The 144179-nt window shown below is 35.8% G+C and overlaps 6 protein-coding genes and 1 long non-coding RNA gene across 7 annotated transcripts; 2 read left to right on the plus strand and 5 right to left on the minus strand.

Moving 5' to 3' along the window:
- Positions 1 to 3501: 3501 nt before the first annotated feature.
- On the minus strand, positions 3502 to 6476 carry LOC121429818. Its single transcript, XM_041627058.1, has 5 exons — positions 6452 to 6476; positions 5398 to 5874; positions 4744 to 4982; positions 4212 to 4322; positions 3502 to 3715 (listed from the first exon to the last, which is right to left on the minus strand). The coding sequence occupies exons 1-5, from the start codon at positions 6474 to 6476 to the stop codon at positions 3560 to 3562; spliced, it is 1008 nt and encodes a 335-aa protein (XP_041482992.1). The 3' UTR covers positions 3502 to 3559.
- A 998-nt stretch (positions 6477 to 7474) lies between these two features.
- LOC121430166 lies at positions 7475 to 29984 on the minus strand. Its single transcript, XM_041627444.1, has 18 exons — positions 25314 to 29984; positions 24606 to 24739; positions 24096 to 24234; positions 23403 to 23615; positions 22759 to 22913; positions 20888 to 20919; positions 19951 to 20289; positions 18879 to 19123; positions 18017 to 18130; positions 17233 to 17389; positions 16845 to 16908; positions 12322 to 12626; positions 11837 to 11934; positions 9727 to 9830; positions 9453 to 9499; positions 8980 to 9052; positions 8465 to 8508; positions 7475 to 7503 (listed from the first exon to the last, which is right to left on the minus strand). The coding sequence occupies exons 1-18, from the start codon at positions 29982 to 29984 to the stop codon at positions 7475 to 7477; spliced, it is 6963 nt and encodes a 2320-aa protein (XP_041483378.1).
- A 15006-nt stretch (positions 29985 to 44990) lies between these two features.
- LOC121430317 lies at positions 44991 to 47181 on the minus strand. The gene is made up of 3 exons (XR_005972014.1): positions 47144 to 47181; positions 45559 to 45683; positions 44991 to 45070 (listed from the first exon to the last, which is right to left on the minus strand). It is a non-coding gene; the product is annotated as an uncharacterized LOC121430317 (long non-coding RNA).
- Positions 47182 to 56271: 9090 nt separating this feature from the next.
- On the minus strand, positions 56272 to 57063 carry LOC121430167. Its single transcript, XM_041627445.1, has one exon. It carries the CDS (start codon positions 57061 to 57063, stop codon positions 56272 to 56274), a length of 792 nt encoding a protein of 263 aa, XP_041483379.1.
- Positions 57064 to 70110: 13047 nt separating this feature from the next.
- On the minus strand, positions 70111 to 91244 carry LOC121429978 (protein phosphatase 1L-like). Its single transcript, XM_041627247.1, has 3 exons — positions 90699 to 91244; positions 83719 to 83887; positions 70111 to 71894 (listed from the first exon to the last, which is right to left on the minus strand). The coding sequence occupies exons 1-3, from the start codon at positions 91143 to 91145 to the stop codon at positions 71380 to 71382; spliced, it is 1131 nt and encodes a 376-aa protein (XP_041483181.1). The 5' UTR covers positions 91146 to 91244; the 3' UTR covers positions 70111 to 71379.
- Positions 91245 to 93241: 1997 nt separating this feature from the next.
- Positions 93242 to 108985, plus strand: LOC121429854 (regulator of nonsense transcripts 3B-like). Its single transcript, XM_041627102.1, has 11 exons — positions 93242 to 93456; positions 96176 to 96282; positions 98305 to 98411; positions 100565 to 100663; positions 101547 to 101651; positions 102142 to 102197; positions 103532 to 103744; positions 104443 to 104723; positions 105895 to 106110; positions 106746 to 107169; positions 107939 to 108985. Exons 1-11 carry the CDS (start codon positions 93406 to 93408, stop codon positions 108458 to 108460), a joined length of 2181 nt encoding a protein of 726 aa, XP_041483036.1. The 5' UTR covers positions 93242 to 93405; the 3' UTR covers positions 108461 to 108985.
- Positions 108986 to 112276: 3291 nt separating this feature from the next.
- LOC121430168 (proline-, glutamic acid- and leucine-rich protein 1-like) lies at positions 112277 to 131261 on the plus strand. Its single transcript, XM_041627446.1, has 15 exons — positions 112277 to 112470; positions 114775 to 114839; positions 115397 to 115502; positions 116063 to 116218; positions 118358 to 118489; positions 118926 to 119076; positions 120916 to 121048; positions 121654 to 121741; positions 122263 to 122357; positions 125941 to 126033; positions 126590 to 126731; positions 127724 to 127871; positions 128549 to 128604; positions 129468 to 129677; positions 130749 to 131261. The coding sequence occupies exons 1-15, from the start codon at positions 112333 to 112335 to the stop codon at positions 131259 to 131261; spliced, it is 2226 nt and encodes a 741-aa protein (XP_041483380.1). The 5' UTR covers positions 112277 to 112332.
- Positions 131262 to 144179: the final 12918 nt, after the last annotated feature.

Below are 144179 nucleotides of genomic sequence, written 5' to 3' on the forward strand. Positions count from 1 at the left end.
ACAACTTTCCCATAGGCCACGTACTTTATTATCAGGGATTTGTGGTTTGGTGGTTAAGTACCCATTCCCCTGGGGCAGTAATCTAAATATAACCCATGTAGTATACAGTGTTGTAGTGCCTTGATGCTCGGCCTTGGCCTTAAGGCGCCTTAAGGCCTATTTTTTCAAAGCCTTGGCCTTGAACATTCAAGCCTTGGCCTTGAGAGGGCCTTGGCCTTGGCCTTGAGGATTTTGAGCCTTGAAATTTCAAGGCATTTTCAAGGCATTTTCAAGGCTTTTTCAAGGCATTTTGTATTTTGTACTTTCATTTGTTTTATATAAGTAATTATAAATGTTTTAATTGTTCTGTATATTTAATGACACTCTAATGGTCAAAACTACCAGTCATCAGTCACAGTAACAACAGCAGTAAGTGTACTAGCTGTGTCATCGATTGTAATTGTTAAATCATCATTATTAAGAATTATCATCACATTGTAACAAAGAAAACAGCAGTGATGAAAAATAACTATTAATTGGTAATGTGTTGTAATCATGACTAATGATGATAATGACAATATTAATAATAATGATAATAATGACAGTAATGATTATGATCAAGATTATAGTGCTTTGATGAAAGGAATAATTCTGACAGATCTGACTGCAATTTTGACAACAACTTTCATACTTTAAAGTTTAAACATAGCTAACTCTAAGGAATGATTTATAACAAGGTTGATTTCTATTCCATTAGGATTTTCCTTGTATTATTTTCTTTAGCCAACAAGAATGATTTAAGTCTTAATTATATTCTGAAAAGATTTGGAAAACTTGAACACAGACTTTAATTTTGTTATATCCAAATTGGCTATGTCAATGGCATGATGAGCCAAAAATTTAGAGGGGCCAAGCATGGCATATAGAACAAAATTTCTGCCAAAAAAGTTGAAAGCGATTGAAGCGAGCGAGCGAACAAAATTTGTCACCCTCTTGCTATAAAAAAAGCTTTTTTTGAAAGATTGTGACAGTATGTTTAGAAAATAATAACAAATTTACTCCACATTTTCCTTTCCTTTATCCCCCTATTTTAAGTTTATTCTTGGTGGTGGAACTTCTTCCTCTCTGTCTCTCTCTCATTTTTTTTGGGGGGGTCTGATATATTTTTAAATAGACGAGAAAGAGGAATGGGAAGAGAGAGAGAGAGGATAAGGGAGAGAAATATGTAAGGGGGTAAGAAAGATGGGCGTGGCTGGTTAGGCAGAAAATACTGCAAAATTAGTTAATGATAGGCAGTATATCTTTTCTAAATTGTAAGGAGAAACATGTAAGGGCATAAGAAAGATGGGGGTGGCTGGTTAGGCAGATCATACTGCAGAATTAGTTAATAATGATAGGCAGTACATCTTTTCTAAATTGTATACATTTTGTTTTGGGTCTAGTGTCTCAGATTGACAAAACAAAGGGAAAAAAATTCAATGAAATAACGTATTTGTTTTTGTGTCAATGTGGGTTCAAGAAATAATGATTAATTAAAATAATGATATATAATTAATAATATTATTAATGATTATTAATAATCAAATGCTTCAGGAAATAATCAAGATTTACCCCCCCCCCCCCACTAAGGGTATGGGGTGCACCCCATTTATTTTGTATCCTTTTGAATATAACTTTATTTTGTAAGTATTCTTTATTCTTTTTTTAAGTAAAATAGGTGTAGAAGATACCAAAAATGAGAATTTAAATTTTAAAGTGTTTGTAAGCAGAAAAAAACATGAAAACTGGCAAGAATCCTAAAAATGACACATTTTCAAGTCAGCATTTGAAAATTTCAGCTTGCGCTCTGTGCTCTCTTGTCCCCCCCCCAAAAAAAAAAAAAATCCTGTAGGAAAAAATGTCTCTTTTTCTAAAGTCAAAAATGCCTTCTTTTTTTCAGAATGATTTTGCCCTTTTTCAAAAAGAAATACCTTCTTTAATAGTAAAAATAATGCATTTTATTTTAGGTTTGAAAATCACAAATTTTGTACCATGCTTACATCAGTTATTGTTTAGTACAGTACTACATGTAATCCTGTTCATGATTACAAAAATGTATAGAATGGTGTTTTCTGGTTTGAATATCACAAATTTTTGGCTCGCTTTCTGCACTCGCATCAATAATTGTACTCATTCTATTCCTGTTTACACACAAAAAATGCTTAGAATGTCCAGTTTTCAGGTTGGAATATCACAATTTTTTTAGCTCGCACTTTGCGCTCGCATTACTTTGATTGGTGAGTTATGTATCCTATTAAAAATGCAGTCATTAAATGCTTCCTTTTCTGATCTGTACATTATCTAGCATTATTTCTTTAATTAGATACACATCTTTTTCATGATTAAAAAAACAGCTCAGAATATTAAATTTTCATGTCTTATTTCACATGTCCAGAAGTTTGAGATCGTGGTTCGTACCGGCAACATCACGCAACAGTGATTCAGTGATTTAACAGTCATTAACCCCATAATTGACCAAAAATCGAGTTTTGCAACTTCAGAATTGATTTTCTTTTCAAAATTGCTTGCTCGCTACACTTGCTCGCTACACTTTCTCGCTGAGAAGTAAAACCTAAATCAAAATATCTATCTTATCAATAAGAAATAAATTTAAAAAGGCTTTGCTCAACTTAATTTCTACAAAACAAACAACTACAGTTGATAAACTCATTTTGAAAATACATGTATCTGTTAGCACCAAAAATTCCCATTTTGGTATATAAGTGCCTTTTTGGCTCTGAACCACCCCCCCCCCCCCAAATAAATATTATATGTAATATATTATGTCTAAATCTATCATGAAATTATTATTGTTTTAAATGTACAAGGGTGAAATTCTTTATTCGCTCAGTCCGCTCGCTCACATACATTTTTGCCATGTGTGATGTCTAGCGGCCTAAGCATTGTTAGCTCATTGTTCTGTATATCGTAAGTTTGAAATGCCTTGGCCTTGGCCTTGAGGTTTTCAGGCCTTGGCCTTGGGTTTAGATGCCTTGGCCTCAGCCTTGGGTATTGAAGCCTTGGCCTTGGGTATTGAAGCCTTGGCCTTAGCCTTGGCCTTGGAGGTTTGAGCCTTGACTACAACACTGGTAGTATATTGTTTTATGTCCTCATGAAAGAAAAATATAATTTGAAATAAAACTTTTGGGGAAAATGACATTTTAGCCATAATATGTATTGGAGTACATGGAAGAGTAGTCCTTGTCTTACATCACTATGACATCCAATATGCGGCCAATTTGAAATCTCCATGGATATAGTGATTACCAATATTTACAACTTAAAAATTCATATCTCTCTTTTTGTTTGTCCAATGTTGTTCAAACTTTCACCTATCAACTTGTTTGATTTTTCTTTTCCTTATAAAGACAAGTTTTTATTTGGGTTGGATTCCCCTTTAAACATTTTACTGGTCCGTTTCCAATTGAAAAAAAAATATCGCTTGCAGATCATATACTGTATAAAAAAAGTCAACTCTGTACTGTCAAGCAGTAACTTAGTATGGACATTTTGTAGTAGATTAATTGTATGAAAAGGTACATTAACCTTGCAGGTACATGTTCACTAAGATCTTCTTTGTTGTACGTTGTTGCAAGATGAACCATAAGAAGATTTCATCCTCTTCTACGTTTCTCGTATCAACAATGAATGACACTTCGTTCTCAGGCAAATGAGTAATCTCACTTTCCGGTATGGTCTGTAGAAAATATAATAATTATTTATTTTTGAAGGATTTTAACCTATCGTGGCTTTTCAGGTAAGGATTATATACCATAAAGATAATACCTATATTGGAACTATTTAGTAAACATGAATGTTTTTAATGAAAATACAAATGCTAGCAAAATATTCGACAGCCGACAACGCAGCCTATGCACTCATCAGTCATCATGATTAAAAAATGTGTAAATCCACAAGCAAACCTTATTAGAAATACCAAACAAAACGTGTAATTCCCATATCAAAAAATCTTCTAAGAACTTTGCTATTTAACTCTTAGCTTTTTATGCGCCTTGAGCACTCTACAGAGTGGATTTGGCGCTTTACAAGTCTCATTATTATTATTTTTATATAAAATTTAATAACTTTGTTATTTCTTATCAGATTTGATGAAATCTTCGGCATTTTGTTCAGTGAATTCTACTCTATGTTTTAAGATAAATACTTTCAGCACTGACCATCCCTTTAATTACCTCGGGCCTTTCATCGTTGGTGCTTTCTGGGCAAGTTATATGTAATCCACCAGAACGCCATCTCACTAAGAAATACTTTCCTGTGGTAGCCGCCTTGTATCCCTCCTCAATCTAAGAGAAATTATAAATATCAAGAAAGTATTAATTCACGCCTCCATTTAAACTCCATAATCTGTGGTCCTAATTAAACTTATAACCCTTTTATTTACTATAATATTACCAATAAAATGAGCTGAGAGAATTAAAAAATACAAATGAGTTGTTAGTATTTCGCTATAGGTCTACCTACATTTGTCGCACAGATCTTATAGATCTAATAAATTATGCAAATACTATGGATATTACGTTGTTCAGAGTAAAGTTTTGTAGTGATGATAAATATTAACCCTATCCTCTTGATTAAAAAAGAACCACAACGGCCAATTGAATACTCGTTAAATTTAATTAAAAACACTTTGCTGGTTCGAAAAAACCCTCGAATAAATATACATTCTGAATACAAACAAGAAAAGAAAATGTAGGAAAGACAGACCTCTCTTTTTCTGAAGTTTTCGTTGCGTACATGGAGATACAAGTGATGCCTTGCATTTTTAGGGGTTAACGCAGGTATATAAGGAGTGCAAATAACTCGTTTTCCAATGAATGCCCATGTGAAGAGGGCAACAATCCAGGATTCCGAGAAGTGGTTTAGGTAGATATCTAGGTCTCGTTGCCTGACATTGCCTCGAAGGTTCCCATTAGTGGAAGGAATTGCCGTAAAACTTTCTGAAGCTTTTCGTCCAATAAATTATGATAGAATCAAAGTAAATGAATGAAAAACATCACGGAAAAATGTTTAAAGACTTCTGGGTTTTACGTGATTTCCAAAGTACATGTAAATTCGTTTCCCCCTTAATTACAAGATAGATATTTGAAACGAACGACATTATCAATTGGCATTAAATACATAGTTGCCAAATCCTAGCATTGATGAAATCTATGAATTCCCACACATTTCAGTCTCTTAATTACCACTTGCCTACTATGTAACTATATTTAAATACACTTGGTTACCCCTCCCCCAACAAACAAGAACTCAAATTGTTAAGTGAATAAAAACGGCCTTTATATCGACTATGTACAGTATGCCGCGTGTCCGAAATAACAATGTCTTATCGACTTTATTGAATTAAAGATAGAATCTTACCATTCTTGCGATAGTAGGTGACAATTTGAGCAGATTCAGGTTTTTGGAATACACCACAATGTGGCATAGTCACTTTAACTGGTCTCTCAAAGGATGCATCAGAAGGCGACATCTTCAAACCAACGGTAATGATAGCTCCAGTTTCCCTTAGTACTGTGAGCAACTCAGGTGGAACCTCATCGATAACATCCACGGTAATATCTTTTGCGCTGTAAGCTTCACCCGATGGAACATGAACTTCAATACCATATTTCTCAAGCCGAATAATGCCGATATCATCACTGACATTCACCTGACTATCAAAGCCTTGAACTGGGACTTCATCATGATGACCGCTCATTGACGAGATACGATGAACAGGTTCTGTTACCCCTTTCTGGTCATCTAAAGGCGTTGCGGCTGACCGGTCAGGTTCTGAATCCGCTGGTTTTACTTTCCCAGATTCCATCCATTTAACTATGTCTTGCTTGGAGTATCCTCGTGTTTGAAATGAACATTGATAAAGATTACTTGTCATTGTATGCTTGCTGTCCGATCAAGGATCTAATTTTAAAGGAGTGTTCTTGGGATTGCATGATTCCATACTTTCTTTTTTGATTCATTAACTTTTTGATTCATTAACTATTCTTAAATATTCCTGCTTGTAGGTATACGAATAAATTGCGTCACAGTTATGATTCAAAGTCAACCATTAGCCGTTCCTTTTTGGAGGAACTTGTCAGATGGAAAAATGAAAAAAAGACTCATTTTGCTAAGAAATAATGTATTTACTGAGATACAAAGCCCATAACATGAATGCTTGCTACAGTTTTTTGTACATTTTTACCCTTTCGTAGGAGACAGAGTGTCTTCTGTTTTAGTGCTGAGATCTAAAGAAGTTATGAAAAAGGAATATCTAGCGAATGCCATTTAATTCTCTACTTGCATGGGGTTTTATAATAATGCCTTGATTACACATAATGAGTACTAGAACCCCTGAAAAGGTACTTTACTTTACATTTTGATCTGAGCAAGGTTCGTCTATCTTGGAAATAGAATATCAAACGATATCTACCTTCTGTATCACGTTCATGTTGCATCCGAACACCTGGATGTCTGAAAAAAGGAAGAAAACAAAATACAAGGTAAAACTATAAATACATTGTGAGAAATTTCATCTTTTAACACTTTGAAATGTGCGACCATCATGCCATGTTGCACTGGCACACATGTATGCATGAACACGCGCAACGTCCGCACACTCTCGCTCTCTCTCTCACGCACACGCACATGCACCCCACACACACACCGGCAGAAGTATAAATGGGTGAAATTCTACACCATTCCGGATAGGACCTTCGTTCGTGCAAATGTGGCGGCTTCAGACCACAAAGCCCTGTAAAATGTGCTGTCATTGCTTCAGGTGCAGCATAATAAGAGACCAATTACAATCAAATAAAAGTGTTTAATTCACCAAATAAATTTATTTGCCGAAGCTACTTCCATTTTGAAAAAAAAAATTATCATGTGGATAGATGTATGTTTTTTATCGATTTGAATTTGAAACAACAGGTTCATTTTTTCTACTCAATACATTTTATATAACACGTTTCGATGTTTGCATTGCTTTTTATAATATTGACTGTATTTCCATCATACTTTTCTTTAAGTTATCTTTTTTAGTTATAAATGTTCAATGTGTCTATGTTCTTTTTTATGTTATGTTGATATTTTTGTTGTTCTTGGTGTTCTTTGTAAGGGATCACCTTTATCATCATTTTGTCAATGTGTAATACATAACTATCCATATTTATTCCAAGGAAGCTAACTATAACAGTCACTGTGGTATACAATGAGTGACATCAGAGAACATGTATATCACTTATAAAGGAAAGTCAACTAAATTTAACCAAAAAGATTACATCAGAACAATGAATACCTTCCGCCACGTAGAACTTTGGAACTTGAGTATGATGGCAATCTGTGTATACTAGAATAAGCATCAGCTGAAATAAACATATACAAAATTAGATGAACGACATTGGTTCGTGGCTCCAAAATAACTCTTCAACAAACGAATAGCACAGCTCGACTCATTCTAACTGACTTTTGGACAATAATTGTCACCTGGAAATTTGAAATAGTAAAGAGATATCCCATTAAAAAGGGATTTAAAATGCTTGTTAACCAATTTTATTTCATTCGCAGTAAAGTTTGAGAAATCTACACTCTATAAGCATTGCCCTTTCTACCATCATTATTATTGTTTTTTTAGCTGGTGGGGATGAACCTATCTTTATTTGCAGTAAACTTTGAGGAATTCACACCTACAAGCATCGCTTTGGGGGATATCATGAATTTATTTCGCCAATACTGTCATTATACAAATAGTCTGGACTACTTAATCTTCATTATTATCATTGTCATTATTTATATCTTTAAAATGTTAAATATTTCACAAGTGATAATGTGACATTAGTAATACACATAAAAAATACGAATTCCCGGAAAGCTATGCCCTGATTTAATGACGTCACAAAGACGAATCTAATATTAGACAGTGAGTTTAACCAGGTATTGTAATTTGATCTTTGGTACTCAAATGCCCTTTTCTGCTACAGGAGCCTACCGACACTTTCCGCCAACCAAAAAGGGCGAACGTTAAGCGAGCATTGAAAAAAAAACAGTCCATGTTTCTTAACATTCCAGTTAGATGACGTTCTACTTTTCGTTCTCTTAATCGAATCAATTTTTTATCACTTAAAAACTTTGCAATTACAATGATTTCGAAATGGCCATGATGATAAATCTATGGAAAGAATCTATGATTCCTATAATCAATCTGCACATTAAACTTATAACGTCCTTCCTTTACTTTTTAGGTACCAGGTATTTCCACTGGCATGTTACGAATATTCGCATTTTTAATGCAAACATCGTAAACATAAGGGATTTTCAGAAATTATTATTTAAACTATTGCCTATGAATAATGCATGCAATGAGTTCCAAAACTTGTAAGAACTCCTTTGTTTTTCACTATGATCTGAGGTTCGTCTCTCTTGAAATGGAATATAAAAAGATATCTACCTTCTCCTTCATCACGTTCATGGTATCTCCGAATGCTTGGATCTCTGAACGAGGAAAAAGAAAATAATACAAGGATTAAACTGTAATAAGAGATGGTTCAACTTTAGAAACGTGCAACTAAACTACCGCACTGGCACACATTCACAATTCTACTCTATTCTAGATATAGAGGACCTAATGCCGCATTCAGAATAGAAAGGTGATTACACCTAAAAAGGGGCCCTCCTGTGGCATTGTTAGAGGTGCTAGTTGAATTTTTTTTCCTTAGGGTATCGTGTTTTCATTTATAATCCTAAAGACCAAATCACATGTCTATAATATACCAAGTCAATTCACTTTCAATCTGTGAGTCACTCAAGCCTCATTTAGTCATTGTGTAATACGTTACTATTCATTGATTCCGAAGGGAAGCTAACTATTATAGTCATTGTAATTACGTATTATCGTGATTAGAGAGGATATACAAAGTTAGGCAAACTAAATAACCAAATATCTTGGTTCAGAACAATAAATACCTTGGCCATATGCCACGTAGACCTATGAGACTCGAGTATGATGCCATTCTGCGTATACTGGAATAAGCACCAGCTGAAATAAATGTGTAAAAAATAAGTAAACCATTATTGGTTTGTGGCAAGAAGACTGAGTCATGAAATTCTAATAATAAAAGAGATATCCTATTTAAATATGATTTACAATTGATCTTTAACAGGAATGTGTTAACCCCTTTTTCGTACGCACTAAAGTGTGAGGAATCCAAACTCTATAAGTATTGCTTTTTGAGAAATACTTTAATTTTATTTTTATTCTACTGTCATTATACAAAAGTCTGGCCTAATTCGTGATATTCAGTTTATGTTCGTATTCGTTGTGATTTATGTATCATTATCATTGTTTTTATTTTATTACTTTTTTCTGGGGTGGGGGATAAACTTTTGAATATTTAACAAGTGATAATATGACTATAGTATAAAACAAACAAACTTACGAGTTCTTAGAAATCCCATTTCCTGGTCCTCTTGCAACGTGCTGATACTACATGAGAAGGATTTCAAAAACACACACAACGGTAAAATATTTCTTGCTGTAAATCCTAAGAGATCTCCTTCCCCATGGAACTGTTTCTCATACGTTATTTTTGTTCTAAATTACTTCATTGTATTGAATTATTTACTCAGTGCTATCTGATTAAAATTATTCGCGCTTAACATGTGAAAAGGTAAAAATAAACATTAAGAAAATCTTGATTCCGCGCTTCTGACCTGCTTGATGAGTCACTTCGGATACTTGGAGTTCTACTTCGTTGAAATTGAAATCTCTCCTCCCAAGGACCTCTTGTTTCAAGGATGCTCGGGAGAGAAGGGATCTTGAGAAAGAAAGATGACATAAAATCTGTCACTATATTTCCCATATAAATGTTAAGTAATAATAACAATAAATCAGTACTTTTTAAATTGTTACAGGCATTTAAATATAAAATCAGTCTCAACAGTGCAAAAAATTGTACAGAACACTGTTAAAAAACCGTGATTTTACAGAAAAATGATTTTGCCGAAAGCAATATTTTTTTTCGAAATGTAACAGAACAGGTCTGTTTAAAAAGGGGAAAGGGTGTTTTATTTAAGGAAATTTGTAAGATTCCATACACCAAATACCACTTTCCTGTGAGATTACGCAATCTGGTAAGATTACAGGTGTTCTCGAGACTCTACTGCAAGAACTTCTTTCATTTTAAGGATAAATTTTCCAAAAGTGAACCTTAATTGAAGTAAACACAGACAGATATTCAGTAACATTGCTAGTGAACGTAATGAGAGAAAGAGAGAGAAAGTAGGTGAGTGTGCGAGTGGGTGTCATTCTATCTTCATAACTGTTGTTCGTGCGTTTGGGAGTGAGGTGTGTCCATAAACGACTGTAGGTTCGAGGCGATGTGCGTTTATAAATGAGAAGGTGCCTGTCGATAATCAGTGTAGCTGAGTGTAAAGGAGTAAATGAAGATGTAAACATGTGGGCGGTGTGTGTGTGTTCTTCTACGAGTGGTCGATCTAATGAAGATGTGAACTTGTGGGCGGTGTGCGTGCGTTCTTCTACGAGTGGTCGATCTAATGAAGATGTGAACTTGTGGGCGGTGTGTGTGTTCTTCTACGAGTGGTCGATCTAATGAAGATGTGAACTTGTGGGCGGTGTGTGTGTGTTCTTCTACGAGTGGTCGATCTAATGAAGATGTGAACTTGTGGGCGGTGTGTGTGTGTTCTTCTACGAGTGGTCGATCTAATGAAGATGTTAACATGTGGGCGGTGTGTGTGCGCTCTTTGACAATTGATCTAATCTAATGAAGATGTGAACGATCTGTCTAAGAACAAACATGTTGGCAGTGGGTGTCCTACGATCAAATATGTTTAGGATGTCTACGCGTGGGCGATGTGTGTACTTCTTCTTCTCCGCTTTCCTCCTTCTTCTTCTTCCCCTTCCTTTTCTTTTAAAAAATATTTTTCTTCAGAAATCCATGTCCGTATCTTGATAGTTCTGATTGTCTTTTCATTCTCTAAATACTATGATTTTACCTTTTATTATCATAATTCTATACCTGTCGAGAACCCCACTGGAAAAAATACTTTCAAGTTTTCGTGAATCATCTTATGCAAGCCTTTTGTTTTAAAATGCTCCTGTATATGTTGTGGTGACTTGCCAAGTAAAATCAGTCAATTAAATCACATTGTACAGAGTGTATGTGTTCTTCTACGAGTGGTGTGGTCTTGGATGTACACGTGTCGGTGGTGTGCTGTTTTTTTTTATCAGATAATATATAGAAGAAAACTGGCACCTTTGCTGACTGCACCCACTTTCCTATTGTTCATCCAACATGGTCTCATCAGAGTTCGTCTACGTCCATGCTCGTCTACTAGCTAAACGTTTTTATCATGGCTATACCTTTTCGGTTGATACCTTCTTGGTCGTACACGACTTTGTCTATATGAGTGTATAAACTGTCTTTGAACCAAATTTATAGTTTCACAAAGTGGAAAATAATTAGTAAACGAAGTGTAAATTATGCCATCTAGGCATTGGACTAAATAACGGAGTACCATTTCACCTGCATGGGTAAATGCGTCTCTCTAATCTCGGCGAAAATGGTAGCCAGGCTTTTAGCGGTGCTTGTTTTCTGCGGCTTGTCTAAGTCATATACTAGCAGACTGTTTAGGGCTAGTGTCAAAGTAGCTATTATCTCATATATACACTTATCCGGCCACTAACGGCTCGTCAATGAGTAAAATCCCTATTTTGCTTTCAATCATCTGTGGAGCATTATATACATCACAAGTATTTGACTTTGATGAATCTGTTTCTATCACCAACAAATATTTTACTCACCTTTGTCCCAATGTCATAGAAACTTTCTGTCCGAACAGGTCTTGCGCCGCATGACTTGTCTTCAAAGTTCTCTTTCGTAGTAGAACCAACTGTTTCGTCTATACAAAAAAAGATATTGTTATCATGTCTACAATTTATTTCAACATCTTTTTAAAGCCTAGCAACACGCGTAATAGGTTTCCAACATATAGGGCTTAAGGCAGTCTTTAAATGATTCATGTTTCGTAGTATAGCAGATAGAAAATGGGAGATGATTCCACAACGTTAGGTTCTTCATTCTTAGAATTTTAACCTATAACACTATATTCTCTCGTTTCATGTTTTTTTTTTTCCTTGTCGATTAAAATAATAGTCAAAGTGTCCCTTGACTACGCGGATCATTTATATTATCACATTATTTTTTGTATGGTACTTCAAACCCTTCAATGAGTAGATATTGCATTTTTAACTATAAAGCGATATGGCGTTCATATAAAATGGCAAACCTAAGCTGCTAGCTTGCTTAACAGGAACGTCGGGCTTTCTTGAATTGGTCACAGATGACCACACCTCTCTCAGATGATCATCTGCTTGGGAGTCAGGATGCTGTAAGTGTTTCCAGTAGCGGATCATGATAATAGCAGCTCGTTGGTTTGAAGTATAAACCCCAGCTTCTACTTTTTGTCCTCTGATACTTGCTTGGATGCTGTCAAGTGTTTCGTAGGACAGACCAAGTGCTATTCCTAGATGGTAGTACTTATCTGTGTTCATATCCTTCGTGATGACATCCTCAATCCCGGTGTCCTTTTCTCTGCGTTGAAAAAAGATACACATGGGGAATATCATTATATAGATTGTGTCATTTCCGAGTATTACAATGTTTACCATTTATCAATTTACATTGATATATACCTAACTTTACCTTGACATCTAATTCCTCTGATAGCTGATGGATGTGTCGTGTGGGGTGAGTGTGTTTTGTGTGTTATGGTGTGCGTGTGGATGTACATAATACCCTTGTAAGACTTTTCTGATATGTTTTTGTAAAAGGGGTGGGGTATAACAAATTGAAGATTCTAATATGCCTGTAACGCAATGTAAAATGTAGTACAGATGTGTTTGTGGTAACTTTTACCCACAAAGCCTTAAAGGCCTTTCTTTAAGTTCTCTTATTTCATTTCATATTTTCATATATTTGTATACTGGCATATTATGTGATAATTGTGTATGTTGTACTTTGTAAATGTCTTTTTATCGAAATGAAATAAATGGATTCAATCAATCGTTTCTCCATTCCATCCGCACAGAAACATTGTTGGAACTAACAGATACAATCGGTGATGTCGCATAATACCCAATATTGTATCAACTTTTTACATCACAATATGAGAGATGTGAAAGGCCTATTGGTGTTCTGTTAGCGCTAAGAACGACCAGTACTTGCCTGTAGACCTTTTCACCTACAATTGAAATGCTTCGAATAATCAAGATATCTGAAAAGACAATCCCAAGTTTATGCTTTTAACATTGAAGACAAATTATCTTTGCACTTGCAATTGTTATAACCTGATTCAGATTCAGTTAGTCTCCCACTTTGACTTGTTTTATCACAAAACTGGTCAACAACCCACAACCGGATCCAGCCTTCGCCAATGGGGGTGGAGAGGTTGAATTTGGTTTGTTTCCTTGAATTGGTAGTCCTAATTAGTCACCTCTAAGCTTATTCTTATAAATCAACATAAATATACATGTATAACTAGATATGCTCGGCGGGACGCGCGGCCGATCACAGTCATGTATCCCCCGAATCCACCGTATCATCCATCAGTGCGATATATAGAGCTCACAGAAATTGTCAGAAATTTGACAAATGAATACAATTATCATGGCAACAATGACCCTGCCCACATTTTGCCTGTGGGTACCAAATTGATGACAATAACATAACATAGCAGCGTGTGTTAAGGCCCTAAACCGCAAATTGCACCTAAACCGCAAATTGCCGTCTAAGCATGTAGAATATTAACAAGGACCGTGCGCGCGTAAGAGGCGTGAACACAGAGGGCGGCAAACATAAATCGCAGAAGGATAGAGGTTGAAGAGAATAGGCATTACGTGAATTACATGTTCCACACAACTAAAAAGAAAAGGAAAAACAAAGATAGAAGAACAATGAATTCATGTTAAAAGATTTAATCACGAATGCTTAAAGGACGAACGTGCAGCTTTTAAACTCTTCAAAACCCACTGTAATATAAATATCAAAACATCAATACTGACAAGTGATTTTCTCACCCTGAAATTATTAACAAGAGCCCCAGGGGCTTAACGCTCACCTGAGCTGACGGATATTCAGCTGATGCAAGCTCCCTTGGCGCAACTAGGAGCATGGCATCAATTAGAACTGTGAAATCCTACTGGACCTAAATTGAACTTGGGTCCACAGGGCCCAATGGCAAGACCCTCTGAAGTGCCATGAGCAATTTTTATTCCTCAGCTTACAAGCACATGTATATTTGCATTGCAAACATATAAGAATCATATCTACAAAGTTGGGATAAAACTGGAACATGCATTTCAAAGAACAAAACAAATTATATTTACCGTTGGAGCACCCCACCCCCCCCCCCCTTACCCCAGAGGGGGCCATCCCAGGTATTTTCAGGAATAATTTCCATTCTTCACTTATGAAGGTATTTGGACACAATAAACTTACTCCTATACTTCTGGATTAGAAGTTAGACATTTACAGAGTCTTGCCCCTTTGGGCTCTCCCACCCCCCCCCCCCCAGGGTCCCCGCGAGGGCCATATTTACAATGTGAATATTATCTGTGCATCCCCTATTCATGAGCACAATTCCAGTATCAATATGGGATAAAATTTGACCATCAAATTTGCAACAGAAAAAAATATTTTCCCCCTTGAAATGCCCCACCCCAACTCGAAACCCCCACAGGGCCCCAAGGGGGTCATCCTAGGAGCTGTCATGAAGAACTCTTAATTTTTCACCAATAAGATTCTATGCATGACACGACTTCCATTTCTGGAACTGGAGAAGGAGAAGTAGAAATTTACAGTTTTGCCTCTGGATGCCCCCCACAGGGTCCAGGGGTACCATTTAAACACCTGTGCGTCCCCTACCCCTAAGCATGATTTTAGCCAGGTTTGGATAATATTTGACCATCTTTTTTGAAAAAGAAGAAAAAAATAGGATTTTCCTTAAAGTGCCCCACCCCCAAATTTAAGCTCCCCCAGGGCCCCAAGGGGGCCACCCCTGGAACTGGCATGAACAACTTTTGTTCTTCACCTATTAAGGTGTCTACACACCAAACAACTTGACTGTTCTACTTCTGGATCTGAAGAAGATTTCTGAAATTTACAGGGTTTCCCCCTTGGGGCCCTCCCCCTGGGCCCCAGTGGGGCTACAGGTATCCCTTGAGCAAATTTGTGTCCCCTACACCTAAGCATAATTCCTACCAGGTTTGAATGATATCTGACCATCCATTTTGAAACAGAAGAAAAACATATGTTTTTTTCCCTGAAGTGCCCCACCCCGACTTTTAAGCCCCAACAGGGCCCCAAGGGGGGGCACCCCAGAAACTGGCATGAACAACTTTATTCTTCGCCTATTAAGGTATCTACACACAAAACAACTTGACTGTTCTACTTCTGGATCTGGAGAAGAAGATTTTTGAAATTTACAGTGTTTTCTCCCTTGGGGGCCCTCCCCCAGGGCCCCCATGGGGGCTACAGGTATCCTTTGAACAACTTTGCATCCCCTACGCATAGGGATGATTCCTACCAAGTTTGGTCAAGATTGGACCAGCCGTTCTGGAGAAGAAGATGAAAATGTAACAGTTTACGGACGACGGACAAAAACGGACGGCAATAGCTCACTTGAGCCTTCGGCTCAGGTGAGCTAAAAATGTAAAGAAAGATATGATAAATTGACAAACTTTTAAAGGGATAGTTCAGTAGTGGATCCGAACTCAAAATTTTCTCCAAACCTCATTTTAACAGTAAATTTTATTGAGAAACTGCTTATAAACACCATTTGAAACTATTTGGTAATTTAATTTTTCCTTCTAGAAGCGATGTATCCGCCAAAACTGAATAAATGTTTTTGTAATCGATCATCTGTGATCGATTCAATGACAATCTTTTACAAAGGACAAAAAAGGTATCTGCTGTTGAATGGCATGATTGATAATATGTATTGACACAAAAGTAGTACATGTATTGAAATAAATCAAGAATAACGAAGAGTGCATTGCCATTGAGTAAACAAGACTAAACTTTTTTTCTACAAGCTTAGGCGGCGATTTGCGGTTTAGGTGCAATTTGCGGTTTAGGGCCTTAACAAGTGTGACTCTGCATAACCTAAAGTATTGTCCAGTAGGACCTGTTGGGAATACAATTATAAAGTAACCTGAATATATTTTGTAAACTTAACCATAAGACCCCATCCCCAGCCAAAAATGATAGGCGTCTTCGCTTTATATTGATTATGTGTGCTATTAAACTGCAATGGCAAGCTTTCTATATGGGAACAGCATGGTATTGTGATACATTTACCTTGGAATGAAGTAAGCATGATACATTGGATTGTCAAAGTTATTGGTAACACTTTTTGGCTTTCCCTTTTTTCCCTCTTTTTCCCCCTACCAATGTTGAGGCGCCCCCTGGATCCGCCTATAAGTCCCCTCTCCCTAAAAAATATAAGTTTGAAGTAAAGATCAAATAAGTTCAGATGTTCACTGATATTGATTTTTCTGATCAGATACACATAAAATGTACCAATCGTCTACATTATTTCAATCTTTCCTGATCATAAATACAATGGGTTTTACGGTTGTATAAACAGTTGTTATTACTGAGTACGTTCCTGGATATCGATTTCAATTTGGATGCTAACTTTATTTTACTTCGCATAAAATATTTTCTCATTCATTTCTAGTCATGTTAGTACTTGTTCTAAAATAAAGTGCTAAAATGTCTACATCTATCAACTGTTTTTCATTTTGTTACCTGCTCTCAGTGTCTGAAGCGGTGATTATCTCATCAAGTGTTGATTGCATGTCAGTAGAGAAATCTAAAGAATATTACATAAAATCGGGTCAATTTTTTTATAACATAAGATAGGAGAAGGGAAATCTTTAAAAGAAATAGAATGGTTAACTTGGTTTTATCAAAATACCTTGGCAGTAGTAATCCTATACTACAGTTATTAATGTACTGCTTTGTCAAAAAATTGAAAGAGTAATGCAGGAACCGATATGAAAAATATGATATGATACTACATTCAATTTTGAAAGAGCCATATGAAAATTCTTTAAATTTTGTTTTAAGGTTTGGTAAATCTATAAGTCGTAAGCAATAAGTAAGTTGGCCGCAGGCGTGAAAAAGATGTATAAACCTGTTCGTATCGCCATAAACGCCATGCTCGTCGTTGGATCTTTATCTTTGGTTGACATTGAGATGTTAATCATTTGCGTTCTGGTATTGGGTTCAGTCGTAATGGGCATCGAAACAAGAGTCTCCCGTTGGTTGAATAGCTCTTTAGCAGAGATGCTCTGGAATTTTGAAATCAAGGGGTATATAAAAGATCCGTTTAAATAATCTGGTGAAATTGTAAATATTGACGATTATTAAATTCTAACTGGTTTATCATTTGATTTTTTCATATAATTTAGATCTAGAGCATATTTTAGTACTAAACGCACTCTACAAAACAACGTGATAAGTTTTTAAACAAGTGCTATTCATTCGAAATATATTGGAATAGACTCCAATAAAAAAAAAGATAATAGCAATCAATGAATTCAATTTGATTTCGTGTGAAGTTCATTTTGCTACATTATAGGTTTTATCGGGTATGAATGATATTAATGAAAAAATGAAAACAAAATAAACAAACAAATAAAATGATTTAGACATCAAAGAAAGCCGACAATTTCTTGTCTATTAATCATCCTTGAAATTTTCTTTTAAATAATTTTATTGTTAATATTTTTTAGAGTTGTAGGTCTCCAATCCAAAGAAATTGCCTAGTATATATTCTATTCATCTACCTGTGTACTGGGATATCAGGCTATTTGTAGATTATGAATGATATATTGCTTTAAGCGTTGCTAATTCAAATACATTATTTCATGGAATAGAAAGAGATAATGAATAATGAAGTCTTGAATGTACTTTACCACATTTCTCCCATTGCATTCTATCTGTAGGTCGCTTGATTCAGGTGCAAGTTCAAAACATCTTTTAGGATGTACCTGACGGTTTAACAGTTGTTCCTCTTCTTCCTTTATTTTCTATTTTAAATAATGATTACAACGGTAGCAGTAAACAAATAACAATAGCAATGAAAAAAAATAGAATGATACCATACAACAAAATAATCATAAGAATCATGATAAATTCATGCATGTATAATCTGTGATGATGATGACAATTATAATGAAAATAAAAGTAGTTATTATAATAATAAAAATGATAGCAATAATAATTTGATTAATGAAAACGATTACTCTTGAGGGTAAGTGCAAGTTGGATTACTAGAATCAATCGTGTCATCTGTTATGGCAAGGGTAAGGGGCTTGTAATTGGGGTGGATTCCAAAACCTAATAATGATTATTCATGTTATATGTTGGGGTTGATGCGTCGATCGAAAGCACCAATACAGGATGATACGTACAGCAATATCGACGCCATTCTTGTTTTATATTGCATTTACAAAAAGACTTGGGAGGGGTGTTTCATGAAATAGTGATTTTTACCGATCAATTTAGTCTGGTCAGTCCACAGGACGCGATTTCCAAAAATCATTTAGATCATGCGCCCTTTTGTGCTGGTAGCGCAACCAATAAAAAAGAATCAAGGACCGGGGACCGCCGGATGTGAGATTTTTTGTCACCCAAAAGAGACGCAGCCTTCTGGAACCTCATCTTCAAATATGCCAAACATCATCAATTTATTTCATCAATACGATCTGCATGAGATATGAATATGTCGCTTAAGTGATTTTTATAAATAGTTCACAGTCGAGATGTTCTGTTTACCTCAGCAATGTAAGGTATGTCCTCGTGAATGTACATCCGTAGTGTTACATCATTGCCCTGTACCATATCAACAGGAAGGAAAGGGGTGCAAGCCATCAGTTTCCCCGTGGCGTGACGGTGAATATCGAATGGTACCCATAGCTGTATCCTTCCATTGATCACTGAGTTGGCAGAGATGATGATATCCATTTCTCTTTCTTTGATGATACATCGTGTATTTTTGTTAGATGTCTTCACGTGATGGGCTGTATGAACATATTATTCAATAAAACATCTATGACAGCTGACTGATTATACCAAAATGACCACGCATACTATAGGGCAAATTGTATCCGTCATGATAACAATCTGAACAAGTGATGGACCTAAAGCCTGTCATGATTGTGACCAAAGATAGTCGCAACTAAAGTCACGAAATTGGAAAAAAAATATCATAAATCTCGACATCATGACGAGCTACCTGATGGGGAGGGGGAAGCAAAATGCTCCCTTTCAGACTCTGAAAACGGGGATAATAAAACAATAACAATAACCTCTGTTCTTTGGTGATTTTTATTTTATTTTCAAAATTCATTATCATTGTTTGATCGATTGATTTTGTTTTTCAGAGTTAGGGAAAATCCTTTCTTATATGGTGATGGCCAATGACAAATTACTGTTTTTGTTTTTGCCTGTCAGAAGTTCGAGGCTGCTGCTACATTGGAGCGTCCATCTGTTTATTTCTTTTTTTAACATATACTCCAAAATCATCAAGAAAAGTATCAACCAAAAAGTTCAATTTCAAGTACATATTTGCTATGCTAATAGTCTGTCACCTTGCTAGCTAATTGCATCATCCCTCAGATAATAAATATAAAATGAAAATACACCGCGACTTGGAATAAACAGCTAAATATATAGCATCCTGCAATAAGGTACACTTGAAACATTAATTTAAAGACATAAATGTATTTAACGTTTGTCAATTCTGCCAGGTGAAGCCACCCACCAACATTCAATGGTTTTAAAACCTTCTGGCAAGAACACTTCATTTTGAAATCCAAGCGTAGACATTGACTTAATGTCGACTTACATGATGTCGATTCAGTATGTTTCCAAATGATGTCAGCAAACTCTTTATTTGCCTTCATGGGTGATGCGGCATGGGGGAGAGTTATTGTTATTGGCTGATTTCCTGAGTAGAGCCATAGTCTCGGGATATTGATTTCTACGCCATGACCTGTAAGAAACTCATCCTCTTTGATTGTTGGTGGATCCTCAGTAATCAGAGCGAGAGATACATCGTGAAAGGAGCCAGCCTCCAATGATCCTGGCGGAATAGCCATTGTGACGTCACAACTATCCAAGTATAGGATTCCACCTTCGTTACCAATACTGCGGTGAGTCTCTGTTGATCTTGGAATCGGTGGATCTTGTTATTAAAAAGGGGGAAATAAATCACCAGTAGAACCAAGGGAAATACCGGTAATCATTTTGTCAGAGATTCCTTTTTGGGGCGCGCATCGTGGTTTTTTGGTTCTGGCTCTCGCCTTTCAAACAGAGGGTCGTGGGTTCAAATCCTAGCCATGGTGTGTTTAACTTAATTCAGCAAGAAATTTATCCACAGTGTGCTGCACTCTACCCAGGTGAGGTGAATGGGAACCCGGCAGGATTAATTCCTTGTATATACTAAAGCAGGGGTAAATGATAAAATAATAACAATGCGCCTTGGTATAGACTGTTTTTGGATAGATGGCGCTATACAAATGCATTTTATTATTCTTTATATATATATATATATATATATATATATATATATATATATATATATATATATATATATATATTACCAGTTGAATGATTAATCACTAAAATCATGCAATTGATCGAGGTAGTGTCATAGGCTCTGATTTCCATTTGGTATCATTCTCCGAAACTATCTTTATAGGAAACCTTTGGCGAGTTCTGCATTGATGACTATTAAGATTCAATGTTATATAAGACACTTGACTCTCAGGTGAACTACTTACCACGTGAGGCATCAGGATCTTCTCCAAATGACCTGGAAAAGGAAGAAGAGGAAAAAACTAGAATGAAACAAATTGTAGATATAATATATGGGACATTTTTCTCCTTTTATACATTTCTTTTAGAAGGGCTGAGACCGAATATTGATTAAAAAAATCTTATGTAGGTTATTCTTTATGTTAGATTGGCTGTTGTTTTTATAGAACGAAAAATGTCCGCAAGATGTACTTGTTTCATGCTATTATATATTTCAAAGGGTTTATTATTGTGAAACTTTGTCAATTTTAATGGCATATGCCATTCACTCACATTAGCACTTAGATAAAACTAACTTCACCTGTATTCGTTATTCAAGGTAATTCTGAATATAAACGAAGATGGGCTAGTGAGCGAACAAAAAGAAAAAAAAGACAAAGAATTTCCACAGGAGATGAGGAGATTCGGAGACGATTATTCTGATAAAGACGCTATTTTTTGTAATGCATAATTTTGGAAGTGCATTAACCGCGTAGCCAGGATTTCATTTTCGAGGGGGCGGTAAATGCACGCAAAGCGTGCCAAAACTTACACAGCGCGCGAAGCGCGCTCCCTAGGGGTGGGTGCAGGGGGGGGGATTTCCCCCCTACCGCGCGAAGTTTCGGTGTTTCATAAATTAAAATGAAAAGGAGCCATCTCTCTTATCTCTAGTACCTATATCAGCTCCAATTCAGTTGACTATATTGTGATTTTGAACCTTGTTCTCAAAAGTGATTGTGAATGCACATAAATATTGATAAAATGAAGGAAATTAAGATAATAATTACCACGCGCAAAGCGCGGAAGCTAAAGCGTTTTATCATTTTTTTCCAAAGAAAAGTGTTACGAGATAAGTTATATTGAAAGCTTCCCTTGGAAAGATGAGATATGATTACAAACTATTTAACGACAGTCCATATCTTTAACTAGCAGTACAGAGGAGAAGAAGAGTGTATGCCGGGAGGAAGAAATTCGTCCCCGCGCAGAGCAATGAAACTCTAAAATTTAAAAGAGCGGACGTTTCATCAAATGCAGATATGTCTAACACCCCATCGGCTGTAATTCAATTGATTTTCTATGATTATTGTACTTCATTACATGGAAAATAGCGCACAAAAATGTAACTTCTGTGATTTATGGAAATTATATAAACAAAGGATGATGTATAATTATTTCTTTGACTTATCCTGAAGCACTTCATTTTGGATGATAAAGAAACTTAAGTGCATTCACAATTTCAAACATAGGGCGCAAAACAGGAAAGGAAATGAATGTGCAGAAATGAAATGAAGAATAAAAGAATTTGATAGAAAAATATTATACTTTTAAAAAAATCTAATACACTAATTTTATACCTCCCTCTTTTTAAATTAGGAACCTGTTTGCCCCAAACTTATGGTTGTTTTAATGAGCGAGAGAAGTTTCCTATTTGGAGCTGACGGCAGAAATTCAAGATTTTACGAGAAGTTGCGCGATCAATTTAAAAAAATATATAGGCTATACTTCGGCCTAACCTTACTCTTACTTCATGCCCTAATGTATACATTTGGAATTTAATTGGCAAGAAACACATACAGCTTAGGTGGAAAAACAGGGTTAGAGCAAGGGTGGGGAAACAAAGAAGAACTGCAATACTGTCGTTTACGCAAAAGCAAAATTCATATATATAAATTTAGAGCAAGACATGCAAGAGGCAAGGAGTTTATATTTTTAGAAAAATAAAGAATAAAAAGAAAAACATTCAAAGCTACCTTTCTTCTTTTTCCTCCCTTCGCTTTTCCCTTTCTTCTGTTTTCCCCCCTTTTTTCTGTTTGGGGACCTTTTTTTAAGTGCATGGGTAATGTATTTCATCCCTCACCTATGGGAAGCCATTTGCTTAATACACTCAACCTTGGCGTACTGTACTGGAAAATACCCGTTGTTATCCTTGATGTCCTTCTTAGATCCCTTATTTATTAGGAATTGTATCAGGGCCTCTGATGGGGATAAGATGTCATCGCTTTCTTGCTGTATCTATTTTGACAAAAAAGGTGAATATTCATTTAAAAGAAATGTAGGATATGGCTTTTCTTTTATTCACTCGAAATTTCACTAGGGATTTTTGGTTCACTAATAATAACAAATTTTTACCATCCCAATATGCAATGATATGTATGTATATATATATATATATATATATATATATATATATATATATATAAATATATATATATATATATATGTATGTATGTATGTATGTATATAACGTGAATTTGTTTTGGCCACACATTTATGTAGTGCAGCATCTTAAGATAATTGATAATTATATGCGTGACAGACAGAAAGAAAGAGGACCCAGCAATTGGTTCAATTCCTTTATTTCCAAGCTTTCGACCAATTTTACTGGTCAATATACATGTATATACACTTATATGTACATCTATAAACTTCTTAAACGCACAAATCATAACCAACTTTTTCCAGTAGCATATTTCATAATTATGTGGAAAATGAATACGCTACCTGGTCCAAAGCTTCTGTCATTTCAACTCGTCTCTTCTTACAGTTACATAGTCTGATAGCAGTATGTAAAGGTGTCTGGCCATCGTTTGATGCCTGGTTTAAATCAGCACCTAAAGAAATCAACTCTTCGACGATTGATGTTAATCCACTTTCAATAGCAAGGTGAAGAGGTGTAAATCCTTCACTGTCGCTCTGGTGTATAACTGATTCATCCTGTTAAACAGCAGAAGAATAAAAAGTAAGTATGTTTCCAACTATGACACAATTATCAATGTACCAGTGTTTGGAAATGTAGAATTCTGGCGCGTCTTGTAGCCCTGACGAAATGGTGCAAGTAGATAATAAACAAAAACTCATCTTCCTCAAGTCATGTGCATTGAAAAACAAAATGTCAAACTAAAATAATCGAGGGTATACTAGTCATATAAGATACAGGACACCTAAAATCACATGTCTAAACAATGGTTGTGAGAAAGCTAAAGGACTCTTTGAAATGACATATCACCATGAACTAAATGTATTAGAAAACTTTATTCCTATTTTTGAATTAACATTTGACCTGGGCATGCGGTTTTCCAAAAGTTCACGTATATTTTTTACTGTCAATAAATCATCAAATTCCCCTCTGTGTACCAAAGTTAACATCCTGACGCACTTGTCAAACAGTATAACAAAAATCTGTATATGTATTACCTTATTAAGAAGAAACCGTGTAGCTCCAGCCTTTCCTGATCGCAATGCAACATCTAAAGGTGAATGCCCTCTTCTTGAACGTCTTGAACACACTAGGTCTTTCTGATCTAGTAGATCATTCACAACTGCTTCATTCCCACTTTTTTTAATAAAAAAAAAAATTAAAATCGGGAGAATTGTATATCCAAAATCTTTGACAAACTAAAACTGAGGGATCAGTTTTGTAATGGATCTGATTTGATCGATGCATTTTACATGTGAGTTGGCATCAATATACCAGTACTTGTTAATATGTCTTTACCTCGACGACTTAATTTGACTTTACAATAACTAACATAATCTATTCTCAAAATTTTGACGAAGAGTAAAAAAAAAGTTTAGAGTAATAGCGCGTCGGTAATATCCAGTCGAAATTGTAATTAATTAAAAAAAATCAATCCTACATCCATATTAGAAACAGATTAAACACCTTCACATCAGTTTTCCATCCTCTCTCTATATGTTGTTTACCTTGCATAATGGAGGACTGTCCATCCTTCATTATCTGTTGCCTCTATTTCTGCGTTGTTATCAAGCAACATACGAACACATTCTTCATGTCCTCCCCTCGCGGCAAGCATTAGTGGGGTTACTCCATTTAACGTCTATAGATATGAAATATATACTTAATGGGTAATCTATTGCTTTTATCTGTCTCTGCAAATCAGGTACGAAATGTTATCACACATTGTGAAGATGTAGTATTTATTATTCAGTAATGACCTCAACTCGGAGCTAATTTTTGATTAGGTCCTGCATATCATACCATATTTATTTTCTTCAGCTTTATATACAACAATCGCCTGGTTGGATATGTTGGGAGAGAAGCCTATGCTTGACCTTCTTTATTTCTATGAATGAGATCGATGCCAAATACCTGCTTTGTTACAGGATCACCACTTCCAAATGAGTAAATATTCCATAGTACAGTGTTTATCCCAAATAAGTGTCATATACATGTAAGATCATTGATGAAATATTTCCCCCGACTTTTGGGATTTCTTTTTAGCTGTACACTCTTTGAGATCAATCTCTGTCTGATAGCTTTTAGATTTTTTAATAGAAATTACCAGATGAAACAAGTATATTCTGCGTGATATAGGTTTTACGACTTTAATCTCATGTATGAAGTGGGTTGATCACCTTTGTATTTACGTGTGGCAACGTGCATACACATACCTGCATCCTAGTACCAAGGGCGTGGTGACTATCTTCACCTCTATCGGTAGTGCTGTCCCTCAAGAGATATTTCAAACACTCTAAGTGACCGCTCGCAGCAACAAAATGAGAAGTTGTCCAACCATTATTATCACGCGCCTCTATATCTGCCCCATGCGTAATCAAACATTGTATAATGCTTAGATAGCCTCTCTGGGAGGCGGTATGAAGAGCTGTTCTTCCATCCTTTGTGGCTTTATTCACAACAGCAGCAGCTACATTCACCAGACATTCAACGATATAAAAATTACCTTCTTGTGCAGCTACATATACAGGTGAGACCCCATTGTTATCTTCTGCGTTGACGTTTGCTCCCTCAGCAATGAGATATTTTACAATATCTATGTGATTATTTTCTGACGCCACATGAACAGGTGTCGATCCATCTTCATCTGAATTATTTACATCTGCTCCTGCATTCACCAGATATTCAACGATATCAAGATGACCGTTCTGACAAGCCAGATAGACGGATGTCGTCCGATCATTAAGTTCTGCGTTGATGTTTGCACCCTCAGCAATGATATATTTTACAATATTTATGTGGTTATTATGTGACGCCACATGAAGAGGGGTCCATCCATACTCTGCCGATTTATTGACATCTGCTCCTGCTTTGACTAGGCATTCAAGGATTTCTAAATGACCGTTCATAGAAGCCACGTACACGGGTGACATCGTATTTTCCCCTGCATTGACGTTTGCACCCTCAGCAATGATATATTTTACAATATTTATGTGGTTATAATGTGACGCCACATGAAGAGGGGTCCATCCATACTCTGCCGATTTATTGACATCTGCTCCTGCTTTGACCAGGCATTCAAGGATTTCTAAATGACCGTTCATAGAAGCCACGTACACGGGTGACATCGTATTTTCCCCTGCATTGACGTTTGCACCCTCAGCAATGATATATTTTACAATATTTATGTGGTTATAATGTGACGCCACATGAAGAGGGGTCCATCCATACTCTGCCGATTTATTGACATCTGCTCCTTCATTCACCAGACATTCAACGACATCAAGATGACCTTTCAGTGAAGCCAGATACAAAGGTGACTTCCCCTTATCATTTTCTGGGTTGATGTTTGCGCCCTCAGCAATGAGATATTTCACGATATCTATATGATTATTCTGTGACGTTACATGAAGTGGTGTCCGCCCATCCTCGTCCGGTTTATTGACATCTACTCCTGCATTCACCAGACATTCAACGATATCAAGATGACCGTTCTGACAAGCCAGATAGACGGATGTCGTCCGATCATTAAGTTCTGCGTTGATGTTTGCACCCTCAGCAATGATATAGTTTACAATATTTATGTGGTTATTATGTGACGCCACATGAAGAGGTGTCCACCCATCCCTATCCGATTTGTTGATATCTGCTCCTGCTTTCACTAAACATTCAACGACATCAAGATGACCTTTCAGTGAAGCCAGATACAAAGGTGACTTCCCCTTATCATTTTCTGGGTTGATGTTTGCGCCCTCAGCAATGAGATATTTCACGATATCTATATGATTATTCTGTGACGTTACATGAAGTGGTGTCCGCCCATCCTCGTCCGGTTTATTGACATCTACTCCTGCATTCACCAGACATTCAACGATATCAAGATGACCGTTCTGACAAGCCAGATAGACGGATGTCGTCCGATCATTAAGTTCTGCGTTGATGTTTGCACCCTCAGCAATGATATAGTTTACAATATTTATGTGGTTATTATGTGACGCCACATGAAGAGGTGTCCACCCATCCCTATCCGATTTGTTGATATCTGCTCCTGCTTTCACTAAACATTCAACGACATCAAGATGACCTTTCAGTGAAGCCAGATACAAAGGTGACTTCCCCTTATCATTTTCTGGGTTGATGTTTGCGCCCTCAGCAATGAGATATTTCACGATATCTATATGATTATTCTGTGACGTTACATGAAGTGGTGTCCGCCCATCCTCAGTCGATTTATTGACATCTGCTCCTTCATTCACCAGACATTCAACGACATCAAGATGACCTTTCAGTGAAGCCAGATACAAAGGTGACTTCCCCTTATCATTTTCTGGGTTGATGTTTGCGCCCTCAGCAATGAGATATTTCACGATATCTATATGATTATTCTGTGACGTTACATGAAGTGGTGTCCGCCCATCCTCGTCCGGTTTATTGACATCTGCTCCTGCATTCACCAGACATTCAACGACATCAAGATGACCGTTCATAGAAGCTATATGTACAGGTGACCTCCCCTTATCATTTTCTGCGTCGATGTTTGCACCCTCAGCAATGAGATATTTTACAATATCTACGTGATTATTCTGTGACGTTACATGAAGTGGTGTCCGTCCATTCTCAGTCGATTTATTGACATCTGCTCCTTCATTCACTAAGCATTTAACAACTTCAAGGTTACCATTTGATGAAGCTAGAAATAAGGGTGTGACGCCTCTCTTATCCATTACATTCAGAATTGCACCCTCAGCAATGAGATGTTTTACGATATCTGTGTTACCCCCCTGTGAGGCCGAATGTAGAGATGTACGGCCGAAACGATTAACGGAATTTGGATCTGCTCCATGGGAAATGAGATATTTGACAATATTTATGTGATTTTTTTCTGATGCCACATGAAGAGGTGTCCATCCATCCCTATCCGATTTGTTGATATCTGCTCCTGCATTCACCAGACATTGAACGATATCAAGATGACCGTTCCTAGAAGCCAGATATACAGTTAACCTTACATTATCATCTTCTGCGTCGATGTTTGCACCCTCAGCAATGAGATATTTGACAATATCTACGTGATTATTCTGTGACGTTACATGAAGTGGTGTCCATCCATCCTCAGTCGATTTATTGACATCTGCTCCTTCATTCACTAAGCATTTAACAACTTCAAGGTTACCATTTGATGAAGCTAGAAATAAGGGTGATACGCCTCTTTTATCCATTATATTCAGAATTGCACCCTCAGCAATGAGATGTTTCACGATATCTGTGTTACCCCCCTGTGAGGCCGAATGTAGAGATGTACGGCCGAAACGATTAACGGAATTTGGATCTGCTCCATGGGAAATGAGATATTTGACAATATTTATGTGATTTTTTTCTGATGCCGCATGAAGAGGTGTCCATCCATCCCTATCCGATTTGTTGATATCTGCTCCTGCATTCACCAGACATTGAACGATATCAAGATGACCGTTCGTAGAAGCCAGATATACAGGTGACCTTCCCTTATCATCTTCTGCGTCGATGTTTGCACCCTCAGCAATGAGATATTTTACAATATCTACGTGATTATTCTGTGACGTTACATGAAGTGGTGTCCATCCATCCTCAGTCGATTTATTGACATCTGCTCCTGCATTCACTAGATATTTAACGATATCAAGATGACCTTTATGCGACGCCATGTATGCAGATGACCTCCCCTTATCGTCTTCTGCGTCGATGTTTGCACCCTCAGCAATGAGATATTTAACAATATCTATGTGATTATTCTGTGATGCCACATGAAAAGGAGTCCATCCATTCTCAGTCGATTTATTGACATCTGCTCCTTCATTCACTAAGCATTTAACAACTTCAAGGTTACCATTTGATGAAGCTAGAAATAAGGGTGTGACGCCTCTCTTATCCACTACATTCAGGATTGCACCCTCAGCAATGAGATGTTTTACGATATCTGTGTTACCCCCCTGTGAGGCCGAATGTAGAGATGTACAGCCGAAACGATTACCGGAATTCGGATCTGCTTCATGGGAAATGAGATATTTGACAATATCTATGTGATTTTTCTCTGACGTCGTATGAAGAGGTGTCCATCCATCCTTATCCGGTTTATTGACATCTGCTCCTGCAGTCACTAGACATTTAACTACTTCAAAATGACCTTCATATGAAGCAAGATAAAAAGGTGTACGCCAAACCACATCTTCTGCATTTAGATTTGCTCCTGCATCGATAAGGCTTTGTACAAGATCAACATGATCATTTTTTGAAGCAAAATGAAGAGGTGTACGGCCATTACAATCGACAGAATTTAACTTAGCTTCCTGACAAATGAGATATTTCACAATGTCATAATGACCATTGTCTGATGCGTAATGTAAAGGTGTTGCCCCACTCTTCCCCATCTTATTTACATCTGCCCCAAAACTTACGAGACATTCAACCACATCGAGATGACTGTTAGTTGATGAAATACAAAGGGGTGTATCGCCATCTGATGTTGCTTTGTTTACATCTGCTCCATGTCTGACTAAACACTCAACCACATCTAAATGACCAAACCTTGAGGCAAGGTAGAGAGGTGTAAAACCATTATTATCACTCTCATTGATATCCAGATATTGAGCGAGATTCCGAAGACGACTCTGAGAATCATCTTGAGGACGATTACCATTATTCCCGCTCTGCTGAATAAACTTATCCCTTACGTCAATGATGTATTTTACCAACTCGATGTGCCCTTCTTCTGAAGCGATGTGGAGGATTGTCTTCCCATTTGTATCTTCTAACTCTTCCTTGATTATATCAATTGCCTCATCCTCAAGAATAGATCTTGTCTTCACAACATCCCCTTCCTTAACTGCTGCAATAAGCGCCTTATTCATGATGTGATCAATGTTGGTCAATATAAATATTGCTATAAAAGAAATAATTAGGTAAGTCCTTTCTTTACAGCTGTGATAAGCGTGTTGTTCATTGGGTTCCAAATTCTGGTCAACGATTGGAGATATATACATTACATACCTAGTAGCAAAGTGTAGTCTTTTCAAGCAAAACAACCAGTTTAAGCAATTTGGAGGAGTGTATTGTCAACTAAATCCACTTTCTCTTTCCTCCTGGTTAACACCTATGGCCTCATCTTCAAGAATGGATCGCGACATCTAGTTCCATCACTACTGGAATGCGCGCCTTGTTCATGATTTTGATCAATCCCGATCAATGTAGAGATGTAGGTTGAGAAGCATCAGTTGATATGATTATGAAGTTTACATATATATGTAGTTTTTTCATGGAAACTACAATCTAAAGAGATCTGGATGAGTGTCGCCCTATTAAAACGAGTTTGTCTCTCACTGCATGGTTAACACAGATTTCTTTATCCTCAAGGATACTGTCTTCCTATAACACCCCCTTCCTGTAGCTCTAATAAGCGCTTTATTCATCATGACTTTGTAAACGATCCGGATCGATCAGTCCGGATCAATGATTGTAGGTGTATGACCTGATAACCAAGAAGGATATATTGTAGGATGTTGATGAAGTTTCCAATGAGTAACAGCTCTCTCTTTTCCTGGCTGGCACCGATTGCCACAAAATAAAGAGTACATCCTGTCTTCAAAACATCTGCCGCCACAGCTGAAATAAGCGTCTCGTTCATGACATGAGGAATTCCTGTCAGCAGTTCTTTTTTTCAGAATTAGGTGTAAAACTTGACAAACAAAAGGTAATACTTATCCAGGATATTCAATAGATAGTTTCACGCAGACTTCAATTTTGAGGGATATGGTGAAAGAAATATTTCATGAACATGCTATCGCCCCAGCGTTGAATTATCTGGTGACCATGATGACTTTAATCTGAATACTATAGATTTGACTCCATGCCTATTACGGTTAAGTTTTTTTAGAAGGTCTGAGTTCACAAACGTCGGTGATCGTTGTTTTAAAGAGATGTTTGTCCCTTGTAAGATATGGTTCAGTGTCAGTAAATGCCTACTATCTTCTGAGTAAAATGTTCACATAACATTAGAAAAAAAACCTTCTCTGTTCCCAAAGTACTTGTAAAATGCATCATCCAGACTAAATAATTATATGGACGTAATTATGTAAAACATGGACGGTCACATTTTCTGACCCCAGATTCCATCGAATGCGTTCACAGTACTCTTCTCAACACGATAAAATTTATTCCGTGTACCGGTACCGTATTCCAAATGCAATGTCCGTCGAGAAAACTCAAAAGATTATGCTTCACGGGCATAGGGATATGAGCTAAAAATATGAATCTCCGATTTCTACGGAGAGTGCCTCATTGCCGAACAACTCTTCTACTTTTAACTCTCCCGTCTGCAATGATATCAGAGATCTACATATAATTTCCCTATATCTTGATGATTTTTCATTTTATATTATGTATCTAGTATTCTATCCGAGGTACAGGGTTCCAAAACCGAATATCCGATTTGAAGAAATTGTCTCCATGTGGTATCAGAATCTAGATCCTATAATAATCCCGTGCGCTCTGCTCTTCTCACTGACGCCCAAAAATGTACGAAGGCTAGCAAATCTTCCTGCGAGCAGTAATGTTTGATAAAGTCATAATTTTTTTCCCTAGTATTAAAAGGAAATATGTATTCATGTCCTCTCAACCGAGGAGTGCCGTCAGAGATATTCTACATACAGAGTGAGTCAGAAAAAATGTCCCATATCAGTTTAAACTGAAGTCTGAACATTTTAATCCTTTATTTTTTATATATATCTTGATATAGTTATTCGCCCTGCAAATGTTTTTGTACCAATCTCATGGAAGTCTTTGCATGCATGACTTACTGCGAGACAATATTAAGGTTGTAAAATCTCATTGAACTAAGTTGCTGAGTAAAATTGCCATGGTGCGGTTACAAGGTCACCCTTTTTATGGAAGCAGGAGACCGTCAAAAACACGGATATACGTCGTGTCGTAATTCAATTTACTACACGACGTAAATAATTACCTCGTGTAGCAATTAGAATTACTACACGACGTAAATAATTACGAAGTGTAGTAATTCGAATTACTACACGACGCAATTCCGAATTACTGCCCAACGATTTAATGTCATGACGTTAAATGAATTAGTGTCGCTACATCGAATAATTAAGGTCGTGTAGTAATTCGAATTACTACACTACGTAAATAATTACGTAGTGTAGTAATTCAGATTACTACACTACCTGAAGGATTACGTCGTGTAGTAAATAATTACTACACGACGTAATTCCGAATTACTGCTCAACGATTTAACTAACGTCATGACATTAAATGAATTAGTGTAGTGACGTTAAATCAACCAATGAGACCGTTCGTTATATGAGCGCAATGCAAAGAGCTGAGACTACAGAGTATTGTACAGGAACGTACCGGCAGGAAGTTAGTTGGATGTTCGATATTCAAACTGTGAAGTTGGTTTGATATTCAGGTTCGATATTCAAACGCCTGTGAAGCTGGACCAATATTCGAGTCCGTCATTGCCACGGACCCGATCCGCATAGTACTGCCCCCCCCCCCAAAAAAAAAAAATGTTCTACAACCGAGAACAATAGGAAATGATAAAAGGAAAGAAAGATGAAAAATACGTTATTTTATGCATACCATGTCAAAATCAATCTCAAAGTTAAAGGTGATTTTTTTTCTAGCTGGCTCGAGACTTATTACGAAGCAAATTTCTGCTGCGTGCGCCATTGTGTGCCCCCTCTTTTTGTTCTTATCACGCATTGAGCTTCGCCCTAATGCTCGGGGCACAATCATAAAACATCCTGTTCATACATTGATATGACCCCTCAATTCTCCCTTCTCTTTCTCTCCCGTTCCCCCTCCTTTTCTTTCCAATCTCCCCCTTTCGCTTCTCTCTCTCCTATTATGTATTCTCTCTTTCCTTGTTTTTTTACTCTATCCACTGGCGGCACCAAGAGATTAGTCAGGAACGTGGTTCCCCATGCTTGAAATATTCCGTTTTGTTAATTTTAGCCCCCCATTAATGTGAATGCGTCGGGTCAAACCAGTGTTTATATGGTTGCCCGAGTCGAGTTATACAAGTTAGGATACGTGTTACCCCGGCTAGGCCGTCGGGGTATCCCTGGGGGCCCCTCGAAAAAAATAGAAAAATAAAATTTCTTGCCCTTTTATTCACTGAGGTTTGTCCCTTAAATGTCCTCGTACTTGGGCACGCCAGTGATGTTATGGTTGCCCGAGACGTGCTGCACCTGTAAAACCCCTGAATAGATTTGAATATCGAATATTGGTCCAGCTTCACAGGCGTTTGAATATCGAACCTGAATATCAAACCAACTTCACAGTTTGAATATCGAACATCCAACTAACTTCCTGCCGGTACGTTCCTGTACAATACTCTGTAGTCTCAGCTCTTTGCATTGCGCTCATATAACGAACGGTCTCATTGGTTGATTTAACGTCACTACACTAATTCATTTAACGTCATGATGTTAAATCGTTGAGCAGTAATTCGGAATTACGTCGTGTAGTAATTATTTACTACACGACGTAATTATTTACGTCGTGTAGTAATTGGAATTACTACACGACCTTCATTATTCGATGTAGCGACACTAATTCATTTAACGTCATGACATTAAATCGTTGGGCATTAATTCGGAATTGCGTCGTGTAGTAATTCGAATTACTACACTACGTAATTATTTACGTTGTGTAGTAATTCTAATTGCTACACGACGTAATTATTTACGTCGTGTAGCAATTAGAATTACTACACGACGTATATCCGTGTTTTTGACGGTCTCCTGCTTCCATACCTTTTCCAACACAACCGCATCGGAGGGGGTGTGTGCAGTTGTCATGACGATTATCCGCCTTTTTCAGGACGGGCGCTCGTAAAAATAGTGCGGATTATTTTCGGAGTTTGTGAACGCAATTTCATTGAATTATCCGCATTACTCTTAGGCGGCTAATTGGAGGTTGGGTTTATGAAAAGATTTTACGGCCTTCTAGAGATCGTCTAGCGGTGATTCTTGCATGCAAAGATCCTTCATGAAAATGGTGCCAAAAGAGGGGCGAAAAGAGTTGGGATTGTAATAGAGTTTTTGGTTCAGAATTATGAAAAGAATACATTAGGGTGTATTTACCTTGAGAGGTTATAGGTTTTATGTTTGGCTTACAGTGCAGATTTTCCATCAGAGCAATTGTCGCCGGAGCAAATGTCATGGAACCAAACGGGTGCAGAGAGGAGACCCAGGATACATCAATAAATCAATGATTAAAGGACAGGTCTACTCAACAAAAATATGATTTGATTAAAATGAGGAAACTTAAACAAGTATAAACTATGAAATTTCCATCAAAATCGGATATGAAATAGTACAGTTATAAGTGTATGACATTTAAAAGTTTCACTTAATTTCACAAAAAATATATCACATGTTGGTTGGTATAAATATGAGGGGATTGATTGCATCAAACATTCAGCATTTCTTGTATTTTATTAGATGAAATATATAATATTTGATTTTATCATTGTCATGTGAAATAAGGTTTAATTCTTCCCCGGAATTACCATTGTTTTAATATTTTGTGGTTTAGTCAAGTTGGTCCTTATTGTCTAATCCCTAAAATTGAAATGATGTATAATTGAAATGATTTAAAAAAAGAAAAGTAATAGGGACACCATCTACTCTCTCATATGCTTTCTGCCGAGTTGTGCATGTAGGTGTTTTGTAAAAAAATATTAGAAAAAAAATTAAAATGTCAGCTTTCCCTTTTTACATCCGACTTTTATGAACATTTTTCAATGTAAAGCTGGTTTGAATTTTCTCTATTATTCAAACCAACATTTTTCTAGGGTGGACTTAACCTCTAAGTGTTCGTACTTTAGACAAGACAATTTCAAATTGATGGGACTTTTTCTGACTCACTCTGTAGTTTGAAATCGACAAAAGTCCAAAGACACGCAACATGTACCTTATGAAAGTACACATACAATGGCATGTCATTTCAGTATTAGCAGCAGATGAACTTTGAAAAATAAGTCTTTTTGTTGGAAAGCAAAATGCATGACGATTTGGGAAAACATGTATGAGGAATAATTCCAAACTGTGACACGCTATACAAGCATTGGCAGATCGAAAAGTGTTTATTCCACAATAAGTTTTAGGAAACTCCACAATATAGAGTTGTTTAGTTGGCAATATTTCACTCTATACCCTAATTTGTACGTCTGTATATTAATCCCCTCCTCCATGCTATGATAAAAGCTATGATCTGACTGACTTTAGACGTACATGATTAGATACCCTTGACAAAGATCGTATTAAATTAGAGGAAGAAAATGGCAATCAAAAGTTGATATAAATTTGAGTGATATTTATGAAGTTGCTTCAGGAAAACAAAAATTCAAAGCAATTTGTGTCTTCCCATCTGGGTCGACCCTTCTTCCTGCTTTATATACGAATTTCTTCATCGTCAACTCAAGAACTCCTTGCTTTCCCATGTTGACAGGGCTCTGCGATTATCGCGTTGTTAATTATGTTCCCAATCCTGGTCAACGATTTGAAGTCAATACCTGATAGCAAAGTGTAGTTGATTCATTCGAAACAACCAATTAAAAGCATTTTACGGAGTGTATTGTCAACTAGATCATTTCTCTCTTTCCTCCTGGTCGACATCCAGAGCGTCGATCCATGTTTCAGATTGGGGGGGGGAATCATTAACGTTCCAAAGGCGCTGGATCGTACAAGACACCAACTTATACACACCCACACACACCCTCACCCACACACACTTTTTTTGATAATGTTTTTATTCTGATTTCATGAACAAATAGTTACATGACATTTCAATTTAACATTTCAAATCATATATAATACTTTACACTTCATATTTTCACTTTTTTTCCACTAACTTAACAAAATCATGAGTCATAAATATCTTAAAAAAACAACAACAATGAAATCAGTTATTATAAAAATGCTTAAAGACAAACTTCCCCCTCCCCCCCCCCACCACAAACACACCCAAACACACACACACACACCCAACACACCACTGCCCAGAAGATCTGCTCACACTCATTATAAATAAATCATGTTTAAAAGTACAAAACAATTCGATGAACAATTTTGAATATAACAAGCTCACGGGAGAAGCATTACATATATTGAAAGTAAATAAAGACTTACAACAACTTAACCTTGTCACAATTTTACTGTTTCCCATTTTTGCAAGTGCCGCCCTAATTTCCCCATTTTAATAGCTATTTTCTTTTCTTGATCCTTATATTCTAAAATAAGTTTATGTTTATCGTCAATGGTTGGTAAAACCCCCTCCTTTCTAAATATAAATAATATATATTTACCATAAAGATAATAGTATTACAACTTTTTATTCTATTTGTATTGCCTTACACACACACATCCTTACACACACACACATACACACACACACACACACACACACACACATTAAATATATATATAATATATATATATGACTCATGCAGTGGCGTACCGTGGGTCACGGCTTTGGGGGCACCAGCCAAAATTTTGAATCACCTATGAGCGCGCGAAGCGCGCTCAGTTGCCAGGTATGCTGACCTAGTAGAGACATTTTAAGGACAGTGTCATTAAACAGATATGTATGCCACTGGTCACATAATGCGAGCGCGAAGCTGGAGCTGAATTTTTTTGATATTCAGACCTAAAAAAGGGACATTTTAAGCAAATGTTTGTAATCATGATATGTACCTGTCTCGGTAAACAAACAATGCGAGCGCAAAAGGCGAGCTGAAATTATTGTATAAATTGACTCCAAGAGGATATTTTAATGACTATATTTTAGGAATCTATTAAGATTATACATATCTCACCATAGTAATCTAATGCGAGTGCCAAGCGCTTGTTGATTTTGTTAGAATTTTATGCATCCAAACACATAAAGCACTTGTAGTCATTATAATCACGATTAGCATGCACATCTCACTAATCAAATATTGCGAGCGCGAAGCGCGAGCTGAGAATTTAGGAAATTCAGATCTGAAGAGGGACATTTTAAGGCTTGTTCGTAGGAATTCACGAAAACCATAGTATTTCACACACCAAATGAAGCGAGCGCGAAGCGCGAGCTGAAGTTTTTATATATATTGACCCCAAACATGTATATTTTAAGGTCTTTTTTTAAAGAATACATTAAGATACACATATCTCACCAGTCATCTAATGCAAGTGCCAAGTGCATGCTGATTATGTTAGAATTACACATGAAGACATACTTTTTGTAGTCATTTTAGTCATGATTATCATAAGCATCTCACTAGTCAAATATTGCGAGCGCAAAGCGCGAGCTGAAAAATTAGGAAATCACACCTGAAGAGGGACATTCTAAGGCTTGTTTTGTTTGAAGGAAATCACGTAGACCATGCGTATTTCACTAACCAAATCATGCGAGCGCAAGCTGAAATTTTTGATATACAGATCAGAAAAAGGGACATTTTAATGACTGATTTTAAGAATTCATGAAGAGCAGACATATCTCACTAATCCACTAATATGAACGTAAGCACGGACGGGAAATGCTTTTTATTAAGACCTTAAATTATATGTCACTACATAAAACAATAATAATTCGAAGTGCGAGGAAATATATTTGGTGTATATTGCAATAAGTGAAAAAGGGAGATTTTAGTAGAACAGGATTACATATCTCGTTAAACAGACAATGCGAGCATCAGGAACAATATAGACATTGGCCCTGAGCAAATTATGTATTCATAAAGTTATATTTTTTTTATTTCTATGTAATATTACATAACATAATTGTAATATAATATAACATAACATAATTAACAATAATTTCTTCCTTCCAATTACGGTTCTCTCATTTTCTCCCTCTTTTTCTCCTTTTTCCCCGTTTTTTTTGGCCAGCCGATTGGGGGGCACGTGCCCCCCATCCCCCCCGTAGTTACGCCAATGGACTCATGAGACACAGACACTTATATTTACCAACAAATTAATGCGAGCGCGAAGCGAGAGCTTATTTTATTGTTGTATACTATGCAGGAAAAGCGGCCTGTTTAGAACTGTTTGTAGTAACTCAAAAAGAGGATACATATCTCCTTAGACAGATAGTACGATGCCGAGAGTGAGCTAAAATTCTTTATAATCTGACCTGAAAGCTTGATATTCTAAGCATTTTGGTACCAATGATTAAGATTGGTATCTAAAAGACAAGAAATGACAGTTTAATGGCCTTTTTTTTTTACAAAAAACAAGATATTATATCAAAAAAAACAAGAATGAATGCAATTCGAAGCAGTTCTTTTGAGGCTATAAAGTGAAAATGGGACATTTTCATTCACCTATTTAATCATGAGAAGTATGGGTTTTTTGCTACAGAAAGATGCAATACGCTAAGCGCGAACTGAAAACTTTATATATTCCAATCAGAAAACCAGGCATTTGAGCCACGATTTTTAAATAAAGAACGAGTTGTGTATCTCATTCTTGCTTGCTGAAACATTAAAATCTTGTATTTTTGCCATATCCGGAATTATTGGGGGGGATGATATGTTTGCCCGCCCCCAATATTTTCATTGGTGGGGCGACCCCCCCCCCCCCCGATCGACGCCTCTGTTGACACCTAATGCCTCATCTTCAAGAAAGGGATCTCAACATTTCCTTCTTTTAGTGCTGCAATAAGCGCCTTGTTCATGATGTGATCAGTTCAGGTATAAAAGTAAAGAATGAGAAAGAAAATGTAGGCTGATACCCAAAAGGTTATACAATTGCCCGTCCTCAAGAAAGGATTTATTTTTTTAACAAAATCTCATCCCTACAACAGCATCAATTAGCGCCTTGTTCATTATGATTGTGACGAAGCCTGTCAACGAGTTCCCCAGGAAAGATAAATTATTGACATTTGTGTGCAATTTGAGCACTATCAATTTTAATTTTCCTCAGTGTCCTCAAATCCAAGAGAGACGCAAAGGAGCACAATCGGAATACATGAAGAAGAAGAAGAAGGCCAAAACTCATGTCTTCCTCAAATGACTATGATTTAGGATTATGAAAGCCAACAATGGCGAACAAGACTGCAGAACGTGAAAATGTGGATTTAACAACATACGATGTTCATCATGTAAGTTTCCAGGGGCCAGTTGCAGAAAGAGTTGCAATCAAACCCAACTCTAAAAATAACGCGCAACTTGATTTTCAACCAATCAACAGCGCGCATTTTTGACTTGTGTTTAAACGCAACTCTTTCTGCAACGGACCCCAGACCTTGCAGATCAGGGTTCAGGTAAAGTCTTTATTCCTATGAAGATATCTGGTGGTTAAGGAGCAGTGATCTATCACCTGAGAATGCCAGAATGGTTCAGAATTATGAAAAGAATAGAATTAGGGTGTATTTACCTTGAGAGGTTATAGGTTTTATGTTTGGCTTACAGTGCAGATTTTCCATCAGAGCAATTGTCGCCGGAGCAAATGTCATGGAACCAAACGGGTGCAGAGAGGAGACCCAGGATAAATCAATGATTAAAGGACAGGTCTACTCAACAAAAAGATGATTTGATTAAAATGAGGAAACTTAAACAAGCATAAATTATGAAATTTCCATCAAAATCGGATATGAAATAGTACAGTTATAATTAGATGACATTTAAAATTTTCACTTAATTTCACAAAACAATTATATCACATGTTGGTTGGTATAAATATGAGGGGACTGATGGCATCAAACATTCAGCATTTCTTGTATTTTATTAGATGAAATATATAATATTTGATTTTTTTTCACTGTCATGCACTAGCGTACCTACCTATGCAAAGGACGTATCCCTGCCCGCTCCCCCCCCCCCCCGACGAGCTTGAAAGACCTATTCTGCCCCCCCCCCCCCCCCCGAGCTTGAAGACATTTTTTTTTTGCTTGTCAAATGTTTGGGCTGACGGTTTTGCCACCCCCCCCCCCCCTCGAAAATCCTAGGAACGCCACTGTTGTCATTTGAAACAAGGTTTAATTCTTCCCCGGAATTACCATTGTTTTAACATTTTGTGGTTTAGTCAAGTTGGTCCTTATTGTCTAATCCATAAAATTGAAATTATGTATAACTTAAACAATTAAAAAAAAGGTAATAGAGACATCATCTACTCTCTCATATGCTTTCCGCCCAGTTGTGCATATAGGTGTTTTGTAAACAAATTAGAACAATTTTAAAATGTCATAGCTTTCCCTTTTTACATCCGACTTTTATGAACATTTTTCATTGTAAAGCTGGTTTGAATTTTCTCTATTATTCAAACCAACATTTTTCTAGGGTGGCTTTAACCTCTAAGTGTTCGTACTTCAGACAAGACAATTTCAAATTGATGGGACTTTTTCGGACTCACTCTGTAGTTTGAAATCGACAAAAAAAAGTATAAAGGCACGCAACCTGCAATTTATGAGAGTAAACATGCAATGGCATGTCATTTTATTGTTAGCAGCGGATTATCTTCGAAAAATCATAATAGTCTTTTTGCCAGAAGGTAAAATGCGAGACGCTTTGGGAATACATTTATGAGGAAATATTCCAAACTGTGACACGCTATACAGGTATTGGCAGATCAGAATAGTGGTTTATTCCTCAATAAGGTTTAGGTAAACTCCACAATATAGAGTTGTTTAGTTATATTTCACTCTATACCATAATTTGTATTTTAAAGGGAATGGGCTTATCGTCCATTTAAGTCTGTATATTACTCCCCTCATCTATGCTATGATAACAGCTATGATCTGACTGACTTTAGACGTACATGATTAGATACCTTTGACGAAGATCATATTAAATTAGAGGAAGAAAATGGCAATCAAAAGTTGATATAAATTTGAGTGATATTTATGAAGTTGCTTCAGGAAAACAAAAATTCAAAGCAATTTGTGTCTTCCCATCTGGGTCGACCCTTCTTCCTGCTTTATACGAATTTCTTCATCGTCAACTCAAGAACTCCTTGCTTTACCATGTTGACAGAGCTCTGCGATTATCGCGTTGTTAATTATGTTCCCTATCCTGGTCAACGATTTGAAGTCAATACCTGATAGCAAAGTGTAGTTGATTCAGGCGCGTAGCCAGGGGGGGCGGTGGGGGCGGTCGCCCCCAAAAAACGTCCCCAAAAAGAAAAAAAAGAAGGGAAAAAGAGAGGAGAAAAGGAAAAGGGAAGGGAGGAAAGGGAAGAAAGGTAGCTTTGTGTTTTGTCCTTTTTATTCTTTTTTTTTCTCAAAAGAGAAACTCCTTCATTCTTTCTCTATATTTTTATATGAATTTTGCTTCCGCGCTGCGCGCGGTTAAATGACAATTTTGAAGTTCTCCATTGTTTCCCCCACCCTTTGTCTTACCCTATTTTTCCACCTCAGCCATATGTGTTTCTTGCCAATTAAAGTTCAAATGTATATAGGGCATGGATTTAGAGTAAGGTAATTAGGCCGAAGTATATGAAGTTATCCTTTTTTTTATCGCGCAACTTCTGGTCGGCTCCGGGTGGGTAAAAATCTTTATATCAGTTTCTGCCGTCACCTCCATAAAGTCAAGTTCTCCCGCAGCTTTTCAGCTCATTAATAAACAACCATAAGTTTTGGGGAAAAGGGTTCCTAATTTAAAAAGAGGAAGGTATAAAATTCGTGTCGTATTGAATAAAAAAGTACAATATTTTTTTAAAAATCAAATTCTATTAAATTTCATGTCATTTCCCTGCACATTCATCTCCTGTCCTGTTTTGCGCCCTCAGTTTGTAATTTTTAATGACACGTGTCTTTGATTCAAAATGAAGCGCTTCAGGATAAGTCAAAGAAATGAGGTATCCTTGTTAATATAATTTCAATAAATCAGAGAAGTTTCAACATTTTGCGCACTAGTTTCCTTGTAATGAAGTTAAATAATCTTGGAAAATCAAATGAATTAGAGCCGATGTGGTACAAGATACCTGCATTTCATAAAACGTCCGCCCTTTGAAATTTCAGAGTTTTGTTTGCTCTGCGCGGGAAAGAATATCTTCCTCCCGACAAATATATTTCTTTTCCTCTGTTTTGCGAGTTAAAAATATGTACTGTCGCTAAAATCTTTGTAATCAATTCTGATCTTTCCAAGAGAAGTATTCAATATATCTTTGAGAATACCCTTTTCTCGGGACCCTTTCCATGAAAAAAAATTGATAAAAAGCTTTAGCTTTCGCGCTTCGCGCGGGGTTATTAGTATTTTAATTTCCTCCATTGTATTCCTTTTTTGTGCGTTCACAATCACTTTTGAAAACAAGGTTCATGAAAACAAGGCTCAAAATCGCCAACTGAATTGGAGCTGATATAGGTACTAGAGACAAGAGAGATGGCTCCTTTTCATTTTAATTAATGAAACACCGAAAGCTTTGCGCTTCGCGCGGGAGGGGGAAACTACCCCTCCCTGCACCCACCCCCTAGGGAGCGCGCTTCGCGCGCTCTGTCAGGGGGTGGAAACTCCGCTTCTGCATCCGGTCAGACATGGGGAAATTTTGGAAGGTCAAAAGTGCACACTGCTCCCATTTTTCGCGTACAAGGCTATGGACACCGCAACTTCATGGCACACCAGCGAAACAGAGGCGTGGTCATAAATTGGCCTGCGCGCACAGCGTAAAAATATGCAAATAAGCAAATTGTCACAAATTAGCATAATACGCGACGTGTTTGAATATGAAATGTTAGAGCTGCGTCTTTGGTAAATTCATCTCATTGATCATTCCCCCCTCAAGGTATTCAGTTGTTTATTCATCTTTTCTTGTTTACATATTTTTAATTCTTTCGCGATTATTACTACATCAATTAAGATATTTCCCTGGAAGACATTTTGGAAGCTTACAAGAGATCCATTAGTAGGATTGAACTTAGGGGTCTGCTTGCTCTATTCATCAGGTGTTCATCACTACCCATTATTTTCATTACACATCATGAATAGCCACAAATATTTGTTTATTTTTTGGGGTGGGGTACATACTTAAAATGATCTGAGCAAGAGAGCAATCAGGTCATTTTGTCTTTATTTTGATATTGAAATGAACAATCTGGTGCAAATCTTGTGAAGATTTTTTTTTTAAAGTCTGAGTTTGGAATGGGAGCCAAAGAGAGCCCAGTACCCCCCCCCCCCCCATGTATTTGCTCTCATCAACGCTATCTTAAAGGTCACTTCCAAATAAAATAAAAATTTTGTACCTGCCCACCCCCTATATTTCTCTATCAATTCCACCCCCCCCCCCTCTCTCTTCCACACACACACATTCCACATAATCATGCGAGCAAACAATTATTATCATTTCATTTTTATTTCTATCCCACTTTTAAATCAAACTCATTCATGTCTTTAATTCGGCTGCACCTGAATGTCACAGTATGCCATGTTGCAATGGCTTTTATGGGCTATCTTGCCACGCATGTTATTTTGATACTAAATACCTGTTGTACTAGTATTATACCCATGGATACCCGACATACAGAATCAATCAATCAGTAGCACCATCATATTCCAGTCATATAGAAGTAATCTTCAGTGCCATTTCATCACAACACAGTTTGGTAGCAATAACATCATCATCACATATCTTTCACGCAATATAAATTGGTGGATTAAGTAAATCACGAATATCAAGATTAGAAAGTAATATTTCAAATTAAAATGTTTATTAGTTAATAAATTTTTGAATACATGATAAAAATATTTTTTTCTCACCAAAGCATCAAATTACATCAGCAAAATGCCTATAATGAGTGCAACAGAAATTGCAAGGATATTACAAGAGAGGGGATGTATTTTTTTGGTAAAATCTAGAGAAAAAAATATGAAAAAAATAAGTATGTATATTCACTTACATAGTTATTGATAAGCCTTACATAGTCAATATAATAAAAAGATTATCAATATACCTCTCTCTCAAAGTCAGTTACTAAAATATCAAATTATTTTTTCAGCATTTGCTGACAAGAAATAGCATGCTAATCTAATCGGTGACACTTCATAAAAAAGGGAGCACATTTCTCTAAAGAGTGCCTTCCCAAATCTGCACATTGGTAAATCAGTAACAAAGTTGCTTATTGTCTATTGTTGTGAAGTGCTGCTAGAGCTGTGTTCTATTTCCAACAAATTCTTTTATTTGCAGAGCTAATCTAGTTCATTATACGGGACATCGACAATACAGTGTTACAAAAACAAAGAGATTAAAAAAAAAATAGTGCAACTTTTTCCTCCCCCCAGAAAATGAATTCAACACCTTAATGTCCAGCAATACATACAGGTTCTTGTTTCATAAGGACTTCAATTATGGTAAATTGGCCCCAAATGTAACTAGCAACTAGCATGGGAACCCCAATGTTGATCTGTTGCTTTAATGTTTCCATGGTAATTACCAGAATGGCAAAGCTAGAATAGTGGTTGATCTTAATGAATTGGGGTCCAGGACTGAGAGTGATTTCTTCGCCCTCTGTTCTGTCACCTTGTTTTTATTATGCACATTTTTTCAATGAAAATCCATTATTTCTTATCACCTTTTATATGTCTGTAGGCATGTATGTTACATAGCCCAGACCTCAGTAAAGGCCCATTCTGCATTGTTTAGATTACCAGAATACAACCTATCCCTTTCAAACTACTAATATTATTCAAAGTGCTTTCACTACTATAAGTACTACATGTAGATGATTAGAACATTAATAAAGGGGGGGGGGATAAGTGTGCCCTTTCGAAAAATATTTTAATCTTGTGTGAAACCTATGGACCTAAATATCTATACTCCAAATAATCTTTTTTTGTTCAACAGATGTGTAGTTTAAGCAACATTCAATATGTATCGACACATTTATTTAAATTCATTAAATTTTTAAATCTGTAATTGCAGTGAAGCAACTGCTTGTTATGAACCTGGCCTTCATATTTCTTCTTGATCTGCCCTGGTGATACTCAAACAGCCTGTGAAACCTGCATAGTAAACAAAAAGAAAAGGGAACAAAATGAGCTGCTGATATGAATTATTCTTACTCATCTAATCCAGTATATTTAGAAGTTTTAAACTTTTTATGAGCCCTTACTCTTCCATGCAATATTATTTTAAAAATGCACATGTAGTAACTTATGTTGCCAGATAAAAATCATAGATCACAATTATAGATCATTATTCATATAACTTTTTTTTATTAAGTGTGAAAACCCATTCAAATATATATCGAAAGATTAATCTCAATTTTTTGTCCTTTTTTATTTCTGTCTTCAGAGTAACTGAGTTTTAAAGTGATTTTATGTATGATTAATATAGCTAAGATACAAGGACAATAAGTATGCATTGATGATAATGGAAATACTGGTGAATCTGAATCCAAAGAATATTGTCTCATCATGGAGCTTTACTTTATGGGATATAACATGATTCAGAAAAATAGGTTTTTATATTTTTATGAAAACAAGCATACCTGGCAAGCTTTTAGATCAGATATCCTGTTACTCATCAGATTGTACCTCTTGGTGATGTGCAAATGGTATTTGACTTTGTACTTCTGAATAGGCTGGGACTGCTAAGAACTGGATCCCATTGGATCTGCAATTCAATATACATACAATACTTTACAGTTAAAAATTTCAAAAGTGATAAACAAAATTCCTCTCTAAAAACAATTTTTCAGAGTTTCCAGCTTTCACAATTCCCAACTAGAAAAAAGCAGGTCTTGACCAAAAACTAAATGGTTCAAGCATACGTGGCCTACTCTAGTGAAGTCTTTTGTCAATCTTCAATATATATACACACCAAGCCAGCTTTGACAGATGTAAGATAATTATCATTTGTGTGATAATATGGCTCTCGCTCATTCATCAGTGCGAGTCAATCATTAAATTTTTTGCACTCGTCAATAAACATGTCTGATTTGAATCTCTACGTTAAGTGAGTTCCTCTTTAAGTTTAAGTTTGATTTTTATTTTAAAAAAGGGTTAGCTCACTTGCTGGCAGGTTTAAATGACCCTTTGCCTTTCACCACAAATAACATCAAGTGAGGACAATAAAGATAAATCAATCGGATCAGCTCCTCTCTCTGCTTAGCCTTATACTTAAACAATTCAAAATAGGGCACTATAAATTTTCTCAACCCTTCCAAAAAAACAATTGAGCAGTTTGAACCCTGACATAGAAATGTTGCCCCCCCCCCCGAAAAAAAAAGAATCATTAAACTCCTTTGCTAGGCTAATCATATTTTAGTCCAACGGTCCAGCCAGGAACTAAAATGAAATTAAAGTTAACTTTAAAAATCTTTGTAGAAAAAAAAAGTCAAACCAGACAGATCTAGATTTTTTTTTAAATCTATATCTACGATAGACCTATCCTAGGGCCAGGGGATTACTTTTATTAAAAAAAAGAAAAATGTTAACATCTGTCTCAAAATTCCACGAGTGACCATGGGTAGCGCATGGCAAAATCTACCAATATCATTCCAAACAGATTCATCATTCAGTTCATTTAGATTTAATTTCATTTCATTTTAAATGCAGATAATTATATTGAAATAGCGGTGTCGAAAAATCAGTACTCGGCCCATGGCCTATAACTTCAAATTTCAACTCGAGCTTGTTTGACACTTAATTTCCAAAACCTAATGACCTGGCCTACATCGGCAATTTCGCAGCCGGCTGGCACCGGCGATATCAAAGTCCGCATCCCGCTCTGGCTATATATTTGGCTTAATTTTGATGCAGCTTTGCCGTTAAACAAGTCCACATCTAACCCTGATATTTGACAATAAGAACTGAAATACAGATTTAATAAGGGCGGACATGAAGCATCCCAATTAACCAACTTAGTTCTACGAAAAACTATATTATTTTCTGACAAAATATGTCAGTCAGATTTCAGACTTATTTAGGATCAGGACAGGAAAAAGAAATGGAAATATGGAAATTGTGGTTTGCGTTGTAAACTGCACATAAAGCCATGCATGCGACGCCGAACCCCAGCAAACACATTACAATTTCAACTAAGATCAAAGTAAGGAATTGAACTTAACTTACTTTTATTCCTATGGAATGTCATTAGATTGATATTAATGTTTCCTCCAAGATTTTCTGCTCCTTTGAAGTTCACTCAGAAATCATGATTTCGAACATCAATTCTAAAAACAGATAATTAGACTTGCTATTGTATTTCAAAAAGTTGAATTTCGCAGAATCAAAAAGAACGACCCTTCGCACAGATATCGTAGGGAATTGTGGGACGGAAAAAAATGTTTAATGCATGAGGACATGAATAAAACATTAGCATTTTATCCAATCATACAAGTGCATTGTGCGTATTTTGACGTCATTACTCATGAATTAAAGGGAAATCCAGCCTTGGCCATAAAATGTTGTGTTGGGAAGGAGAAAAATAGATTAAAGAGAATGGTGAAAGTTTGAAAGAAATTGGACAAGCAATAAGAAAGTTATAGCTGCTTTAAAATTGAGATCACTAATACTATGTAGATTTCAAATTGGCAACTGGGTAAGTAAATTATGACAAGGGGCAAGGACAACTTTCCCATAGGCCATGTACTTTATTATCAGGGATTTGTGGTTTTCTCCTAAGTACCAATTCCCCTGGGGAAGTAATCTAAATATAACCTAGGTAGTATGTTGTTTTATGTCCTCATGAAAGAAAAATTCAATTTGAAATAAAACTTTGGGACAAAATGACATTTTAGCCATAATATGTATTGGAGTACATGGAAGAGTAGTCCTTGCCTTACATCACTATGACATCACATGTGTGGCCAATTTGAAGTCTCCATGGGTATAGTGATTACCAATATTTACAACTTTTAAAAATTCATAACTTTCTTGTTGTTTGTCCGATATTGTTCAAACTTTCACCTATCAACTTGTCTGACATTTCTTTTCCTTATAAAAACAAGTTTATATTTGGGTTGGATTCCCCTTTAAACATTGACCTTCCAAAATCAACCTTCAAATTGGACAAATGGCAGCCATGTTTGTTATGTACAAAACCTATGGAAAACCAAAAACGCGCAAAAAGAGTTGCCTCTCTAGCTCCCTTCGGGAGCTTACGTATACGTAAGATCCATAGAGATGTATATTATTGACACTAGAGGGCGGACTTCATCAAATTGCTGTGATTCCATGTTCGGGGCTGCCGCCATCTTAAAGAGGGCAAGAGCGCGGATTTATAACACACGGCTCTATGGGAGAATATCACATATTTCACTTTTTTACATTATATTTTCAATTTAATGCTGTATGCAACGTTAAAATCACAAGGCAAAACATTTTTATGTTAAAATATATGATAACCATGCATATTTTATAAAAGGAGATGGACTGAACATCCAGAAAACGGGGGAAAAATAGGTTGCTGTACGTGCATTACCTATGATGTAGATCAGGGCTTGGTCTGAAGTTTCCCCTCCTTTCAGTTAATTTTGAGGAAATCAAAGTAGAAATCATATGGTGAATCACTGATAATCCACATTAAATAATAAAATATAATATTGGATACTATGCGACGTTATAGCTATATTTAACACCAAGGTGTTAAATCTAGCAGCCCAATCAATAAAGGACCTCACCATCTGGCATCCGGTGTTGGAGTTGCACTGCCACTGGTGTTAAGATTACCAACATTAAGGATGTTAAAATATATCAACACCAGTCTTGGTGTTCGATTTGAACACGAGTCGAAGAATGTTATGAAGTTGACAACATTTGGTGTTCATTTGACACCCTCGAACACCTGCAGAAACGAACATTAATTTTAAACGAAAGTTTAAATCACCCATTGGTGTAAAAAAATACCAACACCACTTACACCAGCTTTGGTGTTGTTTCACGGTTCGGATTCACACCATTTGGTGTCCGTTTTCAAGTTCTTCAACACCTGCAGCCTGACGGTGTAACTTAACACTAGGGTATTTTTTTTAAATACCCCAACAACAGACAGTGTTGAGTTACTCCAGTGAAGTGTAACTTCAACAATAATTTTTGTTAAAATATTTCTATCCAACACCTAGCTGTCACGGTGTTGTTTCAACACTTCTGAGTATTTGGTGTTTATTTTACACTCTAAGTGTTGTTTCAATACAGTATATTGCTTGAACACTGAGTGTCAAATGAGCACCAAATCAAGAGAACATATGAACACTCTAAAGTGTTAAGTTGACCTTATCTGACACCCTTGTCACGGTATATGGCTAATATATTAACTACTACTCAGTCGACCTCGTCGTTTTCCCCCGTTTTCTGGATGTTCAGTCCATCTCCTTTATAAAATATGCATGGTTATCATATATTTTAACATAAAAATGTTTTGCCTTGTGATTTTAACGTTGCATACAGCATTAAATTGAAAATATAATGTAAAAAAATGAAATATGTGATATTCTCCCATAGAGCCGTGTGTTATAAATCCGCGCTCTTGCCCTCTTTAAGATGGCGGCTGCGCAATACATGGAATCACAGCCGCATTACGCGCGCGTCAATGCGAGCGATTACTCTAGTGTCAATATACATCTCTATGGTAAGATCGTATCTCTGTGCGCTCTGTAAGTGTTGGCCATAGAGTTAAATACGTGTTTAGGTTTATATAACTCTATGGTGTTGGCACGCTTCGCGTGCATTTATCGCCCCCTCCAAAATGAAATCCTGGCTACGCGGTTGATGTTGATTCATTCGAAACAACCAATTAAAAGCATTTTACGGAGTGTATTGTCAACTAGATCATTTCTCTCTTTTCTCCTGGTTGACACCTATTGCCTCATCTTCAAGAATGGATCTCAACATCTCCTTCTTTTAGTGCTGCAATAAGCACCTTGTTCATGATGTCATCAGTTCCGGTAAAAGTAAAGATTGCGAAAGAAACATGTACATGTAGGCTGATACCCAAAAGGTGATATAATTGCCTCATCCTAAAAAAATGATTTTGTTTTGAAGAAAATCTCATTCCTACACAGCAGGAACTAGCGCATTGTTCAATATGTGACGAATGCCTGTCAACGAGATGAAAATGTATAATCTGTGATTATTATTGAAATTGTGTGCAATTTGAGCACTATCAAGTTTTAATTTTCCTAAGTGTCCTCAAATCCAAGAGAGACGTAAAGTAGCATAATCAGAAAACCTGACCAAGAAGCCAACACTTATGTCTCCCTCAAATGACTATGACTTAGGATTATGAAAGCCCACAATGGCGAACAAGACTCAAGAACTAAAGTGTGGATTTAACAACATACGATGTTCATCATGTAAGTTTTCAGGGGGCCGTTGCAGAAAGAGTTGCAATCAAACCCAACTCTAAAAATAACGAGCAACTTGATTTTCAACCAATCAACGCAACTCTTTCTGCAACGGACCCCAGACCTTGCAGATCAGGGTTCAGGTAAAGTCTTTATTCCTATGAAGACATCTGGTGGTTATAAGGAGCAGTGATGTATCACCTGAGAATGTCATTTCATATGGAAGTTTAAAAGTGCCACCAAGATATAATCATCACGTCAGTGTCTGCATATCTCTTAGGAAAAATAATGAGATGACGAGATCTCGAAATCCGTCACGTCTACATCTTTTTGAAGACATGATCAGATGGTAAGATCTCGGATCTCGTCATGTCTACATCTTGTGGGAGAGATGACAAGATCTCACCAGCTGTTCATCTCTCCTAATGGGTGTAGACATGACGAGATCGTGAATGTGGTCATCTGATCATCTCTTCCACTGGATGTTGTCATATCGAGATCCAGGATCTTGCAATCTCTTCATCTCTTCTTTAAGATGTAGACATGACGAGATGACATAGCTTTCCCTTTTTACATCCGACCTTTATGAACATTTTTTATTGTAAATCTGGTTTGATTTTTTCTATTATTCAAACCAATATTTTTCTAGGGTGGACTGAACCTCTAAGTGTTCGTACTTCAGACAAGACAATTTCAAATTGATGGGACATTTTTCTGACTCACTCTGTAGTTTGAAATCGACAAAAAGCCAAAGTCCAAAGACACGTAACATGTACCTTCTGAAAGTACACATACAATGGCATGTCATTTCATTATTAGCAGCAGATGAACTTTGAAAAATAATAGTCTTTTTGTTGGAAAGCAAAATGCATGACGATTTGGGAATACATTTATAAGGAATAATTCCAAACTGTGACACGCTATACAAGCATTGGCAGATCAGAATAGTGGTTTATTCCACAATAAGGTTTAGGGAAACTCCACAATATAGAGTTGTTTAGTTAACAATATTTCACTCTATACCCTAATTTGTACTTTAAAAGGAATGGGTTTATCGTACATTTATGTCTGTATATTACTCCCCTCCTCCGTCCTATGATAAAAGATATGATCTGACTGACTTTAGACGTACATGATTAGATACCCTTGACAAAGATCGTATTAAATTAGAGGAAGAAAATGACAATCAAAAGTTGATATACTTTTCAGTGATATTTATGAAGTTGCTTCAGAAAAAATAAAGCGATTTATGTCTTCCCATCTAGGTCGAACCTGTCACTTCCTGCTTTACACGAATTTCTTCATCCTCAACTCAAGAACTCCTGTGTTTACAGAGCTATGTTCCCAAGGCTGTTCAACGATTGGAAGTCAATACCTGATAGCAAAGTGTAGTTGATTCATTCGAAACACCAATCATTTTAAGGAGTGTATTGTCAACTAGATCATTACTCTCTTTCCTCCTGGTTGACACCTATTATTGCCTCATCTTTAAAAATGGATCTCACTATTTCCTTCCTTGTTCATGATGTGATCAGTTCCGGTAAAAGTAAAAATTGCGAAAGAAGTATGTAGGCTGATAACCGAAAGGTGATATATTTGCCTCATCCTCAAGAATGGATTTTGTTTTAAAGAAAATCTCATTCCTACACAGCAGCAATAAGCGCCTTGTTCATTATGTGACGAATGCCTGTCAACGATTTCCCCAGGAAAGATGAAATATATAATCTGTGATAATTATTGACATTTGAGTGCAATTTGAGCACTATCAAGTTTTAATTTTCCTTAGTGTCCTCAAATCAAAGAGAGACGCAAAGCAGCATTATCAGAAGACATGAACAAGAAGCCAACACTAATGTCTTCCTCAAATGACTATGATTTAGGATTATTAAAGCCCACAATGGCGAACAAGACTCAAGAACGAGAAAATGTGGATTTAACAACATACGATGTTCATCATGTTAGTTTCAAGGGGCCCGTTGCAGAAAGAGTTGCAATCAAACCCAACTCTAAAAATAACGCGCAACTTGATTTTCAACCAACAGCGCGCATTTTTGACTTGCGTTTATTTATTTATTTATTTTATTTATTGATATATTCATATTCCACAATCATCAAAGTACATTTCGTAATCATGTTTACAATGAAAAAAATGCATAAACATATGCAGGATTGAAACGTAGCAATGAAATGAAAAAAGTGGAGGGGCCTACTAAAAAGCAGAGCTTGTAAAATGTAGACCCCCTATCAAAACTTTATACAAGGGTAATATGATACAATAGAGTAAAATAATCAGCAAAATTCTATAAAATTATATAGATATAAACACTGTAACACAAATGTATTTACACTATATACAAAATTAAATATTGACTTAAAAAAAATAATCAATACTACCGTGGCTAAGTATGAAGTTCACAAATATTAGATTGAATCAATAAGAATTCAGGAGAAATTTTTTGATGAGTAATTTAAATCGTATAAGATTAGCTGCCTCTTTCATTTCTCTGTCCAGAGAATTCCAGAGTTTTGGTCCTGTGAAAAATACAGTTTTGCTAGAAAATACTGTTTTACTTTTTAGGTAAGTGATAGTCATTTGATTGTCTCGTATTATATGAATGTAAAGTATTGTTTCTCATAAATTTCTTTTGTAGGACATTAGGTACACTATTTCTATCTAGCTGATACATGAATTGGAATAGTTGCAAGCGGTACAGGTCATTGATTTTAAGGATACGTTTCTGACGAAACAATTCATCCGTATGAGCTCTAAAGGACATATTGCATATTATTCTCAGTACTTTTTTCTGAAGTAGCAAGACTTTATTTAGTCTCGTTTGAGAGGCATTACCCCATGCCAGAATTCCATAATTAAGATATGGTAGAATTAATGCACAATACAACATGGATAGCGCCTGTGCTGGTAGAACGTATTTAAGCTTATTGATGACTCCAATATTTCTTGACGCAGTTTTGCAAGTATTGTTGATATGAGCATTCCACGTAAGCTTGTTATCAATAGTAAGACCTAAAAATTTTGTTGTTTGCACTTCTTTGATTTCAGTATTATCTAAAAGTATTTGATGCGGTAGATGTTTCAATGAATGACTAAAAAGCATATAATTAGTTTTTTGCAGATTCAGTGACAATTTGTTGGCTTTAATCCAGTTTGTTACTTTTTTAAATTCTGTATTCATAGTGCTCACAAGTACATGTGGATCATGGTGTGTATAGAAAATATTGGAATCATCAGCAAAGAGAATAAATGAGAGAACGTGAGATGAATTTTTCATATCATTAACATAAAGTATAAATAACAAAGGGCCAAGAATACTACCTTGTGGAATTCCACAGGAAACTGGCCTTGTTGGAGATTCTGATTCATTTACTGTAACAAACTGAATTCTATCAGTAAGATAACTCCTAAACCATTGTAAAGCTGTCCCTCTGATACCGTAATTTGATAGCTTACATAACAGTATTTCATGATCTATTGTGTCAAACGCTTTTGAGAAGTCAAGGAATAATCCTACAGTATGATCAGAATTATCAAAAGAAGTAGATATTTTATTTATTAATGTCAATATAGCATGAGTTGTATTATGTTTTTCTCTAAAACCAAATTGATTATCACATATAATACTATATTTCTTAAGGAAAGCAACTGTCCTTTTATAAATGATCCTTTCAAGAATTTTTCAGAACGAAGTTAACAAAGATATTGGGCGATAATTACTAGTAATTAATTGGTCCCCCTTCTTGAAAATGGGTATAACTTTAGCTATTTTCATCTTCTTTGGGACCTGGCCAAGCTGCAATGATAAATTAAATATATGAAGCAGGGGATCAGCAAGAGAATGTATAATGTTTTTCACTACTTTATTTGTAATGCCATCATATCCGGGTGTCTTTCCTGCTTTCAAATTAAATACAATCTCAAGTAATTCTTCTCTATGAACTGGAGTAAGAAATATTGAATCATCATTTTGTTTGTCCAAAAAGTCCTTAAACGAATTTTCTACGGGGATAATATTTCCAGCTAACTTTGGTCCAATTTGAGAGAAATATGAATTAAATTCATTTGCTATAGAATGAGTATCTTCAACCATATTTCCATCTACACATAATTTATTAACAGCACTAGATTTGTTAATTTTGTTTAGAGCCCCATTTATTGTTGTCCATGTATTTTTAAGGTCGTTTTTATATGATTGTAATTTTTCTGAATAAAACCTCTTTTTTGCTATTCGGAGAGTAGTTGTTAAGGTATTTTTATAAGACGTGTATCTATTCTGTAAAACATCATTTGGATTTGATATATAAGAAACATACAGATTATTTTTCCGATTGATAGACCTTAATATCATTTTTGAAACCCATGGTAGCTTTGGAACACGTTTATAGTCGTAATTTCGATATTTCTTTAAAGGAACACAAGAATCTAAGCAATCATTGAAATATTTCAAAAATATGTCAAATGAGTCATCGACATTCTCTTTCGAGTTATAAACGTCAGACCAATCAACATAGCTTAAATCTTCTTGGAGGCGTTCAATATTTTTGTCACTAAAGTTGCGACAGATCCTATATTTCTTTTTCATTTTTGCGAGTGATTGCATTGTTCGGATATGGGTAAAAATAAGAAAATGATCGGATATGTCTGTCGTTACAATGCCAGCTTTCGGAAGAGGATGAGAGTTACAGAATATATTATCTATAAGCGTAGCAGAATGATCAGTAATACGGGTTGGTCTAGAAATAATCGGCAAAAAAGTAGAAGTTAACATCAATTCAAGGAAATCGTTTGTTGCAGAGTGATTACTGGTCAAGAGATTAATATTGAAATCACCAGTGATGATACAATTGTTATTTATCAATTCTCCGTTTTGCAAAAGTTCATTAGTAGCAAGTAAAAAATCTTCTATACAAGAAGTTTGAGGAGGTCTGTAGATGACACCTATTAGAGTTTTCTTATCTTTTTGAAGTTTTACTTCTACAAATAAGGATTCGATGATATCATTCATATATTCAAATTCATGTCTAATTGCATAATCAAATGAAGACGGAATATATAATGCTAGTCCACCTCCAATTTTATTTTTCCTATTGTTTATAACAATATCATAATTCGGGATGGTGCATAAGGAATTCGGTGTTTCCGTGAACCAAGTTTCAGTAAGAGCAATGATTGGGGGATTGGCAAACTGCGTATTTTCTAATAATAATCGTAATTTCTCGAAGTTTTGGTTAGCGCTTCTTATATTCAAATGCAAAATAAAAACATCATCTTCTCCAATCAATTTAGCATAGTCTTTGAATGAATTTTCTGTATAATATGGAGAAGAGGAAAGATTGTATGCTTTATCATGAATATCGAATTCAACTTGAAGTTCATTAAAATTATTTGTAAGAATATCAGTAGAAAATCTATCAAATGGAGTATGATGATTTGAGATAATATTGCTTTTATCCTGACTTGGATGATTTAGTAATAAGAAATCATCATTATTCAGATGATAAAATGGGAAATCATGCATATTATCCACCATTATGAAATAGAATATATTGCCATTTTAAATCAAAATCTTTGTAAGTTGAGCATATAAAGCATCTTTTAGATTTGATACCGTCATGACCCCAAATTCGAGTTTGAAAAATACTGCAGTTGTAATAGTTAACAAAATAAAGATTATTTGATACAATTATTAACGGTCGATGAAGAATATTTGCACACAAAAATAAGTAAAATGACCTCCATGAAATGTCTGGTATTGAAACATTATTGAAAGTGCAATGAAAGAATGCAAAAATATACCACGGAAAATAACACAAATATTGATCGATGCGAAAAATTTTGTGACGTGAATTTCATGAGAAATAAAAAGAATACTGGAAAATGGAATAACATGGATAGTCCTTCTACAGCTTAGAAAAGTCCTCTCTGGAATGAATGATGATGGGTTGACACTTCTCATCCTTCCTTACATAGATTCGGCCATTCTGGGTCCACAGGAACTTGTATCCGGCATCTCGGCGGGCCTTGTTAACATCTTTCATTAGCTCCTTAGTGGAAGCGATCAAGTTTTCATTGAGGTAGATCTTGCCATCGCTGTTGTATCCAAGATCCTTTGTGGAGAGAGTCTTCAGCTTCCTTCTCCCATCATACATGATGTTCCGAGCTCGTCTTGTGGTGAATCGCACGATGATTGGGCGGGCTTTGTTATCAGCTTGGCGTTTGGAACCCAGCCGATGAACCACATCGAAGTCGGATGCTGCAAGCTCAGGGCTGATGTGTTTCGCGATATTAAGTACGATCCTTTCAGGAACCTCGCCCTGTCGTTCTGGTACACCTGCCACCTCCAAGTTGACTCTCCTGTGGTACTGGTCAAGTTCGTTAAGCTGGAAGGTCAACTCACTGAATCTCTTCTGAAGACAGATGTTTTGTTCCTTCAGTTCTCTGTTTTCCTTTTCTATCTTCTCGGCCTTCAACTTCATTTCCTCAAATTTCTCGTTGAGGAACGACAGCGAGTTGACAATGCTACTTTGTCCCTCTCGTATACTGTCGATCGACTGCTCCAAGACGGTCAACTTAGCATTCAAGGAATTGGAAAGTTTCCCTAGCTCATTCTTGATCAGTGATAGAAGATAGTTTTCATTCGTCTCTTCATTATCACCAGAGTTGTTTTTCGACGACTTTCTCTTCCCAGACATCGTGACGTCACAATTACATGAAACAATCAGAATTAAGCGCACAAAGAATGGTTGCGTAAAGAGATACCAGTGATGCGTTCCATCCAAGCCAGTATGCGTTTAATGATGAGTTGCTAGGCAATGACGCGTAAATTAAGCTAGTTTTAGAAGTCTATTGACACTTTCCTCTCCAAAATGATCAAAATTTCAAGTTAAAAATATTTGATAGTATCCAAATAAGTAATCCAAATGAAAAAAAGAGTATATCCTTGATATTCACTATCCAGTTTCTGATGCAACCATATAAAACGTTTTCACAAAATGTCAGGAAACACGGTAAAATTGCACAAAATGTCAGAGCACTTTTAAAACACGTCCGACCTCTCCAACCTCTCTCCAACTCTTTCTGCAACGGACCAAGACCTTGCAGATCAGGGTTCAGGTAAAGTCTTTATTCCTATGAAGACATCTAGTGGTTCAGGAGCAGTGATGTATCACCTGAGAATGCCATTTCATATGGAAGCTTAAAAGTGCCACCAAGATATAATCATCTCGTCAGTGTCTGCATCTCTTAGGGAAAAGGATGAGATGACAAGATCTCGGAATCCGTCACGTCTACATCTTTTTGAAGACATGATCAGATGGTAAGATCTCGGATCTCGTCATGTCTACATCTTGCGGGAGAGATGACAAGATCTCATATCCAAGATCTCACCATCTGTTCATCTCTCCTAATGGATGTAGACATGACGAGATCCTGGATATGGTCATCTGATCATCTCTTCCACTGGATGTAGCCATGACGAGATCCAGGATCTTGCAATCTCTTCATCTCTTCTTTAAGATGTAGACATGACGAGATCCAAGATCTTGTCATCTGTTCATCTCTACTATAAGATGTAGACATGACGAGATGACATAGCTTTCCCTTTTTACATCCGACCTTTGTGAACCTTTTTCATTGTAAAGCTGGTTTGAATTTTTCAATTATTCAAACCAACATTTTTCTAGGGTGGACTTAACCTCTAAGTGTTCGTACTTTATACAAGACAATTTCAAATTGATGGGACTTTTTCTGTCTCACTCTGTAGTTTGAAATCGACAAAAAGCCAAAGTCCAAAGACACGTAACACGTATGAAAGTACACATACAATGGCATGTCATTTCAGTATTAGCAGCAGATGAACTTTGAAAAATAATAGTCTTTTTGTTGGAAAGCAAAATGCGTGACGATTTCCGAATACATGTATACGGCATAATAATTCCAAACTGTGACACGCTATACAAGCATTGGCAGATCAGAATAGTGGTTTATTCCACAATAAGGTTTAGGGAAACTCCACAATATAGAGTTGTTTAGTTAACAATATTTCACTCTATACCCTAAGTTGTACTTTAAAAGGAATGGGCTTTTCGTACATTTAAGTCTGTATATTACTCCCCTCCTCCGTGCTATGATGTACATGATTAGATACCCTTGACAAAGATCGTATTGAATTAGAGGAAGAAAATGGCAATCAAAAGTTGATATAAATTTCAGTGATATTTATGAAGTTACTTCAGGAAAACAAATATTTAAAGAAATTCGTGTCTTCCCATCTGGGTCGACCCTTCTTCCTGCTTTATACGAATTTCTTAATCGTCAACTCAAGAACTCCTTGCTTTACCATGTTGACAGAGCTCTGCGATTATCGCGTTGTTCATTATGTTCCTAATCCTGGTCAACGATTTGAAGTCAATACCTGATAGCAAAGTGTAGTTGATTCATTCGAAACACCAATTAAAACCATTTTAAGGAGTGTATTGTAAACTAAATCATTTCCCTCTTTTCTCCTGGTTGACACCTATTGCCTCATCTTTAAGAATGGATCTCAACACCTCCTTCTTTTAGTGCTGCAATAAGCGCCTTGTTCATGATGTCATCAGTTCCGGTAAAAGTAAAGAATGAGAAAGAAATATGTAGGCTGATACCCAAAAGGTGATACAATCGACTCATCCTAAAGAGAGTATTTTGTTTTAAACAAAATCTCATTCCTACACAGCAGCAATTAGCGTCTTGTTCAATATGTGACGAATGCCTGTCAACGATTTCCCCAGAAAAAATGAAAATAATATAATCTGTGATAATTATTGACATTTGTGTACAATCTAAGCACTGTCAAGTTTTAATTTTCCTAAGTGTCCTCAAAACCAAGAGAGACACAAAGCAGCATTATCAGAATACATTAACAAGAAGCCGACACTCGTGTCTTTCTCGAACATGTCGAATGACTATGATTTGGGCTTATGAAAGCACACAATGGCGTACAAGACTCAAGAACGTGAAAATGTGGATGTAACCATATACGTTAATCATCATGTAAGTTTCTAGATCTTGCAGATCAGGATTCAGGTAAAGCCTTTATTCCTATGAAGACATCTGGGCCCCGTCTTACAAAGAGATTGATCCAATCAATCGTAACTCTATGGAAATCCATCAGTGTCATAATTTTTTCTACAGGAAATTTGCAAAATGTTCTTTGTAACAAAGGAGAACACACCAAATTGTCAAGAAATCAATGAATTTTATATACGTTTGTATCTAAAAATCTTTTTTTAAGAAACATGCATTTTAGATGAATTTGCTGGCTTTCCATAGTTGCGATTGATTTGATCAATCGCAACTCTTTTGTAAGACGGTACCCTGGTTGTTCAGGAGCAGTGATGTATCACCTGAGAATGCAATTTCACATGGAAGCTTAAAAGTGCCACCAAGATATAATCATCACGTCAGTGTCTGCATATCTTAGGGAAAAGGATGAGATGACAAGATCTCGGAATCCGTCACGTCTACATCTTTTTGAAGACATGATCAGATGGTAAGATCTCATCATGTCTACATCATGTGGGAGATGACAAGATCTCAGATCCAAGATCTTACCATATGTTCATCTCTCCTACTGGATGTAGACATGATGACGAGATCCAGGATATGGTGATCATCTCTTCCACTGGATGTAGACATGATGAGATCCATTAGGATCTTGTCATCTAATCATCTCCTATAAGATGTAGTCATGACGAGATCCAAGATCTTTTCATCTACCTACACACCATTTTTATTTTTTAAATCTGTGGAATATTTAAGTTATCATGCGGAAACCAACTCGCATGTTTAATGACCTGTGAGCTTTGACCTGTGGGCTACGATGTCAAACTTAGACTGTATGTTTGTGTCATCTACCTAGACACCAAAAATATTTAAAATCTGGTGAATATTTCCAAACTTATAATGCAGTAACCAACTCGCATATATAATGAGCTGTAAACTTTGACCTGCGGACTCCGAATTCGAACTCATCCTATATTTTAGTGTCATCTACCTACACACCAAAAAGTTTTAAAATCCATTTAACATTTTTTCGAGTTATTGCGCTGAAACCAAATGGGGGACGGACGGACAGGGGCAACGCTTAATGCCCCTCCGGACTTCGTCTGCGGGACATAAAAAATACTACCTGAATGGAAATAGATAAATAAATAACTTAGGGTTTGTATGACGCACACATCCACTTGCTAGGTGCTCAAGGCGCAACTATATTACCCCGGCTAAGATAGTCTACGAATTGCGGTGCGCTCAGCCTTTTTGAGGAATTACTTCCTGCTAGTAGGGGCTGGTATCCATTCACCTCACCTGGGTTGAGTGCAGCACAATGTAGGTGAAGTTCTTGCTGAAGGAAAACACGCCATGGATTGGAATCGAACCCATGTCCTTTAGATTGAAAGACGAGAGTCTTAACCACTAGACCACAATGCCCCCATATGAAATGAATCAATGATATAATACATGTACTAGCACAAACACTGATGGAAACACAAGAGCTCTGGCAACTAAATATTATTAGATGAATTTATTGAAAGTTAAAAGAAAACTAAAATAATTATTGTAACCTCATATAAATTGGTGGTTAGTCTTAGAACGTGTAAAACATTTCAAAAATCTAAAATAAAAAGAAGTCTTTGCAGACTGAATGTTCTAAACTTATCGTGCAGATAAACATAAGCTCGTTAAATTTATTTCGGCAAGCCAAGTTCTGCCCAACATGACCAAAAACCATTCTCTTTTAGATATACTCTCAAAATAATTGGTCAAAATAACCATATGATGGTGAATATACCACCCTGAGTGGGGAATGGTCAACATAATGACCAAAAAATTTATTGTACATTGTAACCAATAGGTTGGCTGCTTTAGATAATTTTATTATTTCATTTTTTTTTTGGGGGGGGGCTCTTTTAGAGTAGACACATATTAACCAAAGCATCGAATATTGTGACAAATGATTGTATAGTCTAAGGGAGTAGTAATGAAAGGGAAGTTCAATATTTAAAAAAATAGAAAATCAGAAAAAGTATGCTAATGAAGGGTTGATGAATATCAATTCAACAGGTCATAAAAGAATTACCATTGCTTTTATCAAATACTGTTCACCAAATGGTTTTTGTCATGAGAGTTGTTTTACAATTTCAGTGTACTCTGGTAATTCTTTTATGATTACTGAAACTATTTTTTATTATGTATTATACTGCAGGTACACTATGTCTTTCCCTCTCCAACCCTATGACAGGGTTGGAGGATGGTAATTAAGGATTTTATCTATAAAATGAAATAATCTTAACAAATGAATAAATGATATTGTAATAATACTTTTTATGGTACAATGATCACCATGTGAAATATAATTTATAATTAATGATTGATATTTGATAATAAAGACAGCATATTACACTTTTAGCAAATCCAGCATAATACTGCTCCTTGACATGAATAGCCATGCAAAGTTTGAGGAAATACAGAAAGGAAAATACCAACAGTCCACAAACATTCACTATGATGATATAAAAGGTGACAATTCAAAGAAAAATCCTCATTGTAGAAATAAAATGATAAGGTACAAAAACAAATTGTATATAGTCATGAAATCAACTTTCTTGGTATATAAGCAAAGTCCCTTTCAAACCTACAATATCTTGTTATTATAAGGGCGTCATATAATTCAGGCAATGACACATTATCATCATCTCATATTCCAAATAGTAATGCGGATAGAAACATATATATTGAGTGTAAATACCCTTTCAGAATTTATGACAGGTGTGCGATTATCTTTTTTTTGTGCCAGGTCCATTAATAAACAAACAATACTTAAAGTTACTCGTATCATGACACAGCAGATTGTAATAAAAATAAAATAAAACATAATAAAATCTATAATAATATACTGTGATTCCCCTGGCTGTGATTATACCAAGAAACGTTCAAAAATAATATTTCAATATAAACACATGTAGATTTCTAGGTGAATTACTACAATAGATTGAAATACAATGAACAGCTTCGTAATAAGCTTATCAAGAATTTTCTTAAGAAATTTTACCCCATTAACTCCAAGAAAAAAAAGGTGCAAACTTATAAAACTGAAAGAGATATTATTTTTTGGTATGGTTTCAATCAGGCACAAAGATGGAAATGGATAGTTGTCTTTAATGGTACAAACAGTTACGGAATACATATCTTTAAAAGAAAGAAGAAATCCCTCTAATCAATATACAGAGGTCATTACACACGTAAGCCTGTATGTTGAACGGTAAATTGCCAATTTGTCTATTGCCAACTCGTCCACTCAGTACACTGTCTATCTTCATTTAATTTTCACACTATTTTCGTCCATCAACATTTTGTCTATCTACCATCAGGGGCTGTTTCATAAAGAGTTACAACTGTAACCATGGTAACCTTGATTTTGATTGGCTGCTGAGCTCTGTTGCCATGGTAGTTGCCATGGTAGCAAAATCCTTCATGAAACAGGCCCTTGGTCCAATACTCATTTTGTCCAATCATCACTTTTTCTAATTACCAGTTCATCTATGACCATTTCGTCACATAACTAGTTGGTCTAATATCCACATTATTTTAATTAATTTTGCCTTATTAACATTTAGTCCAATTAGACCAAATTGTATGGACTAAATGGAAATTGGACCAACTGGTTATAATTAGACAAAATAGTGTGTGGACGTAATAGCAGTTAGACCATGTGGATAATGGATGTAATGATGGTAGACATATGAGATAGTAATTGGACGAATTGGCATTGGACCAATTGGAAATAAACTGTTGAACTTCAAACTCTGTTCTAAATTTGTGTTTTTGTTATAGAAAACCAAGTGTGACACTAATACTTGGTCTAAATCATGGCATAATCTTCACTTTTCACATTATTAAAAGCTTGCAAAATTCAGGCAAGATAAATCTAATCCTTACCACATTGATTCATGCTTTCCTACCCATCAGAACATCTGACCATAGAGCTCTATGATCTTATTATAATCATAATATCAAGTAGTATACAAACTGGAAGAGACTAATAATTTGTTTTCACCTACAAGAAATCTGAAAGAAGCATCTTAAACAATAGTTTAGAAAAGATTCCATAAACTATCATCAGTACCAAGGTTTTTTTTAATCAAATTTTATTTTAAAAAATATGTAAAACCCAACTTGATACAATGATGTGATTTACAATAGAAAAAAATGAGAACAGAATGGTGAAAGCTTCAAAGAAATTGGACCAGGAATGAAAAAAGTAGAAAAAATATTTCAAAAAGATATGGCTCTATCAACAAAGAGATCATGAAGGCTTTGTAAATCTTTTATTGCTAACTTTGTGACTATATTGTGACATGTCTCAGAGAGGTCTATTTCACAAAAATGCACATTTTTATCAGCAACTGTTGTTTTTCATATATTTTTTAATCAAATTTCCACTGTTTACCTACGTGTAGCTTAATTTTTTTATTCAGCATATATGCACATATCCCCTTTAAGTCGACAGGCAAAACAAATGATATTGAGCATTTCAATTCGTAACAAAAATAGTGTATGGAAACATTTACTGAAAATTTAACAATTTTTTAAGAATACAAATACATTTTTACTATATTTTTCCTAAAACAAACACAGTTGGAATCACTGTCATTGTTTAATAACCTGTAAAGACATGAAGCATGGCCTTTGACAAGGGATTGCATCTATAAATAAATCTGTGATTTTTATTGAGTTGGTAGAATTAGGTGAGTGACAATGAATGGGTCCCAAAGATACACAAATTACATAAAAAAATAATGGTTGCACTAATTAATGGCTGCAAAAAAGATATACATGTATATTATCACCTAATGGGCGATTCCATATGTGTCGTACGGGACATTTCGTCAACAATATCTAGTCTCTTTAGCTGATTGCTTGAGCAATGAAAAATCATTTTTGGTCAATAATAATGTTATAGTGGGTAGTCATGTGAAAAACTGATTACCAAACATATTTCATTATGGCTGAATTAAGTGCGAAAACGTTGTGTGTCGTATGGACTCAGAAATATCCCGCACGACACGCAACATTTTCACCTCTAATACACCCATGGCCATGGACAGCATATTTTTGTTGGTTGTCATGTTTTCATAGTCTACCAAGCATTACACTATTATAACCACGAAACAAATTGAAGTTCTTTGTTTGGACAATAGGTTGGAAAATGTAGCGAACATAGCTCATTTTTCTAGCATGGAATTGCCCTAATGGTTTTTTTTTCTTTAATAACAGACTACTGTTTGCACAGTTGTACTACACAATAAACATAATTTACATACAAAGATTAAACATTCCACAAAGAGACTAACTAGTTTGTTCTCAGCATACCCTCGAATACAGACTTTAACCCAAGTAATACGTTGCCCTTTGCAACATTGTGCTATTTAGTAACATGTTGTTCCAGAAGCAGTGTAAAATCTTTTGCCCTCATGAACAACTTCCTCTGGGGCCCGTTGCAGAAAGAGTTGCGTTTAAACGCAAGCCAAAAAATCAATCGCAAGTCCCAAATGCGCGCTGGTGATTGGTTGAAAATCAAGTTGCGCAAGATATTTAGAGTTGCGACTGATTGCAACTCTTTCTGCAACGGGCCCCAGATTAAGCTTTAATCAGTGTCCCAAACAACTTGCTTGCAATTTTTATGATAACCCAGGATTTACACAAGTTCACTGAACCAGACATTCAACACAATATAACACCCACACAAATATAAAAAACATGCATTTGGGTGGGCAAAGAATGGAAATGAATATAATACTGTAGTAGTAATAATGATCATTCAATTTTTTGTATAGCTCATAAAGGTAATACATCAGAACAACAGCTACATGTAGAAGTGATAAGTTATATCTTTGCCTCGGTCATTAGGTCCTGGCTTGCCTGCACGCAATATACATCTAACCCCCAGAATACAATAAATGGTACACTGTAAAAACTGTGCTGTTAAATCTGACACCATTTGGTGTTAATAGAGGACCACACCCTGAGGTGTTAAAATAACACCCTAGAGATTGAACATAACACCGAAGAGTGTAAATGTAACAACCATAGGTGTTGTTAAAACACCTATAGGTGTAAAACTAACACCACCAATTTAACACCGGTGTAAAATAACTGGTGTGGTCCTCTATGTACACCGGTTAACACCACAGTTTTTGCTGTGTATATTTTGAATTTGTCTTATGCCAATTTCTTCATTCAATCTACCATCAGTTCGTCCACTATCCACATGGTCTGATTGACATTGCGTCCTCTCACCAGTTTGTCCAATATTCATTTAATACATATATCATGTGATCTCATTGGACTAAGTGTTAATTGTGCAAAATGAATGAAAATAATATGGATATTTGAAATGTTCATAGACAAAATGGTGATTAGACGAAGTGATGATTGGACCAAATAGATGAATGTTGGACAGAATGGCTTTAGACCAAATGAAAGTAGACCATGTGGTGAGTGGACAAGTTGGCAGCAGACGAATTGGCAATTCACCGATCAACAGTGCATATCTTTAAAATGTCTATATTTTCAGCAGATCTTGAAATTCCATAAAGACAAATAAATTCTTAAATAAAATGTTGATTAACTCTAATGGAAAGTACACATACATCTAAATCACCAGCTAAATCAATATCATACTATAATGATCAGGCAGTATGACATTGGGAAATTATCATAGTTTGATACATCACAAAGTCAAGACATTTTGAATATTAGTACTTGAAATAGAGAAGAAAAAAAATCACAGAGCATATGAACAGGAAAAATAACATGAAGAGCAGATAACAATTACAATAAAATTATTTATGATTAATATTCCTTGGAGAAATTATACTCTTCACAATCTAGTCCATGTACCATTGATATACATACGCATATACATGTACAATCGTGTTCAAAAAACTAGTGAACCCCACCAGAAAATGAACATATTTAAAGTGTTCTCTGCTAAGTTTTATATATCTACACAGTAAAAACACTGTTTAATACCCCTTTCATAAACCCAATTATGCGGCTAATAGCAGCATAATTTGGTCATAAAATCGGAGGAGGACCAGAGTTATCCGCATTATTTTAATGCTGCTATTATCTACGTAATAGCAGCATTGGGACCAGATTTTGACTTTATGAACGCATTTCCAAATAATGTGGATAATTGCCATGGTGCGGTCACAAGGTCACCCTTTTCCAACACCACTGCATCGGAGGGGCGTGTCCAGTTGTCATGACGATTATCCGCCTTTTTCAGGACGGGCGGTGTAAAAATAGTGCGGATTATTTTCGGAGTTTGGGAACGCAATTTTTATTGAATTATCCGCATTACTCTTAGGCGGCTAATTGGAGAATGGGATGGGTTTATGAAAAGGGTATAATACCCTTGTGACCGCACCATGGCAATTATCCGCATTATTTGGAAATCTTGTCCCGATGCTGCTATTGTGCGGATAATAGCAGCATCAAAATAATGCGGATAACTCTGGTCCTCCTCCAATTTTACGACCAAATTATGCTGCTATTAGCCGCATAATTGGGTTTATGAAAGGGGTATACGATTGTATACAACGCTGTTTACTACATGAACCTTACAGTAGTTGTTTAACAGTTTAAACAATCATGTTTAATTTATTGAAGATAGATTAGATATTGAAAATTAAACTTTGTTGTTTAAGATAACACTTGTTAAAACTGTTTCAACAATTACTGTAAGGTTCATATAGTAAACAGCGTTGTATAAAAATTTTAAACAGCATGTTTACTGTGTAATTGTGAAGTCAAGTGATAAAGTATTAAACATTAAATAAAGTTTGTTTCTCTGGGCATGCTGAACATTACATCAAAGAGTGCGCTTTGTGGTGGGGTTCATTAACTTTTGAACACAAATGTGTGTATATGTACACCAATAATCAAGAAACTCTTTGTGCGTGCACCATTTCCAATCTATCAGCTACTTTTATATGAATAGCGCCATCTCAAGTTTCCTGCAGATAATTCCTGACTGCTCTATGACATATCCTTTTTGCATTCTTTAAAAATGTATTGAAAAAGGTTGACTAATAAGTAGGATATAAATATTTTGTAAGGTTATCAGGCATTGGATATTAATATTAAAACAAATTATGTTTTATTTATGAATTTTAATAGAAACCATCATCTGTAAATCAATGAGACAGTTCATACAATTATAAAGGCCTAATTACATTCAGATTCCATTACATGTACTCTTTCAGAATTAATATTCAAAATAGTGGAAAATATATATTTTCAAACAAACACAAACATCTGATGCAAAACCAAATAAACCAGATATACAATACATGTATGTAGATGGATATTACCCAAGTACAAAAGAATGAATTATTACAAAAAATATTAACATCATTATATAACAAGTATACAAAATGATATTCCCCATTACAAAAATATCACAAAGACAATAAAAGATATCCTTTATATCAAATGAAAGTGGAATTCACAGATGAAATTTAATAACACAAAAGGAAAATACATGGAATGAATCATATTGTTTGAAGATAAACGAAAGAAATGTTCTTGTGCTGATGCAATCCACTTTGTGCCAGCTAACTTTGTGAGCTCATCACTCTATCTCAATATTGTAAGTTTTGTTATTGTTATTAATGTTATTATCAATATTGTTATTATTATTATCATCATCATTATTACCATTTAAATACTCTTCTTTGTTTGAAATGTGTGAAAAACATTTTCAGACCTATACAAATTTCAACAGTCTATATCAAGTAGTTAAAGTTATTGGAAAGGTCAGACTTCTATTAAATGATATTATGAAACATCCAAAAGAAATGTTAGTGTTTTTTAAAGAGCTAAGAAATTGAGCTATTGCAATGAAACTAACTCCAAACTGACCAATCGTATATTAGAAATATGTAATACAAAATGTGGTTGGTCTACACTTGATCTTACTTGTGTAATTGTACTAGCATCATAACTGTTCCGAAAGTAGCTTTAAATTGTATGGGTAATCATTCCCATTAAATATTTGTACATGTTTGTTGTTCATTAAACCATGGAAAAAAAGTATTCTTATTAAATTGAGAGAGGTCTCTTTGTCTTTGTACGGTGAAACACACATGCAGACCTCATTGTAAGCTCGTGTATAAATTAATGCCATATGGTCTACATACAGTAGGCCTATGCTTTATTGGTATACATGTATACTGTATAATAAATCTGTATGACAACTACAAGCCATGGTCACAGTCTTTCATTTCAACAATAACCATAACATACCATCATTTATCACTTTGCATCCTTGGCCCAGAAGTGGCATCATGTGGGGGGAGGGGATAGGAGGCGGTAACTGCACCCATCATTTTTCAAGTACGGTAATATATATGTACATGGGCATTTTCATGGTAATATATATATATGGGCATTTTCATGGTAACATATATGTACATGGGCATTTTCATGATAATATATATATATATATATATATATATATATATATATAATGAGGGGCGTGGATATATGTACCAATCGCTTTGATCATTGGAGTGACGGAAAGTCACTCCTTTCCAACTTTTATTGCTCATTAGTTCTGCTCAAATACACACATTTTTCTGAGTATGCCCTCTTCGCCTTTAATACGTTTTACTTTGTAAATAACACACACGCACGGTACACAACTACACCCTAGTTCAGGAGAATTTGCTATGACCCATGTCAGGTACTTTTCACTTTACTTTTTATTTCTGTTGAGTATGATCCTTAGTTTGTTATTCCGTGTATTACCATTTGATTTCTCTTATTCTTTTGTTTTGGTTTTGATTCAATTTGCTATTATTTACATTATGTTTGTTCTGTTGCTTATTCTATGATTTGCTTTATTTGTTTTGTTTAGCAAATAAAAACTGAAGAAGGCCAGGGCCGAAAGCTTTACAACATAGTGTATACTTTGCTTCATCCTTGATTCTACTCTACTCTTCACACATATAATATATATATATATATATATGTACATGGGCGTTTTCACGGCACGATTTTACACACTTTTCATTGTGTGCATGATTATCTCTAAAACAATAAAAAGTGTGTGAAATTGTGCCATATAACATCTGCTACCATGAAAATGCCCACATGCATATAAAAACAACACAAGGAAAAATGACAAGAAAGGGAGAAAAGGGAGTATTTGTAAGGAAAAGCTTTGTCATGTGACAATATCCCTATTTGTTTTTCACTCTGAAAATAAAAGAGACATCACCATGAGTTTAACTTGTGCTCACCCCCCCCCCCCCCCCCCCCCCCCCCCCCCGCCTTATCAATATATCCTGGCTTTGCCCACATAACTGATCATATGTTTTCTTCTGCGATGATGAGCTTACATTAAAACTGGAAGCTACTCGGGAGCAATATTACCATAAAAAATCACACATTTTGTACAGTTCGTTTTTACTATTGTAGATAATGTATACACTAGGGCATGTTAAAATGTAATCTTGTTTCATATATCAGGAGGATTGTTGTTTGCTTCAGATGTTGTATGAATTTTATTTTATTTTTTTTACCATATTCCAGTTTTGTTACATTACTGGTTACAATATGTTAATGTTTTATACAACTATAGGACCCCATTGGATATAAGCCTTTCGGCTTTCATGGGCTATCCTGTCAAGGTATTCTTCAATTTCATTGTAATCTCTTGTGATATTCTTGATGAATAAAATCAATCAATCAATCAATTTAATCAAAATGAAACCAGCATACATATTCAACAATGTAATAAAGGTAAGTTTGTACTTGTATCAGTTGGAGAAAGGTTCGAAATGATAGCAGGCCAAGTTATGTAAGGATAGAGCTGTGATATAAAAAAAAGCATATGAAAGAAAGAAAAGAAATATGGGACAATGGGATTGGGGACATGTTTCATATCCTTGTTTACATAAATCATAGCAATCGAATGCAATCCTATAGGCTTTGGTTTTCATAAACATGAAAATGGAAAATGACAGAGTCAGTTCCTACTTCAAACTCAATTATTTTTTGCCCTGCAATAAATTCCAAATAGAGTAGTGAATCGAAGGCCTGTTCACACATGGAATAACAAATCAGTGAAGCACAACAACACATGCACAAAATCGATGGGATATGACACAAAAAATAAGGCGGAAATCATATCATAACGGCTTTATACATGTAAATCAATATAAAAAAATCTGCTACTTGATATACATGTATAACTGCTACATGCAACAAAATAGGTTTGATAATTTCCTTATACAGTGTAGACCTACAGTATTTTTACTGATAAACTTAAATGTGATGTGAACGTTCCATGAATAAAGCCTGAACACAGTTATCCTTATCCTTATGATAAATCAACATGCATCAAGGAGCACGCTGTATTAACTCTTGAAATAATTTTCCATTGATATGTATAAACATAATTTTTGTTCAAGGACCCTTTTCATGATTACCTATAATGATTTGAAATATGGGAGCTTACATCCTACGCAAATGTAATACATGGTATTGGTATTATCATAGTTTTTTTTTATATTTATCAGTGTACAGTATTAGGCAGTATGTCATTGCTTCAAAATATTTACCATCCAGTATTTACCAACCCTGCATAACATATTCAAGGACAAAAGGGAAGGAAAAGACATCATTACAAATTTATAATCATCATGCATGTGCGCAATGTACCTTTGTAAGTACTGTTCTCACAATTTCAATCAAATGATAAATACAATTCAGTCTCTCAAATTCTCAATAAATAACAGTCACATGCCCTCTTCATGATTACTTATTAATGTTCAAAATTCATCCATGAACTCAACATAATCAAACAAAATAACAAAATAAATAAAACCACATTTCATCTTTAAAAAGAATGATTAAATTTAAGCAAGGAAGAAAAAATGATAAGAACCCATATTTAGCTATTGCACATGAGTTGAATTTGAGCGATGTCTGCTGAGATTAATAACCATAACTGTTATATTGTCCATAGAACCGCGGTAGAATGACTGAAGAACAATACTTTTGGCGCCAAAATGCGGCTCCCCTAATCGCTCTTTAATATACTGGACGGCTTCTTCATTACTAAATGTATCCCACAATCCATCGCTGGCAAGGATCAGGAATTGTGGGGTGTGTTCGTCAAGGTCAAAGGTCAAAATATCAGGGTCGGCGACGACAAACTTGTGATCCTTAAGCGGGTAGTCCCCGATGGCACGGGATGTGGCGAGGATTCCAGCGACGCGCCAGACGCCATTGAAAGCAATGAAACCTCCTGCCTTCTTGATGCGTTTACGCTCCTGAGGGTGGTGGGGTTTGTGGTCGTACGAAAGTGGGACGGCTTTTCCAGACCCGTCGCACATCACGCCACGTGAATCCCCAACGTTTGCGACAATCACATCTGATTCTGTTATTAGGGCTACCAGAGCAGTTGACCCTACAATACACACCAAAAAATACAAATGGGAAAAAAAATTCTGAATGAATTTAAGAACTATGAAACATACTATGTTCTCAACAAATTCCTTTTCTGACTTCTGTCACACCTTAATGTATGGTATACATAACATAATGACAAACTATTAAATATTCTTAAAGAAGTTCACCCTGACAAAAAGTTGATTGAATAAAAAGAGAAAAATCCAACAAGCAAAACACTGAAAATTCAATCAAAAGTTTTGCTTAATTTCACAAAACAGTTATATACACATCCTTGTTGGTATGCAAATGAGGAGACTGATGACATCACTCACTCACTTTTTCTTTTGTATTTTATTATATGAAATATCAAATTCAAATAATCCAATTTTCTCCATGATGTTTTGTGAAACAACAATTAATTCCTACATATGCGATTAGCATTGCTTAATACTGTATGATTCAATCAAGTTGAAATATTGTATTATTCAAACAATAAAAAACAAAAGAAATAGTCAGTGAGGGACATCATCGACTGTCTCATTTACATGTCACTGAGGTGTGCATATCACTGTTTTGTGTAAAAAAAGCGAAACTTTAAAATGTCGTAACTTTCTTACTTTACATCCAATTTTGAAGAAATTTTTAGTGTTCTGGGGTGGACTTGACAGTTCACCCAGACAAAACTTTTGTGCAAATAATAAAAAAAAATATTGGTCAAGATTTGAGGAAAATCTATTTAAGGGGAGGTTAGAAGTCAAGGTTATTAGCTTGTCTACATGTAGCTTCATTTAGCTTGGCTCCTAGCTGACCAGGCTCCCTTTGGGGATGACAACCCTCAGCTGCATCCGTAAGGGCTGTGAAGGGGGAATCCCTGTTTCAGTCCCAGGAGCATGTGGATTCGGCCTCTGGCTATATTCGGTTTGGGATGACAGCCCATTCCATCTATTACTATTGTCACTTCAATTATGGTTTATTACGTGGCAGTCATGGGCCGCTTCCCCATCATTTTATAATGGCAATATCAGGCCCAAAGAACAATCTAAATAAGTTATGAGAGTTTTAATTTTTGATGTCACATGCAAGCAGCTTCACCTGTATCATGTATTTGAGAAATCAATGAAATACCATTTTCTCAAAAAAATAATGAAAATGGTTTTATTTAACTTCAGTATATCAACAACCATATCATTTCACACCTGCTCCTGAAAGAATAATATTTCTTTAGTCATCATGAACCATTAAAAAATTGAAATTTATTCATTTGATTTTACATTACATAACATGTGTTGGCTCAGGGTAAGCGATGAATTCCAATTACCGGAGTTATAAATGAATATTCATTATGAATGACGTATTCTGTTGAATCCCGGGAATTGAAGAGTCATAGCGTGCGTAATTTGATAGCGTTGTAGAGACGTACAAACTATTATGTGGTGTCAAAGAGACGGTATTCTAGGGAGCTACCTCAGCTCAGGCTCTGATACCTAAGGCTTAGACTAGTTCTGGTTCAGTAGCCTACTAAGTAGGTCTAGCTAACCAGCTAAGTCTAGCTGCTATTTAGGCCTATCTCTCAAACTTGACCCTCAGCTCAAGGGTATACCCAGATTAAAATATTTTACCTACCTACCGAGATCGAGAAGACAAATTAAAATAAGTCTGGTAACCAACATAAGTTCTCTAGGCCTACACCGTTCGGCATTCTCCAAACGAGTTCTCTTTGGCACCAATAATAGCTCTACAACGCTATCAAATTACGCGCGCTATGACTCTTCAATTCCCGAAATTCAACACCCCCGGGATTCAACAGAATAAGTCATTCATAATGAATATTCATTTATAACTCCGGTAATTGGAATTCATCGCTTACCTTGGTTCAGTTGGTAGAGCGTCCATCTCACAACCGGGAGGTCGGGGGCTCAAAACCCAGCCGCGTCACACCAAAAGACGTTAAAAGATGGGAGTTGCTGCTACCATGTTTGGCATTTAACAATTAAAAGGGATAGAGCCTCGTCGATCTGGTGCTCCACGTTAGCTGCCAGGCCCACCAACTGGGCAAAGCAAATTTTCAGAGTATTTCATTTCATGTCTATTTCGAACAATAAAAATTTAATTATGGATTTTCTTTTTTTTTTCATGTGGGGTTGCTGCTCGTATGACATCACAAACAAAAAACTACAATTCCAATAACTTTCTAAATCTTTCAGTGATTTCCCTCAAACCGTGTCAGGGTGAACTTCCCCTTGAAGATTTGTGACTAGTACAGAATTTGGATGTTAGAGACCCCTCATTCATCATGTACTTGTATACACTGAACCAGTATCACTAAATGCAACAGAGATATGAAAGGGTCTATGAAATCTATTTTTTTATGAAGAGATCCTTTCAGTCATATTCAAATTAAAGTTGAAAAAAACACAGGGATATCTCACTCTGGTTAACCTCCGAGATGTATATAGATGCAGAAGGAATTGTTTTTTCTAAGCACCTTAAAACAAGTGAAGAGCAAGTTCCTTTTAAAATGTGCTTGTTTCATTGGTTGAAGATCAAGTCAAGTTCGATTGCAACCATTTCTGCAAAGGCCTCTTAACTTTTGAAAATAATCTCATGGAGATAAATGTGTTGAGGTTTATAATGCAAATGTCATCTTTTTCATCTGGCACAGAGATGACAGATTGACAGATTATTATTGTGAATACAATCACATACAAGTAAAGGTAAAGAACTCCAGAACATACTTTGCTGCACTGATCTACTGCAGATAAATACCAGATAGGTACATAGAGAGGTCATTGGTCTATATCTTATTATCACTTTCATCAACACACAATGCTTGGCACATTACGAGTGGAGGATTGATTAATTAAAAACGACCTTATAATATGTGGGGGATACCTAGGGTGGATAGTGTAAGCGAGTAAGGGGCAGGAAAAACCTTTCACACTGCAAAAAAATATTATATAAATCTATATTTTATTTGGAGATTTTTTGCCCGATTACTAGGAAAGCATGAATGCTTGTAAGCAAGCAACCAGAGGACCTACAGCTGAAGGTCCTCTCCGAAGGACCTGGTAATGAGGATTAATGCCTTACCAAAGGGCACTAGCGCACCAATTGGGAATTGAACCCAGGTCACCGGAATACGAATCCCCGCTCTACTGACAAATATAATTCATAGAACTGTTCAGTCAGTCTGGACTACATGTAGCTCATGAATTTATAATTATGATGTGGGCCAGACATGCTTCCATTTTTGGGACCCAAAGACCCCCCCCCCCCCTGTTGCATTTCAATGACTGTGATGTATATGGATAAGGTAATTTGGGAATGGAATAAGAAAGGAAAACTGTCATCACTGGAACATGGAATCAATGGCCATGGGCATACTCAACTGGAATACTGTGGTATGAGAATGGAAATCCTTGGTCAGAATAAAAAAAAATAATCTTATATTACAGGAGATTTCCAAATAGACCACAAAGTTAGGATGTAGGCCTTAAGTGCTTTAATATGACATATCCCCAACCCAGCTCCCCCCCCTTGTAAAGCATTTATTAGTGCAATGCATAATGCACTGCATACATGTACATCACTCAGTGCAATGAGCTAAAAGTTTTGAGGGGACCAGATATGGTGTATGGAGTCAAATTTCTGAAAAGCTGAAAGCGAGCAAAAATTTTGACATTTTTAATACAAAATTATGATTTTGTGATAGATTTTAACATCATATTTGCTAAATGATATCATAATTAAGTCATCTCTTTTTACCTGTAATTTTGTTTCTTTTTTCACTTTAGTTTCTTGATCATGAAAATTTTGGGGGATCGTGCATTGCCCTTCAATACCCCTTCGTATGCCATTGGTACATGACCATTCTATCAAGGAGCTTCTAACACAGAAGCTCCTTGATTCTATGTACACATAGAAAGAGATCCTGTAAAGGAAATTGATGGATTGGTTGTAGTACTCATGGTAGACTGCAACACAAACTAACAATACTGATGGCATGCCTATTGATGCACACAGTCAACACTAGTAGACTGAAAGATATCTCATATGTACGTCACAATGGTTTGGACTAACGTCATATGAAAGGATGTGTATAATCATTCATTATCTTCAGCTAATAGTCAAAATGATCATTCTGCTAATCATATGAAAATCAATAATGTCATCAATAAGTTGAAAAACTGGTCATGCAAACAAGCATCCCCCCAGTATAAAACATACAAAACTTTGCATCATAGAAGACACGAAGTGTTATCAAACCAACTTGATCAAAATGCTGGGCTTAACTTTAATTAAAGAAATTGTTGATGTCTCTAAGGAACAAATGATTCATTTTTCACATTCACATCTACCTATACAGGTATGTAAACTTGAATTTAATGAAATTTTCAGTGATAAGCTTGTTTGATCTTTCTCTTCCTTTATAGAATTTTTCGTTGCGGCAGACTTGCCCTTTAAAATGAAAAACCTGCTGATATTTCCAATAATAAATGACAAATTAATAATATTTAAATGTACACAGTCCACTCACCCCCCCCCCCCCCCCGGCTGTAGGGTCCATGGTTGAATTATCACTAATGTCACTACGTTAATTTGCACTACATTAATTTGTTGAACTCTAAATTCATAGAACCAAATGATCTCAGGATGTATACTTACACATCAGAACACATGGTATAAGGGTTTTCATTAATAGGATCTAATCCGGGACATGGACGAGGTAGGAACTTGCTAATTGATGTTGATCTGGTATTGGAACGCCATCATTAGACGCTTTTATACCCACCCAATCACCAAACTTCCTGTATATATATTACAAGAACTCGTCCAGGCGTCAGAATGGCTGATAATTGTATTTCAAGCATTCAAACCCACAAGAAGAAGATAAAGTTCCCTTAAAGTGATTTTAGACTGACTCAATCACCGAATTACCCGTAAATTAATGAGCACTTGTTCAGTTCTCAAAATTCCAAATATTATTTCCCATATCTACATGTAAGAAGTTCTGAAAGTTTATAAGCAGGGGCAGTATCGTCTAGGTAACAGACAAGGCACATATTTCAAGCAACCTACATATATGGTGCCTGTGTCTAGCATACTGAGATGCTGTCATGAAAAAAGTTTCCATAATATGCTTCAACAAAGCAAAGAAAACCCATGACCTTGAAAAATCACTGTGAAAGTTCTTGTAATGAATACAAGCCTATACAAATATGGTATAATTAGAAATGAGTTATGCTATAATGTCACAATTTCTGCCACAACTTCGTGGAAAGACCCAATTTTGAAAAGTAATAAACGGTATGTATTTCCTTTCGGGAATATAAGCAATTTGCATTCACACTAGCAACAATACCTGGTGATGGGTAGATCGGTGAAGATTCCCTCATCAGAGATTACCCCACCATTCTCAGTATTTGAATCGGACTTTAATCACCAACATTGAGCCAACAATATTTAAAGCGAACCTCTTCATTAAATTCCTACATGTATACACACTGTAAAAATCTCTGTGACTTTGGAGAAATCTCAGCGAAGGAGCTATTTAATTTTTTAAAAGTACACTATCAACTTATCGTGGGTATATTCTCTCTGCAATTTGCTTACACACCAGTTGGCAGAAAAATTGTATTTTTCATCATCAGGTTGGTATGAAACAGCTTATAGCTACAGTGTACATTAGATCATCATAATTATTTTAAATCATGGTAAGGAAAATTGCATTCACAGATTCACACATGTTGTATACATGTTTTATTCAAACCATTTCAGGAATGTCCCACGTATCAAATATTTTTATTTTAGGGGCTAGTTTTTCCACATTGGGAGTTTGCTGAAATCGATTTCTTTCATTTTATACTGGAAAGTATATGCTGTATGTAAAACATCATTATTTCTAACTTTTCTTGAATATATACTTTTATTTATTGATCTTGGAAAGTACACTGTACGGTCACCCCAAAACATTCTATTTTCAGAAATTTCAGGGCAATTTTGGCTCTCATGAAGATTAAAGGTAAATGCTACTTTTGGTAACGATATCAAAATGAGTTTGTACAGAATCCAATGAAATGACCACCAAAGTGTCTGTTTGTATAAATAAAACATATACATGCCAAAGGATTCTGGAAGAAATTGTGTAATTGCTGAGAAATCAGCAAATAAGCACAGGAATCAGGTAGAGCGTCGGGCCCGACATTGGAAGCAATAATTATACACTGTCACACGTGCGCTTATCTGTGTTGGGGATCTTCAGTCTGAACATTTTTCAGCATAGATTTCAAGATTTCACAAAGTTCAGTTTATGTGACTGTACCAGATCTAGATCCTTGATGATATACTGACAATTAAGCTTTGTTTTACAGATTTTCTCATGAAATCAGTGTTTACTGCAACTACTGGAATTTCTCTTTAAACTTTTGTCATAAAATAGTAATATTAATGAGAATATGGACATTTTTAATGTACCGATATCCATCACGAAAATATGCTCAATGTGCAGTACCTTAAAAAAGAAAAGGAAACCTGCATGTACATGTATTAAAAGAAGGGAAAAGCTTGCATGAATAACTAGGATTTTAATGAAGTTTTGAGGGAGGTAAGAATATCAAAAATCTTTTGGAAGTTTATAAGGGTCAGAAATATTAAACACCTGTGCTGCCAGGTGAACAGTATGGTAATTATTGAAAATATTTTATATAATCGATATATGATCAACAATTATAATCAATAATTATAAAATATTCTGCAGTTGTCATCAGATTCTTTAGTCAAAGTTTTAAAAAAATGACCCCAAAACAAACAAAAAGCACGAAACTTCTGGGGCCTCTGCCCCGTAAGCAAATCCCCATTTAAGAATATTTCTTGTTCTTGACTGGATATTCTTTCAAATTACATGTAGGTAATTGTTACATGTATGGTGATTTTTACTAGTCTCTTGTTTTTTGGCACATTAATTTGGTATTTTCAAAGACTTTACTTAAATGGAATTGCAGAGTCTCATAATCATAAGATTATATCACAAAATAAAATATTAAAAAATCTATAAATCAAAATCTAGAACAGAATTTGAGTCAATGTTGTTGCATTTTTCACAAGGATGAACAAGTGTTCACAAAATATCTGTAAAAATTTATGGATGATAATACAACCAATACAGGAATTTGATACAAGTGACTGATAAGGTAATGTGAAGAACATGAAGTATCGCTATCTGCCTCACAATCATGTCAATGAAACAGGTCCTCGTGATGAAGACTTCCTCTCTTGATGATAACAGAACTCTCCCTAATGTTTGCTCCATTCAACTCTCATGTATTGCAATTCAAACAACCACACAGTGACTCCACAAACATTTATCTTCGTTACCATGGTTTCAATCATTCTACCCCCCCCCCCCCAATTTAATTTCATGATGTGATGGAAGCTTGGTATGTTTTGCCACAGTACAGACTCATGATAACCACAAGTGATATCAGAAAAGATATGATAGTTTGAAATTGAATCAAGAAAACTAATTTAGGGTGTACCACAAGGGAAAAGGCTACAAATTGATACAGAGGGCAGAAGTTCAAATAGTGATGTGTGTGACATCATCAGTTTCTTCATTTGCATACTGACCACGATGTACACAAACTCTTTTTTTGTGAAATGAATTGCAAATATTACATCCAATTTTAATGATTTTTCAGCACCATGCTTGTTTGATTTTTCTACACCAGTAGTTATTAGAAGTTATATACTTGTTGGGGATGGTCTTGGCCCTTTAAAGGCTGTAACCTGTCATATATTGCTATCTGATTGATACACGTCTGTAAAAAGTCAATTATACTAAAGATCTTTACGAAAAGGATGTGTTTGCACAAGGGTTTCCATATATACATGTAGCCCAACAGGCCTGACATTATTTCGCCATCACTTCCATCAGCCCTTAATTCCAAATATCCAATTACCGTTGATGCGAAATGGCACCGCACCTGTACAAACGGAGCGGCCACATACTCAGGACCTCAAATTAAATTCAAACAAGCTGACAACATCTGGTTAATTTCATATGCATTTCCATGGCAACCATTCATTTCCAGATGCCCTGGCCTCATGAATATTTGGGGAAAGCTAAACATGGCTAAGGACCAGAGCCGGCTCCCCCGCATGAATAATTGGCCATTCTCCTTACGTTTCACATGCAGTGTGTACGTCTGCATTGCCGTCAAGCTTAACTGCATCCTGCTATGATGAAAGGAGCATGCTGGGATATCATTTCTGGATTCTGTGGTTACAGAACAGATGAGCCATTCCTGATCATATAAAGTTTGAGTGGTTCCATGGCTTAATATTATCACTTTCCAAAGACCTGGTCAATGCAACCAAGATATAGAAGATATTCTGGTGTCGTATAAAAACTGGGAAGTTAAATCTGACACCAGGTTGTGTCATTAGCGGACCTCATCCTAAGGGTGTTAAAATAACACCCTAGAGTTTGAACACAACACCAAAGAGTGTGAGAGTAACAATCGAAGGTGTTGTTAGTAATGCCCATGGGTGTTGAACAAACACTAAAACTAATACTATAACACCAGAAAAAAAACTGGTGTGATCCTCTCTAGCCCAAACTACAGTTTTTGTTGTGTGGTGTTGAAAAGACTGTTTTGCTGCATATAAAGACACATGAAATACATGAAGAATGGCATTATCGGGACTACACTGTTGGCCTACACATTAAAAAAATGTTTGAAGCAACTATTACAGACAGTACTTGGCACTTGAAAAGCCATGTTTTGCGGTGGACAATTTTTGATACATACATGTAGTACTGTACTGCCTTTATAGGGCCGTCTGCACCAGCCTGAGTTTTCAAATTAGCGCGCTATTTCTGATCCGGCAAATTATCCCAATCTGAACAATCTCTAGCTTATTTGTAATGGAGATGCAGTTATCGCGCTAGTTCACTGGATCAATCTCAAGATTGGAATTATTTGCAAAATATCGCACTATTTACGAATTATCCCGCTAATTCGCAAGTGCAGACACACTCAGGATTATTTATTCACGGCGTCAGACCATAATGCATCGATGCCTTGCTCGAGCAGGAATCGCTCTTCTTGCGAAGGTGGAGATGAGATTTCTTGAATCTCGAGATTAATCCCGAAGAGGGCCGATCGGGCTAAAATCTTGTGATTGAGCAAACTCGGGCTAGTGCAGCACTGCCTTATGATACTTGATTGCATTTCATTATGGGATACTCTGAACAACCCTAAAGCGACAATTGAAACATGTATAGTCCCACTGGAACAATGATCAAAAGTTCACTAACAAATATCTAAGGGCTTCAACAATCTCACAATGTAGGTGGTAAAATTCTACTCTATGATGAATTTTTGATGCAATAACCTGATATGAAGGCAACTTCATACTTTTCCAACAAAAAAAGGAACTCCTGTTTTCTCCTTTTCTTAAAAGGGGATACTCAAATGTACTCTGACTTGATAAAGCCGACTTGGTTTAAATTTAGTACACTGAATTTATGGAATTAAAGTTTTGTATTCTTTGAAAGTTGAAACAATACTTTAATACTGAATTTTAAAAGCCCTCTCACCCCACTTTTTTACATCATCTGGGATCACCATTTGTTTACTTCATTCTTTAAAATTCTTTTTTTTTCATAAATGTACAGTACAACACAAACAGGTCCTTTAGAAACTACTTAAAGCAATCACTTTCATGATGGTGAGAAATAAAAGAAAAATGGACATTTTATACCTCAAAATAATGTAATATGTATAAACATACATATAATACTGGTACATATTGTGCTTCACCTTTCATCCCAACAATGCAATTTGCAATTAATCATCATATTTTCATACTTCATTAGTTTCTGTAAATCATTATTAAACTGTATTAGAAGCATATATTCAAATTAATTTCAGGCAGAGTGCATGTAGGTCTACCCCTTAAAAAGAGAAAATAAATATGTAGCCTTTACCAAATGTTGTATAAAAGCAGGAAAACTACTGGTATATTCTCACAAGAGTAGACAATTCTATAGATGTATGCCAATATTTATTCATTTACCGCCTTATCGGTTAAACACAAAAGATTAGGAATATCCATGAATTTAGCTAATCATGGGCAATGGGTTGGAGCAAGGTACACATGTTACATGTTTTGTTCTTGTGGGATGGCCTGGACAGGAGAATCAAGCAAACAGACCTTGGTAAATCAACCGCTATGAGCCGATTCAGAATTTCATTAAAAAGAGAGCACAGAAAGTGAGCTGATTCTTTTCAATTTTCTAACAAACCAAATAAAGAAAGTTGTTCTCACAGCCCTCAAAATAGACCTAAGCACCCTTAGGAGGGCAAGGCAATTTTTTTAACAATATACATGTAGAATCACTGTCAGAAATGGGGGAGATTTCAAGGCATCAGGTTGGCACCCAGGGCAAACACCTTAATGCGAGCCATTGGTTCTCAATCCCAGAAAGGATGCAATCAGCTTTTTTTTTTAAAGTTGAGCAAAAAAATTTCACTGCCAAAAAGGATGTGATCGCCCTTTAAAAAAAACAGGTGACAAGTTGTGAAAGGATTTTCATTCAAAAAGTCTATATTTTCCTTAAAAACATGACAATCTCCCCCCCCCCAAAAAAAAAAAAAAAAATTACTCCCACTCCCAAATCTTCAGCATTAGAATTGAATTGAATTCTTTATCATCTCCAGGAAATTTGCACTGGTGCATTACAAATGTGTAGGGGAGACCGGGGTTAGTTGGAACATGGGGTAAGTTGAAACATTGTAACTTTCTTTAAAGCCTGTAAAATAAATTTATGCAATATTGCCCTCAATTTATTGCTATTAATAATACAACACTGTTGATTATTGCAATAAATTGAGGGCAGTATTGCATAAATCTATTTTACAGGCGTTATAAAGAAAATTACAATGTTTCAACTTACCCCATGTTCCAACTAACCCCGGTCTCCCCTACCCCCAAAAATTAAGTTAACAAATGAGATCACATATAAAATCAATTATATGTCAGCAAACTGCAGATATAATTCGATTTATTTATTCTGTTTCCAGGCAAAAGACAACAAGAATAAGTACAAGAAGAAGATATTACCACCGACTAGTGCCTGAGGATGACTAAAAGAAAAACTAGTTTCTGTTATGAAGCTCTCCTCACTAGTCGGGGTTTACAATATACAAAAATAAAATCGGTATAAAATTGTTTCAACTACATGTAGCAATACTTGTGCCTCAGATAAACCTCATTTGCTATGATATGCTTCTGCGCAAAGATGCAAAATTGATCCCCTACAGAAATTTAAGCGTGCCGCTTGCTAGTAACTAGCATGCGACTAGCAGGGCGCTCGCTTAATAAGCGAGTGCATGCTAGCGAACAGTCCCTGCTCGCTAAAGATCGCTTAACTATTACTCTGCACGCATATTACACGCTTATTAAGCTAGCCGCATGCTAGTTACTAGCATGCCGCAAGCTTGCGCAAGCTAGTCGCACGCTTCCCGCAAGCTTGGAAATTTCTGTAGGGGATGTTACATAACAGTAAATCATAACTACTGAAAGAATCTGGGCAAACAATCAATGATTCATTAATAAATCCTTACAGAGAAATGTTTGTGGATAAACTAAGATATAAATTTATATTCTGAGTATGCATTCAATGATGAATGGTGTTTCATTTTTTAAAGAATGTAGTTCAAAATCTGGGAATCATTTCAATAATGGATCTTGTTTCGTTCACCAAAGATATACACTTAGACTCTAGACATGAGTGGAACAATTAATTAATGACATCATCGTATCAATTACCATACCTGCCATATCCTCATTTGACTTTGCTACAGTAAGGAATTTCTCGTCCACAGCCAATATTTCTTCGATGAGTATCTGTGAATGATTGACATGTTGCTGTCTTCGTTTAGCGGTGGCAAGTCGCGCAAGGACTGATTGTGAGAGTAACTTCTCTGTGAATTCTGCTGCAAACTGAAAAAAAAGAGAAAGAAAAAAATGATACTTCTAAGACACGACAGGGTAGGAAATAATTGTTATTTTTTAGGGGTTATCTTTTTCTCGACATTGGGGCGTTTGCAGAAATTTGGGGGCTATTTTTTTTATTTTAAGGGCTACTTTTTAGGGGTAACAAGCAATTATACAGTATGTCATTCTGCCATAGTTACAATATTGATTCTTGAACATTTTTGTGGCAGATCTTGGGGTGACTCTCTAAAAAGAATGGTCGCCCCAAAGTGTTATTTTGGGGGAATTTTAGGGGGTTAGGGGCTTTCATGAGGGGAAAGTTGCCCATCAACCTCATGTATTTCCTACACTGCTACCATGATTATGGATACTAAAGACAGATGCATTATTAATTACCATGGAGCTATTAAGGTCCATGGTAATACACATTACACACAGCGTTATGATTTAAGCATGAAGGTTAAAGAGTAACCACCATGAATGAAGATATGATTATCAAAATCATATTGTCAAGTAATGCGTTTCTGTATGATTTCCTTGTAATAAAATGTTTTGTTGAATCATGATAGTGTAATCAAAATATTTACAAATAACAAAAAACAGACTATTGGTAAACAAAAAGAAACATGAAAAACAGAAAATGTTACACAAAATTATGAATGAATAAAAATATACTTTTTTAAAACTAAGGCAATCAATTTGTACTGTAATTTGTATCAAATATTTCAGATCAATTATAAATGTCAGGATTTTCTTTCTCTATAATAATAATAATAATAATAATAGTGAATATTGAGCGTGCACACCGTCCAGAAACGCTCATGGTGCTAGTGCAGCAACGGTTCCTTTAGATAAATATTTTTTTTATACACGTACATTACAAACAGCTACTTAGATTTGAATCGAAATCTTAAATCACTACAAGTACCATCCTGCATCACCATCTCTGAAATTCCCAGCTACATCCTACATAGATCTATCTTCTAAATTTTTATCATAGTTTTGTTGATAAATGTGTTCATCTCTCATCTAGATCACTTTTGAATATTCATTCTGAGTCGATAATTCTTGTTTTATTGCCCATTATTGATGTTGTTTTTACAAAATTGCTTTTCAAAGCAGTTTAATGACTCACTCTGTATTTGATTGAAATTTAATACTCAATAAGCACATGAATAATATAAAACAATACATGGAATTTTCATACTCTTCACCCATAAAAAACACTGCATAAAAATATATTTTATTGATCAATAAAGCCATGGTACACCGCAAGGTTGTTTAACTTGTTTTGCAGTCTATGAAAATATAAATTTCGTTATTTTCACTATCAATTATCGTTCTTTTCAATTCTTTAATATTAAACTTGAGCTGCCTCCCCTGTTTGAAATTTACTTGACAAAGAAAATTGCTTACAGTACACATAAACATATGTAACTCCAGAATAATACAATAATTGGTCATCATGCATAACTTTACCAAAAAGCAATCATTCATGTAATTGCTTCTAAATAATCTCCATATACATCATAATAGGGCATGCCTTCTAATTTTAGATTTAATGCTTGTGAAGAAATTACACACTCAGTGAGCCCCAGCCAAGAAAAAAATTAGATTTGACGGATACATCCTGTTTCTGCAAAAAGTACAAAAATCAATATCATGTGAATGCAAGAAAATTGTGAGATCCCCGGTGTATGAAAGCAGGATACAGGTATCCAGGCTTCCTGCAGACACTGACAAAGAACAAAACTTAGTCAAAGGTGAAATATAAAACACTGAAACTAATAAATGGGTAGGGTTTACCTAAAAATTAAATTTTAAATCAAATGTACTCATTTTGCGATTTCATTCAAACTAATGTAAAATGTAATAGTTTATCATATCACATATTTTTCAATACCATTTACATGTACATAATATTTTTATAACTTGTCATTAAGTTACAATACAGGACAATATACTGATTTTTCTTTTATACTGTGCCATGATTCCATTTCAACAGTTCTGTAACATATAAATTTCCCCCTTTTTAATTATTTGTCTCTTTGAAATTCTAAACATGATATCAAAATAACATTGAATACATTCCCCTACCAAATGACTCACAGTAATGAAAATACATGCATGACTTGGGACCATCTTGTGGCGGAAGTATGGGATAGACGAGACTCACAAGAGGACATTGGCCTGTCAAGGTCTGTCCCAAATATTACAACACAACAAACTTCAGGAATGAGTAAAACACATTGGCCCGTATTCTGAAGTCGGGTTTAACTTAAACTCAGGTTTAAAGCTGTGGTTTAAGTATGGACAGCCCATTGTTACATAAATCACTAATGTTCAGTAAAGATATCATATTTCATTGCACTTGGCTCTCAAACCATCCATAATTGTCTTGGAAGTATTAATAGATGATTGTCTTCACCATCGATGAAACAGGAAAGAGTAGGCCTACAGGAAACATAAGAAACATACAACTTAATAAAAATTTTGATACTTTTGGCTTTCCATACTTAAACCACAACTTTAAACCTGAGTTTAAGTTAAACCCGACTTAAGAATACGGGCCAATGAAACAATTAAAAAAAATAAGTAAAGAAGAAAAACAAAGCATGAGTCTAATACTACATACATGTATGACTATGAGTCAACAGTGATGGTGACATGAAAAGGTGAGAAAGATACTGATAAGTAGCTGTTAAATATTGAAAGTGTAAAAAGGGGTATTTTTGAGTTTCCCATGTTTTCTTGGACATCCTATTTTGGGATGTCCTATTTTGGTATTTTTAAGTTTCCCATGTTTTCTTGGACATCCTACATGTATTTTAGCATTTTATGTAAATGAGGGAGATCAATAACCATTTCTTCTCTCGAATATCTTTACAAGTAAATTTGGTTAAAGCGCAATTTTGATTTGTTGTGAGAAAAGCTCATCACTGCTTCATAAATAAAATCAAATGTATTAATGAGGATTTTATACTCTAGATTATGAATCAAACTTATGTTTGCATTTGTTTATTGGAGGAAAAATTGAAATCATTAAAATAGTGATGTGACATCATTGGCTTCCTTATTTGCATACGACCACTCATGATGTGCATGTCCGGTTTTGTGAAAATTAGGGAAAAGTAAAAATACAGGCATCACGAGGGGGGAGTAAATGGGCAAGTCCAAGAAAAGGTCACCCTAGAAGGCAAAAATTCATCTTTAATTTAAGAAGTTATCTTTGGTGGGGTAAGAAAGCCCAAATGTTAAATTTTAAAATTTAATTAAGAAAAATCTGATAATATGCATATTTATGCTAATTTGGGGCACCTAATTTGCATAATTGGTAAAATGGGCGTTACGTATGGGACAATTATAAAAACTCATAGAAAATAAAAACAAAACTTGTGAGATTTAGTCATAGGTGGGACATGGACCCCCTAACATCTTATTATTTTTGGGGGAAAAAATGTGATGTCATCTAATTAATTATGCAAATTAGGTCTTGTCCAAGGATGGAATGTCCCATACGTAACATTTTGAGGATGTTTTTTTAAGTTATTTCTCATAATACAATACTTGCATTGTTGCATCTCTGGGAAGTTCTGATTTATAAAGTATGAAAATGTTATACCCCAAAAAGTTTCAAAAATAGAGTTTACTTTTTAATTAAAAGTTAATTAAAAAATTGTTACGTATGGGACAACATGTTACGTATGGGACATTTACACACAATGTCAATGGGGAGATTTGTGTACAAAGTGAATGGAGAAAAAAAATTCAAGAGTGCTCTAAAAAAGTGATTATTTACCTTTTCTTTAGTTTTTAAAGACTGATTTGTTATGAATACTGATTAATGAAAACAATTGAAGTGAAAAAATTGTGAAAATGGAAAAATATGAATAAAATAAAAAACAATAGAAATACATAAGAAATTCATGAAACCATGAAAAACAAGGAAAAAAATGTTGAAATGGCTAATTTCCTTTTCAGTCATATCAAATATGTCTCAATAGAACATTTTAAAAGATAGAAACTCTTTTGTTATTTCCATATTTCAAATTATTTCAATTTGTTGAATTATGGGGGAAATTGTGTACATTCTCTATGGGGACAAAATGTCCCATACGTAACTGTCCCATACGTAACATGTCATTAATTTGTTTAATTAGAGTCTGTAATTAGAGGGATTTGGCTTATGACATGAAACTTGCCTTAGATATACTAGAGTATTGTGACTTCTATCACACTAAGTTACAAGTTGTCAAATGAAATACTTTCAGAGAATTCTCAACTTGAAAAAATTGTTTTAAAAATTGTCTTTTTTTCTGCGTCCCATACGTAACGGCCCATCTTTTCTCTCTAAAAGGTCAAGGTCGAGGTCATGTGCCACCATTTTTTCCATGATTATTCTTCTCCTAGATGTTTACCATCATGAGGGTATTCAATCTAATCAAAGTCAAATAACACTATTTTTCAGGTCATTGAAGCCTCTGAAATGTCCCATACGTAACGCGCGCGAATTCTTGGACTTGCCCAAATGTGAAATGCTGGGCAATAAATCCTTCTCAGATGGAACCTAATTAAGGCTTAGCCGAGCAAGGCATGCTTCCCTAATGGTTGAGGACTTTGTGGCCCTCGTATGTTTTATTCCTTTTATAGGATACCAGTCTACTGCACAGTACATATTAATGGATGCTGTTAACAGAACAGAATATGGGAGCTGAAGAATGGTGTGCCCTCGTTTTTTCTTTGACTCTGAACTTAAATTTAGTGCTCTCAATCATTCTTCAAAACATTTTAATAGCAAATAGCCTGTCTAAAGCTTTGATTAAAGGTCAGTATTAGGTGAATACTCTAATCAATTTAAGAGAGTGAAGATCTAAACAAGTACACAAATTAAAGTCAGACTTCGGCCTAACAAGGTCACTGGACTCTTTCAAAACAAAAATCATCCAAAAGTCAAATCTGTGATCTGCTTGCTTGGTGACCTCGACATTTCAACAAACATGCATAAAATATGCAAACGGAACCCAAGACAAGGCAGGACAAGCAAATTATGCTTACAGTTGGAATGTAAAGATTACAAAGCTATAACTACGATTTGTCTGTTCCTAAGACCTAACAAACTGTAAAGAGATCGAAATTGAAAAATATACCATATTTTCAAAGTTCAATTGATTCATTTATCATATCTTTTCAAAATCCAACAAAAAACATGTTATATTCACACATACCACACATTACAGGGATACTCCAAACTGAGTGAGGATACATGTACCATGGAGCTAGCTCTATGCATGTACGTTTGAACAGATTTATAAAGGAAAATAAGACAAACAAAACACTGAAAATTTGAACAAAATTAGACAAGGAATAACAAAGTTATGATATATTTTAAAGTTTTGCATTATTCTGGTGAAATAGTGATATGCTTATCTTCATGAATATTCAATGAGCAAATTGATGATGTCATATCCCCACTTGTTCTTTTGTATTTTATTATATAAAATTAGTTTTATTTAATTATTTCCTTCAAAAACTTAAAACATTGGATTGAAAACTGATTGTGCATAAGATATTCAATGATGTAACTTACTTAATTTAGGGGAGACATATCATTCGCAATTGTATGAAGTATAACGATTATGATTTCATGCAATAACATAATGTAAGAAAAGGGAAGGTGGGGATGTGACATCATGTGCACACCTAATGAATATTCATGATGACTTGCATACTATATAACTATTTTCAAAAAATATTGCTAAACTTTAAAATTCAAAAGTTAACTTCATTCTTTGTTAAACAATTTGGATGATTTTTTTTGCTTGGCGAATTGTACTCTATTTTATATTTAGATATAATTATAAATTATTTTCACTTTTCAGCCCAGAGTACCCCTTTAATATTGTGAGGCATACCAGGGCATATACTGTAAGAGACAGACAGATCATTTGCCTATTGAGAATTTGAGATCAGTCCCCCTATTATTAACAAATATTAGGCCTATATTAAAAAAAACATTGGTTTTGGTACCGTAAGGGCACTAGTATTCAACCCGTTTTGAGAGTTTCGTCAAATTACGGTACAACAATTTTCACAAATATATGATTTTAAAAAAAGAATAAAATCAAGACACAAGTAAATGGGGAAGGATGCAGAAAAGGGCAGAAGGAATATTGGGTACCTGTTCATATCAAGTTTACAGAATAGAATCATTCATTGGGGGGAAATTATGACACAGTGTAGTAATCTGTCACTTTTAGTTTGAGAATTTATAAAGAGAGAATGCAAGTGCAAATACATTAAAATAAACCACAACATCCTGACAAAAGAAAATGGAAATGTGAGATTTATTAGATCATAATGCTTTCAAAAGACAAAGGAAAGTAGATATCTTTTATTGCAGAATGATAATAGTCAGTTCTTGTATAGCACATTATATTAACGTCTCTATGTGCTTCCAAAGGACTTGGATATTATTACACTGGCTTTAGCCCCGCAGCCTTTTACAGCATAAATTCCTGCCAGGTACCCATTTACCTCACCTGGGTTGAGTGCAGCACATTGTGGATAAATTTCTTGCTGAAGGAAACTACGCTATGGCTGGGATTTGGATCCAAGCCCCTCTGTTTCAAAATCCACTGGGCCACAAGTTGCAACGCTCCACGTAATTTCCCATAAATCAAATTTGTAATCAATTAAAATGCAAAAAGTCTCAAAAAAACAGATCAACAATTTTCAAATGATCAATTGCACACATCACATCTTGACTTGAGGCTTCAATCATATTATCTAGAGAAAACTATGAAATTAATATTAATACCTCGCCTCCATGGCCGTCATAAATCCCACAGAATTTTTCAGACACTCCATCCTTCTCTCCCGTCGCGTAATCAAATCGGTCTTCCATCCCAGGGCGTCGTCCTTGAATAGAATACACAGCAACATTGTCTTTCAAAAGTTCCCAATGAGCTACATCACTTTGACTTTCGAATTGTTTATAACTAGATCTGTGGCTAGCATGACTGTACTTTAAATGCCCGTTACTCCTCCCTAGTCCCCCTTTGTTCAAACCGGGAATCCGCATGATCACTGGTGGGCCAGGCCCGGCGTCTGAGTGCATGAGTGTCCGTCTAAACACCGAGCGGAGGATGTGGTCTCGATGAAAGACATAACCATAGAGAAATAACAATGCGAAAACCACCGCAACTGTTTCATATTTCAACAAAGTTCCACGAACAAAGCGGCTGAACAATGCTATAAGCGTCATCTTGAAATTGTAACAAGTTAACGATCTATTCACTACATTTTGGCAAGAATAATGATGAATGAAAATCACATCTGTCCTTCCTACGTCTGCTGCTACATCGATAACAAAGAGGTAACGCCCTCTACGTAAAATCATCAATACAATAATCATAGTCATTATCACCCCCAAAAGCGTCAATATATCCCCTATCACCTTTTCATGAAGATTCGAACATTTCAATTTCAAATTGTGATATTACTGGGGCCTGAAGAGCCTGAAGTGTTTGAATTATTTCAATTTGCCCATCAGAGTAAAATGCTCGGTTTAATTTTGTTTATTTTGTTGTATTTTGCTGAGAAAATGTGTTAATTAGATAAGCCGATGACGCCCCCCCCCCTTTTTAATGTACGTACATTTTAATGTAAAATTATTAGCAAAATCGTTTCCTTTATTAAATATCTAACATATGTCTCTTTCAGTGGACGTCCCTGAATTCACATTAAAATATTAATGATTTTACCCGGAAATATTGCATAATTCATTCCAATAAAGAGGAATAAAACAAAAGTTTTGCATAATTTCTTGGAAGGATTAGAAAACCTAAAAAAGAAGCGAGTGTGTGATGTCTTTGGTTTCCCTTTATAACGATTGTGTAATTCATTCATGGTGCAATCTTTGATTTAAAGTTAGCACAATTTAAAATTGCAAAAGTTTCTAATTCATTTCCATCCGGATTTCGCAGATTTTTTTTCTATTTGTGCAAATAAACACTTTTTAAGATGTCGTATCCGATTTACCACACACTTTTTTTTCAATGTCTGCATGTTATGCTTGAGTACTAAAAGATGTTGCCTGTCGCAACATCAAAACTTGTAAGAGGGTTGCCATACACAATGGTTCCAGTTATTAGTGCACTTATAAAAAGGGTATCCTTTCTATTCTGGATTTAAAAAAAAACACAGATTTACTTTTTCAAATTATGTTTTTGTTTTCGAAACTGCTCTTTGCTACATGAAACTTTTGTCAGAAGATTTCCAGGCTATGTCACTTAGTTATTCTTCATTTAACATAGAATCAAATGAATTAATATCTTGCTGGACTAAATTTTCTGAGGGGGATGGGCCAAACACAGACAGACTTTTTACATTTTAGCTAGACTAATAAAACTTTGCGACAATGATCAAACAAGGATAAACTCTCAGGCAATTAACATTTTGAAAAGGGCATACTATCACGTATAATGCCCTACTTGGAGAGTGACATGTAGGTTTACTTTTGTTGGGACATTTTTTCGCTATCTGGGCTTGGCACATAATTGTATAGAAATTAGGTGGGCAAAAAAATAATCTGATATATTTTAAATTTCATTTCTACTTTTTAACAAGTATATACACACTCATTCCAAGAATATTAATAGCATTTCCAATATCTCATACAAATCATTTTTTAAAGAACACAGTTGATTAAATTCATTGCTCAAGGGCGTATATGAAAGTGATGTGGCCCTGGCAGATTGCATGAAAGGGTTGCCGTGTCGCCCATCTTTTATGATGCGCTGTATGCGGGATATTTCTAAAATATGTGATTAACAAATAAAATTCGTTAGCTAGCACTTAAATCAATTTGTATAAATTTTCATGATACATCACACCATTTTATAAACAAAGATTTTGTTTACTTTAACGCATGAATAAAATATGTTTGCAGGTAATTTATTTAAAATGCGTTTCACATGGCGCATCACCGTAAATGGGCGCACACGAAAGACGGTTCTTGCAAAGACCCTTTCGTGCAATAGGCCCCAGGGCTCGAACCAATGACTTTCATGACTAAGCCACTGCGTCAAATGTTTACATTCATAAACAAAATTAACACTAAAAAACCTAGACGGAAAATTACCAAAAATCAAACTTAAATTTAAGAAGATAGACATAAAGTTTACCTTCTTTTGCGATGATAAATTCTGCTTCTCTGTTACTCATGAATTAAGGTTTAAAGCCAGTTAAGTCAGTGATCTTATTTTGAAATTTGCAGAAATAAACAAAATATCTTCGTTGATGCGGATATGCAGAACCGACTTACAGTAAAAAGCAAAATATTTTCGTCCTTTTGAAGATACCATGCAACCTGTAGTTGAACGAAATACAGAAGAAGGTAACTCCAGCAAAACTGGAGTGAAGAGGAACAGTGTAAGTCATTTTTTCTGCTAGATCTGACGGTTAAAACCATATATAAAGTGTTGAAGCCCTTGATAAAGTGACATTGGACCTGGAGATACATTATGACAAAGCAAGAAAGGAGCAAGAAGTCGAAAGAAGCCCGGACAACCAAGGTATTTGAAACCGCACAGTTACATTTTCTTTAGGCGATAATCCAGATCCCCAGCCCGCCGGTGACCCGACCGTCCCTTCTGAGGCTCTGTAGTTTTCGGTGCTCCAGTGCCCATTTTTTGCGGCGGCCCGTAATCTCTCCTCGGGCTCATGCCTCGGCTCACTGACACACCCCAATCATTCCTCCTCCTGGCACAGGGCTCCAATAGCCCTCAAATTAAGCAGGATTTTTATTCAGGACTATGTGTGAGATTTTCTGTGAATCTGAGGGAGATCACAGACATTGTGTACAATGTATATGGATATTATGGGGATAGGCTGTGAAGTGTGATAGTTGCATGAGACAGAGATTTGAGGGGATGAACAAGAGCCCAAAATGCTTGAGTCTCACGTAGTCTTGAGGACGCAATGATGATGATTTTTTTAGATATGTCATCTATTTCTTCATCATTGACGTCTTGACACTCTCTCCATAGTGCCTTCAGCGAACGACCAAAACAAAGATGGATTCCCCCAAAAAATCCATCCTTTTAAACCGAAGTGAATAGCATTCATTTAATTTTATTAATTCTTACACCTTCCTACGCCTAATGCGTAGGAAGGTTTTAAATATTACTATTTAAAAATGTAAAAAAATGAAGATTTCTTACCTAACTGATGCCGCGTAGACCCCTCGTTCCACATGTAAACAACGGAAATACAATAGCGTCGACCCTTGAACCGCTTATGTATGACGTACTTCCGGAAAGCAATGCCGTCTCAACGAACAATTTAGAGATAAAAAATCTTATTTAACAAATATTAGAATTTATTTCGTGATCATAAATAATTAATATCAATATATATAAATTATTTATGATCACAAAATAAATTCTAATATTTGTTAAATAAGATTTTTTATCTCTAAATTGTTCGTTGAGACGGCATTGCTTTCCGGAAGTACGTCATACATAAGCGGTTCAAGGGTCGACGCTATTGTATTTCCGTTGTTTACATGTGGAACGAGGGGTCTACGCGGCATCAGTTAGGTAAGAAATCTTCATTTTTTTACATTTTTAAATAGTAATATTTAAAACCTTCCTACGCATTAGGCGTAGGAAGGTGTAAGAATTAATAAAATTAAATGAATGCTATTCACTTCGGTTTAAAAGGATGGATTTTTTGGGGGAATCCATCTTTGTTTTGGTCGTTCGCTGAAGGCACTATGGAGAGAGTGTCAAGACGTCAATGATGAAGAAATAGATGACATATCTAAAAAAATCATCATCATTGCGTCCTCACGCCTAAGTCTCACGCATAATGCGTGAGACTTGGCAGCTCTGTCTTAGACGTGCATGGGGATAAAACTTTTGTTAGGCCTGGCCCGGGGCTATCCTGCTAGACTCCAGTCATACATTTTTTTTTCTTTATTAGTACAATACCATAACTAGGTCGGAATTCGTCCGATGTGTGGGGGTTCTGGTTTTGTTTTTCTGTTCCGCTATTCCGATAAAACAATGTCATACATAAATTGTTGACATTTTCTTCTTCTGAATATCTTAACATAATTATCGAGTAGATCTATGTTTTATTCAGTCTTACCAATCATAACCCAGGTTTCTTTGTTACATTCAGGTGTCCACCAACAATATGATAAGAAGACGGGGGAAAACTTGCCGATAATAATGTGGCCATCTCTTTGTTATTAGCTAAGCTACAAGATGCATATAGAGGGCGGCAGACTATATATGCATCTCGTAGCTTAACTACTACAAAGAGAACAAGATGGCCATGTAAACATCGACAAGTCTTTCCCCTGTCCTCTCAATATTTTTCTTGTTTTTTTTAATGAATCTTTGTTTAAAAATGAAATCAATGTTGTATAATCTGTAACTTCCTTGTACTTCCCCATTTATGAATTCAATTATCGGGATAACGGATTCCGATCGGCGCAACACCGGCGGATTCTGGAACAAAAAAATTCTGACATGACTCAGGCCTAATAATAATAATATTCTAGTAACCATGGCAACTTTATTTTGATTTTTTTTCAAGCCAGCAATGATATTTAGGTCAATCTGTAAGAGCCGTGGTGTAGTGGTTCTGACTCTCGCCTTGTAAACAGAGGGTCGTGTGTTCGAATCCCACCACGTTCTAGCGTCCTTTGGCAAGGCGTGAATCCACACTTTGCCACTCTCGACCCAGGTGCTAAATGGGTACCCGGTAGGATGCGAAAGATATTGTATGTTTGATTTTGCCAGCGCCATAATGTGGCTGCGATGAATGCAAGGAATGCTCCCCAGGGAGTGGAAATTGTGCACGTTTCGTGCTTGATTGAAATGAATCCAATGACCGGGGTAATATGCTGTAACGCGCTTTGGGCCACTCTGGGGAAAGCGCTTTATAAAAATTGGCTATTATTATTATTATTAATCTCACATTCTCACTCCTGATTTCCACTCATCATTGATGACTGTTTTAAAAAATATTCTTCCATTCTACTATCCTTGAACATACCAAAAAAAAATTTCACTACTGAAACTTGAGACATTGGATAAGTGACAACGTTGCCGTTTTATATGCTCACTTGTGTATGGCCCAGAAAATTAATCCTATTTTGACAAAGAAATGTAACATATATTTGTTAAAGTGTACAGCCCTGTTGATGTAACAGTCAGGGAAATGATTTCCTTTCTTTACAGATTTTTTTGACAATAGATCTATTTTTTTTTGTTCTGTCAGGTTGTTATTCGTTGTCTACCACCTGCCCTAACAGAAGAAGAGTTTCGAGATATTATCAATCCCTTTCCTGACAATGAATATTTCTACTATGTCAAAGCTGATAGAAGGTAAGATGCAACATTTAATTTTGGAAATAAAGTGGACTCCCAGTTTCATATAACATTTATATAAAAACAAATACTTCTATGTATATCCCTTCGTCTCCGTCAAATGACGGTAATATTGTTGGCCAAGATCTTGCAATGTCACTGGTAATTGATGTTGTAAGAACATAGAACTGTCAATTTTGCAGTCAAAGTCCTGGTCCTGGGTTATTCTAACAAGCCCTGTCAGTAACTCAACGCACAGAAGTACATATGCATGCCCCAAAATTGGCATCTTTTATTTTATTTCTTCCTCGCTTAGTTTGACAATGAAATATATTGACATAGTATGAGTTGAAGAAAAAAATCCTGGAATAATGATGAGTGTAAACTTTTAAATTGTCAAATTGCTCATTTGCAATTTGGCAAAGATTAGCCAATTTTATGCATGAACAGCATAGCTTGCTGCACTGGAAGTTTTTCGATTATAATAATGATAATAATATGATTTATGTAGCCTCTTTTCCATTATGATTAAATGCTCAAGGCACATAGAAGAGAGCAAAACATGAAAGTACATGTAATTGTAAAGATAACTAAAGAGAGAAGTACAAGAAAGGGTAATTTACAAATGAGGAAAAATGTCTGTCCTAGTACCTGCTGGTGAACAAATGCAATTTTAGGTCATTGCAGAGTTTGAGTTCTTCAGCTCCTGTGGAAGTGAATTCTACAGGGCTGGTCCGGCATGAGCAAAGGCTCGATTGCCCCAGGATTTTCTTAGATAGTGGAATACGTAAAAGACTAAATTGGGATGATCGCAGTGTTCTTAATGTACAGGTTGATAGTGGTGTATAAGAGATTTGTTGTAATCGTAGAAGTAGAATTTTGAAAACTAGGCGATCCTTTATTGGAAACCAATAAACATCTTCAAGAACAGGAGTGGTTTGATCATATTTATTTGACAAAGAAACAAGTCTTTGTAATTTTTGTCTCACCTGCGATGGAAAGTGAGACTATAGGCGCCGCTTTTCCGACGGCGACGGCGGCGTCAACATCAAATCTTAACCTGAGGTTAAGTTTTTGAAATGACATCATAACTTAGAAAGTATATGGACCTAGTTCATGAAACTTGGACATAAGGTTAATCAAGTATCACTGAACATCCTGCAAGAGTTTCACGTCACATGACCAAGGTCAAAGGTCATTTAGGGTCAATGAACTTTGGCCGAATTGGGGATATCTGTTGAATTCCCATCATAACTTTGAAAGTTTATGGATCTGATTCAAGAAACTTGGACATAATAGTAATCAAGCATCACTGAATATTTTGTGCAAGTTTCAGGTCTCATGATTAAGGTCAAAGGTCATTTAGGGTCAATGAACTTTGGCCGAATCGGGGTATCTGTTGAATTACCATCATAACTTTGAAAGTTTATTGATCTAGCACATTACACTTGGACATTAGAGTAATCAAGTATCTCTGAACATCCTGTGCGCGTTTCAGGTCACATGACCAAGGTCAAAGGTCAATGAACTTTGGCCGAATTGGGTGTATCTGTTGAATTACCATCATAACTTTGAAAGTTTATGGATCTGATTCATGAAACTTGTACATAAGAGTAATCAAGTATCACTGAACACCCTGTGCGAGTTTCAGGTCACATGATCAAGGTCAAAGGTCATGTAAGGTCAATGAACTTTGGCCATGTTGGGGTTTTTTGTTGAATAACAATCATATATATATCTCTGTAAGTTTATTGGTCTCGTTCATAAAAAGTGGATATAAGAGTAACCATGTATCACTGAACATCTTGTGCGAGTTAGAGTAGTATTCAAAGTCAGCACTGCTGCTATATTGAACCGCGTGATGCAGGTAAGACGGCCAGAGGCATTCCACTTGTGTATCTTTGTTATTGTATTTGGTCATTCCATACTTGAATTCTAGCATTCGGCTTTATGATATAAGGAATGCAATAGTATCTCCTAGAGACTCTTTACCTTGGTTCCAAGTTTTAAATGATTGCTGTTGATTTTGTTGTGTTTCAGTCTTGGTGAGCATGCATACTCCCGGGCATACATCAACTTCAAGAAGGAAGAGGATATAATCCCATTCAGAGATTCATGGGATGGACATGAGTTTGTCAATGGACAAGGTTAGTTCATGGTGGTGTGACTTAACCCTATCTATCAACGAATCGCGCAATATTTTCGCCGCGCGAAATTTTTTGACCGCGTCGCTTGCTGACTTTTTACTTTCAGGTCTTGCGCAACTTTTGAGACCAACTTTGCGTCACCCGGGTTTTATTTGAATCAATTGTTTATTGGGGTGGACTTGTCCTTTAATATGAATTGGTTCAAAGTATCCCAAGGTATGGTAAAAATTCAAACCTAATGAGCACCATTGAAATTATTTTAAATTGGTCTGATTCCAAGCCATTTAACCAACAAACTCCATGCAGTTATGTACTGGTCAGGCTAGTTTACACTGATTTCAATTGGGCTAAGTATGTATGTGGTCCAATGGTCATATCTTTAATGGACCGATTCCCACCTAATTTTGGTTGTGGATATTTTTCATCATGCTCAGTCAAGATATGGTATAAAAAATGTTGAAATGCATTTGTGATGCTATTGCTTTGGTACTATATTAAAGGACAAGTCCACCCCAACAAAAACTTGATTTGAATAAAAAGAGAAAAATTCAACAAGCATAATGCTGAAACTTTCATCAAAATCGGATGTAAAATAAGAAAGTTATAGCATTTTAAAGTTTTGCTTCATTTCACAAAACAGATATATGCACATCTCGGTCAGTATGCAAATGAGGAATTGATGATATCACTCATTCACTATTTCTTTTGTATTTTATTATATGAAATATGAAATATTTTTATTTTCTCATCATTGTCATGTGAAATGAAGTTTCATTCCTCCCTGAACACGTGGAATTCCATTATTTTAACATTTTGTGCTTCCGGCAAGGAGGTCCCAATCGTCAAATTTGTAAAAATTGAAATATTGTGTACTGGTAATTCAAACAATAAAAAAACAAACGAAATAGTGAGTGAGTGACATCATCAACTCTCTCATTTGGATGTAACTGGCTCGTTCATATAACTATTTTGTTAAAAATAAGCGAAACTTTGAAATGTCATAACTTTCTTATTTTACATCCGATTTTGATGAAATCTTCAGCATTGTACTTGTCTGATTTTTCTCTATTGATTCAAATCAACATTTTTCTGAGGTGAACTTGACCTTTAAGGAAGGTGTTCACTGCTGATGTTTGAAATTGGAATTATTCTTTTTAACAAGTGGCAACACCAACTTGAAGCAGGCAAGTGTGTTGGGATTGAAATAAATTGGTGTTCATATTTTATGAACTTAAAGTTTGCATTCTTATCTCTAGTTGAACTAAAGCTGTGGTCTAAATCTGTGCTGAAATTATGGGAAACTAACCATGTCCAATTTTTTTGACAGTATAATATTTTATATTTTAACTGAATAACTGCATCTCTCTTTGTTCCTCAGTTGCCAAACAATTGAAGCTGATAAAGTGTATATTAATTTTATTTTATTACTTTTACTGGAAATTTTGTATTTTCGAGAAATTGGAAAGACTTGTTCCCATCTTTTCCCTCAATGTTTTAAATTGATTGCTTTCATATCTTTATAGTTTATCTTTTTCCTGCAATCAATTTATGTGACCAAGACTGCTAATCTCACTTCGGAGTAGAGCATTGAAATTGTGTACAATAATCATTGAAGCACTAAATGATGATTACAGTGGAGCGTCGTGGCCCAGTGGATTAGTCTCCGGACTTTGAAACAGAGGGTCGTGGGTTTAAATCCCAGCCATTGGGTAGTTTCCTTCAACAAGGAATTCAGCCACAGTGTGCTGCACTCGACCCAGTTGAGTTAAATGGGTAGGAAGTAATTGCTCAAAAAAAGCTGCGTGCACCTGAATAGGTAGCCTAGCTTAGCTCGGGGTAATAATAACAGCAGGACCCGCTGGGAGAACAGTTTTCAGAACTGAAGTGGCTACCCTGGGTGAATATACCATTTTTTTATTATTATATTAAATTGAAAGTGAACCGGGAAAAAAAAATACACGGGGGCTCGGGGCGATTTTGCCCCCGGAATGCCCTATAGAGCCCTGGAAAACTAAAATGGAGCCCCTGAAATTCATATAGGGTCCAATGTAAACTTTAACACAAATTAGGATACTTGGGCTAGTGAGCTCAAAAATAGCCCCGGAAAATAAATCATTAATTTTTCCCCTGAAGTGAACTCTGTTTATCTTTAGGTTTGGTGTACCCAGCAGTGGTTGAGTTTGCTCCATACCAGAAGATTCCTAAAGTGATCGGAAAGAAAGTGGATGCAAGAACCGGGACAATTGAAGAAGGTGAGAGAAGAGTGAGAAAGGGATAGAAAAGATGATGAGAGGTGATATACATGTTTACATTTGAATAAGCATAACCTCATATAATAAAATACAAAAGATTAACCTTTTTTTTTAACCCTGAATTATTAGGGGCGGCAGTGACCTATACCCTGAATTATCTGCACATATCAACCACATTCACAAACTCCCATGATTCGAGACCCAACAGCATCTTCCCCCACTAGTACCCGGACCGAGCCAGCTGAAGTTGTTAAGCTTGTCGTAGACCTAGTCTATAAACAGAAATATCAACTTTAGTGTCTGTTTTGGGCTCAAAATCACTGTTTTCACCAAAGTCAGATTTACCAATTGCCTCCCCATAGTAAGCATGTGACTCGTCGCGTATTACATCGTGTGTTAACACACATACAATGAGAGCAACCACAAAAAAGTGGCATATTTTGGCCATTTTTTATGCTAAATCCTTCAGACATTGTTGCCAACCTTGACTGAAATTATCGACTAAATATTTTGTACACATACTAGAGAGATGACGTCATTTTTAAAAGATCACCTGACATTTAGAATCCATGTTTCTGAAGTCACATGGCTGTTGGCCGGTATTCCGGCCTATCAGGTTCAAAGGGTTAAGTGGGGATATGACATCATCAGCTCTTTCATTTCATATTCATGAAGACATGCATTGAACTGTAATACATATTGAAAAAAATATAACTATGCTGTTCCTAGTCCAATTTTACTGAAATTTTCATTCTCCTAATTTTCAGCCTGGAGTGCCCTTTTATGTTATTTTCAAAAGCATGCCATTGTTCAGTTTGGAGTTGATTTAGTTTGTGTGTCTGTAGCATTGGCATTATCTTATATTGTTTTTTCTTCTGTGTAGACGCAGACTACAAGAAGTTCTTGGAGACACTGAATGCAGAGATTGAGCATCTTCCTAGCGCAGAAACCATGTTGGAGGAAATTGAGACAAAATCCAAAGAAACTGGTAATTTCAAGTTATTCGTTTTTATCTGGGAGTATTCTATGAAAGTTGTCAGCACTTAGTTAATTTTCAGTGAAATATGGTTTTCGATTGGTTTATAATATATGTGAATATTCATTAGGTAGTAGTACCTTGTAATAGTTAAAAAAGTATCATGATTATTAGAAATCTTTATGAGTTAAGACTAAAGCGCAGAAAAGATCAGAGTTGCTGCTACCCTGTTTGGCGTTCAACGATGAAAGGGATAGAGCCTCATCGATCTGGTGTTGCACAGCGGCTGCCAGGCACACAATCAATCAAGCAAAGCAAATTTTCAGAGTATTTCATTTCATGTCTACATATTTCGAACAATAAAATATGGATTTTTGTCTTTTTTTTTTGGGGGGGGGGGGAGTTTAATGCTATTCATTTGAATGTGTACATACAAAACTGCAGGCTTATATCTCATTCTTGTGTTTTTGTTTCCTCCCCTCTTCCCGTCTCTACTTTGCAGGGAAAGTAATGACACCGCTGATTGAATTTCTGAAGGTGAAGAGGTTGGAAAGAATTGTAAGTGCATTGCCCCTAAGCAAATAGTTTAAAATGGTACATTTGAATATAATTTCACTCTTACCTCTATCCACTTTTTTTAGTGCTTTTCCAGGACCTAACATAATTCACAAAGGTGGTTTTGAAAACCCACGGTTGAATCCATGGTTTATGCAGATTTCCTGTATAAACTTAATTTTTTGCGTATCAGGTGCGTGTATTCAAAATGTCCAATGCTGATGCACGCTTTTGTTACAGTGCGCCAAATTGATGCCTGTTACCATGGTTAGTTATGCTATTTTAATCATGAGTCCACTGTTTGAAGAGCGGACTCATTAAATCAAAACAGTGGACCCATGACTAGAATAGCGTACTTAACCATGGCAACAGGCATCAATTTGGTGCACTACGTCAATAGTGCGCATCAGCATGGGACATTATTTGATATACGTGGTAAAATAAGCATAAATTTATACAGGAAATCTGCATAAACCATGGACTCAACCGTGGGATTTCAAAACCACCTTTGTGAATTCGGGCCTTAGTGTACCATAAACCCCTTCTGCAATTATTCATACCGCCATGCAAACATTCAAACATCATCACATTTAAGTGTGTTGTGATAGAAGAGGATGATTAATGTCCATACCAAAGTTCCAATGATCATTCAAGCGTCTGTTAAGCCCTATACACTTTCCTGCAATACAACCTATTTCAAGCTCTATTGTAGGGAGTATGTAAAGACATAATCTTAATATAATCTTGTCAAAGAACAGAGTCTGGAATTCCACTACAGGCTGGTAGCTTTTCATTACCAACCCTCTCCTTACATCATATACAAATATGAAAAGATGGATAGGCCCATATTCTGAAGTCAGGTTTAACTTAGACCATGGTCTAACACTGTGCTAAAATTATGGGGGGCCAAAAATTAAAAAATTCTCTTTTTATTTATATTTCTTATGTTAACTATTTTGTTTCCTTTTGCATTCATAATGAATAAAAATACTCCAAAATACTCTAATAATCATTCCCGGATATTTATGAATAATTTGAGTATCAAATGAGTTAATAAATTGGATTGAACTGTTAAGGATTTGTGCCCCAATTGGCTGTCCATACTTAAACCATAACTTTAAACCAGGGTTTGATTTAAACCTGAGTTCGGAATATGGGGCATAGAGTCCTGCTAAAAGACACAGCATAGACTTTGAAAAGTTACCTTTAGATGTAAAACAGTAACTGAATGAGCAGTATTTTAGGCTCAATATGTTTTTAGGTTAACCTTTTAGTTTAATTACTTCACATCAATGGGTCATAAGTTTTTCTATTATGCTTTTCTTTATTGTCAACAGAAAGCCAGAGAAGAAGCGAGAGAGGAAAGACGTCGCAAAGAGAAGGAGAGACGTCTCAAGCTCGAGGAGGAGAAAAGACGAAAGAAAGAGGAGGAACGACGCAAGAAGGAAAGGGAGAAGGAAAGAGAAAAAAGGGATAAAGATAAAGAAAAAAGTGGAAAGGAGAAGGAAGAGAAAGACAAAGGAAAAGGGAAACCAGAAGCAAAGATTACAGTAAGTGTAGAAAGGATCATTATTCCCAATATATTTTCAGTCTGGTCACTTTTAAATATCATATTTTACAGCATTGCAGTCATATACACACTTTCAAAAACTGTACAACTACTGCAATGCAATGGCAAAAGACAAGTGGCAAATATGACATTAGATTTTCTGTCACAACGTTCCGTTACAGCCTTGCATGTGACTAATTTTGCTACCCGCAGGTCACCCACATTGACAGTGTCATGTACGCAAATCTGATTTGCCCGCAAAATAGTTTTTATCTTGCTCAAAACCTTGTTGTGGTTGGTTGCATGCAACTCAGCCGCAAGGTTTGCATGAAATGATACAACAGGACCTTAAGCATTACTGACTGAGGGATCCAAATGTTGTCTGTCGACCGTCACAAACCTTGACACATAACTCCACAACCGTAAATCCCTTTTCAACCAAACTTGGATGGTAGATGTACTTAGGGGACCTGCATGCTATTGCATTGGGAGGTCACATGGTTATGGTCAAAGTTCATTTTGAGGTCAGCATTGAAGTTTACGTACAAGACTATTATGACAAGTGTTATTCCATCCCAGTCATTTCACAATGAAGTTTTGATACAATTCTGTTGCGTGCCCTCGAAAATCACGATATTTCTGGTTATTTTCATTAGTGGGCAAGACACAAAATCGCTTTTGCCTTGTTTTTACTTGCAGCTGTTGAAGAAGCCACCTACTGAAAGCAAAGATGAACCCACCAACAAGGACTCACAGTCTGAGAAAGAGAGAGATAAGAAGAGAGATGCAGAGAAAGGAAGAGACAGAGATAGAGACAGGGAAAGAGAGAAGGAAAGAGAAAGAAACAAGGAGAGAGAGAAGAACAGAGAGAGGGAACGAGAGAAGGAAAGGACCAGGGAAAGGGAGAAGAATCGCGATGCTGGGAAGGACAAGAGAAGAGATACGCCGTCAGGTAGAAATCAAGATGGCCGTAGCTCAAGGTAAGTTCTTACTTTTGATATGTGGCCTTTGTTTCTTAATGTCTCTAGAGATGATAGTAGGAAAATCATGAAAAGTCATTGGCCCGTATTCTGAAGTCGGGTCTAACTTAAACTCAGGTTTAAAGTTGTAGTTTAAGTATGGATAGCCAATTGTTATATTAATCACTAACAATAGAAATATCATACTTCAGCTCATCTGGCTTTCAAATCATTCTTAATTGTCATAATTAATTGCCATAATTAAACCACAACTTTAAACCTGAGTTTAAGTTAAACCTGATTTCAGAAGTTCGGAATACGGGCCTTGGAGGTATTCTGGGATGTCACCATTTCAATCAACATACAGAAATGCATTGAGAGATAAAGAAAAAATTAAACAAACCGGGTAGGTGTTTCATAAAGCTGTTCGTAAGATATGAATGACTTTACGCATGACTGGTGATCCCTTCTGCTAAATGATATTCCTGTATAATTGATTTATGAACTCAGAACATGTTCCAGTCGTGCGTAAAGTTGTGCGTAACTTTACGAAAAGCTTTACGAAACGCCCACCTGGTAGGTGTTCCATAAAGCTGTTCGTAAGTTAAGAGCAACTTAAAGAACAATTTATGATCCTTCCTTGTGTTAAATGATACATTTATTGGTGATGGTTATGTGTGTAACAAAGGTTCACCAGTCATTCTTAAAGTCACTCTTAACTTACAAACGGCTTTATGAAACGGCCCCCAGGGCCCAATTCATGTGTCTAAGGGTTTTGTGAATGAAAATGAATCACTGAAATGACTGTAAGAGGCTGAGCCAGCTTAAACATATATGAGGGTTTAGATCAATCGTAGATGAATGTTCAAACGTAATTAGACATTCTGCAATCAGTGAAAATAGCGGTTTATAAAGACATGCTCTATCAATCTCGTTATGGTATAAATGGTAAAAAGGAAAAATGAAGCAATGAAATAGAAATTTTGATCTTGCCAATTTGAGGAACAACGGCTGCTCAAATATGCTGTTATACTTCAGTAAGTATAGTATGTCTTCACCTTCACATATATCTGGCTGATGATGTAGCTTTTTGGGTGCAACATATTCAAGAATAAAAACTACAGTAGTTCCACCTAATATAAGACTTTATTCATATAACAGCTTTGGACCTTTTTGTTTTTGCAATCTCCAGGTCAAATGACTCTTACAATGACCGAGTTAGGGATCAAGATGTCAAAGGAGGAAGAGACAGTGGACGGAGAGATGAACGTAGAGATGGTGGACGGAGGGATGAGCCAAGAGACGGAGGACGGAGAGATGATCCAAGGGATGGAGGACGGAGGGATAGAAACAGAGGTTCGCAAAGAGATGATTTGAAATCTCAAGATAGGACGAGAAGAGATGATGGGTGAGCTAAAGGACTAGATTTTATTATATTTGATAAATCATGAAAAGTGCAATGTAAATTATGGTTCTTAAATTTCAATATTTTAAGGGCAAGGCAACTTGTCTTTTGGGCACAATCTTGTATTAAATTAAACAGGGCACAAGAAATCTAATAATAGTGAAAAGGGTATTCATGCCAATCAATATGTCATCCTACATCCAATACAATGGATCAGACGACCATGGAGAGAACTATTATCAGTAAAGTTTCAATAATAAAGCTGAGTTTGAACCACTGCATTTTTCATCATCAGTTTAACTTGTGAAGGATATTGTTAATTTCACACGCTTTACTTTAAAAAGAAAATTTAAGTGTCTTTGTAGACTGACATCTTAACCATTGATTTTTCAGGAATCATACTGAACTCTAATTCTTAGCTCTTTTAAAATAATCTTCTAATATGTGATAATTGTACTACACAATATTATGGGAAAAGTTCATCCTCTCCATTTTGTAGCAAAGTTCATTCTATCACCATTTTGTAAAAAACAGATGATGGATATTTGATGTCAATCACACCACTTTACCTTACCGGTAATGAATTTTCATAGCAATATCATCCTTCGTCATCTTCTGATTTATCATTCATCATGCAGGTACAGGGATGATAAGAAGGGAGACGGTGGGAGACTACGACGAGACTCCGATCAGGGGAGAGACAGAACGCAAGACGGATGGAAAGGGAAGGACAGAACGGATGACAGGAGAAGAGAAGAGAGGGGAGGAGAGAGGAGGGATAGCGGTAGACCAGGGAGCAAGGAGCAGGAAAGAAGGACGGAGAGACATGATGATAGGGGCGGCGGAAAGAGGGATGGAAGGGGTGGGGTTGCTGGCGGCAGCGGTGGTAGGAAAGAACGGGGTCCAGCATTGGATTCAAAGAAGGAGGAGTCGACATCATCATCGGCATCAAGCCCCTCGTCATCGTTGGCGCATGACAAGGATGGAAAGAAAGAGGAGAAAGGAAAGAATGAAACGGGGGAGAAGAAGGAGGAAAGGAAACCACAGCGGATCAGAAATAAGGTACTTTGATTTTATCCTTAAGATTTTTTAATCTCTGCGCTATTTTTCATAGATTTTTTGTAGCAGGGATCTCAAATCAAGAGAATGTTGGCAATTTCACCTATGCTGAATAATTTGTGCTTGCATTTGCAATACAGAAAAAAGTGTACTCCATGGTGAAAACAGATGAATCCAAGCATTGTTTAATATTTACACAGCACTGAAAATTGCTTACAACTATGTTTGTTTCTTCCACCATTACCCTTCGAAGGGATGTGCAAATTAAATGTATTTTGTTTTCTTCAACTGTGGATTAGTTAGAAAATTTGAGCATTAACTGTTGCATTACCATCCTCAACTTGACATAAAGCCAATCTTGGTCTTTTTAGATACACCCTTAGATTAGGAAGCAGATGTCAGAAGCAGGTATTTGTGAAACTCTTTGGTAAGAACTGCTGCAAGAGTTCTGTACTTCAGATGTCAAGATTAGACAGCAGCAGCAATGACAATGTTGATGCTAGAACAATGAAATGGTTATACTTTTAAAGTTAATTGCTATGAAAATTCTTATTTTGTTTAAACTTCATCTTCTCAGAAGTACTTTCTTTTATTTGAAGTATGGTAAATGACCGTTTGGCAGAATTAGTTTCTTCCCAGCTATGCTAAAACCATGCTTATGATGTCCAACACCACTTATCGATTATTATCACCATACAAAACAGGTCTTTGTAATTATGAATGTTTTATGATGACTTTATACTGTATGTTCTGCTGTTTTATCTTGAAACAGGATCGACCTGCGATCGCACTCTACCAGCCAGGTCAAAGGTCACTGGTCCGAAAGAAGAGCGAGGATGACATGAGGGATTCCGACTCCTCAAGGGCCAGCGATACCAAGGAGAAATCCGAGGTCCCCCGGAGTGGGAGCAGCTCGTCTCTGAAGAGCGACAAGTCTGATGGTGGAAAGGACATTGGAGGAACAAAGGATGGAGCCATGGGGAGCAGAGGAGGAGGAGGAGGGGCTAGGGATAGGGATAGAGATAAAGATAGGGATCGAGATAGGGGTGGGGGAAGGCGGGACCAGGGCAAGGAGAGTAGCAGGGGTGCAGATAGAGACCGGTATGGTGGTAGGGATAGGGGTAAAGATGGAAGCTGGAAAGGGGCTGGAGGAGAAGGGAGGGGTGGTAGCAGTGGTAGTGGTGGAGGAAGAAAAGATGGTTCATCATCAGGAAAGAGTTATAGGGATGATAGACCCAGAGATAGAGGGAAATCAGATCCTCCAGCGAGTAAAAACCAAGATAAAAAGGAATAAGGAAACTGCCATGTAAAAAAAAATTGAATATAGAATGTTTAATTGTTCAGTGTGTATATTGTTGAGTTTTCTAAACTCGGAACTCTTCAAATCTTTTCTTTGACACTCCTTCCTGATACATGAATTGATCCACACAAAGAGAGGGAATAAAAACAAAAATGAAGAAGAAAAGGAGATCATGGTTTGTCATGCAGCTTTGTAAAACCACTCTTTGGTAATATTGCCCCCCCCCACCCCCCCAAAAAAAAAATCCTGTCATCCCCTGAACTTTAACCCATTTCTTTATCTTCTCCTTGCACTTTTTCAAAATAGGTTTTTCACCAATATATCTTTACCAATCAGTTATCTTCATGTCTCATTATGACACAAAAAAAATGTTTCAGTTCTCTCTTTTTTTATTTTCAACTGAAATCTCCCCCAATGTGGTGATATATTGGCAGGTACGGAGATACATTTACCTTGGAACATGAATGTTGGTAATGTGCAACTCAATGGATTCATACATTATATTTGTAATTATACTGTTATATCAACCTTGGAAACTTGTTCTTATTTTGTGTTGTTGTGTACGCATTAGAAGCTTAATGTATGCAAAGCCTCATTCAGACATGGCCCCATAAGCTCGGCAACTATACAAAGCCAGTGTTTGGTTGCTTAGGAGGTGATAGTGATATCGTTTTGAAATCTCGATATCATGAGTTTTTCCCCAATTGAGAACATTTTTTTTAGATTTGAAGCAGTAAATGTTTATGAGCACAAACGGTGTGATTTGTTTTACCACATCTGTGCACAATGAAAAATGTTGCTGAACTTTGATACATCATGTCTGAGTGAGGCTTATTCACATAATGAGGCCTTTTGCAGAAAGAGTTGCAATCAAACACAACTTGATTTTAAACCAATCAAAAGCATGCATTTGGACTTGTGTTGAAATGCAACTCTTTGTGTAACTTGTCCCTGATGATATTGGACAGATGATCTGATATTTGCTCCAGTTGAAATTGGTCCTGTCTCAATTTCTAGGAAGATATATGGATATGTGATATAGATTTTGATTCAGTCTGATTTCAGACAGTTGTATACATGCAGGGGCTGATCCAGGATTTCCCAGGGGGGGGGGCACATTTTCGAGAGGAAAATTTGACCATAAAGATAGGTCCTCGCTTTCAAAGGGGGAGGCATAATTGTGTTAGAACAGCATATTTACAAATTTTCATTGTGCCTCTCAAAAGAGGGGTGGGCCGGATATGCCCCCCCCCCCTTGGATCCGCCAGTGTATACATGTATAGAGAGAGAGAGAGAAGGGGGGGGGGGAGATGAAGAGACAGTCATAGGGGGTGTTGCAAGAAAATACTTGCAATTAATTGCAAAAACAAATATTGTTGCAATTTTACAACTGATCGATCAATGTCAGTTTTAGCAAATTAGATTACACTTCTTGTTTCAAGTAGCAGATTAGCAATCAATCATTAATTTGTGATAAATTGGAAGACCTAGATGATTTAGGAACTGAAAATTGACTTGAAATTGATCGCAAGTTTCTTGCAACACCCCAACAGAGGGGAAGAAAAACGTACAGGAGAAGAAATGGGAGGGGAATGGAATTAATTGACAAAAATGGAAAGAGATGCAAGAGTAGGAGGCTAAGAAAGACGGAGAGTACAAGATTGTGAGGATAGACCCAGAGGAAGAAAATGAATGAAAGAAGATAGAACTAATGAGAAAGAATGGAGGGGAGTAGACGAGAGAGGGAGAGGATAACAAGAGGGTAAGAATGGGATGGACAGAGAATCCAAAAGGGAGTGGGTTAGAAGTATAATAGATTTGATGCAAACTCTAAAATATCAACTTTTTTTTTCTAATCATTTTTGAAAGTATATGGAAAACAAAATCCACTCAAAGTGTGCTCCTCCCTTGAAAGTTTATTCCAAATGTCCCCCCTCCCCCAAAAAAATACCCTCCCCATAATCTCAGTTGATCTTTCTTGCCATCTATTGCATATTTTCATTCATTTATATCCTTTGTAATGAAAATCTAAATATCAAAATCTAATCATCAACAGAAAATTAGCAAGTAATCAACAAATAAAGCAATTGGATAAATATCTGATCAAATCCCCTTTTCATGAATAAAATCAGAACTTAAAAAGAGTCAAGACCAGCTCCTCCCCTCTATTTTCTCTTGTAAAATATGGAACTAGATTGTCGTGTAACCCCTTCTAAAATCTTAGAGCTGTCACTGGAATCTGGAGAGAAGAATATGGAATATGATGGAAACTAGATACAAGACAGGGATGGCGATCCTGAGGGGCCGGGGGCACAGTGCCCCTGCTTTTTCAAGCACTAAAACAGTGCACTTTTTATGCAAGAAAAATGCCCCCTCACGAATGCGTACTTTGCCCCTTTCATCGGAAGAGGATCCGTTTCAGGAGTGCCCTTTCTTGTGCCATTTTCTAAAAAATAATGCCCCCCCCCCCCCCACTGACGTGTTCTGTGCCGTTAATTTTCACCTGAGAAGGACCTGTTTTCTGTCCGAGAAAGTGCTCTCTTGCCTTAAGTGCTCTTTCTCAAATCACTGCCCCCTTTTTACCCAAGAAAACTGCCCCTCGCGAACCCTATGTTCTGTGCCCCTTTAACCTGAGGACATATGTTTCATGTAGGGCATGTAGGTGCATGTTCTTCGTATCAGATTAGTTATCAAGAAAAAACAAATTTTCCTGGGTATTTTTCAAGACTGATGAGTGCCCGGTTTCTTTCTCTGTACTGTATAGTGCCGTTCTCCTTCCTTCGTACGATCTGCAAGCAATCGGAAACTCACATTTTTGTACTGCAGAATTTTACCAACAGTCATACACAAAATCCATCAATTTTACTTAACAAAATGCAAAAGCGCCTTCATGAATTGCTCGGTCGCTACTCGCTTTCGAGTTTTTTAATTCCAAAAGTTTGTGTTGCCCGATCCCAAGCGAAAATTTCTGCATACGGCCATGTTTAAGAAAAAACGGGGTGCCCTTTTCCCTGTGCCCCCACTTTCAACTTTGCTCCTCCGCCCCTGATATAAGAAACACATTATTAAATAAAGGACAAGAGACAGAGTGAAGCTAGGAGAGAACAGAGCTATTAAAAAAAGCAAAATGTCCACGGATAAATGCAAGTTAGAACCTATGATGACTTCGCAAATCCAAAATTTAGGATTTGAATAACTTCCTTATCCTTTAATGGATTTTCCTCAAGCCTTGACCATTATTTCTTATTATTTCTTTTCTGTTATTTTTATCTGGTACTTTTACAATAAACTTCTCCTCAGTGTGATCCCGTATAACCTTAGGATCGAGGAAAAAGAATACTAGTACGTACGTAATACGAAACGTTTTATTTTCTTTATCTACCTTATCTGAACTTTTATTTAATATAAAAGACATATAAATACCAACATGATTTGATAAAATGGGGCTATCCAAACAACAACAACAACTAATATTGGAATATCTCAAGTGATAAATTTTGATTTTACAATGAATTACAAATCAAAATATCCAGCTACGACTACTCGCCGCGTGTTTAATACTTGAATATCCACCCCATCGCCTACATGGGGGAATTCCCCTTATCCTACTTTATTTTCAGTCTTAGTCATTTATCTGTGAAAATATAAGAGCTTATTGTACATAATTTTATTGCTTAAAATACACATTTTGCTTCTTTATACATTATTTTTCTGTGAAAAGTATATGCTTTTGCTATAAATAAGTATAAATTCAAAAATTCAAAATAGAACATCAAATACGACTGGATATTAAGCTACACGCACTGCAACACGTGTGTCGCATTTTGACATTAGTGGTGTATGGAGCTTTGCTCTCTCTCGTCGAAATGGAACACAAACTTCTTGAAAACGCAAGCAAACTTCTGCAGCAAAACGTTCATGGATCAAATTCAAAGCAAACATCTAAGTTAATAGCCAGGCATTCAGCGGACCATTCAGTGGATACATTGATTTTCTCGGGAAAGGTATGTAGTAAACCAAATTTCCATGGCAAAATAAACCCAGTCATGCCATAGGCATTAATGATAGATCATCATCGGTACTAACGCAGGGAGCTCCGGCCCGCGAAGCGTGCCTGAGCCCGGGAGTTGACCGTGCAAAACGAGGGAGACACTGGGGGAGATTGGGGTCTCAATAGTAATCTTTAATAAAGTGTGGAAACACAAATAATGCACTTACCACGATTATATGGATGAAGGTCTATCATGACACACAAATCCTGACATCGAGGCACCGACTAGAACCTAAACTCCGAAAAGTTCTATCGCTATACAGTATACCTCTCCTTTCAAATGAATGAAAATGGCCGATGGACACTGAGGCTATATTTTTTTTTGAGGTTTCAATCTGTGCCTCGATGTCAGGATTTGTGTGTGATGATATACTGATAGACCTTCATCCATAAAATCGTGGTAGGTGCATAATTTCTGTTTCCACATTTTATTAAGATTACTATTGAGACCCCAATATGACCCCAGTCCCGTATCTCCCTCGCTTTGCACAGTCGACGCCTTGGCTCTGGCTCGCTACGTGGGCCGGAGCTCCCTGGGTTACATCAGTACGATGATTAATGCAAGCGCAAATCACGATCCAAATATTTTGAGGAACTGTCATGTAAAAAGGGGACTTTTAAGCAGTTTGTTACTTTAAATATACAAAATTCACAATAAAAATGCAAATGCACGTGCACAGCGCAAACTTAAAATGTGGATATTCACGCTGTAAAACAGACATTTCACAGAGCATTTAAAATTAATTTGTAAACCAAACAAAATAATAAAAGCCTGATATCTGAACTGCAGATATTGACTTTAAAACTTGATATTTTAAGCTACATATCAGCCTATGAGCAAGATAAACTATCTTATCCAACAGGCAATGCGAGCGTGAAAATAGTGGCATGAAATGATTTTAATTTTCCAAATCTTCCCGACCTTGATTTAATCATTTGTTTTCCTCCATTTATTTCCTATTTTTTTGTCCTCTCTTCTTTCCCTTTTATTTATTTCTTTTCCTACTTTTGTTCTGCTCTGCCAATGGGGGGAAGGGGGGGCAGGGATGTCAGCCCCCTGGATCTGCCCATGCAAACAGTTGCATTGAATGATTTGTTATGCATGGCTGATACACATTACAGTTAACTATCATTGAAAGATTAAAGATCAATTAAGTTTTCTCTATTCTAACTGTCTTGTAGCAACAAAACAAAGAAGACGAAAATAAGGCTGTGATTTTCCCTTTCATTCTTATGAAGCAGGATGTTGATAATGACCAGGGCTAGGTTGATTCCAACCTGACTCCATTGTCAATAAGGGCTCACTTTCAGGGGATTTTCATGGGAGAGATTATCCCATTGTCGAGGATGACTAACAGGGTTACTTAAATGTCTTGTTCCCTTTGAACCTTATTTTTAAATAAACAATACCCTAAGAAGAAAGCTTATGCCTCCATAGTGTTTGTTTGGTGATGTTTCTTTACTGGTAAATACAACATTTTGAAGGAGGAAATGTCACAAAAAATATGGAAGAATATTATGTTTATTATTGTTTTAAATATGATAAACAAATACATGAGAAAATGAAGTGTCATGAATGATATTTTATACCCTTCAATTTTTCTCCACAATATTTTTGTTAAAATATTATCAAGCATTGAAGAGTTGTAGCAAGCTGATTCAGAAGACTCCATATTTGTGAACCAAGAATGCATGTTCCTGAAATTGGTAGTAGGGTCCATGTTGAAATAATGTGGCAAAGGCAGGTTTTTTAAGAGGTGCAAAATGGCGAAACATTAGACATAAGCTTGATTTTTCAAAACAGTATATGCTTCGATATTATACAAGAGAGTGACGAAGCAAACACATGATATGTGTGATAACAAGTTGATCAATAATAGAAGAGGTCGAGCAAATTATTCCCACTGTCTCATTCATGAAATGTAAATTCATGAGTGAAAAAAGTTTACGAATTATCTAGAATTTAGATCAAATATAGCCTTCAGGGCAACTTAATAACATGGATGAGGGGGGTTGTATAAAACAAACAATACATTCATTCTTGTGCATAGAGGACCTAAATAATAAACTCTGTGTTTGACTCGTCAAATGGATATACCACGGACCTCGGTGGGGTATATCCATTGGCTCCTCTCAAACATCGTTCATTATTTGGCCCTGCATTCACCCGCTTACGTGCAGTATTTGTATACTGTATTTACATTGTAAAATGTCTTGTGGTCTAGCAATTATGAATTATTTTTTTTCTGTTTTGTAGAAACGTGGTTCTCTTCACGACTGGATCAGTCAAGTCAATGCCAACCTGAGTACGTCTGCATCAAGGTAATAAAATCAAGGTATTCCAAGACATAATTAGAAATTCCTACATTTCCAACTCCTTGTCTTTTTGAAATATTCTATCTAACTTTATCAATTCTTAATCTAAGTGGCATCCTTGAAGCATCCATTTACATCGGGAAGGTGATGTTATTAGGTCATCCACCAAGTAAAATATGCTATAAAACAGCAGCCCAGAATGGAACAACTGGCTATGTCCCAAAGATATTCTTCAAAAGTATTTCCTATTGAATAGATAATAGCCAGAAATGTAGTAGCAATGATTAATCCTGTATTTTTTGCAAAGGCTTGCATCAGCAAATTATTACATGTCACACGGAAGGTGAAGACAGACAACTTTAAGATAATTGTACACATGCTAATGATAAAATGTTGATAGTGATGATAATAATATCCCCACAATAATATACTGATTATAATGCACCTCAAAAGAATAATTCGAAAAGAAGTAAAACCCCCAAAAGAAAATAAAAACAAATTAGCAAGTTCATTAGGACATCACCAACTAATCACCATTGTTTTTAATTTCCTTCTTCTACCAGGCTTGAAGGTCTTGTCATCTTAAGAGCCATTATACAGCAATGTTCTCAGGAAACCTTTTCAGAATGCTGTGTGACCTGGGTCAGACTACTTATCAGTATCTTTCAGGTAATTTGTTTGAATGCTCCCCATTGAGTTGAGAAAGTATACATTGTGTGCAGCAAGTAATGGTTTGATAACAGTGAAGTACATGTAACATATGTAAAGTGCTGAGAGGCTTGGCTCAGATGTATTGTTATATAAAATGGAATTATTTATTCTAATTATCATTGTATGTTTTGTCATATTTTTTTAAAAATTGCTTTTATAATTTTGTTACTCTTTCAAAACTTGCTCTCACAGTTGACCTCCTTGGTTTTTTTTTTTGGGGGGGAGGGGCAGAGGTGGTAAGCAGACAGTTCCAACCACCAAAATAAAATGAGGTTTTTTCCATCGCATTTTAGTGCAGTTTTTGCATTATCTAGCTTTTCATGGGTACATTTATTGATTAGATACAAAATATTTCTCTGTATATGTAATTTTCATCACTTTTCATATATATGTATTTTTTCCTTCTGTTTTTAGCCTCACCAAACCCATTTATTGGTAAGATACAATATATATTTCTCTGTGTATGTAATCTACACCACCTGTATATACAGTATGTATTTGTTTCCTTTTGTTTTTAGCCTCACCAAACTCCAAGCATAGTAGAGATCGCATCTGGAATCCTGGTGGATATCTTCAAAACCGCATCATCTCAGAGCAATGAAATCACCAGAGATCTAGCAATCAATCACATCCCTGGTTTACTGGGAACCTTACTCAATGCTGAGTCAGAGGAGGTAACGTATTAATGCCAGTTGTGGTAACGATCTCAAATTGACTTTTTTACAGAATCCAATATAATGACCACCCAAGTGTCTGTTTGTATGAATGAAAAATGTGTGCCAAAGGATTCTGGAAGAAATTGTGTAATTGCTGAGAAATAAGCGCGGATTCGGGCACTTTCGTCGGGTCTTTATTCCAGCAATAATAATATACACTGTCCCACGTATGCCTATCTGTGTTGGTAATATTCAGTGTGATCGTTTTTCAGCTTAGATTTTATGATTTCACAAAGTTCAGTTTATGTAACTGCACCAGATCTAGATCCACGTTGATTTAGTAATAATTAATCTTGGTTTTACAGACTTTCTCCTGAAATCAGTGTTTTACTGCAACTAATTTCATTTAGCTTTAAGACCCATGTCATAGCAGTTTTTGTCAATGATGGCAAAGTCAGTTAAGCAACCAAAAACAAAGGCTACCGGTTCGATACCTGGGGAGCGTTTCATCAATATTTTTGCCCGACAAGTTGTCAGGTCTGACAACTTTCTTTGATAATGATTGGACGAGAGGCACTGTTACCATAGTAGCTGTTGGATAAAACAGTACTTGTCGGATAAAAAGTCTGACAAGTCCTTTCATGAAACGCTCCCCAGGCAAAGTCCTTACAAAGACTTTTAAAACTTGGGACCCTCTGGCACCTAGCCAGAAGCTCTGTATTTTAGAATAGAAAGAGTTAATAACATGTTATGTTGTGCAGGGCATGGTTGAAGGACAGTTCATTAGAGCTGAACTAGCTACCCTGGATAAATAACATTATTACAACTTCAGTATAATCATTGGCCCGTATTCTGAAGTCAGGTTTAACCCTAAAAAGACTGGGGGGAGGCTGATTTAGCCCCCCCTCGACATTTTTTGCGATAAATCCGCCGCGCGAAATATTTTGACCGCGTCGCTCGCTGACATTTTACTTTCAAGTCTCGGGCAACTTTTGAGACCAAAATTGTGACCTCCGGGTACGCGGTTCCAAAATTACGCAACATTTCGTAAGTGCATGCAGACCCAAAATTACTAAAAAACGTGAATTTGTGTACAAATCCAATGCAAATACTGTTCTTAGCCAAAATTCATAAATGTATCATTATTTTTCCTTTTACTGCTTAAAATCAATCAATTTTATCTTTTTTATGGTCAAAATAAATTCCCCGACAATTTCCATTGAAAAAACAATAAAAAACAAAAAGTAAAAAAACAAGGAAATACATAAGAAATTTAGAAAACAATAGAATACATAAGAAAATAAATGTGATTTTGAAATTTTTTAAAATTAATTTGATCAGATGCCTATCTAGAGTATGTGAAACAAAAATTAGCATTTCAGGGGCATTATTTTATTAATTAGAGCAAACTTATGATTTTACGCATAAATTAGCATAATTAATGAGACATGAGATTTTTTGCAGAATTTGATGTTATAGTTTTGTAGATAATGCCATGGGTAACGTGTGTGCCAATTTTTGTCGCGATCGCGCGATCGACGGCCGAGATCATAAGGGGGGCTGAATCAGCCCCCCCCCCAGTCTTCTTAGGCGTCGAAATAGCCCAGTCTCTTCAGGTTTAACTTAGACCAATCGTCTAACCCTGTGCTAAAATTATGGGAAGCCAAAAGTGTCAAAATTTTTATTACGTTGTATGTTTCTTATGCTTACTGTGCTCTTTTCTGATTCATTGATGGTGAAGACAATCATCTATTTATACTTCCTAGATAATTATGAATGATTTGAGAGCCAAATGAGCTGAAATAAGATTTCTCTACTGTTAGTGATTTATTTAACCATTGGCTATCCATACTTAAACCACAACTTTAAACCAAAGTTTAAGTTAAACCTGACTTCAAAATACAGGCCATTGGGTTTTAATTTTGTTGTACCAAGCAAAGGTGAAGGCAAGAATAATGGATCCAATAAGCTTGCTTGGAAGGGACAAGATGGCTGAGAAAATGATGGCTAACTCTGGAAATATTTTCCTCAACTTTTAAGTTGTACCAGAAACAAGAGTATAGGAAAGTTGTTTGAAGTGTGTAATTTCATGTCAATGGATGATTTTATCAAATGCTTTTGTGATATTTCTTTTCTACTTTCATTCATTTCATGAAGTGGTTGGTTCCTAGTCTCCGCCTCCTGGCTGTGTGTATGGAATGCTTTCCTGGTCCTTGCGGTGCAATCAGCTACAAACTTGAAGCAATGATCACTCCACATCTAGACTCCATCTATCCTGATATTCAAAAGGTATTTGTCTCTTTGATCAAAGTTGGGTTGTTCTCTGCTTTCTCAAAGCTGCCTACTACAGATACAAAAAAAAATCACAAGTGCTTAGGGACATGCTGTGCTATGTGTTATGCACTATAAATGACCCTATGATTATTTTTTTTATTACAGCTCTAACCAACAATAGAGCGTTTTTTAGCAGAAGCTCAGATTAACTTATAGAAAGTATTTATCTGATCTTAACCTTCCACAGAGCACAAAATATCAAGGTTGAAGTGAATTCTGAAATGCATTTTATGTGAAAGTCCTCAGAGTATCTATTCCATAGTCGGCAATGAATACATGATTTATACGTAATTAAGACATCTGTGCTTTTATCAAGGTATTTATATTTAGGGATGTTTAAAACATCTGAATGAATAGTTATTTCAAAGTTTTGTATAATTTCTTGTTTCAGTTGGCCCAAAAATGCTATCCATTGTTAGCTCGGCTAGGAGGAGGTGGTTCTGGAGGCATCAAATACACAGAAGCATTCAAACATTACTCCATGTTGATATTAAACACACTCAGAACGAAACTTGCTGTGCTCTATGTAGAATATGCATCAGGTAAGTTAATATACAGAATAATAATAGTAATATAATAATAATGATAACAATAGTAATGATAATGATAGTGATGATGATAATAACAACAACAATAGTAATAATAATAATGACAATGACAATGATAATAATAATAGTAATGATAATGATGATAATAACATTAATAATGATAATAATCTTGCTTGTGGAAAACATGCTTGAAATTGTTGATTGGTCATTGTTGGGATAGGATTTATAGCCAGACTTTAGTGACCAATCAATTTGAGTGTTGTTTAAATTCATGGTGAATTTTCATCATAGATCTAGATCTAGTGGCCCTTATTCCGAAGTTAAGTTTTAACTGGTCTATAAAGGCAACTTGACCACAGTTTATCTTCTAGCAGTGATCATGCTACAAAGGTAATTGTGTCTAAAATAGCAGCTTCCCGCTACTCCATTTTTTCTATTTTGAGGAAATGTGAGGAATGGTAATGAAAAGCCGCTAGAAGGATTTCAGTGAGGAAGACACGGCTCTGACTCTATGACAATGGTCCCAACACAGTGCTAACACTACCTGTTACCTATCATTCAGGGCCTGTATTCCATAAACGAGATAAGCAAGCTTAAGTAAAAAATCTAAGAATTTTGCCCTAACTTTAAGACAGTTGTGAGTTGTCTTAATTGCTTTAGTTTTAAGGCAATTTCGGCCCACGCCTTTTCTTTATCTTCAACGTGATCTTTGAATTGAGCCTGGGTCTCAATCTCTTCCCTCTGTCTTATTTCTGCTATCAGCGTAATTTTCTCTCCTGTGAAATTGGCTTTCCTTTTTTTCTCAGCCTCTATCTTGATCTCGTTTTGATGCGATTTTTGCTTTAACACATAAAACAAATGACTTTTTACCGCGGAGCAGCTGTTACGTTCGCAACAAAAGTTGCGTGACGTCACATCATTTCCTCATGACGTCATAGAATTTGAGACTTTGGCTTAGCCATATCATCTGACTTGAGACAAATGTCTTAAAGTTTATAGAATATTGGTAAGGAAGATTTCTTGGACAAGCAAAATGCTAAGACAAATTGCTGAAAGCTTATCTCGTTTATGGAATACGGGCCCAGATATCTAGACAATTTTCCCAACTCAGTGCTAACACTACCTGTTACCTACCCTCCAGATGCCTAGTGGCATATAGGGCCTCCTCCGAACGTCTCCACCTTTGCCTATCAGAGGCCACAGCTCTTAGTTCTGTCCACATGCTAACACTATGGGAAGCGTAAAATATCAAAATTTGTTTAAAATGTATGTGTCTCATTATTTAATTGTTAGTCATTATTCCCTGACAGTCATGAATGATTTGAGTGTCAAATGAGCTCATGAAATGATCCTGTACCTTAATTGGCTAGACAATTTATTATTAATAATAATCCACTTTTATATAGCTCTTTATGCATTGGAAGGATGTGTCTAAGCGTTTTAGAGATTATTATTACCCCGGTCATCGGATTCAATCAGTCATTTACTCACACAATGTGTGCACATCCTCCACTCCCTGGGGAGTATTCCAGTCAGTCGCGGGTGAGGGGCACACATTACTGGACAAGCTGAAATGACTTTCACATCCTACTGGGTACCCATTTAGCACCTGGGTCAAGAGTGGCAAAGTTTGAATTAATGCCTTGCCAAAGGACGCCAGATCGCAGTGGGATTCGAATACACAACCCTCTGTTTACAAGGCGAGTCAGAACCACTACACCACAGCTCCTCCATGTACTCTCATATTATGTATAATATAATGTATTCTCACATTAGCATCTTAACTTTCTTTGTTAATGTATTAATTCAATTTGCATATTTATGTTTCCTTAGATCTTGAGCCTTCTTCTGAAGAGGGTATTGAACCCATATCTCTCAGTCTCGCTCCTATCGAAGAACCAATGAGAACGTTTCATCTCACCAATCAGATAGAATCACTTACTAAGTGTCTCCAGATTATGCTAAGGTATCTTTAATAACTCATTTTTTCCAGTCTTTTGCCATGTCTTCTATATTGATATGTTTGCTAAGCATATTGCAGCTTTCACTCTTTTATTGTATCTTTTGTTATTTTCTGTTTGCTAATGTATCCTAATATCTCTAATGTTTGATTTTTTTTAGGTTTTTTATTATGTTTTCTTTATTGCTCTGTTTACAAAGATGTTCCTAATATCTCACCTTCCAGTATTTTGCAATGTCTTCTGAACACTTAAGATATATGTATTTTTTTCATTTCATTCCAGTCTACTGAAATGTTTACATGTATGTGTGTGATTAGATATTTTACAGATGTGTATCATTCTAATGTGATCATTTATTTCTTGTATATTTTGTATATTATGTACTGTGTATATTTACTATTATATTCATATGTATTTTGATTAACAGGGCCTGATTGCAAACCACCTTTTTATCTTTGTTGTTGTTTTTATCGTGTATAGCTGAATTGGTTACCCTGTATAAAGATGTGAAATAAATTTACATTTTAGGACCATTTTTAACATCACCATCCGAAAGGCATTATGTTGGATTAAAATCATATTCATATCAATATTTTTTCACTCCTAATAGAAATGAATTCCCTGCCAAGGCTTCCATCCCAGTGAAATCCATGTTAGATTACATTTCAAGTGCTCTTGATGTTACAGGCAAAACACTGGTAAGATTAAAATTCAAGTAATCAAAAAATTATAATTAGACATGTGACTCCTTCATACTGCTAGATAGAAGTGTTATTGTTCTTGATTGTACTAGTTCATTATTTTTAGGCATCACTGCCTTGTAAAAGTGAAAAAAATCACATTGTTTTATCCTTGAAATTCATGGATCTTCATTGGAACATTACTCAAGAAAACCACCTTCTGAAACTGTTTTTAATTCCACCTTTGATTGTATTCTTGTGAGCTGTAAAGCAAATTGTTTTAATTTATAAAAAAAATAGGTGAAAAATTTAGAATTTATCATGAAATTTAAAGAGAATTATTGTGTAGAAAGATGTACTTGAATAGCTGAATGTTGCTGATAACAAGGTGTTGCACAACTTTTTTTTATTACTATGTCTTCAGTCATTTACAATTATTAAAAAAAATTCTTCAATCTTTCAAGCTTCTTCTCTTGGTATTGAAAGAACCGCTTGTTTTGACTTTCACCCATTGAACATGTTCTCATTATTTTCCTAAGGATGATCATGTGACTTCAGAATCATCCATGTTAGCCCTCGTCCTTCCCAGAATTCATCAGGCTACTTTACAACTTCTAAAGGCTCTAATTGAAAGGTAATATTAGAAGCTATTTCTTGGAATCATATTGTTTTATAGTTTTAGTTTATAGATATTAACCCTCTGGGTGCGGGGCCGTATTTCCAAATTCACTCACCTCTGATGAAGCCGTTTTCACGTTTTGACAACTTTGTCCAAATTTGGGGGTAGGTTCATTTTGAATCACTTGTATTTTTCTTCAAAGTAAGCACAAAAAAAAAGTTAACACGCAATATTAACTCAATGAGGATATGAGAAGAGATGTGAGATTTAAGACTGTTTATCCAATTATCGTAGCTTACCAGTATAATGTCATTGCGTAAGCCAACGGGCAATCCGTCCCACAGAATAGGAAATAGAAATGGGGCCGCATTAGCTAGTCGCTTTGTGCGAGCTCTCAGATGCTGAAAAAGGAGGTCATCCAGACGCCTTGCAATCACATGGATGTTAGCTTGAACATCGTCACAAGAAGTGAGATGGAGAAGAGACTTAAATACAAAGGTTATGATAATGTAGGCACAACGAGACTTAAGACTTTGCCAGTTAAGCAATTGAAGTTGTTTTTAGTAAGACATTCGTTGCCTTTGTTGTTTTAGAATGAGATGGGTTGCACGGCAGAATTACTGGGCAGAATGGGCACAATTTTCTTCACACTGCCGTATCTTGTGGAGTTTGTCAGCCTGATCTCTTTGTAGTGCCTCCTCATTGTTTGCCAAGTGAAGAAATGCCAAGATCTGTAGAAATCTCTCCCTTGAAATTGTCCTTTTCACCCCTAAGTTTAGAAGGGCGTCATTACTCCAATACAAGTTGTAGGAAGGGAGTCTAGCAAATCCCGTGAACATGATAACACCTATGACAGCCTTGCTATCCCCGTCATTCACTGGCTTCCATTTCCTCGCTCTACTGTGGGGTGACAGATTATCCTTTCCACCTTTACTTGCGAAGTACTGCTCAGCGTATCGATTTGTCTCAATTACAATCTTATGAATAATGTCCTTGGTAAGAAAATCAGAAAAGATCTCATAAGGTGTTGCCTCACTATCAGGTTCCTGTAACAATGGGCCAACTCTCTCGCTGAACGCCTTTAGCCATACGTCATCGTAAACCCCTTCAACAATTCCTCCAGCATCGCCATTATCACCAACCTCATTCCCATGGTCAAGCTCTGGGTTGGAATCAACATCCATTTCTTTCTCCGACTCCTCATCTGGCAAACTCCATCCAGCTTCTCACGCCTCCAAATCAAGATGGTCATCATCCCCATTTTCACTAAATTGGTCAGAGGTGATAAAGTCTATTGCTTCCCTAAGCTCATCCTCATTCAAGGACCGTCTCATCATCCTGACGGACAAAGAAGAACTGAAGAAGAGAATCCTGTAAAACAGAATGACATTAATGTAACTTCAAAACAAAAGCTTATACGTAGATGGTTATTGCATTTATAAATAAAACATAAGAATAATATAGCAACTGCACCCTAAATCTCTAAACCTTTAAAGGGGGTACTCCAAGCTGAGAATAATATGGTTCGAAAAAAGAATAAAGAATAAAGATCTACAACTGTACTTAAAAATACTTAAAATTTTATCAAAATTCGACAAGAAACACCAAAATTATGACACTTTTATGAACCATTACATTACCTTGGTGAAACAGTTTGAGTTATATCCATGTTTTCAAGATTATTCAGTGAGTTAACTTCCTCACTTTTATTAAAAGGGAGACATATCATACACAATGATAATGTGATATCATCAGAAAACCTAAAGAGGGAATATGCCATCATCACTCCACCAGGTATATATTCATGATAACATGCGTGTACAGGTCACTGTATTCATAACATACTGTCCTATAGCTTTGGTAAATGGTCAGTACTGAAGAATCATTGAACATCACAATTCAAGATTCAAAATTACAAAAATGTAATAATAATATGCAACATTTGCCCCTGTGCCGTGTAACTATGAATGTATTAAAGCAGCACATGTAAATGTGACACTTACCAGACTTTACTCCATACGTCAATCAAACTCAAAGGAGGTGATGTCTGACTGCTGACCTGTCGTGCCACGTCCAGGCATGTGTAGTCCGAGAAGTCACACAGAGGTTCTAACCAATTGTCTTGGGACATGGACATCTTGCCCGCAAATTCACAGTTGCACTCCCAGCCATAAAGACAACAACAAAAACAGTTTCATGAGATGAGATTACTGTGCAATCCAATAAAAAAGCAAAATAATGTTGAAAATAATTGTTGAGACATCATTGTTCTTCCAGAAATATTAGTTGTGTTATATGTACACGCAAAGGATTATGGGACTAGCTTGCACACGCACTCGCACGTGTCTGCTTCAGCCCGGTATTCATGAATAACAATTTGTGTACGGATTTTGATGAGAAAAATGCTTAAAGAATTTAGTCACTGATTTTGAAAGAAAGATGTTTGAAATTACATGAAATGCTCAACCCAAGTGAGGTAAATGGGTACCTGGCAGGAATTTATTCCTTGAAACGCAGCGCACGTAACAGCTGCACTCCTAAAGCCAGGATAATTATGCTGCATACCGTAGAGCGCTTAGAGACTTCTGACAAAGTAAGTATTAAGCGCTATATAAGCAAGTATAAATATCATGAAATTTCTTAAAATCTTCATTTATATGTTGTATAATTTATGAAGTTCAAATTTCACTGTAATATTTAACCGAACAATGTAATTTGTGATTCTTTGTAAAAATATATTTTAAAAATAATTATTTCAAGATTCCTTACAGTTCTGTGATGATTGATAGATTTTATTCTTCTTCATTTCAAACAAATCGACAAAGCAAGTAGGAACAAATCAGAGTATGAATAACAGAAATAAAAGAGGGAACTCACTGGAAAGCGTTGTTTATTTATGTGAGTCCCCTGAAATAAATAACTGATTAAAATTTATCAAATACAAATAAAAATTAACAATGTTCAATAGAATAATTGCAAATACTAATGTGGTCAAGGTTCGTATGTTTATACACTATACAAAAATTGATACAATCATGACAATATATTCATACCCATGGTGTACAAAAGATATAGATTTTTAGTAGCTCTATAAGATGATACCAAAGATAAGTTGAAATTCCCATTAAAAAGTGATATAAAATTGCAAAGAAAAATCTCTTCTTTTTTTTCAAAAGGGGTTAGGTCCATTTCAGTTTAGTTGCAAAAGGGGTTAGGTCCACAATGATAATTTTTAAAAGAATATATAGAAAAAAAATTGAAGATGGGTAGATTTCTTTATACCCAATTTTATGTTCACATGATAGGGTAGTACAACATGACATCTTAGTTTCTCATAAGAGTATTGCAGTAAGTGAGAATAATAAACATGGTTTTTCTCGGAATGGTAAAAAGTGGACCTAACCCCTTTTGCAAATAAACTCTTCATATACAAGACAGCGATTCAGATAGTGTATATAAAATAAATTAGACAATACAAGATGGAATATGATGTACAGGATGGTAGATGTAATGCAATACTTGTAATTATGCAAAATAATAATAATGACAGTGGGAATTCATCTTGTATGATTCGATTCTTTCTGTTTTATTCTCACAGCTGCTGCATAAATCACTACAATCATCAAATAAACCAGATCTTCCTTAAAATGCTTGGATGGACTCATTCACAGGCCATGGTAAAACCATTCAGGTAATAATTCATTTTCTAATTGAAGAATATCACTGGCTACAAGTTAATGAATATGTGAGATGAATTTTTTGATACCCTACAAAATACTTGTATGTTCGTCAGTGACAGAACTTTTACTGTGTCAGCTTCAAATAACGGGAATGATTTTCCTCTTATAATAAGTCTCTATCTATAGCAATGTTCAGAAAGGCATTAATATCTTGTCTCTTTTAATAGTAGTTTGTAGATTTAGCATTATACATGTATAATTCCTTTTAATTATTTCATTGTAAGCACTTCGGGTCTTATGAGAAAAGGGCAGTATAAGCAATCAGTAATGATAATAATGATGATAATTTGGGTTTTCTTCTGTAATTGCCTGATTTTGAGAGGGAAGCAGATTCATTTCTACTTGAAGTAATCTGAAGTAATTGTAGTTCAGAGTCATTAGACAGTCTCTATGAGCTAACATGATCTCCACTGAGCACTTTATACCAGTTAACATGTAGAATGGATTTAGTAATTAATGTTTTGTGATAGGTAGTTGTATTCTTGATCTTGTTTGATATTCCTCCAGAAACCTACGAGCCGAAGTATACCGGACCATTGGGACGTGGCTCAAGACTGCTGGGGTATCGTCTGGATTTGCTACGATGGCAGGAGAAAAACTGATACATCAATGCATACAAGATGCTACGCCACCAGTGAGCACAACAAAGGTATGATGATGATGGTAGTGATGATGATGATGGTGGTGAATTTGGTTATGATGACAATGGCGATCATTTTCATAATGATGATGACGTCAGTGATGACAATGTTGATGATGATGATATTCAGATGTTCAAAATTTATTGTGGAGCCCAGTTGATTAGTCTTCTGACTTTGAAACAGATGGTCTTGGGTTCGAGTCCCAACCATGGAGTAATTTCCTACAGCAAGAAATTTATCCACATTGTGCTGATCTTGACCCAGGTGAGATGAATGGTACCTGGCAAGATTAATTCCTTGCATGCACTGCACCCTGAAAGGCAGCTCGAGCTAAGGCCGGGGTAATAATAATGATAAGCAATGCGCCTCGGAATATATTATTTTTAATAGATGGTGCTATATAAATGCCTATTATTATTATGATTATTATTATTATTGTAATGCTCAAATAAAATAAATTAACATTGGCATTAATATCATAATCTGGCTGTCAGTACACACAAAATACAATATATAATGAATAATTAGAAAAATTATGGCAGTAAATAATATATGATGCAAACTTACACAACTGTAGTGCATGATAATACTAAACCAAAACAAGCCTAAAGATGATGATAATGATGTTGAGGATTACAGAAAACAAAGAAGAGAAAGGGGAAAAGATGAAGATTAGGAGGAGAAGAACATGTCCACTTCTGACCTGTTTCAGAGAAGAGTGGCAAGTTAATAGTAATGCCTTCACTACCAAGCATGGGTTAGGACCAGTACCATGGAGTGATACATATACACATGTACAGACACAGATCATTATATTTGAGATTTTACATGAAGAATACATGTTCAGAGGCAGAGCCAAACACCCTGCCTAAGAAAGATACACGGTGTACCGTGAAACCTACTATGCCAAACTTCCTGTTATTTATTCATAGGTTTGATTCTGGAAATATAGAAATTCCCAGTTTTTATTTTGTATTTCACCTTTGTCTTTTTTCTACAGTTGACAAGTGGTGTGCAGGCCAAGAGTGAGAAGAAAGGAGGGAAGGTAAAGGTCAAGGGTCAGAGTTCACAGAGCAGTGACCTATCATCCAGAGGTCAACAATCTGACCAGTACCTTGACAGGGTACTCTGTTTGACAGCATTACAAGGTGAGATCTTGATTTGAATAGGAGCAACTCTTGTGTGTCAAATTATTGTACTAGTGGGCGTATGGTAAAGAGAATATTCACTTATATATTCACTAATATTTTTTTTCTATCAATGTAGATTTATTGGTCCGTATTCTGAATTTGGGTTTAACTTAAACTCAGGTTTAAAGTTATGGTTTAAGTATTGTTACATAAATCAATAACAGTAGAGATATCATATTTCCAGCTCATTTGGCTCTCAAATCCTTCATAATTGTCTAGGAAGTATAAATAGATGATTGCCTTCACCATCAATGAATCAGAAAGAGCACAGTAAACATGAGAAACATACGACGTAATGAATTTTTATAAAACTTTTGGCTTCCCATAATTTTAGCACAGAGTTAGTCCTTAGTCTAAGTTAAACCTGACTTAAGAATTCGGCCATTGAGTTGGAAACAGAATGAATAAATTGGAACTTTCTATACCAAGATTGTCATGCCAATTAGAATCAGCTGAAGGTTACTGTATGTAACTTAGTGAATCAGAAGTTTTATTTTATGTTCAAGTTTGGGAAATTCAAGTGAAGCTATTGCTAGGATTATATTAGCTTTAGCTTGTAACACAGATCTTAAATAGTTCTTGATCATGTAGTATTTGTGCAATGATTAATATTTATGATTATTTTCTTTTTCCAGCATTGCGACAGTTGATGCTGACAAGTGGAGTCAAACTGAAAGCGAACCTTCATCAAGTGAGTAAAAGAATTTTCAATATAACTGACCAAGATGTACATACTTTAAATATCGACTTTCCTCTCAGAAAGTCTATAGGCTCCTGTGCTGTAATATTAGTCTTGATGAGTATTCCTTTATGATAAAAGAATAGAAAAAGCAATAGTGAAATTAAGTATGATATGTGAATTGCTACTTTTAGTCTTCTGTTCCATCTATTAAATCTCCATTTGAGCATCCAACATGGTTAAATCCTAGTACGTCTGAAGCCATTTTGTCTACCAACGATTTGGTCTAATTGCCACTTTGTTCACTTACCATTTTGTTAAATTTCGAGTGAGACTCCAGCTATTTCGTTGAAAATCCACCTGGTCTGACACTAATCTAATATATACTAGTCTAATATATGGTTAGATGAACTGTTTGTGAATGAATTATTCCTACATGTAACAAAGTGCAAAATAATAAGTACATGAATTAGTGGTGAGACTAAATGAGAATTACCAAGTGTGTATTAGACCACATTTAGTGTAGGCTGAGCAGTAATTAGACCAAAGTGGTGGTAGAACGAATATGTTTAGGCCATGTGATAGTAGGTCTATACTGTCTGAGAAAATCATGTGCCTTTTGACTAAGTGAATATTTACTGATAAAGACTGTGGGTTCTTTATCTACTAGTATTGAAATACAGCTGTATTTAGAATCACACTAATCTTTCTGTTCCCTATTTGTGGAATAAACATTGTTATAGTCAAGCCACAGTAAAGACTATGTGATTATAATGTTGAATTGTGGTTAAGGAATCTGTGACAGTTAGCACATGAATTTGATATTATTTCAATATAACATGTTTAATATTTCTAAATTTAAATCTTGATTACAGGACGTCTACCAGTTTATCATCCCTCTCTTGACTAAGATCCAGAGCAGTGATGCCTCCAGCATTCCATCACCATACACCTGTTCTGAGTGTAGGAAGGAGCTGTATGGGATACTCCTAGCAGTGGTACTGGTACCCCACCCCCAGGCCCCTTCACCCCTCAACCTGGCTGTGGCTATCTTCAAAGAGGGAAAGAATGACAGGAGTATAGAAGTAGGTGCACAATACTGTAAAAGTGGAAATTTTCGCGGTGTGGAAATTTTCACGGAATTCGCGGCGAGATTAGCGAGCGTGAATTCATGAGCAATTATTTTAATGCAAGTTTTGATCCGCGATGCAATTGCGTGTATCGTGGGTTTTGGCAAAGAGATTGCATAATTTGACCTATAGAGGGTGACATTTAACTCATTGAGTGCTTCGTGCACGCTACGTATCCTACTATAACATGCCACACTCGTGCTCGCACGCCTACTATTGATTGCTTTGTGCTTGCATTGTTTCCTACCCTCGCCTGCTTCGTGCATGACTGCGCACATTCGGAATTACAATCATTGTTACGCCGTTTGCATTGTATTGCGCATCGCATGCATGCCGTAATTAGCTCTATTGTGTGAAGTGCGAACTCTGCTTTCTGACAGATCAACTTACGCGGTTTACATTCAACTTTTTCGAGTATTTCTACATTTTTTACAAGATATGGCTCCGCCTCTGAGAGGGAAGAGACCTGGGTTTTTTTTGATCCATACAAAACACTCCACAAAATGGAACTACTTGATACAACTCATATTTTAGCGGTAAAGATAATAACCAATTCATATAATGAGGACACCATTATAAGGGGTATGAAATTTCCTACAACTTTACTACACAATATTTTGTTGATAAACTAATCGTTAGAGAGTTACAAGCAATTGTAATCATGACTATTGAAAGGAGTGAATACGACTCGCGATCCCAAAATCAATGTGGCACAGGGGGGTTTTGTGGTTGGCACAGGGGATTAGCATCGGATTAGCACTGTGGCATTGGGTTAGTAGTGTGCGTGGCATGTTAAGAGTTAAGCAAGCAAGCTTGAGCTCCAAATTCATATGCATCGTGAGAATTTGTTCCCTATATCAGTTTACATGTTCAATTGATCACACATGTGATAACAATTCTGCATATACCATACTATTGAAACCACCTGTGTGAATTTAGGCCAGGGTACCCAAACAGATTTTCTTAAATACCAAGTAATTGTACAACTGTTAGTTCTCACATCCTCTATGATCTTCTTGTGTTCAGGTATCTAGTGCGTGCAGGGAAGCTGCCGTAATCTGCGACACCATCATTCACCCCCGGAGACCTCCCGTACCTTGCGCCAAATCCCAGGCCCCGCCTACCTCCTTGGTGCTCCAAGCTCCGCCCACTCCCGCACCAGGTACTTCCACCCTTCAGGAAGAACAAGTTGCCATGGAAATTGACTCTGGTGACAAAACATATCCAAGTGAAAGGATAGTGTCTTCCACCAAAGAGTGTGAGGTCCAGATAGTGTCTCCATTGCTTGATAGTGATGTACAAACTGTCGCTGATGAGCATCCACATGTTTCAATACAGGATGATGCCAAACACAACCGGGAAATATCCAATACTTTACCTGATAGCAGAAAAACTGATAAGGCATCCACATCAATTACCAGTGATGTAAGAACAGATAGTGAGGATGAAAACAAAGAGCAGGAGGAGGAAGAAGAAGAGGAGATGCAGGAAAAAGAGGAGAAAGATGATGGTAAGAAGACAGACGAGAAGAAAGCCTAAGACGAGGAAAACCCTGGAACGTCAAGTCGAAAAAGAAAACAGGAAACATTGTCAAGTCCACAGGTAACTATATTTTCACCCATGATTAGTTTCTTCTTTTCACTGTTTATTTTAGAAAGAGTATCTTTGAAAATTGAATAGAGGACAAGCATTAATGTGGTGAATAGACATATATTTAACCATATTGATTTTCTATACTTGGGGCAGTTTCATAAAGCTGTGACTTGAGGAACGACTGGTGATCCTTTCTTGTGGTAAATAATATTCACCATTAAATATTCATTGATGATTATTTAGCACGTAAGAAAGTATCACCAGTCGTTTTTAAAGTCACTCTTAACTTACAAACAGCTTTATGAAATGGCCTGCAGGTGTTTATAAGCAAACATGCCAAAACTTTTAGTGCGTTACAGCCTGCTGATTGATCATATGATAATGTATTGTGTATGATATATAAGCCATTGAAGAAAATTACATTACTGGGGGCCGTTTCATAAAGCTGTTTCTTAAGTTAAGAACGACTGGTGAACCTTTCTTATGCGCTTAACCATCGCCAATGAATATGCCATTTACCACAAGAAAGGATCGCCAGTCGTTCTTAAAGTCGCTCTTAACTTATGAACAGCTTTATGAAACACCCACCAGGTATACAATATGGTAGTAATGGGCGGTTGTTGCAAACAAATTTGAAAACATTTATTGAGAAATACTATCATAATCCTGGGGTGGTATTCTAGAACACATATATATTTTGTCATTTTTCTTTGAGATGTGACACCACAATGCTTGTCACTAATTGGTATCCTTAACATTGCCTTTTCCCTGCCATATCTCTCTAAGTTCCCGCCCATCTTTTCAGAAACAGACCAATAAAAATCATTAAATCCCAGTGGGAGATCTGGGGGGGGGCACTTCCATTGACTAGTGGATACCATGCGCAACCACGGGGTCTTGAAAAGCACACTAAACACATATAATCCATATTCTGAAAATGCACCCCTTAACAAGTCTTGGCGTGTGAAACCCTACCCATAACAAGTATCGGAAACAAACAATACTCTTGGCAAGTATTCCCTGAAATGAACCCCTAAACAAGTACAGCGATATTTTATTGTTATGTTACTGGTTCATCGGTCGTTGGTTTTACCTTCACACATTAATTTGGGTTTATTATATGCTGTAAGGTCTTTGATATGGCCCCACCTTCCACACCTCGTGAAAATTGGACTCTAAACACATAGTATTGGGGCAAAAGTAGTGCTGCAGCCGAACCGCCGAACCGAATGGAAGTTCGCCGAACTTGGCACTTCCGAATTGGACCAAACCGAACCCAAAGGCCTGGTTCAGAAGTTCCGTAAAAAAAGTATCTTAATATGCAATGCGTAAGTCAAAAATCTTCATACATTTAAATATAAAATAAAAATAAAAAATATTGGTCAGTGATTGTGCATTCAGAGAAATTCACTCAATATATTTTTAAAATCCACTATGATAGCTCCCATCTCGTCTTTGATTGAACTGTTATCAACTTAAAAATATTTTATTAACATAATATATTTTTTCTTGATAAAATGAGGGGACATTTTGAAGCTAAACTCGGTATAAAAGTGTGGTGTAATTACGTATTGCCGTAATTGATCGTGATCGTAATCGGACCTAATCATTTTGTATTTAATAAAGAAAAAGAACCAGACATAAATTCATTCCTCGTAAATGACAAAGTATTACAGTTTCGGTCTCATTTTTGATTAAATTTTTATAATTTTCAATTTTATTTATAAACATGCATATATATTTCCTTATGAAATGTGGGGACATTTTAAGCTTAACTCAGTTAAAAAGTGTAGTTGAATTACGTATTGCTGTAATCGGACGTACATTTAATTGTTTTGTATTTAAAAAAGAAAAAGACAAGACATAAATTAATTCCTTGTGACTGACAAAGTAATGGTAAAGTATATATATTCCACCTTCTGAAATTTCCATATTAATTTAAAAGATAAATAAATAAGAGATGAAGGAATGAGGGTGAAAAACAGAAAAGATAAAAATTCAAACCAAATCAACGCATGTTCCCTGATCGATGTTCCGGAAATGGTTGGTAAGGAAAGTTGAAACAGGAAGTCCAAACAACCTGCTCTCGGTTGCTATTATACAGGTAAAATTTGTATTCCGAACTTGAAACGTTTTTCCGTTGTCAATATTTTCTTAAAAGTGGTTTAATCTGGTCAATTACTGAAAATGAAATGATAAATTATCAGTTCCGTCTTAATACTGATGATCAACGCCGAGTGATTTCACAACACTAAAATACACAGTACAGTCCCATGTACTCATTTTCGTGTTGGAAATTTGTTTGAAGTCACGTAGCGTCGATCTTTCTGGACCAAGAATGGACTGATATTTTATCTTTTTAAAGTAATTCATTGACCAGATTTTACCACTTTTCAGAAAATAGGGACTTTCTTAAACCCATATTCTTTAGAATGTGAATTTAACCGATATAATAACAGTTGAGTGGAGGTTGTTTGTCTACTGTTTCGACATTCCCGATCAACACTTTCCAATTTGAGAAGCTGCGTTGGCAATGACATCGTAATCGATCATGATCATAGCTACGTGAAATAATCATGAAAAAAAATATTCTGATCTTTGTAATTCTGTTTCTTTCCTCATTCTCTCATTACCAATATTTTTTTCTTTTAATTTTTTTAATTTTCATTTTAAAAATGAAAGTAGAAATGACTGTTATTTTTTGTTTAAAGATTAAAACAAAAGAAAGTTCAACAATTTTCATAACTACTCTTGTTAGAAACAAAATTTATTATAAATATATGACAGATCATCCTGGATATTACGTGTTAGTGGGTTGGCGATCTTTATTTTTCATATGTTAAATTTAATTTGGCATTTATTGCCGAACCCCGAACCGAACCAAAGTTCGGAAAAAAATTGCCGAACCGAACCTGAACATGCCGCCTGACTTGCAGCACTAGGCAAAAGGGACATCCTTTATCAAATATTTTAATTTTGTTTTATCATCCCCGCAAATTTGACCATAAGCTTTCTGAGCGAAATAGATACCCCTTTTTTCATAATTTTTGTGTATTTGACACCCCTTATCATGTTACATAGGTAACGTTCCCTATCTTGAAAAAGACATCCTTTTACTTGTTTTATTGCTCGCTTCTAGCCAATAGGAAGGCCCATTGGTAGGTAGGGCGATTCCCCAATATAGTTGCTGGCATTACGCAACTACGTGTATATTGATGCGCTTAATTACAAAAGGAGACGGCGCTGTGAAGAGAAATAGAGGGAAAACAGAGTAGGACCTAACTAATTGTAGCATGAAAAAAATATTTTTGAAAATTGCCATGGATGATGAGTGTAACTAATACCACAATCTAATCTAAATGATATTCACATATGCTTGACATAATTAGTCGGCAGGGTATCAGGATATTTGGTACTAACTTAGAGGTATGACAAAATTTATGACTGATATCCCCCTGTCATATATTTTGTCATATATTTTAATTCTGAATTGGGATTATGCACAATTAAGAGCTGCGCATTTTTGATGCATGCTATTAAAAGAGAATAGACAAAATTTATGACAATTTTTATGACAAAATTTATGATAACCACCAGAATACCGATTTTGTCATATCTTTGAGAAAAGATGAAATATGGAGAAAAGACAATGTTCAGAATACCACCCCGGGTTACCTTAGTATAGTAAGTGATTGATCGATTAATTGATTAAGTTTTTAACAACACTATCATCATGTGTGTCATATACATGTAAGTGTCAAAGTTGTTCTCAAAAGATTTACACTGAGATGTAGCATTAAAAGACAATTTTTTTATTCTCTCTCTTCATCCCCTCTCTCTATTTCTTCATCACTGTCTCCTCGCTCATTCCCTCTCTTATTTCTTTTTGTACCTCTCTCTTTATTTTCTTCATCAGGTAAAGAAGCCAGCTACCGAGGAGGTCGAGTCCATGCTGTCTGCATTCATCGATGCTCCTCCAGACGAAGATTAACTTCTCATTATCTGGGTTGGAGAAGCATATTGCACATCAAAAGTTCGTGAACCCCAAGAAATTGACATATTTAAAGTGTTCAAGTTCATGTTTAAGATATTTAGTCGTGAAGTCGGGTGATAAAAATATTGCATTTAATAAAGTTTGTTTCTCTTGGATCACAGAACACTGTAGTGTTCTTGCCTAAGTTCAACATTCGGCATGAAAGAGTGCATTTTGTGAAGGGGTTCACTTTTGAGCACAACTGTACATCATACATCTATGCCAACTGACATAAATTATATAATTGCGTATATGAGTATATCAATGAATATGATGGTACATGTAGTCCATCAATTGGCTAAAAATTGGACTACATGTACCATCAACAAAAATTAAATTACTTGAAGTTTGTCCAATGTCTGAGGATGTTCGTGGGCTTTTTTGTTTTCTTCAAGACAGGATGGTCTCTTCATTACATAAAAACTGCTTGTTTTTATGTAATGAAGAGACCATCCTGTATCGAAGAAAACAAAAATAAATAAATATACATGAGCCCATCTTGTCCGTCATTTTGTTTAATCCTAAAATTCAGCGGTTACCTTGAAATGCCCCAAATGAACGAAAAGCCGACGAACATCCTCAGACATTGGACAAACTTCAAGTAATTTAATTTTTATTGATTTATTCAAAATGAATCGTCATAGACTTGGGTCATTCTTACATTCATAATTTGTTTTTGGCGAGAAAACAACCCCAATTTAACATTTTATTTGTAATCTTCCATTCATCCCTGTTTAATTAAATTTGTACATGCCTTTTGCACTTTATCCATCAGTTTAATTGGTTTCTGTAGGTAGTTTAGTACATTTGAATATTTACTTAGGAAATATTTTTATATTTTAATTTTAAAAAATTGATTGTTTTTATTGCTGCGTGCAATCAGAATTGTTAAAACAATGGATGATTTCAAGTCCGGTGTCGGCGGTGGTGTTTGTGTTGGAAGCACAATTTGGATTGCTTCCCCTAGCTTCAAAACAAATTCTAAGTTTGTAAAACTGATCCAGATCACATCATTGACACCTCAACAACTAGTGAGTGACTACTCAGGACCATCTTCATTTTATGTTTGGTGTTATAATCACGTAAAAATTGACCTAACACCAATGCCATAAGGTCAACTCCGAATTTGAAATCACCCAATGTGAGTTCTCTTTGTTTGACAAGAGTAATTGGGTTACTATGGGAGCGAATGTAATGTAGGAAAACAGTGGGGTCGATTTTCTAACAGGGATAAAAATGGCCGATAGTGATCATTTCAGGAATATACTGATTTCTTCAGAAATTATGAGAGGAGTATTAGTCAGGTGATCCTGCTAAAGTATGTGGGTTACAATGCAAAAATTGTAAAGGCGTGTATTTTAAGGTTTTTTATAGGTTTATGAAAATATTCAGATTGATATCATGTTGCAGCTCAGATTCAATTAAAGGGAAATGAAAACTTTGGAATAGGTGGGCTTGTGTGAAAACAGAAAAATCAAAGAATAAGATCAAAGTAGGTTTGAGGGAAATTGCGAGCATTTGAATATTGCGATCACTAATGCTTTGGAGATCCTCCCACTGGCGATGTGACAAAAAAGTGTGATGTCACATGTGAACAACTTTCCCTTTGATGGACTATATAATACCCTCAAAATGTCTCTTTTTGTTCTTTCTTCTGGTGATAACAACACTTTGTCCATATGTATGTTACATGCTCCCCTATAGAAAGAATGCATAATCTACTGATAGATGTGATGAAAGAGGCAGTTGGAGTGAAATATATAACAAAAGTAATGGGAAAGTTGTTCACAAGTGACATCACACATCTTTGTTGCATTGCTGATTGGAGGATCTACATTGCAATGATCTAAACTTCGAATGCTCCTAACTTTTGTTATTATTCATTTTTTCTCAAACTTTCTTTGATCCGTTCCTTTGATTTTTTTTGTGTTCTCGCACAAGCTATCTTGTTCCAAAGGTTTAATTTTCCTTCAACTTTTTTTCTCAACTAGAATTGAAGTGTATGAGCTCTCATTTACATGTATGACTAGTTCCATGTTTTTAGCAAGAAAACACAAATGATTTGATGAAAAACTCTTTTTTTTTAATCTTGTGTACAGTTTCACTTTTAGGTAGGAAAACTTCTAAATATTCATTTAAATATTTGAGTTTTACTTCACGTGTAGTAATCCAAAGTCACTTAAATGAGACTTTCTAAAAATGAATAAATGATAAGACAAAAAAATTGCAGTTTGTGTCTTTCTTTTCTTCCACGTGTAGAAAATTTGATTACAAGATTACCTTCTTCTCAAAGAATGTTGAAAAAGATTTACATGTATTTGAATTTCCAAGAATATTATTTGACATTCTAAAGATAATCGTATGTGAGTATCGGAAGGATATGGAAGGATAATCATTTGATGGATAAAGAATGAGAGTGAGACTGACCTCTAACCACATTTAAAGTGAATTTTCATTGACAAATCATGGGGAAATCAAGGCTTATCTCAGAACAGAGAAGGGATTCAAGTCTTTCACTTGGCTGCATTGCCTGGGGGTGTTATGTAATAAATGCCGGCATGTCTGGGAGGTCTGGGTGCTCATGGTGGACGGATTACATTATGCAAGTCAATTGGCATTTTGCAAATTTCGTATTGATTCAATTTCCCCCTGATATGTCAGTGGCTGGGCCCTGTAACAGAAGCATGAGTGTGCTTAAAATTCACTTTGCTGCCCATGAACTCTTCCAATAACTTTTATAGAGAAATTACAGCAGTATGTTGTGATTCTGACCATTTAGATTACCTTACAGCCCATTAACCATTTTGGGCGATTCCATGCTAGAAAAATCAGCTATTTTCACAACATTTATCTACCTACTGTACAAACAAACAAGGAACTTCAATGTGTTTTGTGGTAATACTAAAGTGCTACTAAGTAGTCATTTAAAAAAAAGACAACCAACAAAAATGTGTTGTCCATGGGTGAATTAGAAGTGAAAATGCTGCGTGTCGTACAAGACATTTCTGAGACCCGTATGACACATTTACCTGCAATTCACTCATAAACATTTTTTGTTGATAATCAGTTTTTCACATGACTACCCACTATGATTTTATTATTGACAAAAAAAATTGATATTGCTCGAGAAATCAGCTAAGAAACCAGATATTGTTGTTGAAATGTCCCGTCCAACACGTATGGAATCACCCTTTTGTCTGTTTGTTTTTCTCTTTCCTTGTAAACTGTGTAAGCCTTTTCCTGTTGTACGGTAATCAGGGGGATAGACCTCGATAGGTCAATGGCTTTCTGTCCTTCCCCCTCATCCGCCGTACAGCGGAAATCATTTTTATTTACTGTGTTTTACTCTCTGTTTATGACTACTTTTAATTTATACTTGTCAATATCTGTCCTGCTGTATAAGAATTTTATTTGTATTTATGTATTTTTTGTGTATTTTAAAGAGGTGTAAATAAATGAATCTGAATCTAATTTCAAGTTGGGCTATACCCATTTCATCTTATATTCAATTGGTTTTACACCACTTTGTCTATATGGTAAGGTGAACTTTTTATGAACCAAATTTTTGGCAGGATAAGTGGGTAGGTGATTACTGTGAAGTAACTTATATGTCAATGATGCACAATTATCTTATTCACAAAACTTTGTATTCCACTCCCTTACTTCGTTTTTGTCTCACCTGCGAAGCAAAGTGAGACTATAGGCGCCGCTTTTCCGACGGCGGCGGCGTCAACATCAAATCTTAACCTGAGGTTAAGTTTTTGAAATGACGTCATAACTTAGAAAGTATATGGACCTAGTTAATAAAACTTGGCCATAAGGTTAATCAAGTATTACTGAACATCCTATTAGAGTTTCATGTCACATGACCAAGGTCAAAGGTCATTTAGGGTCAATGAACTTAGACCATGTTGGAGGAATCAACATCAAAATCTTAACCTGAGGTTAAGTTTTTGAAATGTCATCATAACTTAGAAAATATATGGACCTAGTTCATGAAACTTGGACATAAGGTTAATCAAGTATCACTGAACATCCTGCATGAGTTTCACATCACATGACCAAGGTCAAAGGTCATTTAGGGTCAATGAACTTTGGCCGAATTGGGGATATCTGTTGAATTCCCATCATAACTTTGAAAGTTTATGGATCTGATTCATGAAACTTGGACATAATAGTAATCAAGCATCACTGAACATTTTGTGCAAGTTTCAGGTCTCATGATTAAGGTCAAAGGTCATTTAGGGTCAATGAACTTTGGCCGAATCGGGGGTATCTGTTGAATTACCATCATAACTTTGAAAGTTTATTGGTCTAGTTCATTAAACTTGGACATTAGAGTAATCAAGTATCACTGATCATCCTGTGCGCGTTTCAGGTCACATGACCAAGGTCAAAGGTCAATGAACTTTGGCCGAATTGGGTGTATCTGTTGAATTACCATCATAACTTTGAAAGTTTATGGATCTGATTCATGAAACTTGTACATAAGAGTAATCAAGTATCACTGAACATCGTGTTCGAGTTTCAGGTCACATGATCAAGGTCAAAGGTCATGTAAGGTCAATGAACTTTGGCCATGTTGGGGTTTTTTGTTGAATAACCATATCTCTGTAAGTTTATTGGTCTAGTTCATAAAAAGTGGACATAAGAGTAACCATGTATCACTGAACATCTTGTGCGAGTTAGAGTAGTATTCAAAGTGAGCACTGCTGCTATATTGAACTGCGTGATGCAGGTGAGACGGCCAGAGGCATTCCACTTGTCTTCCTTCTTATTCTATGTCTTCTCCATTTTCTTCTTTTTTTCCCTTCTACTTGCTCGTCACACCTTTCTTCCTCCTATATTTACATCTCTTCAAGTTAATTCTCTTTACCCCCCCCCCCCCCCCCCTCTCTGTGCCCTCTCCATTTCATTTGCACATTTGTTGTAAGGGTGTGTCTAAAATCAACCATTTCAATTTTCTTTTCTGCAATTGCCAATGTATAATCGTTCTATGAACATTTGATTGTGATATGTTATATATTGTGTATCTGTAATTCTTTTATTAGTCCTGTACTGCACCCTACTGGACTTCGTGTTGAATAAAGGTGTACATGGTCAAGTGGAAATTAGACCATCAAAGTGGATGAAGTTTAGACCAAGTGGGTATTAGACCAAGTGAAGTGTAGACAAATCAGAAATTAGACCAAATGATAGGAGACCAAGTGGGTTTATCCAATATTGTATTAGACCATCTTCAGGCCACTGCACACCTTACAACTGTTCGCGAGCTGATTTTGAAACAGATCGCATTTTGCTCATTTTCTGAAAATGTGAATGGATCATATCATTTAATTTGAGGTTTAAATTAATTGAAAGAAATATAACCATTTTGAAAGATTGCAAACCTTTATTTCGGAGTAAAAGCCAAATTAGTTTCAAAACGTAGCCAATCGTACAACTGCTATGATGTCATTACAACTAGATATTAAATTCGCTTTTAAAGGATGATAGCATAGTTACAGATTTGAACATAGGTCTTCGTACGATGATTTAGAACATTACACAATAAGATATCAAAGTCTCAATGTTACATGTAGCATCAAATTCTACTACATTTTATTCTGAAATCTGGTCGCAGACCAATCGTAAGGTGTGCGGTCGCCTTAAGAGGTTGATCCAAGACCACGAGTTGAATGCTTGCGCAAATGACAATGTTTAGATCACTGGTATACTTGAAATAAAAAACTTCTTGAAATAAAACAAAAGCAGTTATCGAGCATTTTTTTCTTAATAATTGGTTTTATTCATTTCAAAGAATTCCAGATGAACCAATAAAAACTGATCATATCATACAAAAATATTTCAAAAATAGATCACAATTAACTATCATAACGACGGCGGAAGATGTAAGAAAGCATTTGGCAAGGGATATATTGTTTATATAACAAATCAAACCACAAGAAAATAATGTACATGGGCAATTCTATAATACCAACTTTTCATCCATTTTCATTGGAAATAGGGATGATTTTATGGGGAAAAAATAGAAAGGAAATGCATTCCCCAATGCAAGTTTACAGAAAAAAAATGAAAAAAAGGAAAATCCTTTAAACAAGAGCTCTGAAAGGTTGCAATTCAGATTATCTTTTCACAATTTAGAAGTTCACTACAGCAAAAAGTAGATTTTGATAATAAAAAGAAATATCCAACAAGCATAAAACTGAAAATTTCATCAAAATCGGATGTAAAAAGAAAGTTGTTACATTTTTAAGTTTCGTTTAATTTCACAGAACAATTATATGCACATCCTGGTCTGTATGCAAATGAAGAGACTGATGATGTCATCTATTTCTTTTGTATTTTATAAAATGAAATATTCTAATTTTCTCATTGTCACATGAAACAACAATTAATTCCTGCATGAACATGTGGAATTAGCATTGTTTAATATATGGTTCAATCAAGTTGGTCCTTATTGTCAAATCTGTAAAAAATATATATTATTTAATTCAAATACAAAAGAAAAATTACAAATACAAAGGAAATAGTGAGGGACATCATTGTCTAATTTGCATGTCACTGAGTTGTGCATATCACTGATATGTGAAAAGTAAGAGAAAATTTAAAATGTCATAACTTTCTTATAATACATTCAATTTTGTTGAAATTTTCAGTGTTTTGCTAGTTTGAGTTTTCTCTATTCAAATCAACATTTTTCTGAAGTGTACTTGACCTTGAAGAAGTGTGAAAAAAGGTAAAATTCAAAACCACTATCATTTACTTGCTTTTAGTTAAGAGATAAGCATTGTAATGGTCAAGTACATCCTAACAAAAAAAATTGATTGGAATAAAAAGAGAAAAACAGACATGACAAGCATTATGCTGAAAAAAAAATCATACATGTAGTTGCATGTAACGTAAGAAGTTCATGGCATTTAAATTTTGTTTGTAATCAAAGAACCGATTAACGCACCACATTGGTGTTATCAAACTGAGAGACATGATGAAAAGACACATTATTTTTTAGTACCGGTATCTAAAATATAGAATATTTAAGTTTTTGCTGTTTGACAGGAAGGAAGCTCTATACTTGATCATAACAAGTTGCAACAAAGACAATTACACATGTTCAGGGAGGAATCAATCTTGTGTCAATTTCTGACAAAAAAAAAATAAGATTCTAAATTTCTAGGCATAACTAAAGCCTGGACTGAATTTTAAGTTTCAAATTAGGCTCGGCTCTCACTATGCGATTCGATTGTGACATGATTTTGCAAGAAATTAAATTTTGCATTAAATATAAAAGTTCCAAGGAGTAAAATTATTTTATATGAAGTTTTGCATGATGTTAGGAATACTGAAATCATATTTTTACTTTGCGGCAAACCCTGTGGTTGGGGTAAATCCCAAATCGGCTTCAGTTCGCAGCCGATGATGACGTCATTACGATTTGGAATTTAATTTTTTTTTTCATTCAGAGAGACTCGAACTGGATTGAATGTCGATTTAAGTCCTACCACTATTCTGTACTCTGATCCAAAAGATTTTATTAGTTGGAATGTCCATATCAAATGTTATCACAATTTCTTTGAAATTTGGATCGCAACAAATAGCATAGTGTGAGCTGGGCTTTATGGAAGTGATTTATCTAAATGTTATATATTCATAAAACCTTTCAAAGATTTACTAAACCTGTGCAAGGATTTTCGTGAACAAAAATGTACGAAAAGATGTTATTTTGTATCATTTGATATCATAGAACTGCCCATTTATGCAGAATACTGATCAAAAAAGAATATACATTGGCTATATTGTAAAAATATATGTAAACAAAAACTTGCAAAACCTGCATTCAACTCGCCAAACATCATATTATACATGTTTTTAAAAATGATAAGCAAAGTAAAAAGATAGCAATTCATTTAATCATGTACAGTACAGAATATTCACAAATTTGCCACAAAAATATCTGGCAGTATGAGGTGTACATGTAGATAGCAGATAGCAAGTAATAATTTCTTATTAGATACAATGTACAAAGAAAGAAAAATTTACAAATCTATATTTAGAAGTAGTGAATTGCTATATCTATGGAATGTTTTTTGTATGAGATAAAAACCTTATTTCATTACTCATTGAAAAGCTTTTCAAGAATTTAATTTTGTGTGTAGAAACTGTTACCGTCTGACCTTCTCTGGAAATAGATTATCCAAATTTCAAATTTATTACATCCCATAAAATGTTAATTTCAAATAGCTAAGACAACCACCACCTTTCACCAACTCAAGATTGTACATTTTCAGTAATCTACATTGCTATGTATGTACATGGATTTACAATTATAAAAAAATAAAGTCTTTATTATTTTCATCCACTTTACAGTGTTATGCATGCTATTCAACTGAAAACACGGTCACATATTTGTATGTTGCCAGTTAGCACAAAATTTGCATAAAGAAATTTGAATCATATTGGATCTACTGTATAAACATTTTTTTTTCAAGCAGATATTTCTAGATTGATATTTTACAGATATTTGAATGATGTTAGCAAATTATTTTGACCTTCATTTCATGGAAATTGCCATAATGGACGAGTCTGGATTTTGGGTAAAATAAAAACAGCATAAGTTTGAAAAAACATCAAAATGAATACATAGTTGTAACGCACTTCTCCCATGCCATGTTGCAACGTTGTCTTACAAACAAAATATATATTCGTATGCATGTAACGACTTCCACGGTAACTAAGCAGAACAGCAAATGAAAATCCAGGATTCCACTGAAAAATTCCATCAAAGAAAGAATTATAATAAAGCTCAGAATAAAACTTTATCACGTTTTCAG

The sequence above is a fragment of the Lytechinus variegatus genome, chromosome 16 (assembly GCF_018143015.1).
Source record: "Lytechinus variegatus isolate NC3 chromosome 16, Lvar_3.0, whole genome shotgun sequence".
NCBI lineage: Eukaryota > Metazoa > Echinodermata > Echinoidea > Temnopleuroida > Toxopneustidae > Lytechinus > Lytechinus variegatus.

Coding starts and splice junctions, on each gene's coding strand:
- LOC121430168 (XM_041627446.1), top strand. CDS start 112,333: ATGGAACACAAACTTCTTGAAAACGCAAGCAAACTTCTGCAGCAAAAC. Junction 116,219..118,357: donor TCAATGCTGAGTCAGAGGAG/GTAACGTATTAA, acceptor CATTTCATGAAG/TGGTTGGTTCCTAGTCTCCG. Junction 121,742..122,262: donor ATGTTACAGGCAAAACACTG/GTAAGATTAAAA, acceptor TATTTTCCTAAG/GATGATCATGTGACTTCAGA.
- LOC121430167 (XM_041627445.1), bottom strand. CDS start 57,063: ATGTCTGGGAAGAGAAAGTCGTCGAAAAACAACTCTGGTGATAATGAA.
- LOC121430166 (XM_041627444.1), bottom strand. CDS start 29,984: ATGAATAAGGCGCTTATTGCAGCAGTTAAGGAAGGGGATGTTGTGAAG. Junction 20,920..22,758: donor AAGCAAATGGCTTCCCATAG/GTGAGGGATGAA, acceptor TTCCTTTTCCAG/GTCATTTGGAGAAGATCCTG. Junction 7,504..8,464: donor TGAACGTGATGAAGGAGAAG/GTAGATATCTTT, acceptor TCAAATTTCCAG/GTGACAATTATTGTCCAAAA.
- LOC121429854 (XM_041627102.1), top strand. CDS start 93,406: ATGACAAAGCAAGAAAGGAGCAAGAAGTCGAAAGAAGCCCGGACAACC. Junction 104,724..105,894: donor CAAGATGGCCGTAGCTCAAG/GTAAGTTCTTAC, acceptor TGCAATCTCCAG/GTCAAATGACTCTTACAATG. Junction 106,111..106,745: donor AGGACGAGAAGAGATGATGG/GTGAGCTAAAGG, acceptor TTCATCATGCAG/GTACAGGGATGATAAGAAGG.
- LOC121429818 (XM_041627058.1), bottom strand. CDS start 6,476: ATGCAACATGAACGTGATACAGAAG. Junction 5,875..6,451: donor ACATGAACGTGATACAGAAG/GTAGATATCGTT, acceptor TTCAAACACGAG/GATACTCCAAGCAAGACATA. Junction 4,983..5,397: donor CACCTACTATCGCAAGAATG/GTAAGATTCTAT, acceptor TTGGACGAAAAG/CTTCAGAAAGTTTTACGGCA.
- LOC121429978 (XM_041627247.1), bottom strand. CDS start 91,145: ATGACGCTTATAGCATTGTTCAGCCGCTTTGTTCGTGGAACTTTGTTG. Junction 83,888..90,698: donor ATGACGGCCATGGAGGCGAG/GTATTAATATTA, acceptor CTTTTTTTTCAG/TTTGCAGCAGAATTCACAGA. Junction 71,895..83,718: donor GTCAAATGAGGATATGGCAG/GTATGGTAATTG, acceptor TGTGTATTGTAG/GGTCAACTGCTCTGGTAGCC.